This window comes from Alosa pseudoharengus, unplaced genomic scaffold (assembly GCF_046254945.1).
Source record: "Alosa pseudoharengus isolate Yale_2024_CS ecotype anadromous, Long Island Sound unplaced genomic scaffold, YU_APseudo_1.1 YU_APseudo_1.1_scf_19, whole genome shotgun sequence".
Taxonomy (NCBI): Eukaryota; Metazoa; Chordata; class Actinopteri; order Clupeiformes; family Clupeidae; genus Alosa; species Alosa pseudoharengus.
The window spans coordinates 33,051,099-33,172,873 of record NW_027468657.1 but is presented as its reverse complement, the minus strand read 5'-3'; the positions used below and the strand labels follow the sequence as shown (position 1 = coordinate 33,172,873).

At 41.3% G+C, this 121,775-nt stretch overlaps 6 protein-coding genes, 1 long non-coding RNA gene and 3 other non-coding genes across 21 annotated transcripts in view; 6 read left to right on the top strand and 4 right to left on the bottom strand.

Moving 5' to 3' along the window:
• Positions 1 to 19,554: 19,554 nt before the first annotated feature.
• Positions 19,555 to 25,723, top strand: rbmx (RNA binding motif protein X-linked). Of its 3 annotated transcripts, none has more exons than XM_076292492.1 (10): positions 19,573 to 19,640; positions 20,965 to 21,087; positions 21,403 to 21,509; positions 21,593 to 21,758; positions 21,941 to 22,057; positions 22,141 to 22,258; positions 22,901 to 23,047; positions 23,125 to 23,216; positions 25,392 to 25,491; positions 25,593 to 25,723. In XM_076292492.1, the coding sequence occupies exons 2-9, from the start codon at positions 20,979 to 20,981 to the stop codon at positions 25,394 to 25,396; spliced, it is 861 nt and encodes a 286-aa protein (XP_076148607.1). In that variant the 5' UTR covers positions 19,573 to 19,640; positions 20,965 to 20,978; the 3' UTR covers positions 25,397 to 25,491; positions 25,593 to 25,723. The 3 variants fall into 3 exon arrangements, with proteins under 3 accessions (XP_076148606.1, XP_076148607.1, XP_076148605.1); XM_076292490.1 differs by having other exon boundaries at positions 23,733 to 25,491; XM_076292491.1 differs by lacking the exon at positions 20,965 to 21,087 and having other exon boundaries at positions 19,555 to 19,640; positions 23,733 to 25,491.
• On the top strand, positions 21,256 to 21,327 carry LOC143133346 (small nucleolar RNA SNORD61). The gene has a single exon (XR_012988508.1). It is a non-coding gene; the product is annotated as a small nucleolar RNA SNORD61 (small nucleolar RNA).
• LOC143133348 (small nucleolar RNA SNORD61) lies at positions 21,812 to 21,880 on the top strand. Its single transcript, XR_012988510.1, has one exon. It is a non-coding gene; the product is annotated as a small nucleolar RNA SNORD61 (small nucleolar RNA).
• LOC143133347 (small nucleolar RNA SNORD61) lies at positions 22,540 to 22,610 on the top strand. The gene has a single exon (XR_012988509.1). It is a non-coding gene; the product is annotated as a small nucleolar RNA SNORD61 (small nucleolar RNA).
• A 378-nt stretch (positions 25,724 to 26,101) lies between the features above and the next one.
• On the top strand, positions 26,102 to 53,504 carry arhgef6 (Rac/Cdc42 guanine nucleotide exchange factor (GEF) 6). 2 transcript variants are annotated; one of them, XM_076292488.1, is made up of 22 exons: positions 26,103 to 26,367; positions 27,573 to 27,656; positions 29,973 to 30,057; positions 33,206 to 33,327; positions 33,555 to 33,786; positions 34,221 to 34,291; positions 34,525 to 34,619; positions 34,710 to 34,805; positions 38,340 to 38,462; positions 41,120 to 41,258; positions 41,389 to 41,448; positions 43,069 to 43,215; positions 44,182 to 44,268; positions 45,428 to 45,509; positions 45,809 to 45,924; positions 46,181 to 46,366; positions 47,496 to 47,516; positions 49,365 to 49,455; positions 52,329 to 52,415; positions 52,802 to 52,901; positions 53,098 to 53,152; positions 53,255 to 53,504. In XM_076292488.1, the coding sequence occupies exons 1-22, from the start codon at positions 26,203 to 26,205 to the stop codon at positions 53,375 to 53,377; spliced, it is 2,367 nt and encodes a 788-aa protein (XP_076148603.1). In that variant the 5' UTR covers positions 26,103 to 26,202; the 3' UTR covers positions 53,378 to 53,504. The 2 variants fall into 2 exon arrangements, with proteins under 2 accessions (XP_076148604.1, XP_076148603.1); XM_076292489.1 differs by lacking the exon at positions 47,496 to 47,516 and having other exon boundaries at positions 26,102 to 26,367.
• A 4,758-nt stretch (positions 53,505 to 58,262) lies between these two features.
• Positions 58,263 to 61,075, bottom strand: cd40lg (CD40 ligand). Its single transcript, XM_076293024.1, has 5 exons — positions 60,786 to 61,075; positions 59,827 to 59,961; positions 59,713 to 59,734; positions 59,543 to 59,608; positions 58,263 to 59,365 (listed from the first exon to the last, which is right to left on the bottom strand). The coding sequence occupies exons 1-5, from the start codon at positions 60,972 to 60,974 to the stop codon at positions 58,965 to 58,967; spliced, it is 813 nt and encodes a 270-aa protein (XP_076149139.1). The 5' UTR covers positions 60,975 to 61,075; the 3' UTR covers positions 58,263 to 58,964.
• Positions 61,076 to 67,909: 6,834 nt separating this feature from the next.
• tmtops3a (teleost multiple tissue opsin 3a) lies at positions 67,910 to 81,015 on the bottom strand. The gene is made up of 6 exons (XM_076292795.1): positions 81,008 to 81,015; positions 80,537 to 80,563; positions 77,061 to 77,329; positions 74,163 to 74,491; positions 71,323 to 71,556; positions 67,910 to 68,107 (listed from the first exon to the last, which is right to left on the bottom strand). The coding sequence occupies exons 1-6, from the start codon at positions 81,013 to 81,015 to the stop codon at positions 67,910 to 67,912; spliced, it is 1,065 nt and encodes a 354-aa protein (XP_076148910.1).
• A 4,352-nt stretch (positions 81,016 to 85,367) lies between these two features.
• LOC143133246 (uncharacterized) lies at positions 85,368 to 87,954 on the bottom strand. The gene is made up of 3 exons (XR_012988491.1): positions 87,795 to 87,954; positions 87,321 to 87,500; positions 85,368 to 87,001 (listed from the first exon to the last, which is right to left on the bottom strand). It is a non-coding gene; the product is annotated as an uncharacterized LOC143133246 (long non-coding RNA).
• Positions 87,955 to 88,831: 877 nt separating this feature from the next.
• Positions 88,832 to 113,130, bottom strand: adgrg4a (adhesion G protein-coupled receptor G4a). The gene is made up of 23 exons (XM_076292794.1): positions 112,533 to 113,130; positions 110,698 to 110,786; positions 110,535 to 110,593; positions 110,315 to 110,357; positions 109,976 to 110,013; positions 109,712 to 109,860; positions 109,445 to 109,519; positions 108,139 to 108,220; positions 107,444 to 107,586; positions 106,825 to 106,954; positions 94,406 to 94,515; positions 93,797 to 94,001; positions 93,432 to 93,597; positions 92,601 to 92,753; positions 92,354 to 92,473; positions 92,103 to 92,148; positions 91,846 to 91,946; positions 91,557 to 91,678; positions 91,178 to 91,446; positions 90,856 to 90,961; positions 90,455 to 90,738; positions 90,177 to 90,278; positions 88,832 to 90,038 (listed from the first exon to the last, which is right to left on the bottom strand). The coding sequence occupies exons 1-23, from the start codon at positions 113,128 to 113,130 to the stop codon at positions 89,905 to 89,907; spliced, it is 3,324 nt and encodes a 1,107-aa protein (XP_076148909.1). The 3' UTR covers positions 88,832 to 89,904.
• Positions 113,131 to 116,928: 3,798 nt separating this feature from the next.
• The window catches only part of map7d3 (MAP7 domain containing 3), a 32,076-nt gene continuing 27,229 nt past the window's right edge, over positions 116,929 to 121,775 (top strand). For all 9 annotated transcript variants that reach the window (XM_076292487.1, XM_076292483.1, XM_076292482.1 and 6 more), the window contains exon 1: positions 116,929 to 116,994. In XM_076292487.1, coding sequence (XP_076148602.1) covers positions 116,949 to 116,994 — 46 coding nt within the window. In that variant the 5' untranslated portion in view covers positions 116,929 to 116,948. The remainder of the gene's footprint in view (positions 116,995 to 121,775) is intronic.

Below are 121,775 nucleotides of genomic sequence, written 5' to 3'. Positions count from 1 at the left end.
TGCAGGGGACAAGCCGAAATGAGCTATGAGACACACTTTGAGACACACTTTAGGTCAATATCACACCAGAATTCTCCTTTCAGTTTAGAACCATATAAGCTCAAAAAATAGAAAACATCTCAGCAGAAGATTTTTAAGACTTTGCCATTTTGGTGGTAGCTTGTTCTGACCCAAACCAAGCATCACCTTTTGAATGAAATTCAATGTATTTTTCATTGACTTGGGGTAATCAAGGTGTAAGGCATATGATAACCCAAACAAGATGCAGAGTGCCTCAGGCAAACTTTTGAGACCATCCATTACCAGCCTCCCCTCAATGATGATGGCTGTAGACACTGGCTCCAGGTGGATAAGAGTTGGATCAACCAGTGTGTCATCATCAATGACCGTCAACAGCCCAAAGGAGACTTGTGCCCACACATCCTCACCATCAGTAACCTGTAAAACAAATAGAAACACAAAGACAACAGTTAAATATATGACTAATTAGTTATTAGCGTCCAAACTGTACCTTGTTGAAATATAAAATAAATTAACGGTAATGCTGCTGCAAGTAATCCAAGCTTTGTGTTGATCTCTTGAGGATGTCATCAGCATGAAATGATACAAAAGATTTAGAAACATACAAGCAATTTTCAGCATTGTATTACATCCATGGAAACTTACCACTTACCGTAAATGGTGTAAACCAGTGATTTATTTGCATGGCTAGGCCGATGCCCGAGGCACCCCCATCGGAAACCTGTTGGTAGCATCGGCTAATAGCGCCAGATTTCGGAGTGCAGGGGACAAGCCGAGATGAGCTATGAGACAAAAGTTCAAGGTATCATGTTTCAACACACTTTAGATCAATATCATACCGAACTTCTCCTTTAAATGTTGAATACACACTAGTATGAAAATCACAGCCTTCATATGGGCATGGAATGTTAATTTCAAATGACTACGCACATGTATGAAAAAATCTGCTTCAGTGCAGGGCTCCCCATATGACTGAAAAGTGCATAAACAATCCATATGAAGACAAGGTATTGGTTGTTGCCGAATACCCGCCATGTCTTAGACGATAATGCTTAAATAACTGACCTCTTTTGTCTGCCGAAAAAATGCAATGCTTACATTTCCACTGCATGCTTACACTACCATCTTCTAACCTGCTAACCTTAACTTTGATTCTGTATTCACTACCTCCTGCTTTAAAATTCTAAATTAGCTGCCAACTTTGAATTGGACAGTAATTTACTAGTAGTTAAAGTTACACATTCATTTATCCAACTGTTAATGCAAAACATCTGTGGTGTGGTGGGGGGAAGGGGGTTATCGATCTAATGTTAGCTCCTTCGAACCAAAAACATGCCTGGGCAAAATAAAAACAGTTCACCAACATGTATATCCTTACAGCTTACCACAAAGTCTTCCGAAAGGAAAAGGTCTGATGTTTATTTTTTATCTTCTGAATGCTTTCAACAACGACTCTTCGGAAGAGCAAACTGAGAGGGCGAAAATTCAAATCACTCCAGCACAGTAACGTTAACGTCTTCCTTGCATGCTCCCACTTCTTCTTCTTCTTCTTCTTCCCTGCAGAAATACGCGCAAGTTCGCCTCCTAATGGTAGAAATTTGTCACTGTTGAGGTTACTTGTCTCAGACAAGTTGACCTCAGTCTTATTATGAAGTAACATGCTTTTTTCAACATGGAAGTAACTGTTACTTTACTCAAATCATTAAGATGCACACATTTGTTGCTGAAAGTAAAGGAAACAAGGTTAATGCAAGTTTACACAAGTGTTAGATTTTACAGTGTGTGAAAACTGTTTTAGATAATTAGTTCACTTTGCAATCAGCCTAAGCACTATAAATAAGCCACAGGTAATGTACAATGGGTACAATGGAGTGAGCAGGAAGAGTGAGAAGAGAAAGAAATAGCCCTTTTACAGACAAAAAAACAGTCTACATGTGGGGATATTGTCATGTCAGGCCTGGATACGTCATTCCAGAATATATTTTTCCCGGTGCTTTGGACTAGGACATTGCATGTGATGTAGACAGAATTTTGAGAGAGACAACCCGATGTAGACTGATTTGTGTTGTCTCAGTGAAATGCTATTTTGTGTTTTGACTTGGAAAAACACACTTGTGTTTGTTTTAATGTGTGTAAATAAACACTAATACTTGAAGTTTGGATCCCTGTATGTTTGAACTATGACAAAAGTATGACCTCAAACTGACATAGTCTACCTTGTGCACAGAGAAAGCAAAAGCCAGATGTGTTTTTTATTCATACCATCAGTGTGTTGTTGGCACATTGTGTGCTTACTATTGTGATGGCTTGTGTTTACTGTTAGATACGAAGACACCATTTTTACGAAGGTGTGAAGAGTTAAGCAAGGTGTGTTGGCTTTTGCAAGACAACTGCAATGTTTTGCTGATTGGGTGAGAGGTTTTGCCATTTGTGTGTAGAGTTTTGCAAAAAAAGCCATAGTTACAAAAAATGTGCTTAAGCAATCAGAAAAAACTGTAAAAATCACAAACAAGTCGTTAGTTAGGTCAGTCAATTAGGTTATTCCAAACTTTTGACGGACATAGGCATGGCATGGATGGATTATGAACCCCTGGACACAGATAACGGCATCGTGGCAAAGGCAGCTAGTACAATCTTCGTGGAAACTATAGAATTTTCGTGCCGGAAAATCCCTTTCAATGCAGTAAATCGCTTAACGTTTCTCCTTAACTAAGGAAACATTTTAAGGTATTCTGTGCAACACCCTTAAGTAAATCCCTTACCTAAGGAGAAATTAAGCCTTAAGGGTCATACTTAAGGGAAAAAACTTAAGGTGCTTTGTGCAACCGACCACAGACCCTTTGTTATGACACTTGCTCTGGTGCGTCCTACTTCTATCAATGGTCCTTGTGATGCTTCTAAAACTTGATTGGAGTCCACCTGTGCCTAATGAATTCACTGGACATTATTAGGAGAGGCACACATCTCTTTATATAAGGTCTCACAGTTGATGGTGTATGTCAGAGTGAAAACCAAGCCACAAGGTCGAGAGAATTGTCCGTAGGCCTGCGAGACAGGGTTGTGTGAAGACACAGATCTGGGGAAGGATGCAAGAACACTTCTGCAGCATTGAAAGTGCAAGAGCACAGTAGCCTCCATCATTCTCAAATGGAGAAGTTTGGAACAACCAACTGTCTTCCTAGATCTGGCAGCTCAGCCAAACTGAGTAATCCGGGACGAAGGGCCTTAGTCAGACAGGTAACCAAGGACCCAATGGTCACTATGAATGAGATCCAGAGTTCACTTGAGAAGATGAGAGAAGTGTAAAGAACGACAACCATCAGTGCAGCACTCCACCAATCAGGCCTTTATGGTAGAGTGGCCAAATGGAAGCCATTTTTTGCCGGGAGTTTGCCAAAAAGCACCTGAACAACTTTCAGAACATGATAAGTAAAATCATCTGGTCTGATGAAACAAAGACTGAACTATTTGGCCACAATTCCCAACGGCGTATGTGGAAGAAACCAGGCACTGAGTAGCCTAGCCCTCACGCTAGCTCCGGCTCTGCATCCGGTTATGGCTCAATTTCTCTGGGATGGGGTGCACAGTGCCGGCATGTCCCATTGTCCTAGTCTGAGCAGTTGTTCCCTTGAATAAACAAGGTTTTTACTATACTGCTGTGATCCAGTTTAATCGTAGCTGTATCCATAGGATAGAATATATATATGCAAGGCGTAAAAAAGCTAAAAAAGAAAGAAGTAAAAAAAAAACAGACATGTAACAGACAAGCTACAGAAAAGGCTGCCAATATCGAGGGTGCCGTAAGCGAAAGGGGCACCGGAAGCGAATGACCGCAGCCTCCTCAGGAAATAAAAGCTGACTCTGCCCTTTCGGATACAGCACTCGTGCAGTAGGTATATGATGTCATCCTCCACGGCCCACCTTCTCCTGGTATGCAAACTGGATCCGGTTGAGTGAGTGGCTGACCTGTGGTATGAGGATGTGAAGTAGCAGTCGCTCCATCGTCTTCATCATGTTAGAGCGACTGGCCTGAAGTCATTTAGCTCACTGGGATGTGGCTTCTTAGGAACTAGGATGAGACATGATGTCTTCCACAATGCTATACCTTTCCCAGTCGGTGGTTCAGGTTGAAGACATGCTGCAGAGGCTCCCCCCGTTCCACAGCACAGGCTTTGAGCAGTCTAGGATGGGGGTGCCGGGCCGTGGGCTGGACCTATCCGGTCCGCGAAAAAAAAAACGTACTTTACGAAGCAACCGCATAGGCTTTCTCTGTCTATGACATATGGTCTATGATCTTCAAACTATCAGCCTTCTTGACAAGTACTGTAGATTACTGGTCCACTGAGCCACGAATTTAGGCTAGATTATGCCGGTGCTTATTTCTGTTAATTTGCAGCACAACTGAATGGTGTTATGGAACACGCGGACTGAAAGAAAAAGAAACTAAGTGTTTCCCTGATCAATAAATAGTTCTTAATTCATAAAATATAGAGGCATAATATTAGGTGGTAGTGGTAGGCTATGGGTGCTCATTCAATGTGTATGCGCGTCTGCGCAAGTGAAACTGACTAACTGAACCACTCGTGGGTTGGCTAGAAGCAACGATATTTAAAACAATGAATGAAGTGGACTCCTGTAATGTTCATGAAAACAGCATAGTGATTGGATAGCCCTAATTCACTGCACTAAAATATGGAAATCGCGACTTGTAGGCCTAACAGTAGCATATCATAGCAAATAGCCTATGGCAATGACAGATTTAAAATACATTTATTTCACTCCTCTCACTGAAGTGAGTGCATAATGTGGGCTGTTGCATTGAAATGAATTAGGGAGATGATCTACGTCTCCATTTACCAAACGCAATTGCTAACATTTCCACTGTTAACGGGAAATATGTCTGCATGCTGGGTAGTGTCAAGCAGCAGTGAAGTGATAACCTTATGCAGGTAGCCAATGTTCACGTCACCTGAGTCAGAAGACGGGCCCTGCTTGCTCTATTAGGGTATTTCTGCCCCTTCCAAACTACATTACAGTAAAAGGGTGTATTTAACAGCCAGAATTTTAAAATGTTCCCGGTAATATGATCAGCACCACCTCTCACAAAATAGAGAAATATCTCTATCTCTCACAAGAAATATGTCAACTGTTGTCCGTGTAATGAAAAAGGTTGGGAACCCCTGGTCAAGGACACACTCGGTCTGGGCCGGCTGCTATCCTGGCGCGAAGTCTCCTCAGCTCTCCTCTGACCTGATACGCCGTGATGATGGGAGAGATTCCCTTTTTGAATATTGGGGGGGCACAAAGCACTTTTCAAACATAACCTTGTCATTGTAACCAAAATATTTCTGAGTTTATTTGCAAAGCTTATGTCAGTGAACTAGCATGTTGCTACGGCTGCTTGAAACAACGACTATAAACACACAGGACGAGTTGACCAATCACAATCCTTGTGGTCTGCGTCGCCTTGAGGTTACACATTTTTGGAGGTGAGCTCACCGGGGGGGTTTTGCGGTGACGCAGAGGGGTCTGTGGGGGTACGCCGTCGATTTGATGCAGTCTGCAGGGTTACAGGGTTTCCCACAGCACTTTGCAGTCAAGGCGGCCGCCTTGGCAAAACATGCCTGCCGCTTTAACTACATCGTCAAAAAAAAAAAAAAGTAGTCCACCATGTTACTCTGTCCTATTTTCTCCCTTTCATTCCAAACCGGGACCAACGCCAGTCTCCCTTCTCCGCAGAACGCATTAAGAAAATAATAAGAAACCTGCCATAAATCGAAAAATAATCAGTTTTTATAATCTTTACATAAGTGATATGCCTCCGAATCAGAGCTAGTGAGCGGAGCTGAGCCGCGCAAATATCCCGCTCCTCGCTCTCAAGAATCAGTTAAATCGCGAACAGCCACAGCTCCGTTTAATTGTCAGGTGTGATGAAATGCGTTCATATTCCACTTTTTATGTCATAAACGTTGCAGGCCTATAGAAAGGTTTTGTGGTAGGATTTTCCAATGGTCAAGTTGTTGCTTCAATTTGTGTTTTAATTTATGTGACGCACCGATGCTGGGTTCATCAGTTTTGCGCACGTTTAAAATATTTAGCCGAACAGTGTTTATTAAATTAATAAATAATTGTGAAATATTCAGGGTCTGTAGTGTATCGCACAAACAAGACGCCAGCACCCACAACCCCCCCCCCCCTTCAGCCTTTACACGTAGGTCTGAAAGCAGATTGTGGTAGCAGCATGGGGGAGGGGTGAGTGTTGGGTTTGGGCAGGCCAATGCAGCAGGAGCAGGGCAATCAAACCTGTTGTAGAAGTGGTTGAGCTGGTTTTCCCACATCTCCCTCCACTATGCTACTGCTCCTCTTGCAGCCTGTGATGGTTTCCTGCCCTCCCAGACTAGACCTGCATCATGCTGTTCTCCTGCAGCTGCTCTCCCTTCCTTCTGTATTCCTCCTTTGCCTCTTTCAGCTTGACCTTGAGTTCCCCCTTTACGCGCCATTGTTGCAAGGCTGTTTTTTCTGCTCACAGACGCTAGGGTGAAGGGAGATGGCCACTATTTGCCCCAGAAAAACTCATATTCCAATGACTCCGAAGCTGTGAAGTAAATTAAGCTAAACAAACTGCATAGTTCCCCTTTAAAGAGTATAAAGAGCTACAATCTAAGTGTGTGGTTCATCAGCTAAATCTGGATGAAGATGATAGAAAGCAGAGAATGTAAGTTCATGTTTCATCTTATTTGATAGTCTATGATAATGTTTTAACCACTGTTTACGGAACTGAACATTTCATAGCATTAACGTTACAGCCTGGTAAACAAATTAATTTAAGTCACTGTTACCTGTTATTGTTTGCCTAACAGGGCTTATGTGCATATATATGTTGTTAGATATAGCCCACCTAAGATGTTCAGTATAGTGGAACTTTATTCTGAATAAATGTTTTCTAAGCTAAGCAGAGGGCTGTACTAGGAAGCAAATGTTATCTTGTAACGCTAACAAAAAAAGCAGACTGGCGCTCACGTATTGAATATCCCACTTTATATCTAACGTGTTTGTTTAGAATGCCTATCCTGAAAAAGTCTTAAGAGCTATTGATATTATAAACAATCAACCTTCAACAAAACAATATAACAAATCAATAGATTTTAGACAACATTAATTAATTGTAGGTTTTCTCTTTCATCAGGGCACTGATCTCAATTGTGTTGCTCTCCAAACAACGAATCATCCTCAAGACGGAAACAAATCATGCTCAACATGAATGAGCACTTTTGTTTGTCATTTGAGGGTCTCAAAACACCAGTTTCAGTATCTCTTGACAAAGTTGCAGGAAAACGGCCTATACACAGTGAGCACACTCAAGGAAGGACTCCTGTGCCTGATACCAAGAAGTGGCTAATGTTCCTTTGGTATATGGCTAATCAAAACAGCTTCAGGGAGATGTTTGATTTGTCACAGTCAGCAGCGCACAGAATCATTCGGCAAGTGCTGACCATCATGTCAGGCATTGGGAGCACTTTTATCTCCTGGCCAAATGCTTGTGAGAAAGCTGCTTCTGCTGCTGCCTTTCACTCCTTTCACCGCTCCTGTGGCCTTGATGGAGTTTTTGGGGCGATTGATGGCTGCCACATCAGGGTTCAGAGGCCACTCATAAGAAGAGGGGATTACATGAACCACAAGGCATTTTACACTCCTTCAGGGGATTGTGGATGGGAGGGGCAGCTTCACCAACACCTTTGCTGGACCACCAGGCAGGGTGCATGATGCCAGGATGCTGAGGGCCTCCACCTTCTACACACAAGGAGAAGATGGGGGAGCACTGTCTGCTTGGAGACAGTACCTATTGGCCAGGCCTTCCCATTCATCAGAACTCTGAAACGCGATAATGGGGCTCTCATGGTGGCAGACCATCAGCAGAATTTGAAGATCAGCCGGGGGAGGGTCATTGTAGAGCAGGCCTTTGGAAGAATGAAGTGCAAATGGAGGCGTCAAAGTGATCTATAGAACAGCCACATTGATTGCATTGACACATGCACGCATGCATGAAGACACACACAAATAAAGACAAACACACACAGTAAACATGCAGGCATACGCACAGACACACATAAACACAAACATGTACACGCAGGGGTTAAATTGGTTCCCCCCTCAGTTCCCCCACCTCAGATAAATTAATTAATAAATATATTGTTTCATACCAACGATAGCGCGATGATATTGTTAAAATAAATGGTGAGTTAATTTTTCATGTGTAGGCTACCGTCAAATTGCAGCCTGCCTCTTCTTCAGGAACACGGTGGTCAACAAATCCAAATATAATATCACCCCCTGGCCACGCCTTCACTACCACCCCAACATCCCCCCTGTTGTCCCCTCCCAATGTAGGTTTTCATGGGTCTCCTGTCTGATTTGAGTGCACATGTGTCGGTCCACGCATGCAGATGAAGTCGCTGTGTTTACAGTTGCTTTTCTAGCCATAGCACGTAGATGTTGGAAGGAAGTTAAAGTCGAATGTGAAGTAATGTTAAAATTCCTCAATTTAAACATGTCAAATGAATGAATTTCTTTTCAAAGTGCACCAGATTGATGCATTTAAATATATGTTAAAATCTGGGGGGGGGGGGGGTTGTGTCCCAGTGCAGTTAAAGCCTGTGGTGCAGGTTTTTTTTTTTGTCTTTTCTGGCAATTTTCTAGTTGGTAATAAACATTTAAACAATTATAAATTGTATTTGATGTTGTAAAGTATCACAAAAAAGAAATATAATAAGGAAAAGTAGGTGATATTTAGCAGTTAGCAACAGGTTTGCGAAGATTCTTATTTCTCCCACAATGCATTCCATGACGTCACATGAGGTACTCGTTTTGGGACATAGGAAAGGCCGCCTTGATACCATTGAGAGAGACGACGATTAGTTAGAGTAGCAGCTAGTGAGAGAGTAACAGTGTCAGATATATAAGTAAATATAAAGATAGAGATAGCCTAGATAGATAGATATATAGAGATAGATAGATAGTGAGAGAGAGATAGCATAGATAGATAGTAGTGAGAGATAGCATAGCATAACATAACATAGATAGCTGATGGAGAGAGTAGATATATAAATAAATAGATAAAATGGTTTACTACTGTGTTTGTGCCGGGTGCAAGAACTCCAGCAAAACTGGACTTAGGGTCCATTGCTTCCCCAAGGACAAAGGGATCTTCCGAAGCTAGGTGCAATTTGTCAAGGTTAGGTGGGCAGATTTTTCAGCTAGCTCCGTCACCGCCTTCTCGAGAATATGCAGCGCGCATTTCAAGGAGGAGGATTACCACTCAGGGGATGCCAAGATGGTCTCACTTGGTTTAAAGAGTGAGAAGATGGCGAAGTTAATTCCTACCGCTTTGCCGTCTGTGCATGCAAACCTCTCTGCCTGCCCTGTCCCGAGGTCCAGAGACACCGTCTGCCGCAAGCGAGATATTGCCACGGTAAGCATCATGCTAATGTTTACAAGCTGCACGTTAGCTAGCTCTGTGTGTATTTTGCATACCGTGTTCCCTTTGACACAGCCTCCACTACAATCATGATCAGTCTGACATTAGAGGATATTTCGTGATTCACGAATATGAGCCAAAACAAAATTGCTCTGAAGTAAATGTCCATATCGTCATGAAAGCATCATGGCTAGCGTTGGGATCAGTGGTGGTGATCATCAAGCAGCCTTCACAACTAAACAGTGTGTTTGCGTTTTGTGTTAGACTGCTACGGTTCTCTTTCACATATATTTGGCCATGACCGTGTCACCAGGGCTGTAGTGGAGGCTAACGCAAGTAAACACAGTTTACCCACCTCTGACATTTCAGAAACAGAGTTTATCCACTTCTCACTTCAGAGTTTAGCTACCTCCCAATACAGTAAATGCACTACCTCATAGAGTTTATGCACCACATGCACTCTAGACATTTATTACCACTAGTATTGATGTAAACATTTAACAGTAACCTTCAACATCATCAAATATGTTCTGAATGTCTTTCATGTATTTTTTAATACATCGAGTAGCGCATATCAGGGTCCACTGTACTGTAATCTTTTTTCTCTTGTGTACCCTCTTCGCTGACCTTTTTTATATTTGTTTTCACAAGATGTTGACGCCTCACAGCAGGAGACCATGGACAGTGTGATACTGGGGATCAGCCCTTGCCCACCTCCACTTCTGATGCTGGGACACAGGTGTACCAGGCTGGCTTTAGTCTGTTGGTTTGTGATGTCATCATATTTGAGTGTTATACTGTATTGGTTATGTAAGTGGTAATAATTGTCGCTGTACCCCATTCAATGGGTGCTGCATGTCTGCTCCTCTGTCTGTGTGCTTGGATTTTCTTTTTTGTTGTTATTTGCATGACATCTCTTGTATGTAATTCAAAATAATTTACCAATCATTTTACCTGTGCCTTGTCAACCTCTGTGTGCGGTGTTGTCTGGGCTCAGTGTGTGTCTGCTTGATGTGCTTTTGCATGTGTCACTGCATGTATGCATGCATGAAATATCATGGGTTTGTGTGTGAGAAAGAGAACCATCAGCTGACCCTCAGGTAAGACCACACTATTGCAGGCCAAAGAAACAAGGTGCAAACGTTTCGCGTCTAGCCCTTCATCAGTGTTCCTTGTATGTGTACCCCCCCACCCCACCCCCATCCCCAATACACACACACAAAACACACACACTTACATCATCACTGTCATCACCTCACATACATACAGCACACTGCTTGCTACAGTAAGCCTCCTCTACATACTTGCTGCACACTGCCCCCCCCCCCCCCCCCCTACATACACAGCACATTGTCTTCAGGATCTTCTCCAACACACATCCTCTACATACTTACAGCACACTGCCCCCACCTACCCACACACACACTACACACACACACAGTCACTGCTCCACTCCCCTCCCGCCCACACACACATCTTCACTGTCATCACTCACATACATCATACATACAGTACTCTGCTTGCAATAGTAAGTCCCTTCACCATACTTGCAGTACACTGCTCCCCCCTCTCCCCTACATACACAGCACATTATTTCATCAGGAAGCTTCTCCAACACACATCCCCAACATACTTACAGCACACTGCCCCCACCCCCCCCATACACAGCACATTGTCTCATGAGGAAGCTTCTCCAACACACATATTGCACACTGCCCTCTCCCCACATACACAGTACACTATCCCATCTCCCCTGTCATCCCCCCAACACACACACCAAGACCCCTGGCAGTTGGGTTAGCCCTTTGAGCCGTGGATCGATCTGCCCAAGGTTTCTTTGTTGGTAAGGGAGTTTTCCCTTGCCCCTGTTGCTTATGGGTGCTCCTTGGTGCCCCCCCCCCCCCCCCCCCAATTCCAATCCTCCCCCACCTTTCTTATGCAGCCCTTGCCACTTAATCTACTAAACCCCTCTTCTACTGCACTTTTTTACCCCCCCCCCATTAATGCACAGATAGGCTGACACCAGACATAATTTCACTGCATTTCTTACTTCCAGTAACTATATGCATGTGACAATAAACTTCCTTGTATCCTTGTATGTTTTGTGCCTAACCATTTTTTTTTATAGATTTGTTTACTTCCAACCTGTCTTTGTCCTTGTTCAGTAAATGTTTAAATGTTCAGTAACCATTACAACTAATGCCAATAAACTGTTTGTTTTTAATCAAAATTCATGTGTTCTGTGTACTTTATAACATTTTAAGGGCAATGGAGCGATCACAACAGAATAAGCATAACAATTCTTTTTATTAATTTTCATCTAAACGAGGCCATTGAAAGCCCTGATAGGTCTGGTCACCACTTTGGAATTGTTGTCTGATGGTGAAACCACACAAGAGGGTAGAGGCTTCCTTTATACTCCTGCCTAAAACCCCATAAGCCCAGCGTATAGCCTGCCTGTACACAGTGTACCGGTTGCATAGGGATAAGTTGGAAAGATTGTTCAGTTTAAAACTCTGTAAGTAGGTTGGAGACGTCATTTTAAGCCTGTGTCTTATGCATGTTTATTGTGTATGCAACACATCTCCTCTCTCCTATAACTGTTGGTTCAAAGAACTCAGTGTAAAAAGATTGGTAAAGTAAACATAAACCATGAACATACTCGTGCGTGCTGGCTTGAAGGGGACCATGATCTTGCCTGGAGTGTGAGTGCTATGTGTAGCACAAACGGATTCAGGCAGCATGCCTCAAATCCAGGACGCTGTGTTAGGCACGTTATTTGCTGGCCGCGGGGTGAGCTCCTCAGCGACCAAAACGCGCTCACCTCCCTACAACACAAGCTCTCCACCACAGTTTCCATGGGACGACACCGCCCACACAGACACAATTTGCCAAACACAGCGACACAGACACGCTTATTACTCTCTCCCGGTAAGCGGTACCCTGACGGTGTCAATGACAATGTCAATCACGGGGAAAACTAGCACTATAATCACACTGAAGACACGACCAGCCTACTCGGCGTCGGCTACGTTTGCAAACAACATTTTCACCGGAGAAAGAGGTAGCCTGAAAGCTTAGAAATAAACATAGGGGTTCACAGGTGGGTCAAGCTACATAGCTAGCATAATATGCCTTCTATTTCTAGATCTTCTGACTAAGTTTAGGGTACTTATCTGAGCCAACGACATAATCACTGTCACTAGATATAAAGAAAACGTTGACTTTCACTCGACAGTAAAAAAAGTTGTTATTGTAGGCTACCCACTGCTATTCATAGACTAGCTCCAGCGCTCGTTGCTGCGCTAGCAACTCACCAGGACACTTCACCAACTCTCCAGTGATTCTCCTCTGACCATGCATTTATTTCTCTTTGATGGCCATCAGCTCTCGGTATTTCCCCATTCGCCCTCTCACGTCTAACCGGTTCAAAATTATATGGCTGTGGGCCATCATAAATGTTAACTGTGGGTCTTGCCACCTCTTCCTCATCCCAGTTAGACGCCAGTGCTAGTTCTAGTAGCTGCTATAAGGCTGAGGCTACTTCCACCAAAGATCTTTTTATATTTATAGTATAGTATATTTTTTGGGCTTTTTGCCTTTATTTGTATAGGACAGTGAATAGTGAGACAGTAAGTAAGTGGGAGAGAGAGATGGGGTGGGACAGGGATATGACCGCAGGTCGGATTCCTTCTTATCTCTGCTTCCACCCATAGACTGTAAAAGATAGCTTCCACCATGTCTACCTCATATGACGTCATCGCCGAATTGCGTAAAAAAATAACCGTTACTAACAAAAAATTACAAAAACTGGACTTTAACACCATTTTGGAGACATATCTAACTTTATATACATATCTTGAGTGCTTAATGTACCCATTAATTGAAAGTGTTGTTTAACCTGCACCACAGGCTTTAAGGAAACTAGCAATTCTTGTCATTGAGTCAAGAGTCCAATAGTGAGTCATTTTTCCCCATTGCACCGACACTGGATTTCAGGGTTCACCCGCCTACCAAATCCCACTATAACCACTGTGTATACGCACACCTGCACAAACACACGTAAACACACCAACAAACACACACACACACACACACACCATTACCCCTACACACCCACTCACAAACGAACACACACGCACAGACACATAAAACACACACACACACACACACACATGCAGGCAAGCGGACACACACCATCCCCACACACACACAAGTGAAAACACACACAGAGAGAGGCACACATATACATAAAAGCAAGCGCTCACACACATGTTTTTACATACAAGATAGATGCAAGTGTGATATATTTTTTTGGAGGGAATGTGCAGGATTGAGGGGAGGTCATATTTTGTACCACATTGCAATACATCTAGTTTAATATGTAATCAGCTTGATTTTTATACCAGGATAGACCTAGTAGTTTCACGTTTATGGTGTCTTTCTTTACAATAAACTAGCCTGACTTAACCATTTTAATGGGCATATCCCATCATTTTATTGTTCAAAACATTAGAGTAGGCATAGGCTAAACTGTTTCAACCATTGTTTCAAAATCAAAACAATAATGGCCTATTATAATAAACCAGACAACTGACTTGCAATGCATGCTGGGAACTAGGCAAACTAGATGTACCTTGATGACATGATGACAGACCTACTCCTCAGACTCAACTGATGATCCTATATGATGCAACAATGGGACCTTCAGGGAACGTTCCCTAAAGGTGATTTCATGGTTTGACACAGTGTTTCTCAAAGTGTGGTCCGGGGACCACTGGTGGTCTGCAATCTGCAAGCTGACCCAAGTGGTCCGCGAGCAGACGTGGTAAAATATAATATAGATGAGTTTTTTGCAATATTGAACCAAATTGTATGTAAATCCAGACAGTTCTGCAACACTGCTTATGTAAGCTAGGCCAGTTTAAATGAATCTTCTAACACAATAAGCAAGGTGCAAATACAATAAGCAAGGTTGTTCAGTGAGTAGGTCTACTGTGTAATATACTGTTGAAGTAGGTCTACTGTTTTTTTTTTTTTTTTTTTAGCAAGGTGGTCCGTGAGGTTTTTTTTTTTTTTAAGTGGTCCTTGGTCTAAAAAAGTTTGAGAAACACTGGTTTGACAAACGAATAAGCAAGACCCTTAAGGGAATGTTCCGGGGATGTTCGTTAAAGGATTAAAAAAATGTATCCTTAATATTATATCTCATAATGGAGACATTGATAATGGGCTAAGCCCGAAACGTTTGTTTCCTAGTTTTTTGTCCTTAGACTCAATGTAAAAACCTCGGCTCTCAATACAAATTGTATTAGGATCAAGCCCTTGAGTGCGCCTCTGTTTTTTTCTACTGTAATCTTTAATATAACCGCCAGGCAACGTTCCCTGAAGGTTCGCTGATGGTTGCACAAAACAGTGACATTCTGGAAACGTTCGCTGAAGGCTACACAAAACAATACCTTTTGAGAACGTCCTCAGAATGTCTACTAAAGGTTTATTATGTGTGACCTTCGGCGAACCTTTAGGGAATGTTCCCCGAATGTCGTGTGTTTGCTGGGTATCTTCTGTCTATTCCTTATGGGATATTTCATTTAAATCAAAAACCTTTTCAGACTATCTTGTCAATCTCTATTTTCATATCAGCAAACAAAAAAGGGTGTCATAGCACACTCAATAATTCTGATACACAATTTTACTATCCTCAACATTACGCCTCCATCATTCATTTACACCTTAACTAGGAAGATTGACTGAGCAAGCTCTTTTAAAGCACTGCCCACATCACAGCACATCACCACATAACCAGGTGGTTTTCAAAGTGGGGGCCGTGAGGAAGTGCCAGGGGGGCCACAGCAAGTTGGAAGGAAAAAGAAAAGAAAAAAACTTCAAAGTATACCTATCGTCGTTATAAAATATGAAATATAAATATAAAATAGGCTATAAAAATGTTGTCCCATATCTGAACATTATATTTTCCATTATATTTTTTTCTGATTGGCTGGTATTCAACCTCTTGGAATTTGTTCCATTTGTTGGGTATGAAATGAAATGCTAATTTACCAAACTCTGAGGACTTTCAAAAGATATAAATCCCTGTGAGCGTGTATTGTGACAAATTAATTTAATTTTTAGAAGAAAAGTAGGCCTAGCTAAAGGTAACCATTTGTAAACAAAAAGGATACAGTGTAGACCATACATTCTGGTAAAGTTTAAAATGATGAATTTCCAAAACCATTCTCTAGCAATAAAATGTAGAGAACTGTGGTAAACTGAATTGAGTTATTTATACAGTCATTTTAAGCCAAAAAATAGGGGTCAAGGTTGAACAAATTGCAACACAAGCAAACTTAACTGATTTCAATATGTCCTGAGTAAGGGAAAAAAAGCCCCGAAGAATCCCGATAGGGGAAAGTTTAGAAAAAGACCCAAATATACCCTATTCATGCGCCTATACAGTATTTTTCTCACGTGAATAGGGGGAAAAAATTAACCTTCACATATCACCATGAAAATTACTGAGTTGATTACTTACATCAAGACAAACAAAAAATGTATTATAAGTTTTTTGAAATTGTTTGTTAACATGGGCAAACAGGGCATAATGTAATTACGTATAGTTAATTTGTATAAATACCACAACGGAGCTAATAGTCCAGGCAAAGGTCTGACCCAAAACTAATTGCAACAGAATTTATTTTCACATTACAGTTTTTTCTGAATGCTTAAACACATTTTTTGTAACTATGGCTTTTTTTGCAAAACTCTACACACAAATGGCAAAACCACTCACTGAGTTCGCAAAACTAAAAGCACAAACACTGCTTTGCACTCAGTTTGCAATTTTGTAACACACACTTTGCACAACTGTAGGCACAATGGCTATTATTTACACTATTTTGCCAACTCTCTGGCACACTTTCTCATGTGAAAACTGTTTTAGATAATTAGTTCACTTTGCAATCAGCCTAAGCACTATAAATAAGCCACAGGTAATGTACAATGGGTACAATGGAGTGAACAGGAAGAGTGAGAAGAGAAAGAAATAGCCCTTTTACAGACAAAAAAACAGTCTACATGTGGGGATATTGTCATGTCAGGTCTGGATACGTCATTCCAGAATATATTTTTCCCGGTGCCTTGGACTAGAACATTGCATGTGATGTAGACAGAATTTTGAGAGAGACGACCCGATGTAGACTGATTTGTTTTGTCTCAGTGAAATGCTATTTTGTGTTTTGACTTGTAAAAACATACTTGTGTTTGTTTTGATGTGTGTAAATAAACACTAATACTTGAAGTTTGGATCCCTGTATGTTTACAGAACTATGACAAAAGTATGACCTCAAACTGACATAGTCTACCTTGTGCACAGAGAAAGCAAAAGCCAGATGTGTTTTTTATTCATACCATCAGTGTGTTGTTGGCACATTGTGTGCTTACTATTGTGATGGCTTGTATTTACTGTTAGATACGAAAACACCATTTTTACGAAGGTGTGAAGAGTTAAGCAAGGTGTGTTAGCTTTTGCAAGAGAACTACAATGTTTTGACGATTGGGTGAGAGGTTTTGCCATTTGTGTGTAGAGTTTTGCAAAAAAAGCCATAGTTACAAAAAATGTGCTTAAGCAATCAGAAAAAACTGTATTATATTTCTATTGCTGATCTTTACACCATAGTAAAAGACCATGAAAATCCAGTTGGTGGAAATATGTTAAAATGAGGGTTGTTTTATGCATTATTCTTCAGCAAATACTGACAAAACTGTAATTAGAATGTTGTAGAATACACATTCTAAAGAATATCTGACCCCATCTAACTTAACATGGAATTTTAGAATCTTGCATTGTTGAGGAACATTCTTTTATTTTCAAAAAGTGAATTCCTTTGGCTTATTTCAGACTGGTTTGTTGCAAAATTGGTGTCTATTTTTACATTGTGGCCCTTTGAATCAATGGAAATGGTTGTTGAATCTTTAAATAGAGCCAAGTGGGTTTTTGCATGTAAGTGTTCCACAATGTGTAATCTGCACAAACACATAGTTAGGCATTATTCAGCCTAGGAAAGTGGTTTTGGTGTTTACGTAATCTGATTTAGAGGTCACTGAAACATACAGTATATCACACTAAAGTATCAGTCCATCATTTTGCAAGTCTTATAGTAATTGACCTCTAGCCCAGGGGTTGACTGATATACTGTCTGTCCAATCAGAGGGGCCTGCATGATGCCCCTTTACTTTGCACAAGTTTTGTGTAAAACAATAATCGGACAGCACAGTATGTGTGAATGCAGGAAAATTGTGAAGGCAAAGTTGAAGATGGACATGATCATGTCCTAATTCGACAGAAGGGTGCAGATGGGATAACTGCAGTTAGCCTCCAAAAAGGTGACTCTATTGTTGTGACATCTGGCAAAAATGCTACTAATAAATATAGTTTAAGATTAATAATTAACAATGCATGCCTATGCATGGGTCATGGTTTTACCAAAGTCATAGACCAGTCAAAACTATACATATTCTTAAAGTATATGCACTGTACATGAAATATAGCATCAATCAAATTATGTCCCATCTTCCTCCATACCATGCATAACACATACTCCTCTATTCTGTATAGGCGAATCAAGTGAACAGCTGATACATTTTGGCCTGCACTATTAAGGGAAACAAATTAAACACCCTAAACTATACATTTTCTGAAAGCATATACCCTCCGGAGGAGATAACACCATTTACTGTAAGATATTTCCCATCTTCCTCTATGCCATGCACAATACATTGCCCTCTATTCTGTAAAGGCGAATCTAGTGTAAAGTGGATACATTTTGGCCTATACTGTTCAGGGAAAACAAATGAAACACCATAAACCATATATTTTCTATAAGCATATACCCTCTAGAGGAGATATAACACCATTTAAGACATTTCCCATATTCCTCTATGCCATGCACAATACATTGCCCTCTATTCTGTAAAGGCTAATCTAGTGTAAAGTGGATACATTTTGGCCTATACTGTTCAGGGAAAACAAATGAAACACCATAAACCATATATTTTCTATAAGCATATACCCTCTAGAGGAGATATAACACCATTTAAGACATTTCCCATCTTCCTCTATGCCATGCACAATACATTGCCCTCTATTCTGTAAAGGCGAATCTAGTGTAAAGTGGATACATTTTGGCCTATACTGTCCAGGGAAAACACATTAAACACCATAAACTAGATATTTTCTATAAGCATATACCCTCTAGAGGAGATATAACACCATTTAAGACATTTCCCATCTTCCTCTATGCCAAGCACAATACATTGCCCTCTATTCTGTAAAGGTGAATCTAGTGTAAAGTGGATACATTTTGGCCTATACTGTCCAGGGAAAACAAATTAAACACCATAAACGATATATTTTCTATAAGCAAATACCCTCTAGATGAGATATAATACCAGTTAAGACATGTATTATCTTCCTCCATGCCTTGGACAATTTGTTTGTCAAATGTTGCAATTAGTTTTGGGTCACTATACATTAGCTATACATAATTACATTATGCCCGGTTTGCCCATGTTAACAAACAATTTCAAAAAACTTATAATAAATTTTTTGTTTGTCTTGATGTAAGTAATCAACTCAGTAATTTTCATGGTGATATGTGAAGGTTAATTTTTTCCCCCTATTTGCATGAGAAAAATACTGTATAGGCGCATGAATAGGGTATATTTAGGTCTTTTTTTCAACTTACCCCTATTGGGATTCTTCGGGGCTTTTTTTCCCTTACTCAGGACATATTGAGGATACAAAATTAGTTAAGTTTGCTTGTGTTGCAATTTGTTCAACCCTTTCTCCTAAAATGACTGGACTATTAAGTGTGGAAGGGACTGCAGTGTAGGATTGACATTACAGTTAACAATGGTCAGATTAAAAAAGAACCAAGACAAGGAAAGCTTTTATTTCTCTGGCGATATACAGTATTGTCAGTAGATGGCGAAGAGTCTATCAACAGCATACCACACCACACCACACCACAGAAGAAAAGTTGATTGCAACTTCCTGGGGGCGTGTTCATTTCACACGTGATCGATATAATCCATTGTATACGGTTGCGTATTTGTCTTGAGGTCTTGTCCTGTTGAATGCGTGTCTGAGGTATGGGTAAAATGAGGCTTTTAATGACTTCTAGACCATGCAATGTTGCTGTAGTTGTTTACTGTTGCTTTTGAATTCTTGTTATATGACCTTGTTTGAGGGGCTGGTGAAGTATTGAAGTGAGGTTTTGGATAGCATTACATTCAAACGGGTGAAAATGATTTGATGGCTAACGTTATCTGAGTATCGCCATCCTAGCTAAGTTAGAATGGTAACCGCTAACGGTAACGTTAACTATCACACACACTGCTAGTGAAATTAGACCAAAGCGAACGTTAACTGACGGGCTGAACACCAAATTGTTTTGCTAAACTTTTTAGTTAGGCGTAACTTGTTGATTCGACCAGTGTCCACTATTGATTAGCTCTCATTGTGAAGTTAAATGTTAAAACAATAGATTGTGTAATGTTAAAGTTAGCAGACGAGCGTAACGTTAACGTACACGTTTGCTAACAGCAGGTGTAACGTTAACGTTAATAAAGGGCAAACGATAGCATACAAGATCGCTTTGTTGTCTGACGCTAACATATGTTCTTTGTTATGGGCTAATTAAACTAACTTTAGCTCCCTATGGCTATAACATGAATTGTTAGTTTTAGTGATGAGGTCTTGCAGCGAGTGTTGAATATTAGCTAAGGTCAGCTAACTTAATGTTAGCCAATATCCTCTACCACCTGTGTGTCAAACAAGTTAATGTTGGACAAAGACGCCATTTTGAACTCACAATTTCCCCCCAATATGTACAGGTTAACCACATTTCACATTAACGTTTGGTCTGTTGTGGAACCACTGTATTTCATCGAAAATGAATGTTTAGCTTAGGCCTGTCTCGTAAATGCAACCTAGCTAGGCACTACCATGCACGCGCTAGCTAGCTATCCTGTTAGCTTCAAACACAGAACCGATTCTGCAGCATCCATCCGCCATTTTGTGAAGCATGCTCAGAAGTATTGTTTTCTTGTAATGTGTCGTTGTTGTGGCTAATCATGGCATGCAAAGTGTTTGTTGACGTGGCATTTTATCTTTAAACAAGTTATTTAAATGCTAAGTTTCGACTTGGTCAGCTTGGCCTAAAATTTGCTTTTCAGCAGGAGCGCTAATGCTAGCAAATGTTAGCCGCTTAAAATTGTCTTGTAGTAAGTTTTAGGACATTGTGATGCCAGCTATCCTTGGCTCCTTTACACAAAACAAGGGGCAACACGGTGCGCAATAGCTTTAACATAGGCTGTAGGTAGGAGAGCACGGTTTGCATGATTCAAAGGAAAGGGATTTTTGACGCATTTGTCCATCTTCATTAAGAAAAGGACTCTTTCCCTCCTTTTAGATTAAACGCACAATATGGCGGAGGCAGACCGACCAGGGAAACTCTTTATTGGTGGGCTAAATACTGAGACCACCGAGAAGGCTCTTGAACAGTACTTCAGCAAATATGGCAGGATAATGGAAGGTAATCGGATGCCACGTTACCTACATGTAATTTAAAAATTAACTGTAGGTCGCTTGCCTAAATCGAACTTAGAAGTCGTTGGGTTGTTACACCTCAACTTGGTGAATTCTGACTTCATCTTTGGGCACTGCCACACTCCCTGTGCAGTGGTTCGATGTTGAACTGTAAGCAATGATGAAAATGATGGTTTGAATACAGAAATGAGAATACCTGTAACTACCTCTAAGAAGTCCTGAGCTTACAAGAATGGATTTATTTTCTGAGATGGTATTGGAATTGCAGTAACCCTAACCCTGCCTTATTTGTCTTTTATAGTTCTCTTAATGAAAGATCGTGAAACAAACAAGTCCAGAGGTTTTGCATTTGTGACTTACGAAAATCCAGGAGATGCCAAGGATGCTGCCCGGGAAATGAATGGAAAGGTATGGTACACTTGGCTTTCAAAGCTTAGACATTAATGTCTTGAGTTGGAGGCATTGTATTAACAACCGTTTCCGTCATTCAGACCCTGGATGGTAAGTCCATCAAAGTAGAACAAGCAACAAAGCCACAGTTTGAATCTGCTGGACGCCGTGGTCCACCATCTTTGCATCCACGAAGCCGTGGTCTACCAAGAGGCCCTCGCGGTTCTAGAGGAGCACCAAGCGGAATGAGGGGTCCACCCAGCAGAGGTAGCACATTTTACATTTTGCTTCTGTAGATATATTAAAAAAAAAAAACCGATGCTGTGATGACATCCATTATGAATTGATCTTTAAAGAATTGATTATGTTCTCTAAGAAGTCCTGAGCTCATGTAGATCTGATGGTTTGTGAACCATGTGAACGATTGCCATGATAACGTAGGAATGTAGAACCCTTTTTCAAAGGTGCGTCATCCAGAGGCCCACCTCCGTTGAAAAGAGGACCTCCAATGCGCAGCGAAGGGCCACCACCTAAGAGACAGGCCCCGTCTGGACCCATCGGCAGGCGTAAGTTGATTGCTATAGTTGGTTCTCGTTCTTCTTTTTCCTTAGTACTACAAATGCTAATTTCAGTTGCTTTTGCTTTGTAGCTCCCATGTCCCGTGACAGAGACCCTTATGGACCACCCCCACCCCGTCGGGATTCTATGATGTCACGGCGGGACGACTACCCCTCGCCACGGGATGACCATTATTCTTCAAAAGACAGGTTTGTGTTGAGCTACACATCCATAGCCTAGTAGTTTGGTTAAGAATATCTATCACCGAAATGATTTGTGTAGATGTTGCACTGAATGTATTAGTCATCATACTGACTGGCAGGATAATGGCTACTCTGATGCCACATACCTACATTCATTTTTTGAATAAATTGTAGGTTGCTTTGCCTAAATAGAACATAGAAGTTGTTACACCTCAACTTGGTGAATTCTGACTTAATCCTTGGGTACGGTCATACTCCCTATCCAGTGGTTCGATGTTGAACTGTAAGCAATGATGACACTGATGGTTTGAATGCAGAAATGAGAATACCTGTACTACCTCTAAGAAGTCCTGAGCTTACATAGCAAATGTATTTTTTTTGAGTGACTAACCCTGCCCAATTTGTCTTAATATAGTTTTGTTAATGAAGGATTAAACAGTCCAGAGGTTTTGCATTTTTGACTAACTGAAATCCAGGAAACGCTAAGAATGTGATCTATCAGACACATTATAACCCACAAACTATATACTAAAAGTGCTGGACAGATACTTGCATTTCAAACCATGCACTTGATTAACTTGAATCGTTTGGTGAGGTGGCTTGATGTACAAGATATGGTTGAACCATGGCCTTACTTTGTTTTTCTAGTTACTCCAGTCGGGACTACATGAGCTCAAGGGACAGCAGAGACTATGCTCCCCCTCCCCGTGACTATGCTCCACCACCTCGTGATTATCGCGACTATCCCCATTCCAGCTCCAGAGATGAATATGGGTCCATGTCTAGAGGCTACAGGTACATGATGCAACATTTATTGTAGAAGTGACTGGTTTCTGTAAGACTACTATCTAACCTCAGTTCTTGCTCACCAGCGACCGTGATGGTTATGGCGGCGGACGAGAGCCCAGGAGTTATGTTGATCGACCAAGTACAGGTTCCTACAGAGACCCCTATGATGGTTACGGTAAGATCTCTTTTGTTTAAATGAAACCGATGCTATAGTGCTCCACCCAAGCTGCTCAAGTGTGCTCCTTGGACCGAGTGATCACACTCAGAAAAATTCAGCGACACCGTCAAAACGCTTTCAGTCAACTGGACCAATGTCTGTCAAACACCTCCGACAAATGTCTCCCTCCCCCCCACCCTCAGTCCATTCAGAATTCACAACCAAGACCTCTCAAACTTGAAGTGGCCATTCTCTATCAACTGGAGTTCTATTCTAAAGGGAATTGCAAGGAACAGGGGCATGCTATTTGCAGTTAACATCCTCCAGTCAAACTGAGCTTAGAAATTAATTCTCGTCAAAGATTCTGAGCAAGCACATTTTTGTCTGCAGTTGGAGATGCTAATATGATAAATCAACACATTTAGAAAACTATCTGGCCTCATTCTAGGGAAATGGGCACATGTCAATAGATTAACAGGGGAAAAAAGTTTAACGAGTGAAACTTGACAATTACCTGACCCATTAACCCTGCAGGTAACTCACGCAGCGCCCCACCCTCAAGGGGCCCCCCACCATCCTACGGTGGGAGTGGCGGAAGCAGTCGCTATGACGACTATGGCAGCAGCTCCCGGGAAGGATATGGCAGTCGCGACAGTTATCCCAGCAGTCGGAGCGACCCATACTCCGCTAGCCGCAGTGAGCGAATGGGCAGGCAGGAGCGGGGGCCAGCTCCCCCCCTCGAGAGAGGCTATCCTCCTCGGGAGTACAGCAGTTCCAGCCGCGGGGCACCTCGAGGTGGTGGCCGCGGAGGCAGCCGGTCCGATAGAGGGATTGCTCGAAGCCGATACTGAGAAGGGACTACTTGGAAATGACAAAGTGAAAGGGCTCAAGCCCTCAAGCTCAAAATTACTCAAAACGTGTAAAGGACGTGTACCATTCAAGAGGATTTTTTTTTTCTTTTTCCCTTTTTAAAGACTGCATTCTATGGACACCCAAGCTTCAGGTCTGCGCAATCCTCAAAATGTCAGTTTATTTTGACTATGTGTTTAAGTGATACATCTTTATCGTTCTTCTTGCCCATTTCCCATTTAATGGTACTGTTGCCAATTTAATTGACTTGCGTGTTAGTTTTTGTATTATAGTGCTGTTAACCTTGTAATGCCCTGGAATGTGGCTTTCAACTATCAATAAAGTTTTTAAACTAAGATCCTGAGCAACACTGATATTCCAAAGCAATCAGAAAACGAATAACACATGTACAGCTGTTCTCAGTCTTCCATTGGTGACCCCAAAGGCACAGATCCTAAATGAAGTGGAAAAATGTCCTACAGTGAATTGTTCACATTGCTTTTTGAGAAGGCAAATGTTTTTTCCCCAAAAAAAATCAGTGTAGTTTTCCTCAGTGTTTAAGGATCCTCCACCAAAAAGTCAAAACTTTGATGGCTTGCAACGACTTACCCAAAGACAACAGCCAAAATGCAAGAACCTTTCCGCACCACAGATAAAGTCTCAACGGGATGGTAAGCAAAGCAAACCTTCTTGTTTCTCGTTAATGGAATTAGCTGAGGAAAGTAAACATGAGGTACAACCCAAAGGTTGGTATGAGTGGCGTCAATTGTTACCCCCTTTTTGCTCCGCAGGGGCAGTCTGGCGTGCCTTCCATTCTGAAATTATACTGTTAAGAGATCAACCTCAGGAAATTGATAGTTTCAGCAAAAACTCCTTCCTTGCAACAAGTTGACAATCACTAAGGAGAACTGGAATTCTTCTGGCTCTGCGCGATCCGTTCAGTAAATGTTCCCCACGCATTTGCACTGCCGCTTGAGAATGTAAGAAAACAGTCATGGATCCATAATCTGTTGTAGCATAAGAACATTTTCAGAAATTTTGAAAAGGTACATTTTGAAGATCTGGCCCACATTTTGAATGGACCTATTGCATAATAGTACTCAAATACTCAGTAATGCCCATATCCCGAAGGATCTAATCATTTGACACGATAAGACTACATTTATTCCAACCATCCCACAGCAAGCATGCCCTGACACTTGGAAGTTCTGTGGAAAGAAGCCACCAACCAGGAAAACGGGAAAAATAACGGAGCCAAGTTCAAACAAATTCGACCTTCATTTCTTGGGCTACATATTGATGAATGTATGTATGGACATTGATTGTTATGTAAATCTCTTGCAGGATGACTGAGCAATGATCTCTGAATCATTGGCTCATCTCAGTGTCCTGTTGGCAAATGTTTGTTGCTCAGGAGATCTTGATGCACAGGAGATGTTCACAGGTAGGCTGAAGTTGTGCAACTTGCCTGCCATATTTGTTTGCCAATACAACTAATACATTACACGTAACTAATATGTGCATACAATGTCTTTATTTCCTCAGATCCCAGGGCCGGGCTTGGAAGAGTAGTATGCGTTTTTTTGCCTTGGGTGTTGCAGTGTGGCAAGGATGGCGATCATCTTCATGGACACATTGATGTGTTCATATTAAAATAAAGATTTCAAATCAACTAATGTTTTGACTGCTGTCTCGTCATTATAAATTAAGCAAACTCACATTGTTGCCATTAACAAGTTTTCTTGTGGTGTTAAATTTCTGAGTTCCATTTGAGTGATTATTTAGACTGCTGTCATTAATGCACAGTCTTGTAAATTAGGCAGCAAACTATTTTCTTATCTTTACCCAGGCCTAATCGTTTTGAGGTACATTTCGGCTATGGAGATGATGCAGGTGTGAGGGATGCGAGAGAAGTAGGCCATTAGTGAGGTCTGTGTGTCTGAAACACTTGTTGCATCATTGGACCACAGGAGGAGGCTGGGATGCTCGCGTGAATGTGGGTGGCCTGTCAAGCGGGCGTGAGCCCTCAACCCCTTCGAGAAGGAAAAAAAAAAAAAGCAGAAGTGTCACGGATGTGCTTTGCCTCCTAACTGCGCGCAAAACTCGTTGCTGCTTGGGCAGCTGTATCTTATGAACAGACGGGCCTACAGAAGCGATGAATCCCGAGGAGCAAACCGTAACGTGGCTAATATCATTAGGAGTACTGAATTCCCCTAAAAAGAACATTGCCGATCCAGAAGAATTTCTGAAATCGTGTCTCAGAGATGGGGTCGTCTTGTGTAAGCTCACAGAACGGCTTCTACCCGGAACGAACCCAAAGGTAAGCAGTTATTAGTGACCTAGATTTCTTTAAATAAAATGTATACGTTGGCATGTCTGGGATGACCTATACATTAACTTCATCAACCTATGTAATAACTGGCACGTGATGTAGCTTGCATGTTTACATACCTAGCGAACAAAGTTAGGATCGACAACTCGGGTATAGTTTGGTACGTTTTTTGTTAATTGGGATTCCATTAACTGTATAGCAGCTAATGGTAAAACAAATACAGAGGAGTAGCCTATGCATTCCGCTCCGGAATGTTTAACTTCTATGTCTCTAACGCTTCCTGTCCCAAGGACAAAAATATGTTCCGCAATCTGCAGAGGAAGCAAATTCACTTGGGCTACTTGTCAAAGTTCATGCATAAAAATGTACGTGTCTGATGCATCAGTTTGTACCCTTTGCTCGTGGAGCTGTTTGCGGGTTGCACTTCATAGAAGATTGTGTGTAAACATTACAAACAAAAAGGTGGTGCGTGTGCTGTTAAGCACAGAAGAATCATTTTCGGTCTTATCCGCACGTGGGTGTAGTCAAAGCCCCGTTGTTTTTTCTGTATGTCTACACTAGGCTACTTCTGAGAGAGATCAAAACATGCCGACCCTGAATGCTAAACCAAGGGTCCTTTTGGTGGAGCCTTAATCATTATTTCATTCAATAATAGTGGTGAATTCTGTGCACTTAAAGAGGCCTAACACGGATGTGCATATCACTATAAGTGCTCTAGAAGATTGACACAGCAGTTTTATAATCCAACCAATGATACCTAATTAGAACACATGACAATGTCCTTAATTATGAATAGGTATTTGTCTTGATCTAATTTCTTGATGAAAAAGTTTTGTGTTTGGCTAAAATACTGAATAAGTTAGACGTTTCAGTTTGCGTGCTGGTGGTGAAGTTATCGTCACTTCCTCTCTTGAACCTTTTCTTCCTGGTGCGACAGTTCATCGATACGAGTGGTGGAGATGCGGGAGAGAGTAGCCAAACAACCGTATGGTCGGGACATGTAGTGGGGCAATCCAAAATAATTTTGATTTGTTTGCGCATAGCGTATTATTTCTAAAAGATGTCGGGTGGATGCATCTCACAATTGTATATCGTTCGCTCTGTCCTAGTGGTGACTTTGACTCCTAAATTCTTGTTTATGTGAGCTGCTGTGTTTTTATTATTATTATTTATTTATATAACGCTATTTTCAGTACTGCCCAGATCCCAGAAACGAGTCAGACTGTATTGCCAACATTCGGGAGTTTTTAAAAGGATGTTCTACTTTGAAAATTGAGGTAAGTGATGCTCTTCTGCTGTACAACTCCAACTCCAGCAGTTAGCTGGCTGTGGTTAAGACCTTGAGTATATTTTCCCTCGTTTACATGTAGTGTCAAAGGTTTGCTTGTGTTTAAATCTGTAGAGGTTTGCTGATAGGCCTATAATATATCAGTGTTATTTACTTTCTTACATTGCTCCTGACGTGATCAATACTTTACGGTTCATTCCAATAATCTTCATATAAACTTGCCCTCACATTTATAAAGGCAATACTGCATTTTCTGTTAACTTTTCTTTTTAGCACATTGTTCAGCATGAAAAATAACCCTCTATGGTGCACTGCTTTCTGCTTATAGTACTTCAGTTCTGTTTGTTCATACTATTAGTATTTCATAGATCACTCACCTCAGCTACAAATATAGACTTTTTGCATAGACATGCCTATTGCAATATATAAACATCTGTTGTTTTCTGTAAGCTTTAGTTGTTATGTTGGCAGAGTTGTATCAGATGAAGTCGTTTATTTCACGCAGTCCTATAATGAGTTATTTCCAGCATCTCTCAAGCACAGTACTGTTTCCTGATAAGTCTCTGGAGTGGACCATGTGCTGCCACACCCTCCTCACATAGAACACTAATAAACTCTCCATCTTCTTGGATCAAATATGCATGAACATGTCTTCAGTGTGTCCACTCTGCACTGTAAACTAGTAATATTGTGAACTTGCTGTTCCCTGCCTGAATCCATGGGCTAGGCTTTAGACGTGGACAGATACATAGACCAGAAAGGCCTTGCTCACTTCTTGTGGCACAGAGGAAATGCAAGTATTATAAAAAGCTATTGAATCATGATCCCATCTTGCTGCAAGGGAAACTGGGCACATGTGGTGGTGATGGTTGGTTAGGAGAGAGGCAGGGCTCTCGCTCCTGTTTTCAGATCTCCCCCATAATTTGTGGTTGCGCTGTAATCTGTAGCAGTTAGGAGTCCAAAGGCATCTTTTAAAACAGTAAGTGACCGTAGGCATGGTTCTTCTGATGTTTTATAAGAGAAGTGGTCAATGGCAGAAGACACACCAGGGCTGGAAAATCTGCCTCTCAGACAGCTGTGCTCAGCTAGGCACTGCTTGGTGAGACCCTTTGAAAGAAGGGCTGAAGAGATGGCAGTTCCACACTGAAGCATTTTCCAGTAGTGAATTTAAAAGTAGAATCACATTCTCTGTGAAATCAAGTGAAGTGTAGAGTACTCCTAGATTGGACCCTTGGAAACCTTTCTAAACTGTTACTAGGAACATCTGACAGGACATGTTGACAAGGAGGCATGTGGTTGTTTTTCTGTTGCCAGATTGAGGCAGCATTCCTGAGGGGGCTTCTCAGTTATCACAGAGGCTAACTGGCAATGGTGAATTTGGCTGAGAACTTCAAGATGAGGCCATTCAGATTAGGCTAACTGAAGCATGTTTTGCATAAGGTTTAATCTTCCCAGTTGTGGCAAACACATGGTGAAGACGAGTCATGTGCCTAGACAAAGAGACTCAGTCACACAACTTTCACTTCTGCTGTATTTCAGCAGAAACAGGAAGCAGCCTAGCAATGGCTACAAGCTTCTAGTCAAGTATTTACTCTATACATAGCTCTAACAAGCAACAACAATGTCTCATTTCAGCCATTTTAGCAATATCACATTTTGATTGTTACGAAAACTGGTATTTTGTAGATGGCTTTCCTTAACTGTCAGATGCCACATTGCTCCATTTAAGTGGAGTTAATGAAGTTATCAGCATGGACACTAAGCTTCAAAGACCAGTTTGACTTGAGAGATGATGCATTGACAGTTATGTCATTGTGGTGTTGTACTGTTCTCAGTCCAAATTCAAATCCACAGCTGTGGCTTTCACACAGTGCCGGGGCAGGGCTGTCTGTGGCCAGCTCGCATAACTCTGTATTTAAGATGTTTTATTCAAAATGTTAAACCGTATTCCCCAGAGGAAAGAGAATAGCTGTCTGTGCCAATTGTCCAGAAGGGGTCTGTTCATCCAATCATACTCATTACTTGGATAAAACAAATTGTGAAACTAGGGTCATTTGAAGGCAGCCATCTTTGTTTTGGTTTGTTTTGGCTTTCGTCAGTATTTCTGAGTATTTCTCAGTATTACTTCAGTGGTTCCTATTTCATTAGTTCCCTCTCATCTGGACCAATTTGATTGTTTGGACTTAACACCACAAGAGCTTCTGATTTTTGTTCTGCTTCATTATCCTCACTTGTGTAGTCATAACAGCAGTCATCTTTTTTCCAGGCGCAGCTCAAATATTGACTAATCTTATTTCATCCCTAGGGCTTTGATCCAGAGGACCTGTATACAGGGGAGAATTTTGGCAAAGTCCTGAACACACTTTTGGCAGTGAATATCGCCACTCAGGGTAGGTCTTCAACTGTCGTCCAGAACTGCTATCAAATCACAGCATAATGAGCCCCGGTGTGTTTGTTTGAATGATTCTTGTGCGTTAGGCTGGTGTCCATTGGCACTTTTGTGTGATGATGGATGGACCGTGGCTGTCAGGAAGGTTGCAGGGAGCAGCTAAACTCCCAATAGGACCCTACAGGCTGCTCCCTATTGGCCATTGACTGCAGTTTGTGATCTGTGCAGCTACTTGTCAAGACATGCTGGGCTAAAAAATGCAGTTACTGTCAGGGGGAGAATGTACTGCTCATATCATATGCATGTGACCTAATTCATTTGGTGAAATGTTTAATTTTGTTCAGGGCCTTATATCACCTAACGTCTCTCATTGTTATTTATTAGTCAACAAATGAGATTTCTACAGTCCATGGCCTGTTTTTGGTGCCTCTTAGTAATACGAAAATGAAATATCTATGTTACAGAAAGTTTCTTACTGCTGTGATGAATCCCAGACTGTTTTTGTCTATTGTACGCAGTCCTGTACATTGTATATTACCCAGCCAACATAAGAAGAGTGCTTTGTGTCTAGAAATGAGATGTGAAAAGTGTGTTAAATGGCTATATCTTTAACTACCTGTTGATACTAGAGGTAATTCAAGTATCAACAGGTAGTTAAAGATATAGGTGACAGTATATGATGTTGTGACTATGTGACTATATTTTGCTTTCAAATGGCAATGTGAATCATTGTACTCATTGCTCATTACTAGTTTTTGCGCATTTGGTCCTTATCAGGATCCTAATCATTCTCCCATAGCCTCCGGGAAGCATTCACAGGCGAGAGTCACATGCCGTGGCCTCTTGCAAGTTTTCACTTGAAACTATTCCCTGGAGGAATAGCCAAGCAGCTACACAAACTAATCAAGTTGTACAAACTCCCTTCTGAACCCTGTGATGTCGGTCACATGTCCCTACTGACTGCGAAGCAGCCACCTCAGCCTGTTGTGTTGTTATTTTTATTTGTGTCGAGAGCGACGCAGCGTAACACTGTGTGCTGCACTGGATGCTCTAATTCAGCAGCTGTGAGCTCTGCCACAGGCTCCACGAAGCTCCGTTCCATTAGGGCCTGTCCAGGCAGCCAGCTGCTGCTCGCAGGAGGGAAAAAATACCATGCCCCGTAGCCACCACTCGTCATTGGCTGAGGTGAGATCTGTGAGTGCTGCCTCCCCACAACCACACCCCAAGCCTCTTTCCCAAAAGCATTTCCATCCAGTGCCTGAATGAGGAGACTTGAGGAAGAATCGAATTAGGCTGTTTTGCTGAAGTGGCCCATTCAGCTCAGCCACACAAAATGGGCGCATTGTGCACGAGCTCGAGCTCGCTGTCAGTTGAGTCCTGGCTGTTTGAGATTAGGTGACTCACGACTCGGCTCCCCCATCCATAACCATGAAGTTTCTGAACCGCCCCGAGCACCCCTGGACAACAGCTGCCTTTGAAACGGTGACTGTGTCCTGTTCTCTAATTGGACATCATGCTAATCCTCCTTTCCATGTGGTGGCGATTAAAACATATGTATAAATAGCTTGACTGCCCGCCCACCTAATTGAAATGAGATTAAGCGGAGATGTCAGAGTGGAGTGCCTTCCTGTCAGTGAGAGCAGATTAAATGCCCCTGGTGCAGATTTAATTTGGAGTATTAGGTTGGGTTTTTAAACATTTTTTGATATACATTTTCCTCCTAGTCCGTGTTTTCCTTTGTAGTCGGAGCCTGAGTCACTGGAAGAGGATGAAACCGCTGTCGCTGGCAGCCTCTAATTGCATAGTGGGATGTCGTTGGCCGTTTATCTGGCCCTTTGTGGAGCTGGGTGAGCGCTGTGCTGTCAGAGCCCTCCAGCTTGTCGGGGTGGCTGTGGTGGTGTGGAGAGGATGAGCGAGGGCCCGGTGTGGGGCAGGAGAGGACGGGCGGGAGCGGGCAGCGCTGATGCTGCGTGATGGAGCAGTGAGGCAGCACGAGGCTCACTCTGACTCGCCCAAGAAAACGGGGCCAGAAGGAGGCACGGACTGCCCCCACCGAGCGGAGTTCTGTCAGGGCACTGAGCAGACTGTAGACACGCACACATAACATGCACACACATGCACACACATAGAGAGAGATGGAAAAACAGGTCTCAAAATCCAAACAGGCAGTTGTTTCACATACCATTCTTAGTGACCACATATTATTACCCATGTTAAATTATAGGTTCATGGGCAGCCAAGATAGAATGGTTCACTTAAAGATCAGTATGTAAGTTTTAAATGCAAAATGGAGCACCATGAGTGCTTACCGTGATCAGTTTTTATGTATCTGTTTCGCAGTAGATTTGAAAGAAATCCATAAACCAGGCTCAGTAAACTCTCCTTTTGATCTCTGTCTGTTTCACTCATGACATTGCATTCAATTCAATTCAAATTAAAAAAAACTTTATTTATCCCCGAGGATAAAAAAATTGAAGTGTGAAACTGAATTCTGGAGATATTAGACATATAAAGTTGAGTGAATAATGAATGTTAAAAAGAATAGGAATACTTAAATAACCTGATGCCGGTTGGGTGGATTGACTTTTGTGTTTGTGTTTCTCATTTTAAGAAAAACATTTTATATAGTATTTGAAGAACAGTCCCACTAAATCATGTCTTGATCATGGCTCAGTTTACGCTCACCAAGGCAAGGTGTGGATGTGTCCTTCACTTAGTGCTCTAAGGAGAGGAATGTTCTCAGATTCCCAGCAATCAACCCTTAGCACTGTGGTCACTTCAACTTGAGTGATGTAGGCCAGAGAACAGGTGCTCCCAGAAGCAGAGGTTGCGTGAGCACTGCAGTTGACTTCTGGGGGGGGGGGGGGTGTTGGTAGGGGGTTTTGGAGGAACTGAGGTGAAAACCGAAGCACTGTCGACATCTGGGCTGCCTTTCCCTAGGAGGACATCTGGCAAATAACAGCCCGTGGAGTAATGTTGAAAACCCCAGTGAACTGGAAAGCTGCACCCATAGTCAGCAGCACTGCACTCCGCCTCCTCACCCTGACAGTGGGCAGCACAGGGGGAGGGGATAGACATGTCATCATGTCTGTCTGCTGGATTCATGTATTGTTTTTGTTGTTTATTTTTTATTTGTTATTTTTTTACAGATCGAGGCACGGAGCGGTCATGTTCCCAGTCTAGCGGATCAGCAGGCAGCCAGTTCCCGTCCACACACACACAGTCGGCCTCCAGGTCCAGGTCCCTGCGCAGACAATCGAAGCCAGCAGTGGTGAGCGAATGACTCTTCGGAGGAGCCTTTGGGCATCTTGTTTCAGTCACATCTCCTTATACATGCAATTAGCTGAACACAACTTGCTGAATAAGGCGTTGTGAAGCTCTGGTAAAGCATGTTTTTTTTTCCTTCCTTCCGCTTGGGCTGGATGAAGAAAAACTGTGTCCAAAAGAAGCCAAACGGCTGTGTTTGACCTGAGGGCTGTCCTCTCTATGATTGGGTAGGAAATGGCTGAGAATGGGGGCAGTGGAGGAGGCGGCGGAGGTGGAGGAAATGGTCAGCTGATGGTGAAGGCCCGCTTCAACTTCAAGCAGAACAACGAGGACGAGCTGTCGTTCAACAAGGGCGAGCTCATCCACGTGACGCGGCAGGAGGAGGGCGGCTGGTGGGAGGGCACCCTCAACGGCAGGACCGGCTGGTTCCCCAGCAACTACGTGCGCGAGATCAAGCCCTGTGGTGAGTTGGCACAGACGGAGGGATGTCTAGACCAGACCTAATGTTTATGACTCTAAATTTGGGCAGTAGACATTGTGTCATTTCCTTTTTTCCCTTACCCTTTTACTTACTTGGCTTTGTCTTTGTGGCCTTGTTTTGAGTGGGCAGTGTGCGCAGTAGTTGATGTAGCCAGTAGGCCCTAAAAACTTCCAGTGCACTGAGGATAAGGGCATCTGCTTAATGAATGGTGAATGTCTTTGGAGTTGTTGAAGTGAACCTGTGTAAAAGCTTTGAATGCTCTTGACAACAGAGTGTAGCTGGATTGGATGGCCCAGGCCACCCTCTGTGTGGGCAGTGCATTAAGCTGATGGACTGGGCTCGGAGGCAGACAATAGTTTCTTTGAGTGCCACTGCCACTACTGCTCATTTACTCCTCTGCACTTGGCTCTCTCCAGACAAACCAGTCTCCCCCAAGGCTGTAAAGGGGTTTGACGTGCCTCAGCTAACCAAGAACTACTACAGCGTGGTGAGTGTCTCTCTCTCTCTCTCTCTCTCTCTCTCTCTCTCTCTCTCTCTCTCTCTCTCTCTCTCTCTCTCTCTCCCCCCCCCCCTCCCTCCCTGTCCCCAGGGCTGTGAAACACAAGAATCAATGTGATCTGAGTGATATGACTGAGTGGCGGTCCACGCCCTTATGTGAGTTGATGAATGTCCTCCTTCTCCTCCTCTTTCTCCTGCTCCTCTCCTACTCCGCTGCGGCAGGTGGTGCAGGACATCCTAGAGCACGAGCGGGAGTTTGTGAAGGAGCTGCAGACGGTGCTCAGCTGCTACCTGAGGCCCCTACAGGCCAGCGACAAGTGAGGCAGCCCTGTCAGATTTAGCTGAGTTACTCGGACACAGTGATAAATGGTGACGCTCAGGCTGAATGTGTGTTTGTCCTCTTCCAGGCTGTCCAGTGCAGACAGTGCCACCCTTATCGGGAACCTGGAGGATATCCTCAGCTTTCAACAAGGACTCTGCGTGGCCCTGGAAGAGTGCACCAAGTATGCGTTATTCTCACATTTTACTCTCTGGGTGCACGTTTCGCGGCGAAGCGGTATCGCTAACGGGAATGTAGCCTTCGTCAAGCCTTCGACGGGGACTCTAAAATGTGCAAGACCTCTCTGTTGAAGTGAATTTAAAGAAAACCAATCACATGCAACCAGCCTTAAATTCTGATCTGTCTATTGGCCAATAACATGCAAACATCCCTTTATTGTAGGAATGGGACATTCCGCTGTCCTATGTGAAAAACAAAGCAGGACAGTAGGCTATAGCCAAAATACCGAGGCCATATTGGCTCCAAATAGCCAATATCATTTACACATCATGGCAGGGTGTCCAAAACAGTATAAATATGTCATTGTGTCCTTAAAGTAATGTGTTGAATTGATATTTGGAGTTTAGAGAGGTTTCACGTCATTATTCAAACTAATCTCTAATCTCAACTTAATGTTGTTAATTAAATAGACCTATCTAACCAAACTGACAGTTCAATAATAGAAGGTCTTGTAGGCTACTGCTTGCTGGTGCTCCCTCTTTGTTAGTAGCCTTTATTCCCACCCTCCTATATATATATATATATTAGGGCTGTCAATCGATGTATGTAAAAAATGTAATCTAATTAATTTCATACTCTGTGATTAATAAATCTAAATTAATCGCATATATCATTTTTGCTGTGAAAGTATTTTAAATATTTAAATTCAAATGAATAATTGAATAATCAACATTAGTGACATTAAAGTTCAAAAACTCTTTTATTATTATTTTCACTGTTCAAATAATGGCCATAATAATTAACTATGATATGACCTAATATGCTGAGGAAATAAATTCAAAAGTGCTTCAGGAAGAAGTTTTTTCACATACAAGGCATTTCAGGCCACAGATATAACCTAGGGGACACAATGAAAATAAATTAACACTCCCCTCAATGTCAGCACTATCTCTTTGCATTGATGTGCGACTTTAGAGTTGGCAAACTCCGGTGCAATGCAAATTCCTTGGACTTTATTTTATTCAACACTATCAGGCCATTTTTTTTTTAAAGTAAATGTTCCAATCAATGATCTAGGCAGCACATTTTCTTCTCTCTCCTTCATTTTACAGTCTAATGGTTACTGACTACGGCTCGGGGTCAAAGGTCATACGGAATCGATTAATCTGCGCTATTTTTTTAATCAGTTATTTTTTTCTCAAATTATTTAATCGAAATTAATCAGTTATTTTGACAGCCCTATATATATACACAGTATGTCAGTATGTTTCCAATATAAGATACACCATTTTGCTGGTATGTCTATTAGGCTAATGTGCAGCAATTGCCCTTTTTGCAAATTCCAAATACTGTATATGGATGGAGTATCGCATGATGGAAAACGGAACGACCTCAAAGTCTGGCTCACACGCCCCCCCCTTCTTTCCCCCTCCTTTAATTCCTGTAAACCACACTCTCTCTTTGGTTGCTAAAGCCACATTCATAGTCATATTCACTACAGTCATATTCACTAACTTGTGTGCGTTACATTACGTCACTAAGACACTTAAATGTACGTCTGTTTTTGCATTGCACAAGTACACCTACTTGACATGGTATATGGGGGGCTTCTATTCTATCAGTCTAGTGGGGCTACATGCAGACACAGTTTCATGTGCCCCGGTTAGGGATGTAACGGTATGAAATTTTAACCTCACGGTTATAGTGACCAAAATTATCACGGTTTTCGGTATTATCGAGGTATTTTTAAAAGTGTCAAAAGTTAACTGGGGACGCTGGAACTCATTTTCACCTGGGGGTGCTCATAGTTGTTACTGAGTAGATGTGATCTCTTAATTCTGGTGCATTTTAAGGTGGCCTATTGCTACTGGAGAAGGACATATTTTCATTCACATTCATAGGCCTACATCATCCTGACTGCCGAAACGAACTTTGGCTACATGATACAGTGCACTTTTTGTGGTGAAAATGTTCCGCCTTTTAAAAGCAGGTGTAGCCTAATCCGAATCTCAGCTATATCCATCAATTAGACATGGTAGGGTACCAGTTTTGTTTCATTGTACCAGGCCTACTGTATGTCAAAAGCAGGCTCAAATGAAGCTGGGAAGGATTAAACACACAGTTTCCATACCATGGTAATCAACCGTGATAATTATGATATTTGAAATGAAAACGATAATAGTTATCGTCAACATTTTTATAGCGGTTAACCATTATACCGGTAATCATTACATCCCTAGCCCCGGTGTTTCAGTGTCTTGGGAATTGTTGCCCAAAAATCAGAAGGGGGGAAAAACGTTAAAGCATAGGATATGGTCATGTAAAAGAGAAATAGCATGCATTGTTGTAGCTACAATAGGTGATTCAGCTCCAAAACCCTAACAAACGGTAAGAGCATTTACAAACAGCGTTTACAGTTTGACATCACAGCCAGCTGGTTTACATGAGGTCCAGATGAGGAACTGCTTGTTAGTGTTTGCACATTGTTGGAGGAATTAGGGAAATGAAGATAACCAATGCATAAACTTTCAAAACCACATACAAAAGCACAAAGGTGTTTTTACAAAGGTGTAATAACATATGTTACCAGTTGGCCAGGTATCTGTCCTCTTGCTGTGTCCTACATCATTATCAATAGTTTTTCAAAAGAAGACATTTCCCTCTTTGCTTGGACATTCTAAGCCAGTGCGCTTGTTTCCTAGGTACTGTTTGGTATTGTGTCAAACCCATCCATCCTTTTATGAAATTAAAATAACTGGTGTGCAGTGCCCATTCAAACATGCCATTCCTGTAGAAAACCCGTAGCCCAATTACATGCCCGCAGGTATGTCTGCTTTAAAAATAGGATGACAAGGAATAACATAATTCCAGCTAAGCATTCAATAACGAATACTGCATATTATATTATAATATATTAGCCTATAATTAATGTGCAGTAAACAGAATTTAGGCATGGCTGCATGTGAGATTTTTAAAGATCAAAATTACATAAGCCTAACAGCTGTTTGAGTTAAGGCTATATGTTTATTGTTAAGCTTACTGAATAACTTCCTGATAGAGACGACAAACCATTTTGTGGAATGATGCCTCATCGTATGAAATTTGCAATGATGTAACTCAAAAACAGTCTTTGGTAGCATAAGTGACATGTCGCTCTGTCTGCCTGTCGAATAACAAACACACAGACAAACAGACAGACGTTCCTGTCATTTATAGATTTATAGCCAGGGAAATGCATCCCAGCACTCAAATGGAAACGGCACCTCTAAAAATGATATATGTACATCTTGCATTATAGATACATTCTGTTATACTGGTACTGGTTATACTGGTGTTCTGGCTCATTATGTGATGATATTTGTTATGTGGTTCTGTGATGCTTAAATGTAGTGTTTCATACATAACCATGATTCACAGCGATGCCAAAATGCAAAGCAGCATTGTCATTGATAAGATGATTTTTGGCTGTTGGATGGCAGTTTGACATAAAAACTAACCTTTGACCTCCTCCGCACCCCACCCTCTCCCCTCCCTTTAGGGTTCCAGAGGGCCAGCAACGACTGGGCGCCTGCTATCTCAACCTCATGTGCCAGATCCGCACGTTCTACCTGTCCTACTGCTCCAGCCACCCCTCCGCTGTCTGTGTGCTCACTGATCACAGGTCAGTGCTCACACAGGCCAACACTCACTCAACCTCAAGTCTGTCACATAAGCACAGGGACGACTCGTACTGATCATCCTAACTTCTTGCAATGTCTGCAGACAGCTATCTGTCTATATGGAATGGGGAGAGATATATGACTCCATAGAATGTTTAGACAGATGTTAAAACTACATAGCTTTAATCACCATTTAAAACTAATATAAACAACAATGTTTTGGTCTTTTTAAAGAGATTAGTGAAACATTATCGCTGTGCAGCAATTGCTATAATAGCAACATAGTGTTGAGGGGAGGCAAAACGGCATTTATTCCTTTACTGATTATCTCTTTATAATGCACACCAGGACTTTGTCACAGATCTGCCATCTATGGCTGTACAGACTCTCCAGACCCCCGTGATTTGTCTTCTCTTTATTGTGTCTCTGGCCATGACCAGCTTATGGCTTCACAGTGGCGTGAAGAGCTTTGCTGTACAGCCAGTTAAACTGCTGTTCAGTTTTTATTTGAGATGGACTGAGATTGTAAGATTTCACTTGCGATATTACACCCTAGTGCCTCACACTTTTACTCAAGGGCTCTGCTCACACTGTAACTCTGTGGTCTTGATTTTAGATGTGTCTATTGTGGTGTGGTGAAAGAATGAATATAGAGTCTCCACCTTCATCTCTTTACTGGGACAGCCATTCACCAGGAACACTAAATGTAAAAGACGGATGAACTGTATTAAAAAAAGTTTTTAAAAAAATTTCCACTTGGGGATCAATAAAGTATCTAATCTATCTAAAAAGAATGAAATCTGCTAGATGTCCACTAGGTGTCAGGATTTCCCCATAGTATAACCTGTGTGAGTACACACCTCTTTCCTCCGAAGATGTTTGTTAGTCACATCAACAGCATCCTGTTCTAGACTACACGAGGGCAGCTCTTGCCCAACACCTCTACCAGTCTGTAGAGTCCCAAAGCTGCAGCGGAAACCCTGAGCTCTGAGAAGCCCGCAGTCGGCCACAGTTCACTTCTAATCTGAGTGGTCAGTGGTCACCAGTGTGAAGCCCACACCGCCCTCAGTGCCTTTCCAAAGAAGTGCTGAAGTGGAATCGTTCTTCTTTCCCTCTAAAGCACGCTGGCGCTCGCCACCAGCATGCCATCCCCCGGGCAGCGGTTGCCATGCTCGCCGGGGCCGCGTGTCATCTATGGGGCCTTTGTTCTGTCATAATGAAGCTGCTCTCTCCCTTCCTTCTCCCCATTACCCAGGCCGTCTGCGTGTAGCAATGCAACAGAAAGGGAGAGGAGTGGAGAAACTAGAAGATTAGTGCACACACACACACACACAGACAGAAGCACACACAGAAGCACACACAAGCATACTCACGCAAGCACATACATATATACATGCGTGCACACAAACACACAAGCATGTAAACACAAGCATACACACATTCACACAGAAACACACACACACACAAGCATGCAAACACAAGCATACACACATTCACACAGAAACACACACACACACACACACACACACACACACACACAGGAAGCTGCTGCTCAGTGAGCAGGATATCTATAGTTGTGGTTTAGGCTGAACAAGGCAAGGAAGATGCACTTGTGATTTCTATGCATGCTCATTTTGCACCTCCCACTCGCAACCTTTTCTGCAGCCTCTCGTTCCCCCTCACTCTCTGCAGAGGTCTCACACGATAAATGACCCGGTATCAGCACCCGTTTCATGAGTTCACTTTATTACATGACGTTGCAGTGTGTGTGCCAAAGCAGTTGTGGGCTAATGCCTTCACATGACTTTCATTTTTACTTTTTCACATCTGTGGAAATGTGGTGATTGATTTAACCAGTAGGGTTCATAACTGCATTTTCTTTGGTTTGTGAAGCAATTCTCCTTTTCCCTTTAGTTTTGCCTGTTTTTCTGTTAATACTCATAGTAGATTGCTCTGCTCAAGTGTGGATGAAGTGCCTGTAGATTTAAAGAACAATGTACTTGTCGGGCAACAGTAGCAACCTCAGCCCTTATAGTGAGGACCTTAGATGTGCATGTTTTAATACAAGGAAGTCATTAAGTACTTGCAGCCACACCATATAATTCTTAATGTAAAGTTGAGCTGTAGCACCTCATTTGAAATTGTTATCTTAATTTGCATGTTTTAACACCTTATATTTCAGTAGCTTCCTTTGTAGTTAGAGAGGAGCTGTCTTCATTATTGCTGCTGTTCTGTAATTAGCATACGTTGTGGTGGGTCAGTGGGCCATGAAAGTGTGTCATGTGGTGGTTTAAGTACATGTCAGCGCATTTCTTCATACATCTTAAGAACCAGTTCCAAGAAGTGGTCGTGATTTTTTTTTAATCTGTTAAATGCATGCTTACAGTACATGCAACATTTGGGATAAAAATAACTAAATAAAGTGAGGGGCATGGTGCCATGGTGATCCCAGTGCCATGGGTCATTTGTCACGCTGAGTAAGGGGACAAGCTCATGGTTTTTCAGTATGCAGTTCATTGTCTTTTAGTAAGACTGACACAGTTGCATGATTTCAATCTATGCCTCCATGCAGTCCCCTATAAAAAATCAGATCAGTAGCTTTTGTCTGTGTTGCTTGTCGTATGGGTTTGACCTTATGGGCTACTCCCCATGTTGGCAGTGAGGAGCTGGACAAGTTCATGGAGAGCCAGGGGGCCAGCAGCCCAGGTATTCTGACCCTGACCACCAGCCTCAGCAAGCCCTTCATGAGGCTGGACAAGTACCCCACCCTGCTGCAGGAGTTGGAGAGACACGTGGAGGTAAGACCTGCCAACCGCACCCCCTGCTCATGGAACTTTTTTTAAGAGAGTTGTTATCAGTCAATCAAGTTGTATATAGGGACATCCTGTTGTGATTTTATCGAATGGCTGATGCTCTTCTGTTCTTCAGGAAGCCCATCCTGACTACAGTGACATCCTGAAAGCAAACGCTGCCTTCAAGAACCTCGTGGTGCGTATAGTTTCAGTATTCAGACACCTTTGCTAATCTGCTAATCTCCTGCAGCTCTGTGTTAAGTGACCTGTCTCCAGACAGCAGTGCCTAATTATCCTCTGGATATGTGGGCTGTCCACCTGAGTTGACCTGAAGTCCACCTGATTGACTGGAGAGTATTCACTTTAATGCACTAGACAGTCATCTTCACATCCTATAAAACCTACATGGGTTATGTCTGACCTGTAGGTGTATACTAAGGTCTACAGATTTAACACAAACAGTATAGTATGACCGTGTACTTCTTTAGTAGAGTTCAAATGATACAGTAGGCCAAGAGGTTGAATTGTCAGTAAGCCTTTTGAGACATTGAAAAATGATGCGCTGAAAAAATGAGACACTGAAAAATGATGCACTGAAGAAATGAGCCACCGTGACGTACAGTAATTGTGTCCAAAACGTTCATCTGATTCCCTCATTGACTGTTCCATACAAGATGGAACGGAGTGGAGGTGTGGACTGCACATTTTCTTCATCAGCTGGAAGAAGGGTATGTGAGACAGGGTAGCGTGAATCACCTTACTCTGGGCTGTTTGGAAGTTTTGTACGTGTCTGGAAGGATTTTCTTTAAATTCGCCTTTGCTTACCTAAGTTTCTTTTCTCTGTCTTTTAACTGTAATGCGGTTGCATTGTTGCAGCATTTTCCTGTCAAGGAGGGGGAACCCCGCCCTCCCTCTGAACACTCATGGGACATCTCAAACTAGGATTTAAACATGGTCAGCGAAGGTCTATGAAATGACTGAATAAAAAAACATTCCATTCCACCAAATGGAAAATTGATCTGGCATTCAGCAGTTGAGTGATATGAAACATTTGACCATCACTTTGTTTGTATTGCATTGTAAAACCCTTTAAGGTTGATTGAGAGCACTTTGTGTAGCTTTCAAATCCAGTAGTTCATCAGGTAAACAGTTGGTTAGTCAGGTTCCAGTCAGGTAAATAGTTGATAATTCGGTTAAGTCTGATGCCACGGGCCCAACAGTTTATTTTTTTTGTCCAAAAAGGTTTACTAGCACAGCCAGCCGGTTTTCACAGCCTGTAAACCTTTTCACCATCACCTTCATTTTAGTGAGAGTAAAACAAAAGTGCCACATAAACCTAATATAGTAATACTGTAATACAGTCATTAGTGTAGCCGTGCAGCTGGATGATCTAGTCACAGGTAACGTCCAAAATATATATTTTTTACAATTCAGAGCGAGATTTTTAGCGTCTACGGGAAAAAACAAGCAACTCTGGGACCAGTTGGATCCGGAGAAAGAATTATCGCCATCACGATTTAACAACCAGATAGGCAACTAATTTGGCACATTTGAAAATTGAAATCAAATCAAGTTAACTTTATTTATATAGCACATTTCATGTGACAAACAAGACATCACCAAACAATTTAATTGGTTTTGCAGTATTGCAGTTTTGCTGCAAATTCTCCCTGAAATGTATATGCTTGTTCTGAATTCTGTTTGATCATTTTCCTTACTCCCTTGTCTTTGTTTGCACTTGATGTGGTGATGGGTGTAAGAGGATTAATCGCTCATGTGAAACACCTGCCGCTCATGCCCTTGCTTTGGCCCACAGATGCAGTGTCAGGACCTGCGTAAGCGCAAGAACCTGGAGCTGCAGATCCTGTCGGAGCCGGTGCGGGGCTGGGACGGCGACAGCATGAAGTCCCTTGGCCAGGTGTCCTACATGTCCCAGGTGCAGGTGCAGAGTGGCACCAGCGAGGTGAGAGCTGATCGTGCAAACACCCCCACCTACACACACACCCACTCCCCAGAATCTCAGGGAGAGGGGAACATGGTGTGACCCGACCACAGAGGCTGTTTCGCAGACACGTGGTTGCCACCAGTGTGTGCTTGTTAACTTTCACAGTCAGCAGTTGTGCTCTGTGCCCTATTATGGCACTGAAAGTGCTACTGAGGCTCATGTGAATGGAACATGCCAAGGAAACTAACAGTTATTTTTTATAGAAGTTTTCTTGGCAAGATTTGAAAAAGTTCGCTTAATTTATTTGGACAAGACAAGAAGTCTCCGAAATTTGAAGCAAGAGTGTCCTAGTATATGCCATATGTTGTCATACTGAAACAATGAAGATGATTAAGTCCCCCTGACAGAAAATGGAAAAAGTGACTGTCAGGCTCATCGTTTACCAGGCTGAAGCCTACTGCCAGTCAAATATAGAACAGAAACCTCACCACCTATAGCTGTGGTCCTGAGTAGGGGTACTACAAATCGTGTCTGACTGGAATTGGAGCTCACGAGAGAAGGAAGAATGCTTACAGTTCATGCCAATAGCTGTGTACTGACACAAATTTCGAATTTTGTGTTCCTGACAACTCTATTCAAATTTGTTCCCTCTCTTTTTGTTTCTCTTTGCCCAACCCAATAGTTCTCACTTGGTTGCATTAAAAAAAAAAAAAAAAACTCACTCGAAAGCAAAGGTAGGATATTTCATCAAGCAAAGTGGCCCTGACTTTTCACAGACGTCATTTGAAAGTGCATTGACCTTTGTTTGATGTGAGTGTGTGCGTGGAATGTGTGTGTGTGTGTGTGTGTGGGTTTCGGTGATTCTACCTGTGTTCCCACATGCGTCTTGAAGCTCCTTGTGGTCATGTGGTGCTCTTTTGTGATGAGGCTTGACGCACCTGCTTTTCTCCAGTCTGAAGGCTCTTGCTGTCTTGTGTCCTGCAGGACAAGGAGGAGCGCTACTTCATGCTCTTCCCAAACGTGTTGGTCATGCTCTCCGCCAGCCCCCGCATGAGTGGCTTCATCTACCAGGTGGGTGTCCACACACCCAGTCTCCGTCTGTCATGCACCCTGTAGTCCATGACCATGAGAAGTGCCATCCTACATGAGCAGCATCTACCAAATGGTTATGGTTATGGATACACTTTTGTCCAAATATGACTACGACCACTCCAATCATTCAAAGCACCTCAGCTACACACAATTACATGCAATTTCTGGATGGTTATTCTATATTTATACCAAAATCCACTTGTGTATACTACTTTATACTTTATATTGTACCTGGCCATTTTGTAGGAATGTTACAAAATACGTGCTAAAAATGAGCATTTGGCTCACAATAAGACCTGAAAATATGTCAGTTATATAATATCATAAGGTAAATAAGTCAATCAGACAATGATTTAGAAGCATAATGAGCTTGAACAGTTGTCGCATCGGTAGCAAAGTCCTACTGCTTAGTTCAAACTGAGGTTTCAAGAAGGAAGACTCAAAGACAAAGGGCCTAATGGCTGCCTTGAGAGGTCTGCCGGCTGATTGGCTGGGCTCCAGCACCAGCCTGGTGTGAGATGTGAGAGCCGGGACGAGAGGGCAGACGTGCTGGGAGCTCCGGTCTGGCCCCAACGAGCTGCTGTCCACTGTTCTCACCGCTTCCTTCCACATGTCCCAGCCTCCTGTTAATAGAGGCCAGACACTACTGCTGGTGCATGGTATGGTGTGGTGGTGAAAATGAATTTTACAGCAGGACAGATTTTATGAAATTGCTTTTACACCTATCGAGATTTGTCACAGGAGGAGTTGTCACCAAAACATGTAATTTCCGAACGTTATGCTGACGATTAACACATTTTGTGCTAAATTTTCACTTGGGTAATTTTAGCCATCTTCGTCAGAGCCATAGTCCACTCCAGTCATCTACAAAGTGCCATTGTATTGCAGTGTTCAAATAGAAAGTATGCATGACAAACTTTTTAAGACTTTTGAAGGTGTTGACTTTGGGGAAGATACTGAAACGTTAGTCGCTTGCACCACCATTAAAGTCTGAAAACGTTATTTGTGTGCTCCGGTCCTTCCCTGGGTTCAGCCATCTGAAGTGGCCCAGGACCTGCTGCTCAAACTGTTCAAGACTTTTGAATCCATGACAGATTTCCTTAGACCAGTTTGTCATGTACCATCCTGTCCTCCACAGGGAAGAATGGCATTATCCAACACAACAGTATCCAAACAGCTCGAGGATGCAGAAAATGGCGTCTTCGCATTTGAGATCGCAGGTCTGTAATATCCAAAAATGAAACCCTCACTGGGTTGATTTAATCTCACCAGACACTACCAACCACACATTCTACATCCTCTGTGATTGCATGCCAGCTCAAATGTGGCCTTGCTAGGACCACTTAACCTGTACGTTTGCATAACAGCTTTGATTTAGTATTTAGCAAGTGAGTGGAGAAACGCTTAGCGAAGGCCCTGAAGCGGGAGCTGGACGAACAGACAGTGCATGCGAATGAGGCTGGTGTCGCTTAGGTGGCTGATGCCTAGACGTTGACCGTTGGTGTTGGTTGTCCTGCAGGGGGCGGTGTGGAGCGCACCACAGTGTTCTGCAGCAGCCCGCAGGAGCTCCAGGAATGGTTGGAACACCTGCACACCTTCACCAAAGGCGGAAGCCCGGTGGGCACTATTACGAAGGTGAGAGATCCTGGCGATAAGCAGGCGGTAAACAAGTTCACGCAGCAGGGGAAACTGACTCACCAGGGCAGCGCCACATCAGAGCGACTGAGGGGCATGGCATGGAAATCGGGTCATCTGTCATTGTCATACCGCTAGTTACACAGAAAGCGCTGTGGAGTTTTAGTTTTCAGATTAGTAGGAATTGACTTTTGAGTAATCCTCCAACTGAACTCTGCCTCTGAACTCTGGCTTTGCTTTGTTAATTGTTTTGTAGGCTGGGGAAGGTAAGCCCATGAGTATGGTAGGGACCCCAACGCACCAAAGCCACATGCAGACCTTCAGCACTCCCGTGGCCAATCGAGGGCCCCTTGAGCCCCCCAAAGTCCCCAAGCCCTGGTCCCTCAGCTGCCTCAGGCCTGCACCCCCCCTCAAGCCTTCGGCTGCCCTCGGCTACAAAGAGGTACGACATTCTCTATTTACACACACACACACACACATATACACACTTGTAAGTTGGGGAAATGCCGTGGTCAGCAAGCTGTTGAGAGTGTGGGGGTGTGTTGTGACAGCTCTGACTAAAAGCTGGCGGTCCCAGAGAGCGAAAGAGAGAAAAAAAACATGTGAGAAAGAGAGAGGCGCTGAGGTCAAGCTACAAACTTCTTCTCTAATTGCTGTCTGGGGTCTATGACGGAAATGTGCATTTACTGGTAGAGTGCACCGAGTATGTATGTTTCTTGTTGACACTGTACAAACCTTTGTTGTGTTCTGGTTGAACTGCTGGTCTTGCGATGAACATAACGGGTGTCAGTTGTAAGCCCTTTGTGGTGGGTGGGTGTTAATCAGCATAAGATCAGACCTCAGTCCTTTCTGTGCTCATCAGCTGTTTGTGAGCAGGCGGTTTGTGCTAAATATGTGTTCTTGTTGCAATGAGGCAATATTGCAATGTCGATGTTGCAAGATAAAACAATTCAATACTTTGATGAATGTTCCCAGTTTCGCTGTGGAAAGGTGTTTGAGGTTTCAGTCTGATTTACAAACCCCCACTAGTATGCAAGAACAGCTTTTATAGCTGAATGGTGCCAAATATACCAGGAGTGTATCAGTTATCAAGCTAGCTCATTTTCATCAGTCCCAGCTAGGCCCAGATACCTTCATAGGAGCATAACATTACAGTCCTTTCAACTAAGCATTCATCCAGGAGTTTCCCATTGGGATAGTGGCAACGTGGTATCTGTGGATACCTTTTTCTTCACACGGCATCAGGTTTTAAGCAATATAAAATGTACATCTGGATAGTGAGTTGTAGGTCACCTGGAAGGAGTTGCATGGGTCTCTCTTCTTTTCTGTCTTTATCTGTCTCTCCCTCTCTCCCTTGTTCTGTCTCTCTTTCTCTTTTTCTCTCTCTCACTCACTCTCTATCTCTTAATTTCTTTATGTCTTAGCAGTCACACCAGAAATCATCCATGTGAGGGTTTTAGGTTTGCCTGGGAATGCACTGTTCACTCCACCATGTCTTTTCTCATTCCATTTTTTTCATGCATCTCTCTTTCTCTCTCCCTCCCTCTCTTTCTCCACTCCGGCCTCTGTAGAGGATGTCTTATATCCTGAAGGTAAGGGTAGATCTGTGAGTGTATTGTTGTCTTATGTGGGAGTCATCGTGTGTGTGTGTGGTTTTGTGCTCACTGTGCTCGTTGCATGCTTGCTTTCCCCCGTCCCTTCCCCCCAGCCCTCCTCAGGTTTGCTCAGGTCGCTTGCTTCCTGTTTGCTGCTCCTTCGCTCTTTCCCACCCCTTGCTCATCACAGCCCAAAACAGAACACCACAGATGTCAATCTCCGCCGACTCCCCCAGTTCCACAGAAGCCCCACCCATCCCCTCCTGCCCTCTATTTAGTGCTACTGGAGACTGTCATGTTTGGGTTGCCACCCTTTCTGAAGGGAGCCATTCTGGTTTGGTGTGGTTCGCGTCTGTGTGTGTTTGTGTGGTGATTCTCACAACCAAAGTGAACTTGAGGGTTTCTCCTTTTGTCTATAAAAGGAAAGGACAAACCTTAAGAGCAAGGTTCTAGTGAGACTGTTGGTGCTATTTTATTTCGTTTGTGGTGTGTGTGTGTGTGTGTGTGCGCGTGTGTGTGTGTCACTTATTTACCAGCTTGTTTAGCTCAACTACAACATGGCCAATAAGGTGACAGTCAGTGAGTCAACAAGCCAATTTTGACAGTGCATCACCAGTCAGTTTCACAGTGACTGTGTATGTGGGTGTCCATGCCGTGGGTGTATGTGAAAGATAAAGCTCCTGTGTGTGTCTGTGCCTATATGTGGCTTCTGCAGGGCCCAGTGCTGTGGCTAAACTAACTGTCTCTTTCCCTCCATGGGATAGTGGATCTTGACATTTGTCCAGTTGATGCACTATAACATTGAACAGCTTTTGGGTCATGTTCAGCATTATGGTCATGACCAAAGTAATGTGGGAACAGCTTGTCATTCATCACTGTCAAAGCTGGCAAAAACGCAATCCAATTCCAATTCCATTACTACAAAACTATTCGTATGTAAGCCAGAATAGGCTTAGCATTATTACATAAAGATTTACAGGATAGCCTCTACAGTTTAATTCCGGTAAAAACCTTTACTGTTGAGGATTGAGATAACTAATCATGAAATATAATTGATTAATGTTTTTTATTTGATTGATTATCATTTTCACACTTGTCTCAATATCACATCCATTTTCTCACATACACTATATCAGTAAACAATGTGAGCAAAACTGTGTACTTTACATTGTTTTGATACAAATAATTAATTCAGTCACCACCCCCTCAAAATTTCGTTAATTCCTCTCCTAGTCAGTAAATAACCCCCAGCAAAAGTAGAACAAGTACTGTTATTAGAGAGAGCATATGCTATGGTTATGGTTATGGCTATGGTTATGAGTCACATTTGGGTGAAGTGGGAAGTGGTTGTGCATTTTGCCCAAAAGATTGAAGAATTTGTAAAAGTGTACATGGACTTGTGATAAGTGTGAAAAAACTTCCATCATCACTATAAGACACAATTTTTTAAAAAAACAAGAGTATGATAGTTTCAAGGAAATAGTAATTTTGACATTTAAGTCTGGTTGTTTATAACTATACACATAATGTGTTGAAATGAAACTCTTGAAATATTAACAAATGGTTAGATGGCAAACTTATACATTCGACTTTTCTTCCTGTACTATAATACAGCATTATTTAGCTATCATTTATGTGCATTATGCAGCTCTCTCAAATAATTGTATGATTACATGAATCAAAGTGAGTTTGACTGACTGGCTGTAGGGTTCTTTTCCACACTGGCTGTCCTGGAAGGGTTGACATGCTGTTCCAGTGTTGTGGGAAAAGCAGCGCTGGCTTGTCTGAGCTCTGGTGTGGTTGTGATGCTGCTTCTCAGTGTGACCCTGATGCCCTCCTCCACAGGACTCCAGTAAGAGCCCGCGGCCTATGAAGAAATTCCTCCCCAAGAGGAAGGAGAGAAAGCAGTCCGATGATGAATTCTCGCTCCGGAAAAGTAAGCGCAGCTCTCCTGAAACCCTTGTTTGCTGAAAGGCCACCTGTGTCACGGAGTGTCTAGAGTCAGAGCGATGAGTCAGGCACAGGAGCCTTTGCTGTGGCTGCTGCTCAGGCAGGTGTTGCATCTGCACAGGTTATGAGTCCCTCTGATTGTTTTGTTTTTGCTTGCGTGCGTTCGTGTGTGTGTGTGTGTGTGCAGACATGGGCAGTATTTTAATTATATGTATTTTAAGTACGTATTTAATTACTTTATTTGTATTTTGCAGGATTGGAACAAATCGAATGTAGTTTGTAACAAAATACTTTGAGGGATTGTATTTAGAGTATTTCAAATACTTAAGAACTCATTTTTTCTCTAATAAGCCAACATTTCATCACTCAGTTAAATATACTAACCATTACAATAAGCTGGGAGCCAAAGGCCAGAATTATGGTGAACCTGGCCTAGGGGTTACTCCATAAGAATAGGTTGGGTGCCCAATGATATCCCTTGGGCAATTCCCTATATTCAGCTCTAAAGTTGACCTAAGTAGCGATTTGTCCATACAAATACTAATTTCATTACCCTTTTGGAAGGACAGCGTAAAATGTAAACCCATTTTTCCTTTTTCTTGCAGTATATCCACAATGTGACCAAAGTAATGGTGCTTTCGGGTTGTCTCGTAAATCCGCCGTTGGAAAGTGTAAATTACCCAGCTCTCTTGCAGCATTTTGGGCAGGCACGCCCACTTTACCTCCGAGTACTTCGGTACCCCGAGGTGGACGTACGACCTTACAACGAACATGGCTGCGCCCATAGTCGAGATGAAATTACATGTATTTTTTTGGCATATGTACTGTGTTGGTCATGTTAATGTTGATGTAATGCTCTTACACATTAGATTACATTGCTGCTTCAATCCGGTCACCAATTCATGCATTGCATGGTCTTGCTGTGCCGTTTAGCTAGAGGCTACATGTAGCACAAAACAATAACAATGACTAGCCTCCTGCTAAAGCCACTCATTCCTACATGTTGTACGGGTGGGTGTACGATGATTTACGAGACAACCCGAAAGCACCATAAGTGTTAGATCCAACTTTTCTCTTTTACGATCCCCTCTGAACATGTCTGAAAAAAAATGAATAGAAAAGTCAACTGAGGGAGCCAAAATGGTCAACATGGGCTGTAAAACCAATTTTTTTTGCGCCGCCAATTTAATGTCACCCTATAGACAAGTAAAAAGCATTATATCTGTCTTTTCTGTTTCATCATCCCCTTACATTGAAAGTTAAAAAAAAAAAAAAAAAAGTAACTTCAGGAGCTTGAATTGTCAGGTGTGTCAAGTCAAGACTAAAATGTGAAAACGATACAGGTAAGACACTGAGGGAGAACATTAGGACATGGGCCCCATATGATGGACCTTTGACCCCATGACCTTGAGTACCTAATAGCTGATGTTCATTCTCACTACAGGACAGTATTAAAACCACTTAATGGATTTGACATGAGGATTTATGCCAGGGATAACATCCGCCAAGGTATGCAGAAATAATAGAGGAGATGGAGGCAAAGACCTCCCCGATGCAGAAAGAGTTTTCTCTGTATATCAGGACACCTTACAGGATGTTATTCTGTTTGTCCCCCATTTTGCCAGTCGTTTATGTAGGCAATAGGCATGCGTTTATAGCACAAAAAGGGAAATGCAGTTCAGTTTAAAAAGAGGCCGACCTGTTAAATTTGTTGTTCTACATTCATTGGTTATGGAAATGATGGTAGTATGCCATGTCAGTGGTTCTCAACTGCTCTGGGACCAATAATTTCCCATGTTCATAAAGTCGCGACCCATATATATTTTTTTTAGTGTTCAAGCCAATGGATATGGTGAGCTACATGGTAAGACAAGCGAAGTGCCTGTAGGCTTACTTGTTTGGAACATGCAGATGTTTGGCATTAGCCTACATTTGAGAAGTCTTCAACTCTTGATGTCACCTTTCAAAGTACTCAACAGATATGACTTTGACAGGGATGCCTTGTTTCTATGTGGCATTTTAGTTTTGATGGTTTCATGCTCTCATGTCTACTGCACACCACACAATGGGGTTTTTGTCCTATTTTGTCCTCAGTTTAATCCATATCCGAGCCTACTGTAGGCTACTTCAAATATTCAGAATAGTAACCAACTTGCGTTTACCACTAAAATAATGTCTAACATGACCTGTCACATAAACATTGTCTATGTCCATTGCAATGATTGATATGTAGGCTACGAATAAAGTTTATCAAAATAAAGGTCCAATATTAGATCTGATAAGGTAGCATTTTAAATTGACGATTTTTAAATTTATTTTTAACCACAAGCTCTGCGACCCACCCAGAATGGTTCCGCGACCCACTTTTGGGTCCCGACCCACCAGTTAAGAAACACTGTGCTATGTTACAGTTGATTCCACTGTTGCGAAGTTTGCTTCTTGTCAGTTCAATCATCGATATAGGATGCTGTTTACATTTTTTTTTACCAAATCTCCTTCATAGGAGCCCCAATGTACAGAATTAATAGCCCTCTGCCAGCCAATCAGAAAATAGTATTTCTTGTCTCTTGGGGATACGTTTTCAATAATTTGCCTTGTAGTTTCTTTTAAAAAAGTTGGTATACAATGATTATTGTGTGGATATTTTTGTATTTTCAAATTACTAATTACTTGTATTTTAGTTAAATGCATTTTTCACATCAGTATTTTGTATTTTATTTTGTTACATTTTATGGGCCAGTATTTGTAGTTTGTGACAAAATATTTGTTATTGTTTTTGATGTATTTGTGCCCACCTGTGTGTGCATGTGCGTGCGCGTGTGCGCGTGCGTGTGTATGTTTGTTTGTGTGTGTGTGCAGGCACAGTAGCTCTAGAGGAGGACGCTCAGATCTTGAAGGTGATAGAAGCGTACTGCACCGGGGCCAGCCTTCAGCAGACCACCGCAGGTACACACACACTGCGCATGTGCTCCCAGTGTACCAGACCCCTTACTATTAGCCACCTGGTTTTCGGCCAGGTACAGTATTCGCCCACCCTTTTTTAGAGCTAGGAGATGAGTAGAAAGCACAGAGATAACATTTGCTTATACTTTGATCTATGGTTTTGATTGAGAGGCAGTTTTGTTGGTAACAAAGTGTGTGTGTGTGTGTGTGTGTGTGTGTGTGTGTGTGTGTGTGTGTGTGTGTGTGTGTGTGTGTGTGTGTGTGTGTGTGTGTGTGTGTGTGTGTGTGTGTGTGTGTGTGTGTGTGTGTGTGTGTGTGTGTGTGTGTGTGTGTGTGTGTGTGTGTGTGTGTGTGTGTGTGTGTGTGTGTGTGTGTGTGTGTGTGTGTAGCTGTTCGGAAAGGGAGTATCCCACAGGTTCTACTGCCAGATGAAGAGAAGATCATAGTGGAGGAGATGAAGAGCAATGGACAGACGGTGACAGAGGAGAAGTGAGGATCGCATGGCTCCCATCTCTCACATGCAAACGGCCTTGACCTGTATTATTCTCATTTGGAATGAGTTTAGACCATTTTTTAAAGGGCCCTGACTTTATGAATTAGATATTTAAGAGGGCTTGTGTAGATATTTAAGAGGGCTTGTGTAGATGTTCTTCTTTTTGGAACTAAACTGTCCCGTCTTCCACAGAAGCCTTGTTGATGCTGTGTATGCACTGAAGGACGAGGTCCATGAACTGAAAAAGGTAAAGACCTCATCTTACTTTTCATTTAGGACACTAGTGTTGAACTGACCTCAGTGGGTTTAGGTCCAATGATGTGGCATTCCTCTGCTGGTTCTGCTGCAGGAGAGTAAGTTGATGAAGCAGCATCTGGAGGAGGAGCAGAAGTTGCGCAGGGACTTGGAGCGGATGGTGCGCAAACTGGCCAAGCAGAAGAACGATTTCGTCTGGGACGACTCTGGCCACTAAGGAATGTTACGTGTGTCATCAGCATTTCAGCAGATTCTGTGTGTGTGTGTGTGTGTGTGTGTGTGTGTGTGTGTGTGTGTGTGTGTGTGTGTGTGTGTGTGTGTGTGTGTGTGTGTGTGTGTGTGTGTGTGTGTGTGTGTGTGTGTGTGTGTGTGTGTGTGTGTGTGTGTGTGTGTGTGTGTGTGTGTGTGTGTGTGTGTGTGACAATTTTGTCTATGTGTGTCTGAACATTTCATATATTACTTTCTTCAGTCCAGTACCATGCTGCCAGATGAGAAGAATGCTTTGGCTTTGAGGACACATATTTGGAACAGGCCAATGGTTACGCATGTATAGCAATTGCTATTTACGCCTGAGAATCTTTCCTAACTCTGTATTTTGTCTGGCAATCAAGTCCTGTTGAGAACAGTAGGTAAGACATTGATTGAAAACGGTGCAAGTGCTAGAGGAAATGCGAAAGGGTCCAAGATGGAGAACACAGTGGAGGCCTAAGAGAAAGCCAGCCGTACTGGAATGGAGCAGTTCTTACAGGGCTGCTCCAGTAGGACCCCAGTTTGGACACCTCAGAGGATTCTTTGTTTTCTTGTGCTGGACTATCTGATTTTTTTTCCCCATGCCCCTTGCTGGAACAATCCCAATGTGCTACTTGCTGGACATGGCATCGTTGAGATAAGAGTTGGCCAAACAGCAAACCGGCTAACTCAACAGTTCCATGCAAGTTGTGTGCACTGTGATCATCCTGGTGAGTGGAGGGCTCCGTAAAGCACTTCTACTGCAGGAAGAGAAAAAGCCATCCTAGATCTAACATGGGGTCTTCATGCATGCTCACTTCCTAGCCAGGAGATGGACAAAATGCTTTAGCCATATAGTGTTCTTGCTGTCCACTTTTGTCTATTACCTTTTGCTTTGTACAAAAGGAATGTGTGTGTGCGCGCGTGTCTTTGTGTGGGTGTGGTTGGTTTGGTTTTCTCTTTTGAAAGGACACATCAACACTCGGATGAGTAAGATGAACTATTATGTATACAGACTTTTTTGTTATTGCACATTGTTGACATAAGATGACTGGCCATCTTGAAATTGAGAGAGAATCAAAGTGTTGGAGTGAATGTGAATAGGTGAACCCCATAACTATCGACAGAAACAAAACATCTAGCTCCATGTGAAATGAGTTTCCCCAGAGTTATAAGCAGAGGGTTCTAAATGGGCTATTTGAGGGCAAACATGGATGTACAGTATTTCTATGGTATGCATTAGCTAATAGGTCAATCTCACATGAGTGATCATGTAGTCCAAAACCATCAGGGATAATAATAATATTAAGTTCATAAGAAATGGTGATATAGGAAATCTAATACTATTCTGGCTTATAGATCTAAAATATATATAAATATATACGTATATCATATATACATGGAAATTATAGATATTATGGCAGTAGCTATATACTTTCTTACTGAAAATGACTATACATACAAGCATTTCTAGCCGCTAGTACGATTTTTAAAAGGCATATTTATTTTTCATGAATCTCTGTTTGTTGAAAATGGTGTGTATGGTACTGGAAAACCACACCAGCTTCCCCCTAAACAAGCTTGTGTTTCTTTGTTCCCGCTTTCCCTTCTGTTGAGATTCCTGTTGTGGTTGCACTGCTTCCACCGATATCGCTGTGAAAGAGAAGCGTCTGTGTTGTGAGGAATTGATGAGTTTTACCTGAAATAAGGAAATGGTTTGTGTACACTACTGTTCAACTCTTGGGAACACCTGAATCATTGTTTTTTAAAGATACTATAGGGTACTAAGGTATGCTAGCGTGAATACTATAATTAAGATGCCAAAAACTTCCGAAATTGTCTTAATGTTGTATTACAAGTATCTCGGGGGGGGCAAAGGAAATGAGAAAGTCAAACAGTATGTTAAGATTTAGTCAGACAACCATTTGAAGACGCCATCTCTTTGCTCATAGCTTACGTGACTGTGGTGTTCCAACATCTCGTGGCCTTTCAGACAGTAGCTGGCTCAGCTTTTATTCTGAACACCTGGCTGCATATTACAACATGCTGTTTAAACTTGTACATGTAGCAGTTACAAAATTACTCAAGTTCTTCATTGTCTGCATGCAAAGTGTGTGATTCCTTTGAACAGTAGTGTACTCACATTCAGCTGTGCTCGATGCCCATGGAAGGATCTCTATGTGGTGTCATTGCCACTGTGCAGCAATGAAAAACCAACCTACATATACAGACTTTATTTAAAGTCAGTGGCAGGTACCAGTCGACTGTTGAATATCAGTGCAATTAAATAGCTGATTGCTGTGGTGGAATGTGTACGACCTTGCGTGAGCAGGAAAAGCACTTAGCGTGGAGGCTCCTACAATCCACACACTGGCTTTCTCACTCCAATGTGTGCCAGAGTGGGATAGTGTGAGTTCAGTCTTATCAAAAAGCAATAGAAGACTATTGGTATTGCTAAGCATGTGGTGGCTTTGGCATACATACATACATACATGCGTACTGCAGCAATAAAGCTGTGTTAAATGACATGTCCAAATACTCATGACGAGCTCAACTAAGTCAGTTTTGGCTCCTGTACTCATTTCTGCATGCTGTCGTTTTTTGCTTCAGATAGCCTTGAATATCATTTCAAAGTATGTAGATTTTTATGATGTAGATTCACATCTTGTTTTTGAAGTGCCCATGTCTGCAGACCTAAGTGAGTGTATTATTTGCTATAATTTGTTCTATGCAATTATCATTGTTATATGTATTGTGACCTTGTTTTTGCTTTACTTCAATGAGGTTTTTGTTTTAATAAAAGTTCAACTGAAAAAAAAACAAGTTTTCCATTGTCATATGAAAATAATGTCATATCATAATCGGTTGATCATACATCAAAAAGCCTTAAGAACTATCTAGCAATGTGAAATGCAACATTGACAAGGACAGAAGTAAGTACAGTGTCCATGTATCTAAAATCCCATCCTATTTTTGTCTTGTAAACCCTTTCCTCCCTCCTAGGAAACTTGATGACGACCCTTCTCCAGCACATCTGAATGAGATGTGTTCACGGAGGTAAAGATGGAAGATCAAGCCCTGCCCACGGGGCCTGGCGGAAAGTTGTGCGAGCGCTGCACTGCTGCATCTCTCAGTGCTCCAGGCAAGCACCCCACTCTGACTCACCCAACCTTTGCTCTCTGAGGAGCAACTGTGGAATGTGTGAGTGGTGAGCACTTCCTGTTAGCTAACAAACGTGCCTCACAGTCGCAGAGAGGCAGCACAGCACACAAACACTGTCACTTTTTCCACCTTTTGGGCTGGAGGCTGGTGGAAATCCACGCCTGGATTAGTGTGGGCTCGCAGTAGAGCGGCATATTGGCTACCGGTGAAGTCATAGTGGTGTGACGTTGCCTTCTGATATTACTTCGACACTTATTGAAATGGGTTACAGCATGTGAGAAGACACATTTTGTGACGTTTTTGTTCTCAGCCGTAAGCACTTTCAAGGGAGTTTATAGTAATTTCTCTTGAACATTGAAGGCCTGTTTAAGTTCTGTAATTATACCAAAATGGCCTCTTTAGTGAAGCTTTTAAATATTTATTAATGATAAATTTCTCTGATATTGATCAGTGTGAAACACACACACCTTAATGATTTATTATTTAGGCCTACATAATTGCTTTCTAACCTTAACATCATTATACATGTTTACAGGCCTGGGTGCCTGGACTATGGTTATAGGCCAAGATGGACGAAAATTTTGCATATCTGCAAATTACAATCACTAACCCCCTCTTGCAGCTGAATCACTAACCCCCTCTTACAGCGTTGTAACCCAAATTCTGTTTTAATGTGGTTCCAGCACGGCCTACTTTTGGGGGTCCTGGTGTTATGGGTAAACCCACTTACCACATCACTGCAAAACTGCACAGAGAGATAGGTCTAGCAGAAACCTCTGGTCCCTTCGGATTTTGCAGAGCGAGTTGGAGACCGGTAGTCAGACCGAGCTGACTATGCAATGCGGTCAGAACAGTGCAGTTTGTCATGACATAGAGGTGGAGATGTGGGACTTTTTCATAACAAGAAGTGAGATCCAGACAAAACCATTAAGATGGCAGGTGATGGGCACCAACAAAGTATATCGTATATATACTCTTTTGATCCCGTGAAGGAAATTTGGTCTCTGCATTTATCCCAATCCATGAATTAGTGAAACACACTCAGCACACAGTGAACACACAGTGAGGTGAAGCACACACTAATCCCGGCGCAGTGAGCTGCCTGCAACAACAGCAGCGCTCGGGGAGCAGTGAGGGGTTAGGTGCCTTGCTCAAGGGCACTTCAGCCGTGCCTACTGGTCGGGGTTCAAACCAACCGGCAACAATCCGAAGAGCTAACCATGTAGGCCACGGCTGCCCCTAAGGTTCTGCAGAAACGCTGCATTTTATGTCAGAAGTGGTGAATGTGTATAACAAATATAACAAATAAAAAGGGTGCTTTGTTGTGCATAGTTAACCAACAATATGCACAAGCCTATAAAAATGTCAATGACAACTGCTATTGTCTGCTCTCTAATAAGCATGCATAAGCCCTCCAAAAATACATGATAGATTCCTCTGTTCATCTTTTTATCATCTGTTTATCAGGTTCAGTGGAAAGTGTGTTGGTGGTAAGTGTGGTGGATTGGTGGGCCTGTTGGGGAATAGAGATGCTTTCCCTCCCACTGTCTCTTACCCATCACACTAATCAGCTCTCAAAGTCGTATTACTCAAAAATGAAAATGACCTTATTCCCTGTGTAGAAACACAGAGCAACCCAGTACACTGCTTACTGTCTGTGCTCTCTTAAGGGTATAAAATTGATATTTAAGCAAAATATGTTCCAAAATATATTTAAATCATGACAAAATATACATTTAATATAAACCTCAATATTTACAATATAGCAAAGCACAGGAGTCCTAAGTATTCACCCCAGTCCCCAAATAAATACAATCTTTTTCAAACTCTCCGAAAAGAGAAATAAGTTACTTAAAACATTGGCACTGCAAACACAAGGTCAGTTATCTAAATACCGTATATTCTGTTAGGAGACCGATGCAGGGTCACCATATGAAAATTAGCTACAATATTATTCTAGCAGATTACTATTACATATATGTCAGCTTGGTTACACTTTCATGAACCAATCAATGTCAAGTCAATCAATGTCATTTGGAAACATGGTTTCATGTGAACTCATCAAAGAGCCGAAAATATGTCCTTCATAACCTTCATTACCAATCCCAGCAAGTTGTTTTATCAAATGATGCTACCATAAATACCATTTACTGACATAATACTCTGGAGACAGAAGAGTGTCTATTCAAATCTTCCAAAGATTAAATACATTCTCAGTTTTTTCTTCTCAAAGGACTTTTACTCAAATTGTAGTGCAGTTTTTCATTGTTCTGTTGCCATTCATTTTAGGAAGTATTCCAGTAGAAGAAGGCAAATGGTGCAGGTGAATAGTGAAGTCCCGTATCCTTAAACTTCTTGGCCTTTTTTGATTTTCCTCCTTGTCTCCTTGGGTCCAGCACAGGAAGCTCCAGTTCTTAAAGTTTGTATAATCCAAAGAAGGTGGCACTCCAGTCATAGTTCACCCAGCTCAGGTTCGTCACCTGCACATACAACCGGTCATCTTCGTCCAGCTTGAACACCCCTCCTTGGGAGGCAGTGCACAGCGGTAACTTTGTGGGTGGACAGTACGACTTGAGTAAGACCTTGTCTATCTCCTGGGGTTTGCTCCACGTATTGTCCGGCTTCTTCAACTTGACATGTCGGATGGTGTTTTCCAACGGCGCTGTGCCGTTCTTGATGGAGAAGGTGACCTGTGAGTAGATGTAGTAGTAGCCGGCGCGACTGATGCGGAGTCTGCTATCACCCTCTGTGTCCACATTCACTTGACTAGAATGGTCAGAGTTCCACTCCAGGGCACGGACCGCATTGCCTTTTCCTGTTGGGAATGAGACATAGCTTTGTGACACCTCCAAAACATCCAGCTTTCTTAACTGTCAAATATTCAAGCTAATTATTTGACATCAGGTGACCATTTCTATGTAAATGATAGTCTTTTGGTTCAAGTGTGCCACATGTGGAAGATATACCACTTGAGGGAAAGCAGTTGTCCTACCTGTGCTTGGAGTTCTCCTGACTGACATGTGTGCTAGAGCTCCATGGTCCCCAGTCAACATGGCAACTTCAATAAAGAACAACAAACAAAAGCATAGCTGTCAGCTCTTTGATGACCAACAAACATGCCCAAAATAAGCAATAACGAATAACTATAATGAAGGTACTTACTTCTACCTTCTGTTTGTGAGGCCTGGAAAGAACAAATAAAAAAGATTAATTTACCTCCTCAAGTACAAGGGAGTTTAAAGTGGTTAACATATCCATGGTTGAACATTGACTTGCCTTTGCCACAATGTTGTTGAATTTGCCTAGAACCTGTTTGCAGTCGAGCAATGACTGGCCATCCAAGTTTGTATCTTCACATTGCTGAAGTCTCTTTAGGATGTGGAAGTCATCATTGTTTTCATTCAATTCTTGCTGTAATGGAATGTAAGTTACAAAGTTATCCAGTCTTATGCATATAATCTTATGCATATAATTAATGATGTAAGTATGTACCAGTAAGTCACTTTTAGAAACTGACAGAGTGGCCTACTAAGTTTCATAAAATACCATTTGCTGTGAACCAACTTCTGTGTACTCAACTACTGTGTAACTTTCACACAGATTTGGATGTAACTCTTTAATGGTTATGGTTGTATGATTTTGTCAAAATTTTGTCAGATTAATATTTCAGACTTTTCCTTATATTATAGAACAAGAAAGAAGCCACTTGGGAATTCAGTTCAAATTGGGAACCTAAAGCATTTCTTTTTCTGTACTGAAACACATTGCTTTAGTGGTTAAACGACTGCAGTGCTACAGTACAAGCTTTTTCTTTGAATGTAATAGTAATTCTTCAAAGCTTCTACTTTCACAATATATTTCCGCTCTTGTCTGAATGATTTCTAGAGCCACGCAGGACAAAAAGCTCCATCTTTACTGGCTCAGAGTAGCATGCTTGTTCAGGTTGGAATGTCAAATCAAGTTATATTTTTTGTCTTGCATTATTTCAAATCAGTGGGATAGATATTCACTTTCCTGACCAGGAAAACATCCTCTATAATTACAATTAATATAATGAACAAGCCTATTTCCATATACCAACAATGCTATATTTCACTTCTAAGAAAACCTTTCCAGATTTAAAATATTAACATGCTATTTGAAATGATGTATGCAGACAGTAATTCATTCAAAATCTATGAATATGTTTCCAAGCTGTACATGAGTAGCTGACTGAAGGAACAGAGACAGCTTACCTGGTTGCCCTTGTGAAAAAGGTAGATGAATCCCCCAAACGTGAGAAACATGTGCATCACCAGCACCACAGCCAAGAACCAGATCAGGCTTGAGTTGTGCCGCGGCTCAGGCCTGCTGTGGAAGCGAGGAGGGACTGGTGGAGGTGGCAGCGGTGGCATGGGCAGGCTGGTGTGGTAGGTGTTTATCATGGTGCCAGTGAGAGAGCAGGTGTAGAGAGATGGAGACGTGCTAACTAGGCTCCCCCATGCAGTAATGAAGAACTGACAGTTCAGCTCGCCTCAGCAGTGTGAGTGACAGTCTGACAGCACTTCCTTTTTATCATGCATATCTATAAAAAGTGCACACCTCTGTACTTCAAGAGCTGGAGGTGTGTCTATTTTTTTTTTTCTTAATCTGGGTGTCCTTCATGATGTATATTCTTTATTAAGACTATGATTTCATTCTCTCACAGGAGAACAGAAGGGTCAAAGCCCCCGTTTTCTCACATTTTGACAGAGTGGCCTACTTACCTAAGTTTCATAAAATACCATTTGCTGTGAACCAACTTCTGTGCACTCTGTAACTTTCACACAGATTTGGATGTAATTCTTTAATGGTTATGGTTGTATGATTTTGTCTAGATTTTGTCAGATTAATATTTCAGACTTGTCCTTACTATAGAAATTGGGAGCCTGCACTAAAGCATGTCTTTTTCTGTACTGAAACACGTTGTGTGATGATATCATTATATCACTATCAACACCAAAATGTGAAAAATAAAAACTGGGCCTCTAACACTTCTGTTGCAGCAACATTTCAGGCCAGTTATTAAAGGTATAGAAGCACTAACCACAGTGACCCTTTTCTGCTGTGGTCAGATGTGAGAACCATTGCAGCTACTCTTATTTGTCCCATCAGTTTCGGTTGTTGTCATGTCAATTCAAATCAGTTTACAGCTGCAAGAGTTCATTTTCTAACTACCAATTTAATTAATTGAATGGTGATAAGGTTTTTTTGATTGAGACAGATGACTAACTCCTAGTCATTGGTGATCCCAGACACATCTTTCTTTTTATTTGGTTTTGTTCCATTGTCACAACAGTGTTCTGCATCATCTTGCATGGAAAACACAAGCTCTCTCAGCCATCACCGACAACAGCATCGCGACATAGTCAAATTCACTTTCAAAGACATTCCAAGGGGGGGAAAAAATGAATGTGTGACAAAAAAGAACTTCCGTGATAACTCATCTCTTTTCAGAATGCTATATGTGTTCCAAGAAAATGCTTAATACGCAATAACGGTGCAATCTGGGAGTGGTTTAACTTTGGCTTGTGTACTACTGGAACCGGTCTGGTTCACCCTTTTCAGGAGGGCTGGAGGAAATGCTAAAACACTAACAGGGTGCTATAATCCTGCAACTGTTATGGTGAAAACTTTCATAATGCGTGTTGTGTGGTCGTGGTAAGATATTACCGTGAAAGTGTGAGAGTGTTTCTGTTCTTCTGCCCCCCCCCCCCCCCCACCCCACATAACATACAGTAGACACACTTTCAGAATCACTGCACAATAGTTCTTCATATGAAATATCATGAAGCAGTTATACCCTTATGGACATATGCACTCAGGGTACCATAGCAGCAAGCTGGGGCTGTCTGAATGAACACTGTGAAATGCGCTAATAGGTAAATAATCATCTACATGCTTGGGGCCCACTTCCTGTTGATTGTGTTACATCCTGTTGCAAAATTTTTGCAATTGAAAACACAAAGTGTTCAGATAAGAACTCCATTTTTCATTTTGTGTGGGAGACTGGGAGAAATATACTGTGTGTGTGTGTGAGAGAGAGAGAGAGAGAGTTAGGAATACTTCCCTCTTAGAATAGTAGCTATACTAATTCAATGTATGTTGTTATTACAGTGCATGAAAATGCACTGTACTGTTCTTCCTAGGCAACTTCTTCTTATTATTACAGTGCATGAAAATGCACTGTACTGTTCTTCCTAGGCAACAACTTTTTCTTATTATTATTATTCCGCTTACCACTTTTTCCGTACGCAATTTCTCTTGAACAGTTTAACTTAGAAACTTCATTCAAACTTTGTAACGTAGGTCTTCAAACAGATCGGGTTGGTATGACTTATAAACTTTTATACTTTTTAAACTATTAAAGAAAAACTTTTTTTAAATCCCCATAGACTTAACATTGCCGATTATGACATCATAATACGGCCATTAAGCAATTAGAATCCTATGGCAGGTGTTCAGGCCACCTGCAGCCTCAGGCTTTAAGCATACAATCTGGGTCAATTAAGACTACACATCCTATTCAACTGTTTCCTCTGCCCAAAACTGATTCAAAATAAAAGTCCTCACTACAATAATCCACTGTTAAACAATGTAACCCATTAAACTACTGAACTTTTTGCATTCAACTTTTAAACGGTCTACTTTTAAACTATCATTAAACTATCTATCTATTAACCCTTTAGCCGCCAGGGTTTAAAAAGAATGAATTGGATTTGTACATCAAAATTTCAAAAGGCCATGGCTTGCAAGTGGTCAGAGATAAAGTCCTACTGTAAATGTGAAAATCATTTAGTATGAACAGAAGTTTATGAAGGGGGTAAATTTACTCATCTAATTGTCATATTATGACGTCATTGGATGGTAACCACCGTGAATTATGCACATTTCAGTAAATACTAGATGTTGAACATATTTGAGCAGTCTTACTTTCTTTTTTTGTCATTTCACCGACATAACAAATGAACAGGAATACAGTCACATGTAAACCAACAATAGTAAACTATTACTATAATCACAAACACTATGCTACTATACAATAAAGTAGCCTGGTCAAATCAGTTCCATATCGCGGGTGACTTTGTAGTTCTTCAGAGCCCTATTTTTACAACCCCTGCTGTCTATACCACGTCCATTACGGACACTATCATCACTATTGCCACTGGCACCTCCAGCTATGTTGGGATGAGGGTCGAAATAAGCATGGTATGCTTAGTGGACACTGTCGCAAAGACGTACCTCCATTCACAGACGCACCGTGACTATCAGTCAATAGACGATCGATCATATTCTCCAAAAGGCAGATATTCTCCTTCAGAATCAGAATAGGTGAATAACAGATCCAAGACTTCATCACACGTGAATTTTTTTTTCAACATTTGGTCTATTTCTGCTTCAATTTGTGCAAAACTATGGCCCGCATCGCTTCCGCGTTATGGAGGAAATGCACGTCTTCTTCGTGTGTTTCTCGCGTGTTTTTCGAATGCTTCCTGAAAACTTTGAAAAAAAAGGTTGAGCTTGAATCGAAGCTCTGGGTGTCTGCCAACTAGTGGTCAAGAGTACAAATGAGATTTTACACTGTACTCGCGTCTATCGTCTGTTTTATTCAGTAATGACGCTTGTCGCAATATTGCGACATGGGCGGTTAGAGGGTTAAACTAGCTGTCTATCAACAACTTTTAAACTATCTACATTCAACTTTTAAACTTTCAAACTATATAGATTCAACTTTTAAACAGTCTACTTTTAAACTATTATTAAACTATCTATTAAACTAGCTGTCTATCAACAACTTTTAACTTGTCATCAATTATGTCAACACTTGTCATCAACTATGACTCCTACCCACTGTAGCTAGTTACCATGGTTAGCATGGTTAGCATGTTAGCATCACTAACATTGTTAACATTTTTAGCAAAACTGCTAAAAATTATTAGCTAGGTTAGCTAAGTCACATGGTTAGCATAGTTAGCATGTTAGCATGCTAGTTAGCATAACAACTAAAAATGATTAGCTAGGTTAGCTAAGTCACATGGTTAACATAGTTAGCATGTTAACATGCTAGTTAGCATAGTTAGCATAACTACTAAAAATGATTAGCTAGGTTAGCTAACTCACATGGTTAGTATAGTTAGCATGTTAGCATTGTTAACATGCTAGTTAGCATAGTTAGCATAACTACTAAAAAGGATTAGTTAGGTTAGCTAAGTCACATGGTTAACATAGTTAGCATGTTAGCATGCTAGTTAGCATAGTTAGCATAACTACTAAAAATGATAAGCTAGGTTAGCTAAGTCATATGGTTAACATAGTTAGCATGTTAGCATTGCTAACATAGTTAGCATGTTTAGCAAAACTTCTAGAAAATGTTAGTTAAGTTAGCTAAGTAGCATGGTTAACATAGTTAACATTGCTAACATAGTTAGCATGTTTATGAAAACTGCTAGAAAACATTAGCTAAGTTAGCTAAGTAGCATGGTTAGCATGTTAGCATTGTTAGCACTGCTATAAAACATTAGCTAAGTAGCATTGTTAGCATAGTTAAAAAACTTAGCATAACTGCTAGCAAACATTAGAGCCATTCCAACTTTCAGTTATCGTCAAATATCTACCTATACACAGCCATTAAACTATTTGAATATCAACATTCATTAAACTGCTAGAAAACGTTAGCTAAGTTACATGGTTAGCATGTTAACATTGCTAGCACTGCTATATAACATTAGCTAAGTAACATGGTTAGCATAGTTAAAAATCTTAGCATAACTGCTAGCAAATATTAGAGCCATTCCAACTTTCAGTTATCGTCAAATATCTACCTATACACAGCCATTAAACTATTTGAATATCAACATTCATTAAACTTCCAGTCTGTCAACAACTTTTAAACTATTTACCTTCAACTTTTAAACGGTCTACTTTTAAACTATCATTAAACTATCTATTAAACTAGCTGTCTATCAATAAACTATCAACTTTTATTAAGCTATGCAACCACCATGTCTATCCTAGCATCACCGTAGTAACCATCTCTGTATTGTCTGTTTTTACTATACATGATATTTTACATCACAACTTTAGCATTTTCATGCACTGGTAATTCCTTGGAATTGCATTTCTAGTGGCTGTTTGCTGTTTTATATCTTTCTAAAATGACACTGTTGGAAGTTTGTGTAAATTTAGCAAATATAATTTAAGTGCCCGGGTTCCTTGGAATACAATATAAAACACATTTCTGAATGCCATTACCGATTCTTTTTTCCCTTTTGTAAAATGATGTATGGAAATTCTGATTATAGTACTGATACATTGCACATCATAATAAAACTACTACTTAAACTGTAGTAACATTACATATTTACATTCAGTTTGCTTAGTACATTCAACAGCAGATAGTGTATTATAATCACAGCCCCACAGAGCAAGACATTCTAGGAAACACGTATACAGATAGAATCACAGATCCTGGAAAGAAAATGGAAAGATTCTGTGCATTCATGTGGTAACAGATTAAGTCTCTCGAGGTGAAGTTACACTAAACAGAATAGTGAGGAACTGAACATCAACATGTGCACCCTGACATGATGCAACAGCCTGTCCTGATCCCCCTGCTGGGCACATACAGTAGTGCGGGACGTCTATTGCTGCAGACAGGGTCAACTGAACTGATATACAGCACATTTAAAAAAAAAAGAAAAACATAACTCAGTATTGCACACAACTCTTAGATTACATGTTAGTTTATGCTGCACCTAAAATCAAGATGATGGATTATAAAATAGAAATAGTTAAGAATTAAAAAGTCAAGAATCCCTATCAGACCACAGTCCATAAAGGACATATTTTTTATATTTTTTTTTCATTTATGAGAACCTAAGCCTGTGGAGCTCTCGCTCACTCACAGTACTTTGCCACACTGGTTAAGAGCTTACACATGCTCTCCCACCTGCTCATCCACTGTCAGACTTGCTGCATTTTCATGATAAATATGCCACTCAAGTTCAGTTCAGTGTGGAAACAATCCATCATTTCATAAGGATGTTTTGTCACCAAATTACATGACAATGTAGGCGGTAGGCATTTGGCAGCACATTCCCATGATTAAAATCCAGTTGGATGCAGTCTTTTTGTTGAGGAACGTGGGACTAATTAAAATTTCCACTGCAATACCAAGATACACAATCAGATTCATCAATGAACTTCTTATATGCATTATAAATTATTTACCGCACAATATACCCTGGAAATCCAGAGTTCTCGCGAGAGCACAATGGAATTGTCTCTGCGAGACACTCTGGCAAAGAGCAATTATGCACGTTACTTTTTCCCCAATATTCCGGGGAACCAGCTAAACTGATGAAGACAGCGCTGAAACGTTGGAGGACAGTACACATTGGTCGTAGTGTTATCCGATTGCGCCGAAGTCCCAAATTATTCAGAGTAAACATGAAGAGTTCAGACGCAAAACCCTCTAAATCCGTCTGACCACTTTTCTTTTAAATGAGCATTTAAATTCAGGCTCCTATGGGTTTTTGCCTATAAATCGATATTTCAGACCAGGAAGAGAGTGGTATTTAGTGGGTTTAGAAGTTAAATTATTTGATTAACGTATACTATGTGTGGAGAGCCTCCCCTCACCATCTTTATCTCATTTTTGACATAGGTGGCATTTAGAGGCTTTTGCATCTGAACCCTTCACATGGTCTAGTGTTATCCAATTGCGTGCAATGTGATTTTTAAATGCATGCTTGTTGCCGCCCCTCGAATTGGACCATTACATTGCTCTTTGCCAGACCCTTAATCTTTCTAGATTATCAGGGTCTGGATTTTCCAGGCTACGCACAATATGCTTTTAAAAAAGAATCTCAGTTTGCTGTCATGTCCACAGTGGTATGGATGTCTGGTGGAGATACATGGCATGGCATTCTCTCTGGAAGTGTTATGCAAGGCTAGTCCCTGAAGACCTTTCCGCACGGCAAACCCCCTAAGGGTGGTGACTACAGGCTGGGCAAGTCCAGTTCAGTCCAGCACTCTGTTATACACTGACCCTCCTTTCATCTCGCTCCTTCTAATCACTCTAGTGGGAAACCTTGCAAATTTGAAATACTTTATGCTCACATATCAGTCTGTTTTAAAGTGCAAACATTACAAAATACACAATCAATAAACCAAAGGAATATCACCGCACGTTTGTTATGTTTAGGAATGGTAGCTAACACTGGAGCGCAAAAGTATCAACATATAAGCACATACATTTTTTTACTTTCAGCTTCCTCCTTTCAGTCTTTTTAGTCCGGCAATGAAGCACCAAGTCATTCCAACTGTCCGTTCCCACTGGTCAGGGGGTGTAGTGGACCACCAGCGACAGCGTGCGCCTCTCCATGCTCAGCGGGGTCCTGCTGGGGTGGCGCAGGCTGAGGGACCTGCTGTGAGTGGGGGAGGAGCCCACAGCCACGGCCTCCTCCCTGCTGCTCTGCGGGGGGACGGACTGCGGGTCAGCACTGCACCTCACAAAGGCCACGAAGCACCTGTAGAACTGAGACAAGCACGGGGCACCTGTAGAACTGAGACAAGCACGGGGCACCTGTAGAACTGAGACAAGCACCTGTAGAACTGAGACAAGCACGGGGCACCTGTAGAACTGAGACAAGCACGGGGCACCTGTAGAACTGAGACAAGCACCTGTAGAACTGAGACAAGCACGGGGCACCTGTAGAACTGAGACAAGCACCTGTAGAACTGAGATAAGCACCTGTAGAACTGAGACAAGCACCTGTAGAACTGAGACAAGCACGGGGTAGAACTGAGACAAGCCCCTGTAGAACTGAGACAAGCACGGGGGGAGTGCACACAGTATGCTCTCTGGACAAACACTAAACACACATATCATCTGGAGGTGCATTCTATGATCACCATGTTTTTCATGAATCCTTACTAATTCTGCCAACAGTATTCTGATCCATGTTTTGGTTATGTGTGTGGGTGGGTGGGGTGGGGGGGGGGGGGTAATATGTTTTTACCATTGACTGTATATATAAGGTTTTAACATTATAAAAAATCCTTTTTAGCTCTAAAGGACCTCGTTTGGGAGTTGTTGAATTTTCTCTAAGCATTTTAAAGATGCACACATTTGCATTTGTCAAAGAGATTCTTCTAAACTCCCTGTGGGCAGCACGGTGACTGTTCTTCTGTAGGCTACTGTATGCACTCTAAGCCAGAGGTCAACCTCTTAACTTGTGTCTTAAATCCAATGGGAAAATAAAACAAATATTTGGCCCTCAAACCAAACATGTTATGTAGATCAGGCAACAGAAGTTTGAATTTTCACAACAAATGTATTAAACTGGCCTCAAATGAACCCACACAGACTACAGTTAGTTAGACTACAATTTCCAATATCAGCACCATCGACAATAAATTTTGAACTCGATCAGCCAGTTTTCACTATATGCATTAAGCCTAGTCCTAAACTAAAAGCTTTTTTTCCTTTTGACTTTTTAGTTTGCTTTTAATATAGGACCAGGCTAAATCCATGTATGGGTGACTGGGCCTAGTCTGCAGATCATCCTTGCTACCGCCAGCGATGCCTCATTGGGACGTGCAGGCTCTGCTGCCGTGTCACTGGACAATGCCAATCAATGGCAGGGCCATCAGGCAGGACACCAGGCAGCATCGGCCTCATTCACACGGCCGCGAGCCACCCCCCTGCCCGCTGTGCTGGCCAGCCACGAGGGTGTGAGCGGGGGCGGTGCTGCTGAGTTTAGCAGCGGCTAATTTAGGAGCGTGTCCATGGCGATAGAGATGTACAGGAGGGCTGACATGTAGCAGTGGACAAAGACACAAGGCCACTGTCTACCTACCTAATGTCTCCTCCTCACCAGAAGAGAGGGAGATGGCAATGGTAAAGGCTGCAGTCACCTTTAGACCTCCTCACAGCTTTTCTACAAGTCATCTTTCAGACACTTATTCCTGACTAAATTCATTTCAGGGTTGTTTATGGTTTATCAACAGGTATTGTTCTTCAATGCAGGCTAATATATTCTTAGTTGAGGCTAAAAGAACTTGTTTGGATTAATTAATATGCTTCCTTACACCACTGGCAAGTGACGCTGAGGCTTCACACATATGCTTTGTGAACATGACAGTGCTTTAAAAATACAACTATGAAAGAACTTCATTGTAAATACATGTCTATTATAGTATTGTTATACTTTTAAAGTATTGTTATTCTATATTATTCTTTATACATTATATTGAATTCATTTTCATGAGAGCATTGAGGTTACTTGGTGTTTTAAGCCCCCAACGTCATCTTCCAGGCAGCGCTGCATGGAAGGCACTAGGGTTAGGCTTAAAGTTAGGGTTAGGTGCCTTAAAGTCAACAGTCACAGCGCTGCCTTGAAGTCTTAAAACACCATCAAGCAATATATAGATCATAATTCATGTCTTATATATAGACATTTCTTATTCATGTTTCTTGTTTATTATGTGTTCTTATGTTTACAGAAAGAATTATGGAAGATGTCAGCTGTTCTGTGTTCTTCCACATATTACATGACTGTTGTTTTTTTCATTCTGTTCCTGTCCACTTCCCTAGTGTATCTTTGTGTGACTATGCCTTTAGAGATGAGGGGGAGTATTATGTTTTTGCCATGTGTCTCAGTTCTGCATGAATGCGTCCACTGCGTCAGTAGTTATCTGCCCTGGGTTGCCAGGTTGGCACTGAGCTGGGATGGCCAACACCATTTCCCGTCAACTTGGAAAGATTATTAAACCCTGACTATTTGCTTGTTTAGCTAGAGCAGCTGGTGGATCTTTATGTGAAGGCATGTTGTCTCTCCTGATGTCCTATATCGTAAATAGATGGTGGTATCAAAATTACCATAAATTCATTATTCATATAATATATTCTAGGGCTGTCAATCGATTAAAAAAATGAATCTAATTAATTACATACTCTGTGATTAATTAATCTAAATTAATCGCATATATAATTTTTGCTGTGAAAGTATTTTAAATATTTAAATTCAAATGAATCATTGAATAATCAGCATTAGTGACATTAAAGTTCAAAGACTCTTTTATTATTATTTTCACTGTTCAAATAATTGCCATAATAATCTATGATATGACCTAATATGCTGAGGAAATAAATTCAAAAGTGCTTCGGGAAGAAGTTTTTTTTTTCACATACAAGGCATTTCAGGCCACAGATATAACCTAGGGGACACAATGAAAATAAATTAACACTCCCCTCAATGTCAACACTTATTTCTTTGCATTGATGTGCGACTATAGAGTTGATGAACTCAGGTGATATGCAAATTCCTTGCTGCAGACATTGCAGAGGACTTTATTTTCAACACTTTATTTTTTATCAACACCATCAGGCCGTTTTTTAAAAGTAAATGTTCCAATCAATGATCCAGGCAGCACGTTTTCTTCTCTCCTTCATTTTACAGTCTAATTTTTACTGACTAGAACGGCTCGGGGTCAAAGGTCATACGGAATCGATTAATCTGCACTAATTTTTTTAATCAGTTATTTTTTATCAAATTAATTAATCGAAATTAATCAGTTATTTTGACAGCCCTAATATATTCATATATTCATAAAATCATATATTAGTCATTGTTATTACTATTATGCTATACTATTATATAGCACTAATGAGAAAGATGCATGTCCAAAGCCAGCACTGCTAATGACTAGTGATAGCTCATCTTAGTGGCTGTGGAAAGGCAGGCCAACCTGGTTGTTGAAGAGCACGTAGATGACAGGGTTTAAGACGGTGCTGCTCTTAGCCAGGACAGCGGGCACCACGCTGACCACCGGCGTGACCAGGCCGCTCTCCCCAAAGGTGGCCACCAGGGCCATGAGGCCATAGGGCATCCAGCAGAGCAGGTAGCAGGACACCATGGTGAACACCATCAGCAGGATGTGGTTCTGCCGCCTCTGCGCCGACAGCAGGTTCATCCTATTCACCTGAGAAATGAGCAAAGCAACGGCACATGTGTGGGATCCTCAGCTCATTCCTCTCAAAGCATCAAGGATAATAACACACTGATGATTCCAGCTTGTCGTCAGTCTGAGGGCTACAATTAGGCAGAGTCCTTGTAAGTTGCCTATCCCTTTCACAGAAGACCATACATCTACGATTGATTAACAACATGTTGAGTCCATTATGTTGAGCAGCATTATAAATGCACTGAAAGATACACACTCAAGTTTTGAAATAAACAAAAAAAGTTTTATCTCAGCCTTGTAGGTACTCAGCCAATCAAATGACATGTCTGGCCAAACAACTGAGTAGCTTAGTCAGGGCTTGCATTTCCAAAGCAGAGGCCGTCTTATCCATAACCTAATAGGAATCTTCATTGATTTTTCAGAGTCTCAGACAAAAGGACAAACAGTCTGAGACATTTTTAAGTATTGCTTTGTATCAAGCTTCAAAGGGAGTGCTTCATGTTGGCATATGTCTGGCTACTGGCTTAAGAGTCTTCAAGCATCATCTAGCCTGGAGGTGGTCAGTTATATGGGTCATCTCAAGAAGATACGGCACCCAGCGAATAAGAACCCCAGAGCCTGGCGAGTCTTTTCAGTCCCTGCAGACAGACAGCATCCTCTAGATAGCGGATCATGCCTAAGAAGCAGATAGGCTGACTTAACGGCCTGCGCCTCTTTAGATTAGCCGGGCAGAGAGGCCCTCTATATCGTCAGAGGCGTGTGTCCAATCTCAGAGTACTGGTTTTCACGCTCCCCTGGGCTTGTAATAGACCACACCGCAAGCACGCCCTGCAGACGTCCATTTTAAGGATGAGCGTTTACACCTGAGAGCACGAACACCAGCAGTGGTTCGTAATGACCGGAGTGGTGGTCATGTCCACGGGCAGCTCTGTCATCACTCCCTCCTTTTACACGCTCCATTAGCCCTGCAGGCTGGGAGCCGTCCCGCTCTGTCCAATGCTCACAGCATTGACCAACACTCTCTCACCCGTGTAATGACAACCCGTCAGCATGGACAGCCCTAGCAGGTCACCAATAACTAGATCTTCAGATTAGTTTTGAATTCACAGAGGAAGGAACTCTTAACTATGACTTTTTTCCATTTATGTTGCAGGAAAATGCCTTCTATTATTGGAGAGTTTAAATGTATATAACATCAGCCAAGTGATGGTTCAATGCTCAATGTAGATGGCAATATATCTCTTACCAAATGGAATTTATTTCATGGCTTCAGGAGCCAGAGAAGGCTATCACTGTGTGACTCAATATCACATTCACAGTCATCAATGGCAACCCTGTCTTGCTGAGAATAAGCCATTTTCTTTCTATATTCACTATTCTACTCACATCCAAGATTGCGTTGGGGGTTCAAATTCTGATAAGTCAAAGTGCCTTTTGGAAGATCACTGAAGTGGCTCTCGGTGGCGCTCTCTCCATTCATCTGCTAAGCAACGGAGTCGAAGCAAATCCTGGAGAAAATGAGCTGGTTACATAATGGTGTGGTCACCAATAGTAACGGGGGGCTGGCTCCCGACGCTAAAAATACCCCTGTGGGCTGATTCATATGTGGAATGGTGCTAGTGATGCACTCTCTCCGCCAGCCCGCGGATACCCTAATTACATATTCCTGCACTGGGCTCAGTTGTTTATGTAATGCCCTGCGAGCCTGAATGACTCACACAGGCAGGTTTGGTGACCCCCTGAACCGCGTCTGTCTTAACTGCCCAACCCCCCAGAGAGATGTCTTCCCTTTTTTCTCAGGGGAACAAATCAATAGTGGTGGACTAAAAATAGATTACTGGGTAGAGACATACCAAAGCCACCCAGCTTCTGGTATGAGACGAGACGCTAACTGAAGCCTGTCTATCACAGTGAGAGGTGATGGGATCAGACTCATTTCCTGACTGGCACAAGAAAGGGGGGCAGCAGAGATCACAGTGATGTCTACAGGCATACAGTACATAGAACCTACACATTACTACTGAGGCACAACAAATTGCATAAGCTCTCACAGAAGCGTGTCTCGGGATTAATGATTCCGTCTCTGTAATCAATACTTACCCCATTTTCATTTTCTGCCCTCACTACAACTGAGGATCAATATCAAAGTGAATGGCTCAGTAATGTGTTTGCAATGCGAGGAGCGAGCCAATTGTTCTGGTCAGGGTTAAAGCTAATTAGCTGTAGCCTGAAGGCTTTTAACGAAGGACTTTTTAAGGTTTACTTATGTGGTCGAGCGTAGTGCTTTTCTTAGAAGTCAGAGTGAATAGTTTTTGTGGAAAAGGTCAACTCTGACCCTGTTCCTTCTCTTAGACATAACATAAACATCCTGGCTGTCTATCAGCAGTCGAGTAAAATTAAATTACATTGAACAGTAGCCAGCATATTCACATATCAGCCATTCAGGCTGAAAGTTTTAAAAATGCATACTGGTACTATGTTATGTGCTATGATATGTGATGATGGGCATCAAAGCTCAAGTAGGAATGTGCAGCAAGTGAAGAGACTCTCTAGGGAGAGGTGTGTGGTCAGATTGGTCCTGATGGACCGGACGCTACCACAGCGGTGCGCACTCCCTCACTCACCCCTCTGATGACCAGAAGGATCTTGCTGTAGCAGAAGAGCATGAGCAGCAGCGGCAGCAGCAGGCAGAAGACGAAGAGGCACACCACGTACGAGATGCCACCGGTCGAGCGCCGCTGCCACTCCACCGAGCACGAGGTGCCCGGCCCCTCCGGTCCGTAGCGGCTCCAGCCCAGGAACGGCGGCAGCGTCCACAGCAGCGAGTACAGCCAGGTGCCCGCCACGCACAGCCAGGCCTTGCGGAAGTCCGACACGTCGGCCTTGGTGGCACACAGCACGGCCGAGTAGCGCTCGTAAGACAGGATGGACAGGGACACCAAGGACACAATGCCTGGGCATAGAGAGCAGAGGGGTGAGGAGCCACTGGGAGATGTTCAGAGAAGTTAAAACACATTTGCACAGGCCTAAGGAGATGTGAAATGAGCAATCACACTTGGCACTTTAATTAAGAGCAACTTAATTCAACATCAGCACTTACAGTATTACATAATTAAAGATTATCTGTGGGTGTTCCTTTGTAACCTTTTGAATTCCATTTAGCTCATAATAAGGTGAATCCATTTAGCTCATCAAAAGGTGACTCCATTATTTTAAGAGGTGAATTTTCCTCCATTAATACAACAGGGTTCCCATCCATTTTCACAAACAACATTTCAAATCTTTTTCAGGACTTTATTTTGAAAATAAATCGGGTCACTGAAAGTGCTTGAATATATTTTCTTAGTAATGCAATGAGCTTCAGCAAAACCTGTGAGTTCTCATTACAAAATGTCTGAGTTGTAAGAGCAATTAACTTTGCTGCGCATCTCAAAAGTCCTTGAATTTGAGGGAATTGGGACTGGAAAGTCCTTGAAAAGTCTTTGAATTTGATGTTTAACAAAGTGTGGGAGCCCTGAGATTTTAATGACCTGTCCTCCTTGTGTTTTTCACTCAAGTGATGTCCTGCTGGTGCCAGCATCGTGGGTTAAAGTCTTTGAGTACAGTGGAATGTACAGTGACCCTGACTACATTTGTCTTTTCATCATGACCGCATCACCCACTAGTCTGCAAAATGAATAAGAACACAAAATAAATGTACTGTCTATAGTACAAATGAATTGAACTTACCTGATGAAACATTTAATAAGTTAACACACAATTAAAACAGGCTGGAGGAATTAATACACAATTTTATGATGATGATTTTCTGTTATTTTGCATAAGATTGATTTTTAATGGTCTGAAATCTTTCAGGAATTCCTTGGGTTCACTGTTGTTATCTATGCACAATTTATAACAAGTTAAGTCCCTGCATATCTCAGCATCCCATGTGGGTTCCTAATAGAATGCAACAATGTCTCTGAAGTGTTGGTGCCGTGGCCATGGAAACCTTGTACTCGTATATTGAGATTTCCTTTGTGCTCCAGATAGGAGATGAAAAACAAATCTGCCACAAGGAAAGAGTGCTCACCAATCCGATGCATCAACAGCTTATATGATGACCACCATCTAATTAAAATGGCTTGAAACGAAACGGGCAAGCATCCACCACACAATCAATTTTGCCCTGATTCACCTTGGCTGCAGACAAAGAATGCTGTACTTTTACTGCAATCACAGCCCAAGTTCCACATACTTGACAGGCAGGAAAATGGACTGGTGGCATAATGCTGATGTGCAGAGACTGCCAACTCCCCCCTGGCTTCCCCCCGGGATGTTGCCCACCCAGACTGCCCTGTGTAAGCAGCCACGGCCCCAGCTCCGGCAGCTCCTTTCAAAGGGACCTGGAGAGCCACGCTACTCCCCATAGTGCAATTACTGCCCAGAAATGAGACCTACACCCAAATGTCAGAACAATGGGGGGGGGGGGGGGGATGTGGGGTTGTGTTGGAGTCATTTACTACATTTAATTAAGCATGTAAATATCCTTCCTTCTTCCCTATTTTCAAACGCCTGAGATGTGAAATAATCTGGTTTAAATTATTCAAAATCATAGAATTTTATTTTTGTGGTAAGGGACCACAAAGAGCGAGAGCAATTACTGTCATGCCACTTTCAGATGATTGTTGACAAGTTGCTGTCCTGTGGTTACCTCAAAGCATACATTGTTCGTCCAAACACACAAAGTCACAGTTTAATTTAATAGCGAGCGCCGTGCCTGACAATAGGCTTCCACTTAATTATAAACATGACTATTGCATTGTCTCTCTCTCGCTCACAAACACACACACACACGTTCACCCATGTTTGTGTTCACAGCAGTTGTAGTCAGACACCTAATTACAACCATCAATAATGAATGTTGTATAACTCTGACATGTGCTTGGAGTAAAGCTTGCTCTAATCTGAAGAATCGATCTAAACAAATGAAGAGAAAGGATAATCTCTAATTCGTCTCTAATCCAGAACACCTTCACCTGCCTTGAAAGTGTTAGCAAAAAACATATTGAGTTAACATCCAAGGAACACATCACACCATTATCATACGTCAACACTGTTATTCTGAAATATTTTGTTTATAATAGGCAGCTACTGTTAATTCTGCTGAGAGTGAACAGCCTATAATAAGAGTCACTGGAGGCAGGCAAAAAATGCTTATTATTCTCCGAAAGCATCCTCCAGTGATGTTTAAAATGCATTCAAGTAAACTTTGGTTGTTCGCTTTAAATATTTTGGTTGAAATAAATAACAGTAAATAGCTGCGTAAAGTCTGAGCTAAAAATAGAAACTGCCCATGTAGAAGCTTTTCTGGAAGAGTTTTGTTTTTTCTTAGGTTTGACTAATTCACCGTAATCAAAGTTAGGCTAGGACACGCACACTAGTGGTGGGAGTTGGGCGATTGAGAGTGAGAGAGGCGTGCATCTACACACCGTCTTGTCTGAGGCAGATTTTCCCACCCTGAAATTGGGAAGTAAACTCACCGAAAAGCGAATTTGCGAAACCATACCACTGGCAACCATAGTCCCCGATAAGCCACCTTCCGTACACATTCGCTGCAAAGCTGAATGGCGTGCCAAAAATGCACACAAGTATGTCACTGACGCTGATGTTCAACAGGATGAGGTTGATGGGTGTCCAGAGAGAGCGAAACTTTGCAAAGACAAGCAGAACAAGAAGATTGTTGAAGAATCCAAAAAAAAGAATAATTCCGAGGAAAACTGCTACAACGGTGTGTCCGGTCCTACTGAGACCAGTTGGGACCTGTGGGAAAAGTGGATCCTCAGTGCTTTCATTAAAGCTTTGGTTTAAATTGAAACTCTCTGAATTGCTCAAATTCAAACTCCATCTGTGGACAAGCATGGCTGCATCAGCGTGTTTAGCGGGAGAAGTGTTTGCACAGTGACGACTGGGAGAGGGATTTGTTGTGTCTCACTCAACCAACACGATGTCTATCAAGGATTACACTCACTGACACCCCTTCATATTCGGCGCTCTGTGTCCAATGATGTGACCTCAGAATGGCCAGTGGCGGTGGAGCTACTGTCTTGTAGATGAGTCACCATTCAATGTCCTTGAAGGACTCATCATCCAAAAGATCATTCTCATTAGAATTAATTATTTACTAATTGGAAATGAAAATATTAAGTGTAATTCATTAATTAATTCAATTGCATGCACTGAATGTCTCCCAATTTTATTGAAGAGGGGTTGATGATCTATTAGTTGGTGTTCTATATGGTAGCCTAATATTCACACACCTAATTAGTGGCTATATTTACCCAACAGTTTAGTGTATAATGAATAAACCACATGATCTAAAATTACACCAATGCATGTGTACAACTCCATGTGCTGCATTCTCTATCTCTCTTCATCTTCTTTCCTTCCTTCCTTCCTTTATTTCTTCCTTCCTTTCTTTCTTTTTCTTTCTGCTATCTGAAGAATAACTTGCTACAATTTGACTGAAACCACATCATTGCCAGTGTGTCCATATCTGAGGACATCATGAGGTCCCTTAACTCACCATAATCACCCAAATGCAGCTTTACTTTCGAATACATCTTCATTTGTTCCACACTCAGCTTTGCATGTAAAACACATATTCCATCCCCTCTGAAACCTGTGGCTGGAAACTAGAGCCTGGAAACCAGTTCATGCAAATATCTGTGTCAGTCCCCGGTCCTCCCCCTACATTCACCCCAACCAATATTCTGCAACTGAACTCATCTGGCATCTGAATGGATTTGTGCACTCTTTTTAAAATCAGACATAAAAAATGCTCCTGTGTCTTGGCCTGATTGCTCTATTCACTTATACCAATGATTAGGACTCCCTCCCGGAGCTGACGCCTCTCATGGAACACTGTGGAGGCTCACATGCACATCATGGGAAGGAAGGGGAGAGAATGACATGATGGCACAGTTGATGACAGTGTTGGTCACAGCCGTCATAATGTCACTCGGGGCAGCTCCTTACATAAACACACAGTCTGGATCGTCACCATGTCATGCATTAAGTATTTATGGCTTTGGGTTTAGACCCAGACCTAAACAGAGGCACACTGTAGCGTAGACTACATATCTCACCCATCCATTCCAAAAGGGTTCCAAAAGGCAAGATTAGAGGTTTTTACTTGCAATTGATTATCCCATATGATAATGCTCATTTTAAATTACGTTCTTGCTTTCAATGACATACCTATAGAATCATCTGAAATCTGTAAGCCTACATGGTGATTCCAAATAACATCTGTTACTGGGGGGAATAATATCTGGTATTCTGCACAGTATAGTTAACTGACAAGCAATTTGTACAGATTTTGTGAGTAATTTGCTTTTTAGAAATAAGCTCAAAATAAGTTAGAAGGTACAAACATCATGTACAAATTAATTACAGGAATACATGTACAATGAATGTAAAAAAAAAACTGATTGGCACAATCCCATTTTGATCTAAACAAAGTTCTGCAATGTCATCAAAGTGTTCATATGATGGACTGTGGTGTTCATGTGAATGCATGTGCACTTGCAGCTGTATGAAATATATGTATGTTGTGTGTGTGCTTCTTACAGCCTGCTAGGCCCTCTTGCTAACTAGTCTTTATCTGCATCTGTGCCAGGCTGAGCTCAACCTAACCACTGATGAGCTGCTCCAGTACATCTGTGTCCCATTAGATCAAGTGCCCAGGTCCTCTCCTGTTTGTGGTCCATTTCATGTAGACACATAATACACACACTTAATTTGGCCCAATCTCGCACTCTCTTTTGTTTGTAATTTAGTTCAATAAAATAGGGTTGTAGCCGTTTTTATTTATTTATTTATTTCATTAAGAAACATCTGAAGTGCAAGATTTTTCTTTTAAATCTGAAAAGAGCCATTCATCCTTTTGTCAACTTTTTGTCTTTTGTCTGTTTTTCTTTGCTATTATGCTTTTTAAGATGTAAAGATCCTATAACTAGTCCTAGTGCTCTGGAATCTTAACCTCATGCACTACTGTTTGTTTGTTGAAAACTTTGCTTGCAAGTCACCTATACACTGAAATAAATAAATCTCTGGATTTACTTGATTTTATGTGCTATAAAAACCACCGATACTTGCATGCTCAATATCTAACACATAGTGCACAAAGCATGGTTCATCTTAAATCATAACATAAGATACAACTCCGCTCCAAATTATACTGGTCTCCAATTCCTCTTTAAGAAAACTCATGTGAAAACTTTTGCCAACACTGTTAGCTGCGTGATTATCTCATGGGAACACAATGTGTTTATTTGCCTTACTGGTTCAGTACGTACTATGTAGATGCTTCACATTAATCTCACATGATTCTGTTTGATAAATTCATTGCTGTGGCAATATTTGATAGTTCAACGTAATAACACTGTGTTTGAAAGAAAAACATGAGTTTGTTTAATTTGGTTATTAGTAACTGTGACAAACCCTCTTTTCCTTTTTCCCCCAGTATAAAGTACGCATACCTAACATGATTCAATTAGAAAAATGGATTACTCAATTGGAACTATTTGAACACAATAAGGTTGTGTTTCATTCAAAACTAGACTGTTTTAAGTAATTGTAATGTAATATGGTTGGATAAATAGGACTGACTTCCTTTTTGATAGTGTAGTGTGTCCTTAAATGCCATCTTTAATCCAGTCACTTTCGGCAAGCTCTCACAACCCCATCACTCAAACAGCAACTAAAACAAAGAGTTGCTGGGTCAGTGACCCATTAATATTGATCAGGTTTTTCAGCGATGACCCAAAGTCATGAGCCGGCCTAATGGCACAACAGTGGACTTGCTGTCACGACATGAGAGCTGGAGGCTCTGGGTGGATGCTGTGCGCTCACAAGTGTAGTGCTGAAGTTCACCCTTATACAACCCCACACAACTTAATGTTCTCACTTAGCCCTCTCCACAGCAAACGTCAACCACTGTATATCACTGCAGTGAGTCTCCATTGCAGCGTCTGACCAAAGTCTTTTGAGGACATCTCACAATGGGAAGATGGGAGGTATCATAGGGGCTATCACCCAGAATTCTTTGCTAATGTCAGGAACAAACGTGTAGTGCTGTTCTGGTCCAGCACTGATAAAGGTGAGAATTTGCAGCTTTGTGTGGGAGCCCCTTACGGTTTGTTTTATTCAGATAGGGGGTGACAGATGTGAAAATGAACACAATGGTTGACTGAATGAAAGCATAGAAACAATAGTCTGCCAAGGTAAAACTGTCACACTCTAAATGCCAAGGACACGTGGTAGGCTTCCATTCAATAATTTTCCACCTCTCTGATTGGACGTGGCACTACAATCTCATTTAGCCTAAGTAGAAATTAATTTGCCTGTCATGATCTTGTAACTTTTCAGGAAAAGAAAAAATATGGTTTCTGCTTAATGAGCTTCTTCATTTGGATCCACATGATACCCGGCCATTGTACAACATTATGCCTTAGACCAGAGGCGCACCTTGTCAACAGGCAAGGCAAGCAACTGCTTGGAGCCCCGAGCTGCTGGGGGGGCCCGAGACCTGGTCTCAGCGCGTTTTCCGGTGCGACAAGCGAGAACAGTACATCTGTACATGTATGCTATGGCATATAAACAGCGGATCTGTGTTCAAAAGAGTTCAAATAATCCACACATGTTTAGGCTACTGTGGTAAACGTCAATCGAGGGTAAAGTGATGACGGATCAACATCGGAGTTTGGCATTGATTTAATGAAGTTATAGTAGGCTAATGCTAATTGGCAGAAAGATTGAACATGGTTTGCTACATCTAAATGACAATATAGCCTACTTGAGCTCAGCTAGCTAGTGATAGTTACAACTAGTTAAGCAAGGAGATGGTTAACATTATGTTTGCATTTGTATTAATCCCAATGCGATAAGGACCAAGCATGCATTCATTTTTAAAATCGCATTAATCGTGTGCCGCCAAAGATTTTTAATTTTACATCGTCACTTGTTCTGTTATCAACGATTCTCTTTGGCTGCTAATATTTGACCCTTTGATGCACCGTTTCTTGTCCTTAAACTACAACGGAGTATTAGGGCCACACATGAAGGAAAAAAAAATTGCCATGACGAGATTAAAGTCGACATGTCGATTTTAAAGTCGCCATGTCGACATTAAACTCGACTTTTCGAGAAAAAAAATTGAAATGTAAGATCGACTTTAATCTCGACGTATCGACTTTATGTCGCCATGTCGACATTAAACTCAACATTTCGAGAATAAAGTTGAAATATCATGTCGACTTTAATCTCGATGTGTCGACATTAAACTCAACATTTTGAGAATAAAGTTAGTTTGGAGAGAGAACGACCGCTCGAGACGATTGAAAGAGAGGACGAATGAAACAACTAGTGCAACAATGATTCAGAGTGTTCGAGTGCAACAATGATTAGACATAGGACTATATCATGTGGACAAAACATAGAACATATTAACCTACATTGCTCAGCCAAATAGGCTACTTTGCTGTTATGTCCTATCACGGAGTTACAGGCGATAAATGCGATGGTCAAAAGTAGCCTAAACGTCATTAGCGGTTTATTTATTTATTGTAGGCCCATTATTAAGTGTTATTAGTATTAAGTGTTGTTTTTCATCTAAAGGTTCAACTGCATACTAGGCGCTCTCCCCAATCCTAGACTTTCACGTTGCTTGTTTGTAATGGATGCAAAACAGCCTATTGCTGAATGTCTATGGAGGGACGAATGAAGCTGTCCTCCCGACCACCCCATGTAGGCTAGTAGCCTATATGCACACATAGCCTAGTGCATAAAGTGCATGCACACATATTCTCTCCCGGGATCAAAATAGTATATATGCTTAGGCTATACCTGTGTTTCTAGCCTCCTATAGGCTACGTATTGCAGGTGAGACATGGAAAAGCAGTTTTAGAAAAATGAGTTTTGCCATGCGTTATCCTATGGAGAGTGACGGCCTGTGGGTCATGAAGGGCAGTTTTTTGGATGTGCAGTGGCCTTACCCACGTAAAACAGAGTGAAATAACATTTTGTATAGAAACATTATATCATTGGATACATATATTTTTCTAGCTATTTAGCCTAAACGGCATAGTGCATGGTATTTCCCATAACCGCGAGACAGCACTTCACGATGACGGCAATGAGTAGCCTAGTTAACAGACAATACGCAATCTATCTGAATATCTGCAATTTAGCAATCTATCTGAAATAACACCTATTTGAAGCCCATTTTTCATGTAACATATTGTGTATTAGTGTAGGCTACATAGCTTAAACTGTGTAGGCTAGGCTGTTTAAACAGTAGGGCCTATTGCGAGTTTAATGTCAGCATGACACGTCGAGATTAAAGTAGATATGATATTTCAACTTTATTCTCGAAATGTCGAGTTTAATGTCGACATGGCGACTTTAAAGTCGACACGTCGAGATTAAAGTCGACATTACATTTCAACTTTATTCTCGAAATGTCACTTAATGACACTTTAAAGTCAACATGTCGAGTTTAATCTCGCCATGGCAAAAAAAAAAAATTCTTCATGTGTGGCCCTAATACTCCGTCGTATTAAACTGACACAGACACTTGCTAGAAGATAATAAACATTAACGCATGAACTCCCTCCCTCGGCCAGCGCTTCAATGTTGCGCTTTTGTGCCTCTGCTTGGAACATGATAGACCACCTTGAAGGTGCCGCTGCGTTTCGTAGTGCGGTATGATAGGCTATTCTTTTCAAACAGCGACAGCGTTGTTGCCTATCAGATACACAGGCTTTGCATGTGTGAATCCAGGTAGGGTGAACGCAACATTTTCTTTCCATTCCTCTTTATATGCCCAGCTATTTTTCTCCCAGCTCCAACTCCTGTAGTTCGCTTTTCACTCTGCATGCTAATATTTCTTGTAGGCAAACAATAAACATTGTAACATTGTCAGGGGATGGGTCAACCAAGTAGCCTATTTAAGAATAATAGTAATATAGACTTTATCCAAAGAAATAATTAGAATGTCAGGCTCCGTGCTAAACTGTCCATCAATGCCAAACTTATATAGCCTAGTGCCCACATTTACTATTCACAATATTGAAAGGGGAGATAAAATAGAGTTCATTAAGAGAAATGAATTACTAATTTTGGGTATAGGACCCCAATAAAACTATTTCATTTCTATAGGCCTACTTTATATTTTGTACAAAGTTTATATTGGAGTTTTAAAGTATTTTTTTAGTTATTTATTAACTTTTCTATTCTTTACATTTATATTGTCAAAAAAACAAGGTTTTCATGTTTGGAACATTTTAATAAAAAAAAGGATTTATTTCATACATTTTCGTTGGTGTCAGATTATTTATAGCCTAACATAATGATGATGAACACTGGTTGGTAGGGCCCCCTAGGAATTTTTGCTTAGGGCCCCCACAGACCCTAGAATCGCCTCTGCCTTAGACAAAGATGCTAGTGTCTGTGTGTGTGTGAATCTGAGATATGATATCACAGTTATATATATATATATATATAGAGAGAGAGAGAGAGAGAGACAGAGAGAGAGAGATGGAGAGAGTTGAATGGGATGAATGATCTGATCCCACAGTTTTCCCCCTCATAAACCTATGGACCCAGAAAGTAACAGATGGGAAGAGACTAAAATTAGTACAAATACATCAATAATCCACATGCCTGTGTGGTGGGAGGAATGCTCTCCATCTGGGGGTCTGAATTACATGGCTGGTGGGGAAGTGGACTTTGGCTAGACACAATAGGATGGGGCCTTTTTCCTCATTAACAAGAGCACTCATCATCTCACTTTTCACGTCTCATCCGAGGAGCTGTGACAACATGGCGTAATATGTTTTGCTTTGCCTTGCCTGCTGTCAGATGTCTCTTTCAAGCTGGATGTGTCAGTTTCCATCGCAGGCGGTTGGCATAACCTCCTGGAGCATATTAATAATGTTCCGGATCTGGTGCCAAGTGCCAGTTGGGGCAGGTGTCTGTGGTGGTGATCTGCCAGTAGGATCAAGCCAAAAGCCTCTGGCAGAATCAGATGGACATGCTGATCGGGGGGAAATTGTAAGTGTTGTTTGGATAGAATCATTCAACCTCATGTATTGGAGTCAGAGGCGCTATCAGTTTGCCCTCCCTCATTGTCTCAAATGCTGGTAAAATATGCTGGATCAAATGTGGAATGTGATGAACATCGAGCACTAGAATTATTGTACTTTACCTTTGCTGTGGACCAAAATAGTACCCTACCACAATACTACCTTATTTAGTCTAGACTCTAGACTCTAAGGTAAACTGAGTTGGAGATTTTAGGGAAAATTTGGGGAATTCATCATTCCTGTCAAAACCTTTCATGCAGTTCTTATTTCTGCATCTATATGGTCTGACTATGAGTAAAGTGAAAATAAAAGATCAGAATAAAGTGCTAAATTATGGATTGTATTTCTATTTTGAAATTTATTCCAATTCTACAATGAAATGACTACCAACTTACCAATTACCACCAATTACCCATGAGCACTGAAAACAATTTTAACCTTACTTATTTCTTTGTCCTCTAACCTCATTGGTCCCTAAGTAATTTGTTATTTGTTTTTAAAGCCTTCAGTGGATTAGCTCCAGAATGCATTGGTAATCTGCTAATTCGGTATTTTGCCACAAGGTCATTTAGGTCATCTTCACAACTCCTGGCAGTCCCCGACTCCAGCCTCAAAACCAAAAGTGATCAGGCTTTTTCTCTGGAGTATAGTCTCCTTTCTCACCGTAAATCAATTTCTACCAGAAAGACTCAGTAGACAGAATAGAATCAGTTGACAATTTAATTAGTAAAGGAACGGCTTGAATACAAGCATGATAGAGTCCTGAATAGGTAACAGTCTTTGGCGTAGGCCCCGTCTCGGATCCGTCCAGCGATGAGCGCCCACTGAAGAGCCCACTGAATTCCTATAGGCTAGCGCTGATTGAATGAGTGAATGATCAGATTGCAAGGCTTTCCCAAAAAGTAGGCAAAGCTAAGATTGGCTCCATGTAATCATTGGAGGAGTAAAGCTACACTACGAGTCTTCCTATAGTAGAACTTTCGCTGAAGCTATCATTTCCACTGTGACAAATGGGAATCAAATTTAAAGACCACCTTTTCTCTAGTTTTTATTTCAGTTTTCAGATTACCCCATGTTTTTGTCAAGTCCACTTTTAATTAATTTTTCATGTTCTACTACTGTGTTTTAATCTTGTTGGTGGTTTTATTCAGTGACTTGACTAATGTTACTAAAATACCTTGTATGTGCATCTGTCAGTATCATTTTCCGTCACTAGATGGCAGTGCTGTTTAAACATTATTCAAATTCACTGGCATGATGTTCTGCATGTGTGTGTTGTTGTTCTATGTATGTTTTCGTGTGTTCTTTGTGATTTCTGAGGTTTGACTCGACAACAGATTTAAATGATCTTTCATCATGACAATAAGAATGCCTAATATATTTCACATGATAAAACAAAACCAAATTTCAGTCTTATTTTGTGGGATCAGACACAAAGCTTGGTGATTTTATTACAGTTATTTGTGTCCATCTACTAAATTATGATTACACAGCTCTCAGTTTCATCTGCAGTGCTCAGGATTGCAGACCATCAGGTTGCATTAATCAAAAGAGAAAAGCCCATGTCATATAGCACGTTGCCATGTTGTAGGCATAGTAAGATGTAGTTTTAATAAAAACACTTAATTCACCTAATCATCACAAGCGCATGTGGAAGGTAATGCCCATGTTATGAAACCCTGACACCAACACAAAATAAATTAGTCAACATCCCTCTATGCATAACTGCTAAATCAAATGACCCTCATCATCCTCTTCCAGAAAAAGGTGATGTTGGATAATGGCCTTTAGCTGCACTACACATCTCACTCAATATGCTAGACAGATACACGTCAGGTTTTCTAAACAAAGCTTTTGACAAGTCACATTCTGGCTCAGCATTGCATAGCACCATATGACATTAATTAAGTACTGTAGTTAGTCAGTAGGAAGGTATAATCTACCAGAGTTATGTCTTTCATCAGGGTTAGGCTGCTGTGTGCGCAAATGGTTGTGGGCCCAGCTGTGGATGACCCCAGCCTTGGGTCCAGCCACCACTACTGTCCCCAGTTCCGGGCGGTCACCGTGCAGCACTCTGAGCAGAGAGCTCCCATAATTCCTCTCCATCAGGTCCAGGTCCTCAGCAGGCTCCGGCAGCGAGTACAACAGAGAGGGCAGTTCAACACCTACCATCTGCCCGGGCCCTCCAGTCAGCAGGTCCAGGGTTTCACCGGTCAGACCATAGGACAGAGGCAGGGTTGTAAGAGGCTCCACAGCTGTCGGAAGTGCGCCATGTGAGGTCTTATGAGGACCTGCAGGACCCAAGGATGATGAACATTCCAATTGCCGGTCCTCCACTTTAAAAAAAAAAAGGATTTTATTTAGTTGTCAATGTGTGCCAGTTTCAAGGTAAATACCATGTGTGCCTGTGTGTATGTGTGTGTGTGTGTGTGTGTGTGCGTGATACATATCAGCATATAAAGCTTGGCAAATAGCAAATGGAGACGAAAATGTGACAGCTGTACAAGAATGCAAACAAGTGAGGTTTAGTACATAGTGTGAAGCATATGAAGTATATTAGTTCAAATATGTTTTTAATGAGTAGATCTCTTAAAATGCAAGAAACAAATTCTACTTGTTTTGTTTCTTTGACTTTGTGTTCTCAGGAGTGCTTACCTGGGCCTTTTCTGTAGTTGGAACTTGGTTTACCTTTGTTTAAGGCACGGATAAAATGAGCATCCACCATGCTATTGATGTCACATTCAAAGTAGTTGTATATGACGGTGTTTGACCCATCCTCTTTCTTCCAAACGTCTGGATTACCTGCTAAATCTTCCATCAAAGTCCAGTGAGATTCTAAGGTGCAATGAAGTAATGAATCAATCAGCCAATCAACACCCTAAAAATGAGTCTCTCTTGCCACAAACAATAATGCACTCACATTTACATGTTTGCACTGGTTTATTCTGAATGAACTAGAAGAACAAACATAAATTACCATCCCCTTCTCTGTCTTAGTTCTGTCTTTTCACTTAGCAAGAAAAACAGAGGGACAAGATAATAATCCATGTTCACAGTCATGCTAATAAAGCAACTTTAAACGTTGAATTTAACAGAAACTGGGAGAGAGAAGGACAGTATTTAACTTACCTGCCTGTGCAAAATGAGCACGGAAATGATACTCAGTCAGTTCCACATGTATTTAGGTGCTCTAAATATCTCAATCCTACATGGCAGATGAATAAAGTCTGCAATAAGAGGTTTCACGCTAGCTTTTGCTTTTTTCAAATGTGGGTTAGGACGATCAGGAAATCCCTGTTAGCATGTCTGGAGAATGTGGCTGAGCCAGTTGATCAGGGGCCTTGATGTACAAAACCATGACATAACATAATGTTACATAGTTGCCCAGTTTCACATATGTGAGCTAGTATCTAAACAACAACACTAATACAACATCCTCCTCAAAGAACCACCCATAAGAAGGCTTAGCAGGGGCTGTTAAATGGGTGCCTTCTGTCATTTGTGTTTCATTGAATTATTTGAGACACAGAGGATAGCAGGACAGTAATGTTGGGAGGTCAGTAAACTAACCACTGACTGACCAGCCCTTTGAGCTGCTCTCAAAAAACCCAAATCCATAAGAAGCAATGTAGATCTATCTACAAAACATGTGCAATGCCAACTTTTCATCTTCAGCTGCTTCCTACGCCCCTTATGATATTATGTGTGCTATATAACCTATACATAATGAGGATAATAAAGCTTTATGGCACAAAGGTCTGTGATGAGCCACTATGACTTAACTTGTTCAGCCTGTTCCAAATCCAGACGATAACAGATGTTCTCTTGCTGAACAGCCTTTCCTGAATATTTATAATGGCTCACAATTAAATATAATTGCAGTGATCAAGATTAGATTTGAGGTTCCGTAAACCATTATCAGTCTACAGCTTTTTAATCAACTTTATTTGCTGTATCACTTTGCCCTCTGTCTACAGTTGGAGATTATATTGTGATGATATTAATTTCTGCTGCCCATGGGTGCTAGGTGCAACAGGCTGTGCCACTAAAAGATTACATGGAATATGATTAGAATTACATCACCACGTTCACATTTTGTAGGTTTTGTAAAAATGCTGTGTATACCTTGAATATATACTCACTCTTTCTGAAAGTATGCAATCCACAGACTTCCTGTCAAAATCTGAAACTCATGTCATATAGAATCCACTTCACCAGCAGTCTATTGATTCTCTCTTGCATTTATTTATAAATACATGATGGAACTCTTCTATCTCCACAAGCATTATTGTGTGAAAAATGGATGACTGAAATTGAATCTAAGTCATGTGGAGATTGTTCTCAGTCTTGGCCATGAAATCTAAATAAATAAATCAGATGATTTTTATACATTACCAGAGGAGAACAGAAGAGAGAGAGAATAATAATCAGAATAATAACATTTACATTAAGGACACTTAATACATGTTGATACAGTTCATTGCTGTAATGCAAAACCTTTTTCATACAGATTGAATGACACATACAGTAATGACATATACATGTATGGACATATATTGACAGCAACAATATTGCACCTCAGTACATGTAATGTGTACCAGTATAAAGCTGGAGTAGGTTGGACTAAAATGAGTACCAGTCTGGGTTGCTGGTCCATCTTCTGAAACTGTGTGCCCACCACACATCTGCTGAGGCATGACCTGATGGGACATGACATGCTGCGATGGGACATGAGGGAGCCTGACATGCCCCTGAGCTGGGGGGGAGAAGGTCATTCTCAGACTGGGGAACCCAAAAGGGCATCTGTGGACCTGATCACTAACTTCCTCATTAAGCACTGCTTTGATCCACAGGCACCATTATACTCTGCACAGCGGTTTTATTTACAGTTCTAATATAAACAGATAGGCATATATGGCTATACTCTGACATACACTCATACTTGAATTTCCCTTGGGGATCAATAAAGTATCTATCTATCTATCTATCTATCTATCTATCTATCTATCTATCTATCTATCTATCTACACTGATAGGCATTGGTGCTATAGTAGCTAATGAGAAACTGCTCAACACAATGCTCAAAGTTAAGTTTACAGACATCAACAGTGACATTACTTTACTTGAAGATGCTCTTTGATTCAGACATTTTCACATCAACTAGACAAGTCACTTAAAACTTAACACCATTTCAAGTACATCTACCAAAACACATGGCTGGGAGGAGGGGTTTGTCAGGTCAGGCAATCATTTGATTGACACTTGAAATGGAGGTGTCCGAGATCTTCCTCATGGAGCTGGTGTCCTCTGATTTGACTGATGGAGAACGCACCTGCCTCCCACGGCCCCCACCTGTCACGGAGCGGCTCCAGTCTGAAAGGAAGAAGATCATTTTATTGGAGATATTATCAAAATAGCTGACCAGATTTGTTTTGCAATTGTGTGTAAGCGTCTCAGTTATCATACTGTGCCAACACCCTCCTGCTCCAGATTCAGACAACGCTCCCTTACCAGAGTAGTCTTCTGGTCTGAGGGGCCCACAGCATAAGTGGATCCTCCACTGTTTCTGAACATTCTCCTTCATCAGACAGTGGAAGATGAATATGAAGAAACCTGTTGAAAAGTCACATCTAGTCAACGCATTATTAACCTCATTAGAACAGTCCTGGGATCAGTTTGATCGGGGTAAAGGCTTTATTTTTCCTGCACTTTCACACACTTCCTATCTACAAACAGTGTCTCCGAGTACACATGAAAATTCTCTCCCCAAAAAAGTCAGGATGTCCTACCCTGGAGGGTGTTAAGGATGGCGAATAGGTATGTGAAGACAATGGCGGCCATCCCCCAGCTGAAGAAGGGCAGGATCCAGGTGAGGCCCAGGAGGAAGGTGAGGCTAGCGACGACGCGCAGGTCATGCGCCAGCCCGCTGGTGCTGCTGCTGCTGATCTTGTTGGCCTGCATCCTACGGATCTGGATCAGAACCACTCCGAACACGGACATGTTGCACAGCAGGACCAGGATGATGAAGCCCATGACAGAGACATAGAACGCGTTGTCATTCTGCACCCAGCAGCTGGTGGAAGCAAAAACAAGACATTATGTCATGTCACATATCCTGACTGATTCATGAAGGTCTTCTCTAAGTACTACTGAAAGGAATGATCTGTCCTATCCTAATTGTCTTACTTACAATGGCGACGTGTCTTGGAGGGGGTTTTGGGAATCTTCATCCAATTCACTGCCATAGATATCCTTGTCTATAGCCAGAATCAGAATAATAATCGTAGCAGGTAATCCTGCACACATAAAGCCAACAAAAGAAATTCTGTAGTTCATTGTATTTCAAATTCAAACCTTCTCAAAATAGATATCAAAATATCTATTAAAAAATTCACAACAGTCGGCCCACACTATGTTTCACAATTGCAGAACTACTCTAAATACTACTTTAAATGAGTTACAATCCCAGGTGTTAAAATTCATCAATACAGTATTAATCTTTTCATTCTTACCCCATCCAAAAGCACAGAGCTTGAGGATGTATGAGGGCACATAGACGTTGAAGACTTTCACCAGGGCAAAGTACATGTGGAGGGCTTCTAACCCCATCCACGTGAAGGACGCCAAGACAAAGAAGTGCTGGATGGCCGCCACTCCCACACAGAGACCTCTGCTGTCAAACGAGGCCAGCCAGGAGTTCACCAGGAAGACCAGGTTCAGGCCCAGCAGAGCTACGCACAGGTTGATCAGGATCTTGGATGGGTAATCCTGACGCAGTTTCCTACGGCAGCAGATTGGGATTAGAGATCAGGTTTTTCAGAACGCAACGTTTTTTGACAGACTGGTCTGATCAGGACTGGACGGGTCAGTCCATGTGGAGGAGTCACTCACTCAAAGGCCAAGTAGGTCAGCAGGGTCACACCCAGGAAGACGGAGGACAGGCCACAGCCTACAAATGAGAGGATGACCAGGATCTGCTCATCTAACTCACTGATCGGGGCCTTGGACACATCCTGTGAGAAAGACATGAATGTGTATGGAGCAGTATGTACTGTACACATGGTGGTACTCTCCAGGAAATCAGTCTTTGTGAGGCCCAGTGTGTGTGCTCATGGTGGGCAGTAGGGGGATGTGGGAGATGAACATGTGCGAGAGGAGGCAGAGTGCCAGTGGAGCTCACCAGCAACACTCCAAAGTGGGTGAGATGGTTACATTGACAGGTGGTCTGGAAGTCATCGGTGTTCCACATCACACACCCCTGGCTCTCCCAGCCTCCACCACCTATGTAAACACCACACCAGAGATTAGCAAGCATCGCCAACATGCATATGCAAAGTGTATGGCACGGTATGTATTTTCCAGACAGTCATAAATCCAAATATGGTTCTGTGGGTAAATATTAGTTCTAAAAAGGAACAATCTAGAGAGAACATATACCACTCTTGCTGAAGTCCCAGTAAACACACATCCGCTGGTCTTGAGCCTGTTACAGAAGTGGAGAGGGTGATAGGGTTCCTCATTCCTCACAGAAACATATGCACAATCCTGCTCGCTTTTTTATTATGTGGAAGTTCATAAAAATATGTAAAGTTTATGTGTGTGTGAGACACTTGACTGATCATTACAACAAGCAGTTATGATAACTAAAATTGTTCAGATGTCCCTAGTTTTGATACTGACTCACATACCTGTACCCTGTTAAGATGGCGAAGAGTGATGATGATAGGTCGGTGTAGGTTGCTGACATTAATGTTGGTGACACTGGCTGACACCACATATGTGTTTAGTGTCATATTATCATGAGGATTCTGCCAATGAAAAAAATCTACATTTTTATTCAAATAAACTAAATGGGACTTTTCACTGCATAACTCATTCACAAAGACATTCAAAACACTACTAATTGAAAACTGTGAGTAAGAACAAATTCCACACCTTGAATAGGCCACAAGAGTCAAAGAACTGAAACTGGATGCGGGTTCTGACGGTGTTGTTCTGAGGGAAGAAGTTTTCCAGGACAGAGGGCAAGGAGATGGACGCCACGGCCCCTGTGAGAGGCTTCTCCACAAACGTCTCATTCACAAAAATCTACAACAGACAAGAGAGGCCAATCATCATCTGTGCAAACTTCCTTATGCAGAAGACCACAAAGGTGGCTTGTTTAGAAACATTTGAAAGGATATAGTATATTTATTTGTCCACTAACAGTCCATTTTCATGGGATGTTCCGATCCAAACATCAATAGTGCATAGCCAGGATGGTTTGTGGGTATGACAAGTGTTTGAAGTTTATCCATACCTTACATACGTAAACATGTCCTATCAAAATTAATTTGAATATGATAGCAAAAGTAGCTTATAAAGGCACACAAAAAGTGTCATAGTGTTGTGGTGAGTGGTAGGCTGAGGTTTTAAATATTCCTATTAGCTTGTAATCCTGTAACTAGTGTATGAACATCTATGGGCAGTTATGAGTTCATGCACCTTGAGAGTTCACACTGAGGTCAAACTGAATAGCCATATAGAGTCAGTGGGCCAGTGTACTGTGGGTTAGCTTTATTGATGTGCCCCCAGCAGGTTAACTCTTTATGAAGGCAAGGGTCATTCAGAGGGGTGTTTACATAGCACCACATTGCCTTTGAGGATGCCCTCCAACTTCAAACTGTAGCTCATTAATATGGAGGTGAATCGTGTGGCTTTGTGGTCATTCTGCAGGTGTGAAGTAAACCACACCTTCAGCCAACACTACGGATTGATTCCTCTCACCTGTGGGGAATTGTCACTCGTGAACGAAGATACGCCAAATGTCAGGCCCCGGAACTGGCTAGAGTTAACGTTGACAAGCTGCAAGGCCATCGATGGGACGATCAGGTTGTGAGTCTCCCCGTTAAAGTCCATCTTATCTCCAACACTTTCTGTGACTCCAAGGATTCTGCCAGAAGCCAACAGAGATTTCCAGTTAAAGTAAGTAACTACCAGAATATAGACAGCAATGGCAGAACAATCTGCAGAAACCTATATTGAAAGCATAACTAGCTTTCACTGAACTTTTACTGAATTCTCAATTTGACATTTAATCATCTGGATCAATAACTGTGGGTTAGTACAGTCACACAGTCATGCAGCCTCACTTGTTGGTAAAAGAAACCAGATCGGCTTTGGAATGAAGTATGTCTGAGAGGATTTTCATGATATTCTCTCCCATATCTGGTGAGACTGGGCTGATGGCCACCACATCCTTCAGTTTGTTCAGCACAGTGTCCAGCTCAGAATGACTGAGGTTTGTTTGGTTACTGACCAGACTACCGATCAAGTCCACTACCTCACCGGAATTATCTAAGGAAAACAGGACCAAACGATTAAAATGAAAATGAATACACATAAAAGCCTGATAATGATATGCTTTTTGGTGCACTGAAAGAATTTTTGTTAAAAAATGCTTCTGACCCTATAACTGAAGAAGAATAATATGTAGTGTTCATAATATTACTGTGCACTTTTTAGCGATTTGTTTACATGTTTAGACCTTCTAAATTGGTAACAACTGCATATCCACTACAAAGTATCAAAATACACAGAAGACACAGAAGCAATTTCCATTATCCCTCAGGCATCTGCAGTATTGGTCTTAAAACATTTAACATTTTACAATGAAAAACACTAATTGAATCTGAACTTTTTTTCAAATCCAAGAACTTGTACTAGCCAGAAGCAAGTATGAACACATGCACTATTCTTACTTGCTGTGACATTGACCTTATCCAAGTCAGCGATGTCGTCCACAATCCTTTCGCATGAGCTCAGATCTGGAGGTTCCCACATGGCTATATCAGTCATGCCATCCAGTTTACTGAGGGAATATCAAGTATTGAATTCTTAGTATTTACTCATTATTTTATCTCAGACCAAATATTTATTCAGACTCATAAAGGATACAATTCCATAAGGTTTGGTTTTTAAGATTTTTTTTAGCTTACATCATGCTTTTGAGTTGAACTAGACAAGACATGGGCTGTGAATGATGTGCACCTTTGTCTGTGGATCATTATTCGAGGGAACAAGCTGTTCTGCAGGTAAATGCCGTGTGTTACCCAAGTACACTCACATTTGCCTGGCTGAATTTACAGCCTCTGGGCCCAATGTTCCAGAGTGGAGTTTGAACAACGCCATTATTACTTGGGCAGTCATTGTCAGCACACAGACCAATAAACTATGTGGCCCCGCTCATTTAATTAGTACATAATTGCATGGTTATCATTAAAGGTGCAGTCAGAGATTGTATGTGATTTTTAAGCCCCTAATATATTTTTTTTACATTCAGCAAACATCTCCTCACCACCCGCTAGGGGTGTAACGGTACACAGAAGTCACGGTTCGGTTCATACCTCGGTTCGGACATCACGGTTCGGTACGAGTTCGGTACAATGGAGGGAAAAGCAAAACAAAAATGCAGAAAGCATTTTTTTTTGTACATGTCTCAGGCTGTACCACCTAGTGTCATACAGTCTCTTCCCTGAGCTATCTGCAACAGCCTGAAGTGTGTAAGATGTAGGCTAAACAGTACAATAAGTGCCCAGACTCAATCTGTAACTTGTAAACAAAATAAGACAATCAGCTATAAAACTGAAAATAGGCCTACAGCATCTCTTATTTCTGAAAGTGCAAATTACATAGAAAATGATTTTTAAAAATCCACTTAAGCAAGACCTTCAACATCTGTGTTTAGTTGTATATGGAAGGGTCTACAATTTGCCTCAATATTTTTCATTGTGTGTAAAGTAATAATCTAGCCTACTAACTGTGAAAATATCACATTATTTTGCCTTTTTTTAAAAAACGAAATTGCTCCTTTCATTTCATAAACAGACTACAACTAGAAGTCACGTGACTTTGCCCTTTGACGTTAACTCACCGTAGCATGGTTTGTTTATTAGCCTGGTTAGCGTTGTCACTTTATTTTACTGTCTGCACTTACACTACCAGCTCCTCATGTGAGAAGTTACAAGTTACCCCAACATAAAGGTAATTACCACCCGATTTACATAGCTTTCTGTCATTACGAAATCATTTAATTTAAGCCATAGGTTTTGGCCCTATTTGTATGTGTATACAAAGGCTGCTGAAGCGCACAGGAAGTTTCTTTCCCCTCGTTTCAGTGATTGGTAGCCTACATCATCTGGGTGATGGCTTCGAATATGTGTAGCATTTTTTCCACTCACATACCCAATGCTGAACAACGCCGACACACAATTTCATCTTATCCACCACTCTTTCGCCTGTACTAACGTTACTGTAACTGAAGTTCTCAAACTTGCGATCTTAAAGAGACCAGCGGATCCTCTAACTCTTGTAGGTCTAACCTTAGTGCTGCTAATGACTGACGGACTCGACCGACGACCTGACAAAAAAAAACATAGGCGCCAATCAGAGCTTCAGAGCTAAGGCGAGGCTACAGATTAGCGTTAGGTGTCGCTAAAGAACTCCCGTAACTCTCGCTACTTAACAGTAATTGCGCATGACATTAATTAATCCGCACACGAGTTTTATGTATTTTTATACCGTGTATTCTCCATGTAAATTCATGCACCGAACCGTGACGCCCGTACCGTTTCGGTTCAATACGAATACATGAACCGTTACACCCCTACCACCCGCTAGCTGCCCATCTCATGGGCACACTGTAAAAAAAAATGGTCTCTGTAGAAAGCCTGGTCTCCGGAAACTGGAAACAAACAAAGTGGGGGCAGCCTGTCCCCCAAACTAAACTAAAACCCTGTGTGGAGTTTCTCTGGGAATACTGAAGGGAGGGGTGAGATACCTCTCTGGTGTGTTTTGTTTGGTCCTTGGTTAAAATATAATGTACATTGCTTTGGACAAAAGAATCTGAAATTTTAATATACAGTAAACATAAACAAATGTGACTTCCTGCACAATCGCTGATCCCTCTATTGTATGAATTATCACCATGTGTAAAATAAATGTTTTAATGTCTTTTTCTTACTTAAAATGATCTAAATAAAATAAAAAAATATAAAAATATAGAGGGTAGTAGTATATTTTGCCTCATAGTAACAATGTTTAATCGTGGAGAGTGCTGTAAAATCCATATTTTCTTCTTATTTATTTCATTATAAATCTTTTTGAAGCCTATCTTAGTTATGCTCTGATACATCTAGATACAGTCCTAATGCTATAAAGTGATATAATATCTCATTTGGGTGGTGGTAGGGTAGTGGTTAAGGAACTGGGCTAGCATGTAGTAGCTAGAAAAGTTGTGGGTTAAATTCCAGGCTTCCACCGTTGTCCCCTTGAGCAAAGCACTTAACCCTGAGTTGCTATATAATACATAAGTCCCTCTGGATAAAAACATCTGCTAAATGAATAAATGTTGTGTATAGTCTTAGTTTAGTCCACCTTGACTTGAAAAAGAAATAGCCTACCTGTACATAAATTGTCTTTATCAAAACCAAAGTTTATATTGAACATTTTTCATTCAGATGACTTCCAATATTTCCCAATATATTTTCCAATATTCATAGGGTTATATAGCAGTCAAAGTGCCTATTATTAAACTGTAGTGATGACACACACTCAAAGAACCCTAAAGTGTGCAAATCCATTCCGCACACACACACGAGACAGATATGCTTCACACATCTGCCATAGCATACTTCTCCTGCCTCATCCATATAGGGTCCCACACACAGGGTCAACCTGACTTAGGGGTCCCTTGTAGGTTTCATACTATAGGCACACACTGGGCATGGCTTGGATGCCCCATCCTACTTCTTACACTATTTACAGTGACAGGAGTACGGTGGCGCATTGCATTCACAAAATCAGGTTATCTCATAATTACGAGAAAGTATCTCATAATTATGAGATAATTATCTCATGATTACAAGATAGTATCTCATAATTATGACATATTATCTCAGAATTACGAGATAATTATCTCATAATTACGAGATAATTATCTCATAATTACAAGATAATCATGATTTATGACACATTTCCAATTCTGCCCCCACTTGTGTGAGGCAATGACATGGTCTAGATAGATAGACCTAATAGCTTCCCAAGAGAAAGTCTGAAGCTGAAGTTCCTTTCAAACCTTTACTTAGGATTCACTGTAAAACTATGCAGACCAACAGAGTACATCTCAGTTATTTCCTTCGATGTTTTGTTTAAGAGCAATCATGTAGACTAGCATTTCAAGTTACAGAATAGAAACTAATGTGTTAGCTTATGGCTAATGTATATGAGAAATCCCATAGAGATGCTAACGGTTAGCATAATCAATAAAAGTAGATATGTAGAGCCAACTTCAGTCCATTTACGAAAGGGTTACATAAGAAGAGTTCTTTGTTTACAACTGACTATTTTCTCTCAATATAATACGTGTATGAAAAATTTAATTGTTTAACTCATCAATGCCACTTGAACAAGTAGGCCTAGTCTAGCTGCACAAAATAAACAATAGGTGTGCGTGTGACAACGTGGATGGAGGTAGCCCTATGCGTAGTAGTACCTCCACCTACTGGTTAGGACTGTAACGTGCAACATTGTATTGCCTTTGGACAAAGAGTAGCCTATAGGCTAGTGACAATGGCCCCATATTTTTGAGATACCCCTACCGGAGGTAGAACTAAACCCAACAATGTTTTTCCTCATCTCTAAGGTCTCCCATATATGGAATGGATTCTTGGCTAAAAATATTTTACTGCTAAGATTGTTAAATTAACAGATATTGTTATACACCCCAAAACCAAAAAAGGACTATAATATAGCCTGTCCGTATGGGAGTTATGGCATATAAACTAGTGCAGATCAATCACACAAGCTCTGAGAACTTTGAAACTTGGCATGTGTATAGTCAGGAAGTTGCTTTATCTACTGGAAAAGACTGGATGTGAATATCTTGATGTATGGAATGAATAGAGACATGTAAACATACACCTAAAATAAGTGGACATGCAAAAAATGAATATCTATGCAGAATGTTTTCATTTACTTTAGCTGCTTTACCAGGGATTATCATAGAAACACATATGATGGTTTGTTGGAAAGGTGGGGTTGTTCTGAATCCAACAATACCAAATATGTAATAGTATGACGAATCGGGGTGTTCTGTCACTCAATGTATGAGGTGTCCAAAATGAAAGAAAACGGAACACTGGCAAAATACAGTCTCAAGTCCAAATCACATTATCAGTGGTGAGAAGAATGTTGACAAATTCATTGTTACTGCAAGGTAAGTGCTGCTCTATATTTAAATGTAATAATGATACATTTCATATGAAACACAGATCCAATTGAATCAGGTTAAAATTGGAATGGGACACCTTTATTAAAATATTTACATTCACTTGCATTTTGTTTTGGTCAAGTCATTACTGAATAATGGAAAATAATATTGTTAGCTTTTGTCTGTCCAGACCAGCAGTGGACATTAGAGCCTACACTGCTTACTTCACCCCTAAGTAGCTAAACAGTTAGTTGTAGAAACTACTTTCCCTAGCTAAGAAAGTACTTAGCCCTCTGACCAATGTTGCATGTGTAATTCAACTTAATTTGCATTTCAATGAAAATTCTGAAATTTTTCCTTTTCACTAGTCTCTTGAATTGTAGAGAATGTCTTACAGACATTGGATCCAAAGCTTGTGGGAAACATTTTGAAAAGGGCAAGAAAAAAGATCCCTATGTATGTCCAAAACCCCACAGTAGAAGGCCTCCAACGCATACTGTACTTACCCTTGCTCAGCAGAGAGAGAGATGGAGATGTCCATAAAACTCTGGCTATATATACAGATGATATTTCCTCCAAAATCAAAGTTTCATATCATGTATCATATATAGCGAACTACTGCAGTAAGACAAAAATCAGTAAGCAGCAGCAAGTTGCAAATGTTGAGAGTGAGAGCACATCTGCACCAAGAAGGCTGAGTAGGGCTGATACAACATCATTTCCAATACAGTTTATGTCAACTCTCAACTCTTTGACTGATAGCTATGAGAACATACTAAAGACCATTGCTGAGCATGAAGGTGTGTCAACACAAGAAATATAGATCAAGGACAGTGGTGTCTACATCCCAACTGTTATCACTTGAGTTGCTGAACATGGAATTGTTGATGCAGCCATCGACAACTTTTACCAAAATGAAGACACCCTGGATGGGAAGGGTACAACTCATGCTATGATGTCTGTTGTGTTCCGAAGAGGCCAAGTCTCCACAGCAGATAAATGCCTAGCACAGGTTCCCTCAGGTTCAGAGGTCCCTCACCACCTTAAACATGATTGATATGAATGGATGGAGATAAACTTTACAGGTACATTTTGTCCATTCTTTTACGCTTCACATCCAGGGTGTCTTCATTTTGGTCAAAGTTGCTGATGGCTGCATCACAAATTCCATGTTCAGCAACTCCAGTGGGGCCAGTTGGGATGTAGACACCACCCTCTTTCCTTGATATCTGGTCTGCTGCAAAAGATGTGAGAAGTGCCTAACATCTGTATAGGAAACACAGTGTCCCATTGCACTGAGCTCATTGATGACTGTCTTACTACCAAACTTATGATGTATCAAAATGGGAAGTCCCAGTGTGATTGGCGTATGGATGTGACAGCTCTGTTCAATGAGATCATGACAAATTGCGATAACACACAGATTCTCCTTTGAAGCTGGGTCATCATCACATGTTAGGTAATTTCTGTGGGCATGTTAATCAACACAACAGTTCACAAAGTCATACAGGATGTTGGGTACATACCGGTACTTGCTGCATTGGAAACATAATAGACAGTCACTGCTGACATGTTACTCACTGTCATGCTCTACCTGATCCATGCTTTTCCTCAATATGTCTGCAGCCCTGTGTAATATTTGGATTTCAGAAAGACTCTGACTTGTCTGTGGAAGTGTAGTCTCAGTCTACTGTTATTTCTGTGAGTTTAGCAGCTTTCCTCAGTGCACAATATGGTCATACTATCTGAGCAGATCAGATCTGACTGGACGTGGAACAAATGCAAGCCTGTCTTTTTAATGCTGTATCAGCTTTTCCTTTAGTTTCCAGGATCTATATTTCTTGTGTTGAACTATAGACACACCTTCTTGCTCAGCAATGGTCTTTAGTATGTTGTCATAGCTATCAGTCAAATAATTGAGTCCTCACTTTTATATCTTTGGACAATACTGTTTTATCAATGTCTTCAGTGAGCTTAATAAAGGCTTTGTTATAGACATTGGTCTGCTTTTTTGATTATTTTCTATGGCTGCTGTTACATTTTGTTTAGAGATGTAGTGTGCAAGGCACATTTTATGGTTTTGCCATCATATGCAAAGAGATCATGGACATGAAAGAATTTGAATGTACATTCAGAAGCTGCCCGAAGGACCTTGTCTCTGGTACTGGAGAAAGCCGTGGCCTACTGGTTAGGGGTTCGGGCTAACCGAAGAGTTACTGGTTCGATCCCCGACCCAGAAGGGAAAAAAGGCGGGGGAAGTGGTTGAGCACTGCTCTCCCATGCCCACATCCACGGTGCCCTTGACCAAGGCACCTAACCCCTCACTGCTCCCCGAGCAACGCTGTAATAAGGCAGCTCACTGCTCCAGGTTAGTGTGTGCTTCACCTCATTCTGTTCACTGTGTGCTGTGTGTTCACTAATTCACGGATGGGATAAATGCAGAGACCAAATTCCTTGTATACGCAAGTATACTTGGCCTATAATTTACATTGCCCCTGTACCAGTCGAATTGGCTGTCAGAGGTTCTGATCTAGAGCTGGCCTTCCCACAAATGAAACAATCTCTCAGTATTTGAAATGATGTTGTATCAGCCCTACTCAGCCTTCTTGGTGCATATGTGCTCTCACTCAACATTTCCAACTTGCTGCTGCTCATTGATTTATGCCCCACTGCAGTAGTTCACTCTACATGATATATGATATGAAACTTTGATTTTGGAGGAAATATCATCTGTATATAGAGCCAGAGTTTTATGGACATCTCCATCTCTCTCTCTGCTGAGCAAGGGTAAGTATGCGTTGGAGGCCTTCTACTGTGGGGTTTTGGACATACATAGGGATCTTTTTTCTTGCCCTTTTCAAAATGTTTCCCACAAATGATACAAATCTTTGGATCCAATGCCTGTAAGACATTCTCCATAATTCAAAAGACTAGTGAAAAGGAAAAATGATATACATTTCAGAATTTTCATTGAAATGCAAATCAAGTTGAATTACACGTGCAACATTGGTCAGAGGGCTAAGTACTTTCTTAGCTAGGGAAAGTAGTTTCTACAACTAACTGTTTAGCCATTTAGGGGTGAAGTAAGCAGTGTCCACTGCTGGTCTGGACAGACAAAAGCTAACAATATTATTATATTGTTATATTGTATATATTATTATAGGTTTAGTCAGATTTTTTTTTTTTCTTTTTTTTTTTCTTTTTCGCATGTCCAAATTTCCGTCAATGATTCCCGGGACACTGAAAGACCGGGACGAAACTTGGTGGGCATGTAACCCCATATGGATAGCATGGAACCTTTGTTTTTCGTTTTGATCTGTAGCCCCCCCGCTGGACTGCACCCCCCGAAAGGAGGGTAGGGCAGACACAGTTTTCTGTGAATATCTCGAGAACCGTAAGGTTTAGGAGGACCATTTTTTTTGTATGTTGATCTCAAGGGGCCATGTCAACCCATTCCATAACCACTCATTTCATGTATAGCGCCACCTAGTTAAACACAAAAAAGTAAAAATGAGGTGTTGTAATCGCAGGTAACTGTGACCTAACATAGTCAAAACTGCACGAAATTGGAAGTGTAGGATCATTATGACACCCTCTGAATGCACGCCAAGTTTCGTGGAATTCCGTTCAAGGGGTGCCACACAATAAATTAATTTATGTTACTATACACCAACTGGCCTGTAGGTGGCCGGAGACAGTTTTCTGTGAATATCTCGAGAACCGTAGGGCCTAGGAGGTCCACCTTTTTTTTGTATGTTGATCTCAAGGGGGCATGCCAACCCATCCCATTACCACTTATTTCATGTATAGCGCCACCTAGTTAAAAATTAAAAAGCAAAAAATGTGGTGTTTTCATCACAATATCTCTGGTTGACATGGTCAAAACTGCACGAAATTGAAAGTGTAGGATCATCATGACACCCTCCGAATGCATGCCAAGTTTTGTGAACTTTCGTTCATGGGGGGTCTTACAATAAAATAATTTATGTGTACATTTAGTGACCGTACACCAACAAGGATTCCCGGGACACTGAAAGACCGGGGTACACGAAACTTGGTGGGCATGTAACTCCACATGGATAGCATGGAACCATCATTTTTCGTTTTGATCTGTAGCCCCCCCCGCTGTACTGGACCCCCCGAAAGGAGGGTAGGGCAGACACAGTTTTCTGTGAATATCTTGAGAACCGTAGGGCCTAGGATGACCAATTTTTTCTGTATGTTTGCCTCAAGGGGTCATGTTAACCCATTTCATGTGCACACATGTGCATAAACAGATACACACGCACACACATACATTCACAGTAATCATACGTATGACACATACTCACACAGTAGACATATGTATGCATGCATGCACATGCACAAACACACATACGCAGGCAAACACACAAGCACGCACACACACACACACACACACACACCCACACACATAAACATAAACGTGTACACGCACACATACACACAATTCAAGAATTTCTCAGAATTATGAACAGGCAAGATGGGGGTGGGGTTGTATAAAATTAATTTTACATGTGGAATCTATGAACTAATTATGTTTTGGTACTTGTTGTCTAGCAGATACCAGTGAGAATTGAGTGTGGCTAATGCAATTTAGTGAGACAGAATCATATAGGCCTTTCAGCGTGATTTATTTTTGTGGAAAAAATGTGCTGGACTGGGCGGCGGTCATATTTTGTACCGCTCTGCGGTACATCTAGTTTTCCATTATTCAGTAATGACTTGACCAAAACAAAATTCAAGTGAATATAAATATTTTAATAAAGGTGTTCCATTCCAATGTTAACCTGATTCAGTTGGATCTGTGTTTCATATGAATTGTTTAATACTGGGACATATGAAATGTATCATTATTAAATGTAAATATAGAGCAGCACTTACCTTGCAGTAACAATGAATTTGTCAACATTCTTCTCACCACTGATAATGTGATTTGGACTAAAGACTGTATTTTGCCAGTGTTCCGTTTTCTTTCATTTTGGACACCTCATACATTGAGTGACAGAACACCCTGATTCGTCATACTATATTTACATATTTGGTATTGTTGGATTCAGAACAACCCCACCTTTCCAACAAGCCATCATATGCACTAATTTATATGCCTTAACTCCAATACGGACAGGCTATATTTTAGTCCTTTTTTGGTTTTGGGGTGTATAACAATATCTGTTAATTTAACAATCTTAACAGTAAATATTTTTAGCCAAGAATCCATTTCATATATGGGAGACCTTAGAGATGAGGAAAAACATTGTTGGGTTTAGTTCTACCTCCGGTAGGGGTATCTCAAAAACTAAAGCCCTTTCTGACCATTTGTCACTAGCCTACTATAGAAGCTTACTCTTTGCTTTGGGGTTGTTGGCGATTTGACAGGCTTAATTTTCATGCCACTTAAAGACATGTTAAGTACGAAAGTCATTCAAAGCAGGAAATCAGTAGGAAATATGTGCTTGCTTTTATTGAAAGGCTGTTTAGATCCTCAGCACGGATCCTATCCTTATCTCATAATTACGAGATGATTATCTCGTAATTATGAGATAATTATCTCGTAATTATGTCATAATTATGAGATACTATCTCGTAATTATGAGATAATTATCTCATAATTATGAGATAACCTGATTATTATTTTTTTTGGTGATGTGAATGCAATGCGCCACCGTACAGGAGAGAACTGTCACCCCATTTACCCTTGAACTTAGGCCTCTAATGTAATAAACCTAAACCTTTATTTTTCACAAATAAATAGTACAGGTTATAGGTTATAGGTTTTGTGTTAAGTTAGAAAAAAATAAAATTTATTAATGGTTACCATATGGCAACACCATGCAACAGATAATTAATATGTTCCATGAATGTTTTCCATTCAGCTAAGCTAGTGTAAATTCATAAAGCTATAGGTTGGTATATTAACAGAGAGATACTGTGTGCCGTGTCCTGTAATAAAAGGTGTGCACAGTGACTCAGAAGAGGCTTGCTTACGAAGGAGAATGTTGATACAGCACTCACAGTGGAAACAGGTGTCATGGTGATTCTTTGTAAATAGAACACTTCATATATGCCATGAGCACACAGGTTTCATCCGGAGAACCTTGTATATATGGAAATAAAATGTAAACTTTGTGGATAAGGTTAATGATGCATAGTGCATTGTTTAACTCAAACAGTTTTCAACACTTAATTAGATCGTATCTTCTCAACAGCCATCAAGAAGTGGATTATAGCAGAATTATAGAAGAACTGCTATCACCCTTATATTACTATGTTTACATTTTTCTCTTATATTGTCCATATTTAATGCTGGTCTCTAGACTTTAACCCTGCACTGTTGCACTGTTGGACTCATTTGCACTACCACCATGACACACACTTCATAGAGCACCTACCACTGCATACTGAATCATAGGGTCAGTCCCTGCCCTGTCACTGCAAGTGACTCATGTTTATACATCCCTTAGTACATTCATGTGGATATTTGATTTAATATCTTTATACTGTCCATATGAGTCATGTGGATTTGTTATTTTATCATTCTGTGCATGTGTATTTTGTGTGTGATGTCTTAAGCTACTTCAATTTCCCCTTGGGGATCAATAAAGTATCTATATCTATCTATCTGTCTGTCTCTATCTATCTATCTATCTATCTATCTATCTATCTATCTATTTATCTATCTACTGAAATACACAGGCTCAGTGAGGATACACACAGTATATATTATCATTAAAGCTGCAGTTGACAAGATTTTTTTGATCATATTCACTGAAACCGACACTCTGACAGAACAACATAAATCAGCCGGTTTTAGAAAAAAAAAAACCTTCTACCTCCACCTAGAGCCTGTTATTTGTTTTGCAAAAATCCACAGCTCCCGGTTCTTCTGGGAACCGAGGGCTGTGTGAGATCTGACTGTCAATCACAGTCTAGTGCAGTCTGGTGCGCACTGACGAGCACAAACTCAATGAGAGGGTGCTCGGTGGTAGTGGGGGAGGGTCATGCATGAGAGTTGTAAACCTTCAAAGTCCCCTCAATCTGTCAGACTTGCCAACTGCAGCTTTAAAAAGAATGTGTGAAAATATAGCCTTCAAATACAGAGTGATTAGTAATAATGCCATGCAAATCCAGATATCTACTAGCTTGGGTTTTCCCATGCTGCCTTACGCGCGCAATTTTATTCACGCTGCTAGGCAGTCTGGATTCCATTGACTTTGTTTTCACCTCAACGAAGGAACCAATCACAGAACAGAGGGGGGACAGCAAGACGATGACGACACACCGAAGCGGTTATGAGTTACGTACAGACACATTTGATAGACATTCGTAGCGCCCAATAAACGGCTCTGGGCATTCATAAACCACGTTTCAAATACAAGAAAATGAATGTGTAGTTCCCAGACCCCATCTCAATGAGATGAGGTTTGGCGTTAGCCAGGCTAGATATATACAGTTTGGTTAGAGATTTCATAATGAATTTATCAATTTCCTGACTGTGAGAAGCCAAACAAGGGCAAGTGAGTCACCAACACTATCTTATCTGTGTGTCATAGGCAGCTATCTGACAACTTCCCTTATGAAGTGAGGGGCAAGGTGCAAATAAACAAATTCATACTAAAACAGACTCCAGTCCAGATGCAAACTATTCCTGCCCTTTCTGAGACCTAGGCCACAATCTTCAATTTGCTCTGCTTTCAAAATAGTTTGCAAGGAGGGAGAATCTTTACCCTTTCCACATTCAATCCAGTTCAATTGTCATCATTCTACCTGATTTGGTAATATCTATACTATATTATAACTATATTGTAGTCACTGCCTGCTACAAACACTATGAAGATTTCATTCATTTGCACATATCACAAACCCCTTTCCCCACCCCTGTGTGTCCCTTACCAGAACCTGGTAGCTTTTTCTAGTTGGTTCTTCTCACAGAGGACGATGGCCGTGTCCTGAGGTTCTGTCTTGGGCCAGGGAAACAGGCCCTGCAGGGTGTGCTGGTCATGGTCAGGGCAGGAGCCTGGGGCTGCAGGGGCAAGCACAGCAGGAAGGTCACATAATGAGAGCCGTGTCAGGGCAGGGAAGGGATTGGGCGGAGACAGTATGGTGAAGTGTCTGTTCTGCCTCTGTTTGGCTAGTGCTTGGCCTGTGTTAGTCAATGTTGAGGTGTGTGGATGTGAGGTGTGGAGGGAGCACCAAAGGAGCCTGAACAGATGAACCATCCAGTAGGTTCTAATTTTGCCCTTGGAGTTTAACTTCAAAGACATGTGTGGTCTTGATATTTGATGCTAAAATTGCTTTTGGGGGTCTTTAGAGATTACACTACAAATTCCGTACAGAGGTCCAGATGTTCTATCTAGACACATATTCTAGTCTAAATCTGTCTATTCAGCCATCTGGTCCACAACAAATTTGCCGGTTAGCTGGCCAGTGTAACAACTTTGGGCTACATCAGAGCAAACAACTGTGGGAGAGTATGATGCAGTTTTGACTTTCCTTCACATCTCTAACATACCTATGTGTGAGACGTTGATGTGGCCAGGTAGGACTTCAATAAACTCGGACCCAGTGTATGGTTTTGTGAGAAGGCTAACGATGAGCTTCTTAGTCTCTGTCACATTAAGAGATTGTGCCTGCACATGGAATGTGCAGGTGTATCTGTGGAGGATTAAGAATTTCTTTGAAATCTCAGATCTGTTACAAAAAAATATGGTGATCATAGATCATAGTCAGCTTTATTCACTGAGGTGTGTAAACTTTGGTCAGTATGGTAAATGATCACTTACATAGGCAACTCTGGCATCATCACAAAGTTTAATACCGTCATGTGATTTGGATTCAATGTAACATTTAGCTGAAACCCACAAATAACCAATCAGTGAACATGTTTGATCAGTATATTATTACATATTCTATTTATGGTAAGTTTGCAGTTGGTTCCCTCACCCAGTTTTGAATGGAGTTCTCTGGGTTGGTGGCTGTGATTTTGATGCTTGCGTTCAATATCACTCTGTAAAATGTGTCCTGGAAAACTTGAGAAATATATCATATCAAATTATTATTCCCATGAACTTTTTTTAAATGTTTTCATATTTCACACTTTTTTCAAATAAATATGATATTCAGTTGATCAGTTGAATATTTCACCCATTATTTTGATGAGGTAGCCTAATTAAAACACCATGTTGGGTGCTGAAGGATCACTTACACCCATCTGTGTAGTCAGGGTTACATAGATCAGGAATTTCCTTTGCAACTGAGGAGGGCACAGAGGTGCATGATGGCAGCTGAACTGGTAAAGAAAAGCCAGAGGCTTTAAGAGCACTCACCCACTCAACCACATTACATATTCAGAATAGATTGCATCTTAAAAACCTTACATAACTTTTATACATGTAAATATGTCTGTGGCCTTTATAACATGCAGTTTTTCAACATGATTCAGTTTATTGTTTGTCGATCACAATGACATAGGTGCTCTCAAGCATTGAAAGCATTTTAAATTCAATGATATCTCCACAATGTTAGGTGGTGGTCATGGTTTCAGAGTGCATTGTGCTAACATTATGTCTCCTGATGGATTTTAAATGTTTGTCCTCATCATTAGCTGATTATCACTCATGGGAGTCTGAAGTTCCATAAGCCTCTCTTGCTATTTCTGACCATTTTTAAAAAAAAAAAACAGTGATTAATTCAGGCCTTTTTTCTTTGATTTACAGGTCTGAACCTTACCCCCCAAACTGACAGTGGAATCTGCCTTTCTTTATGGTGGAAAAGTATATAACATTACTTTAGTAAAAAAAAAGTAAACTGTCAATTAATCATTTTGTTGAACTGATTTATTTCACTGCATGCCATTTTCAAGATTATCTTTATTAGGCCGTAAATTAAAAGCTGTTATCAGAAGGTGTGACTTTCCAGTAAGTAGGCTAAATAAATAACTTTAGTTTGTACAAGCAGAGCCTTTTTTAAAAGTGAACCAGTGGATTTGTTGAGTGAAATAATCCAGTTGTCTCTTCAGTCAACCCAGCCGCTGGTTAAACATGTAACCCAACAGGCTGGGTTAAAAATATAAACCAAACATTATCAGAGAATGAGCATTATGTAAATGTAATTAAACAATGTTTCAATTTCAACCCATATGCTGGGTTAAATAAACAACCCATTATTCTGGGTTGAGATAACCCATCGTTGTGTTGATCCCGTTACTTAGCATAGTGGATATAAAAGATGCGAAGAAAAATTCCCACCTCGGAACACGGTTACAAAAACTATTAGTTACAGTCTCCTAAACTGCCGGCGTCGTGTACACGCAAGTCGTAACTGATAACAAAAATTTACCGGTTTAAAAAAAAACAGCATCGTGTAGATGGCCCCTTAATGCAAATGTACAAGAGACATTGTTTTTTTTATTCATGGACCCAGAGCTCCTACTCAACTGAGGTAGGATTTCCATTTGTCATTTCCATGTTCTCTGAATATGTAGCATCTTATTTGAATGGGGCTGGACACTTACCTGTGGTAGAGGCAGTAGACAGAGCTGGGGGACCAGTGGTGTGTAGAGGACTCTCAGTATTATTGGAAAATTCCTCTGGTCATAGATAGACAAGTAAAGAAAACGAACACTCAGCTATAAAACTACCAGCCAACTATTCAAGGTCTATGGTCACGCTGGAAACTATCATTGAAGGCCAGGGCTAATGTGTGAGCACTCCAATCTAAAGGTTGCTTTCAGTCTACATTAGAAACTGATGTCAGCCTTAAATATAAGCTTTAAGCTTACCAACAGAAATAACAGTTAAGGACCCAGGACTGGCCTTCACAACCCCATCGGCATGGTAATATGAAGGTGAGAGACGCCTCTGGATCTCCTCTTGGACTGCCCACACATCTTTCTTAGGTGTGACCTCCACATGGACCAAGCAGTCATACCTACACATGAACAAAGCTGGAATATAGCTTCCATAATGTACACACCATTTCATCACAACAGTACACATTGGGTTTGTGTTTGAAAACAGCTTTTTTTTGTCTTTTGAAATTGAACCTTTGTGCAGTGGTTCCATTGGATGATACTCTGCTTCCCTGCAGCAAAAATAAATAAATACATGTTTCAGAGGTAATAATAGTCACAAGTCATTTGCAAAGGCTTTGCTTTCCCATCTAAACAAATGAAAGCAGAACAATTTGCATGCCCCATATTCTCTGATATTATGATATACATAAATGATATACATAAAGCTTTTCTTTTTTCTGTTCACATTTGCTGTTGACTGCTGGTCATCTTTGATCATTTCCCTTATCATGCTGTGTGAGTGACTTAATGCTGTCAAGGTAACATTGTTTTTATTCGTTGTGGAATATGAAATAGAAGCTCAATAATAACCTGCACCTCCAGTTGTTCTCCAAGTTCCAAGTCCAGTTGTTGCCTATTTGAAACACAAATAAGGTCAAAAGATATAACTTGTGATCTACAAAAGATATAATTACTGGTTTGCCATTACATGGGATGTGTGTAATAAATATACATGTGTGCCTCTATATTTCATTATAAATTGGTATGAACAGCAATATGACCATGAATGAAAATTGTATACTTTCAGTACCATGAAGATGAGATGAATATGCCATGAACTGAGATGTTAGAGTGGAATGTATCCTTAAACTGCATCAAGGAGTCAATACATACACAACCATGAATTAATGACAACTGTAAATAATAATCATGACCGATCAAATATTAGATGATGACTTTGTCATCTCACTTACCCAATTCTGCAAAATGATCTTCAGCTTTTCTTTTTCTTGCAGCTTTGATTCGATGGAAACAATCATTGCAATCTCATACTTCTGCCATTCTGAGAGTTTTCATATGTTTCATAATATTAGTTCATTCATAACAATATGTTGGTGTGTTTATTGTTCTCAGGTCATGTATCACACTGGAGAATATGATATAAACAAACACTGAAATAATCACTGAGATTCAAGGCATACTGAGGCATACTGTGAAGCATATTGTGCAGACAACTGTGAAGTTGTTTTGAAACATTGAACATGCTAAAGTGCAGGGACTAATTTAGTGTCCATGTAATTTTCTATAAAAGCCTCTTTTTCTTCTCTTCCTGGATTTTAATGAGGCCAGTCAGTTAACTATAACTACAGTTAGATTTGTTTCATTCTTTCTGCATGATTCACCAGACTATTAGTTCTGTACTGGTAGCTCTGTGGTATGTTCATAGCTGTCAACCCTCCCGTTTTTTCCGGGTTTCTCACGTATTTTAACTTTTTTCCCGCTGTCTTCCCGTTTTAATATTTTCCCGTAAATATCCCGTATTTTAACAATCTCATAACATTAGCTCTACCATCGGACTTGTCAGTCTCTGTACTGTTGTCCTGTAGCTACACCCTTGCCCTTCCAACGAAACAGATGTTTTCAAAGCATCGTTTTGCTTGCTTGAAGGCGACAGTGAGACTATTTAAGATGCACGAGAGCACGATTCAGTGGCACCTGCATAGTGTAGTAGGCTACGGCCGAACGCCGTGTGTATCGGCCTACCACTCAGCTACTAGTAGAGAAAGAATTCCCCTGTTTGTATATTCACTCCAAGTTGGCCTACCATAACTTCCCAACTCTGCACTAAAGCCCATAAACTGCATGACAGGCTATTTATATTTTCTCTCTAAAATCTCTAAAATAACCAAATGCATTTGTTCAACTTTATGAAGAAGAATTACGCACTAGGCTACTTGGAACGCACACATTTTGTTTGCGCAGGAGAGAGAATGACAGCGCACAGGGCCATCGATTAGGCTACAGAACTAGGGCTGTATAAAGTTGACCAAATTAATATAGGCTGTTGTTAGGCGTAAATAAAGTAGGCTACTTTGTTGTATTGTTTAGCTGACCAATGCACGAGCTTGCAATTATGAAACGGACTAATACTGCAACCCTTCCAATGTTGGGAGACGAATGTTGACATTTTCCCGTATTCTGCATGAGAAACCCGGGAAATCTCCCTTATTTTCAAAGCTCAATGTTGACAGCTATGGGTATGTTTAGTATAGGCTACACATCCATTTCTCTAATGTCTGCAGTAAAATAAATCATATCCAGAGCTGGACAGTAACGGAGTACATTTACTTGAGTACAGTACTTGAGTACAATTTTGAGGGATCTGTACTTTACTCGAGTATCATTTTTGGGGAGTACTCATGAATTTACTCAAGTACATTTGAGAGGCAAATATTGTACTCTTTACTCCACTACATTTCTATCCATAACCTTGAGTACCCGTTGCTACTTCTAAAAAAAGGAAAAAAGAAAAATGTAAGCACTGTGGCAGTATTAATATTTAGAAAATGTAGGCTACTCTTGTACTCTTGATACTCAAGTACTTTTAAAAACAAGTAGGCTACTTTTACTTAAGTAGACATCTGACTGTTGTACTTTTACTTGTACTTGAGTAAAATTTAGCAAAGGGTATCTGTACTTTTACTCAAGTAATGAAGCTGTGTACTCTGTCCGCCTCTGATCATATCATATTTGAATGTTATAGGGCTGGTTGACATGGCAACATTTAGTGAAAAAGTTTTTTCTTTACCGCATATGAGGTTGGAGTCCGGCTCAGCCTGGCAGTAGCTGGCAGACTGAGGTCCATTGCCCCAGTCCCGCTGGCTCCATCTCACCACGTCGCCCTCCACACACCGCAGGGCAGCCAGCTCCGCGCCGGCCAGCACTCGGCTCCACATACGGAAGAGCGTGGCGCTCCCCATCAGCTCCTTCCCTGTCTCGTAGTTCATGACGCCCCCCAGCACGTTGTGCGACACCCCCAGAGTCAGCATGCCGCAGCCGGCCAGTTGAGATCCGTTGATGTGGATTTCTTTCAGGCTGCTGTCATTGAGATACACCTTCAGCTTCTTGGCTGTGGCTGACCAGGTCAGGCAGATGGTGTGCCACTGGTGAAGTGCAAGGTCCTCCACCAGGTCCACCGTGTTCTCCTTTCCAAAGAGCCAGACCTTTAGCTGCTTTCTGCTGCCCGTTAGGCCCAGCTCCACACTTAGCTTGCCACGCTGCTTGTAGTCAAATGCAGTCCAGTCGGACGTGCCGAGGTCCCGCTGGAAGGTTATGCAAACGCTCAGTTCCTTGAGTTCGGGCACCACACAACGGTCACTCAGCTGCCAGTAGCACGGCTGTCCCATTAAACTCACCTTCCTCCCCCAGTAACTCAGGTTTGGTGAACCTGACAAAAGAATCAGGGGCCTCATTACAGAAAAATATCCTGTCCTTAACTTAGATTGTGAAACATCCTATCTTCCTATTACTGAAGCAATTCCTAAACTCATGGCTGTGTCCTATCTTATCTCAGACCACCTATCTTATCTTAACTTAAGAAATCCTAACTATAACGGTCAATTTGGATTTTTTTTCAATTGGCAGTCATCTTGTCATGCCTGTATCTATGCTCAGAAGGTATACAAGACTGTATTCTATTATTGGAATTATTTCAAAAGCTTGAAAGTGCAATTACTTCAGGAAAAAAACTAACACACTTTTAATAGACTGATAGAGGAAGGCATAGCAATTATAAATAAAACAGATGTCAAATGCCACTGTAGACAATAGCCAGATGACAGTATTTTCAGACTTCTTATAAACCTTTCAAGTACCTGAGCACATATGAAGGCTGGTGATCCATAACCAAGTGGTTATGGACATATGAACCCGTATCGAGCCCATCTTCATTCTAGTAAAATAGTAAAACACAAATGGTCTTATGTTTCCATTTCCTGATAATCTGAATCTGAACAACATACAGTACACATTTTGAGAAACTAGTCTAGTCCAGCAAGCATACTCACTGAACTGAACGTTGTTTTTTTTTTCTTTTTTGTGTCTAAATTAAGAAAAGACTAATCAAAATCATATAAAGTCATCACTTGTAATCACTTACTGCATTAGGACATCCCTGCTCTCAAAATCCAAATCTTAACTCGTTCTGTGACTAGATAAAATGCGTTCAGTACGTTGAGAACACGTTCAGTATCTTGTGAGACCGACCATGTGTATCCTAACTGTTGCACATTTCTGACTGTGGTTTACCATTTCTTCACGTTATGCTCCACGCCCTCTCACTTTTTCTGCTTTGGGTTACTCATTAAACACCACCAAAGCAGTAAACTCAGAGGCACAGCCAAAAGATCCCCGTTCTCCTTCCAACTGAAGGTCACTGAGGGTCCTGTTTATTGTTATTTCCTTTTCTGAACCAGATTTTTTGGTATATTAGATAGATGTAATTCACATTTTCAACTGATCAATTGATACTTGAATGAATACGTTCTTTGTCCTAGAGACGAAAGCTATAGGGCCCTATCATGCACCTGGCACGAGGTGGTGCAAAGCGTGGCGCAAGGCTTATTCTTATCTTACACTCAATAAAGTGAGGAATTTTTCACCATGCGCTCCACTTTATTAAACCTTGCGCCCTGGGGTGTGGCAATTAGCGACATAAGGTGTGGTCTGGCGCATGATCCAAAAATCTCTATCTTACACTCTCTAAAAATAATTACGCCACTGTCCAAGAAAGACCTGGTCTATAGCGAAAGGCACAAGCACAGCTGAAGACGCACTGTCACGAGATGTAAGCAGCAACTCTTCTGCTGGATAAATATCCTTAGGATTTTTATTTAATCATTCAAACATTATTGGGGTAAGTTTTGCTTTTTTTTTTAGGCTATGTTTTCGATGGTAACCCCTTGTCAGTCAATAGTGAAAGTAATTAACTGTGTAGGACTGTTTTGTCATTGACTATGAGACCACAGTGAAGTTATTGTTTCAATTTGCCTGTGAGTTCAAATAATAGGCAAGTGCAGATGCATGTAGGCTATACTCTGCTGGTCACAAACAGGTTTTAGTGAAGCAAGGTTTAGTGGAATTCCTGTTCCATATGGTCTCGCGTAAGCAGATTCCTTCAAATGCACTGCTGACAAATACAGATGCACAGTTTGAAGTTGCACTGCTTGCTGTTAAAGAGAATGATGTTATTCTCATTGGTTTAAAGGATGTTACGCCCAAAACACGCATGACTGATTAAGAAACATAACAACAACCCTTTTGCGCCAGGCGTACATTGTTTGATCACAAAATCACGCCAATAAATTAGTGAATATGGACACCATATCATCTTATCACTTGTGCACATTATTAAAGTAGTTTCTCCCTATATCTTGAACAAATAGCAATGTAACTTTGTAGTTTTGAAATAGAAAATAGTGCTGCCTTGTGCATTGTTCATTAGGAAATACTTACAGAGTAAACTGTCAAATTGACAACAAGACAAAACAGTCTGACTATATTGACATAAACAATGTCATATGGTCATTTTGATTGCACTGACAATTTCATTGGTATAAATATTTTGCTTTTGAGACATAAACAAAGCATTTTAAGCAAGATGTGTGCTTTTACAGGTGATGCACTAGCACTAACTGTTTTGAGAAATGAACTAAATGCTAATGATGATTCAAGAAAGGCACCAAAGCGACTGAGAAAAACTGTAACACAACCACTTTCAATCCAGTGTTTTCACTGCCCCCCAGTGTTAATGTTGAGTTTAGCTCAATAGTAATTGGCTTCCTTGTGACTTCAGCATAGTGTAGCTATGAAGGACTTCCAACATAGACAGCATCAGCCAACAGCAGGCAAGCCATCTAATAATAATATGTTTAATTTATAATAAATGTTACTTGCCAAGTTGTAATGGAAGTACTAATCCATTTACTGATAGTCCCGTTTTATTTCTAATTTGATCTTATTTGACTAAAGGGCTGACTTGGATGAACCCATGTTTTTTTTCTAAAATATATCTCATATGAGATCTTCAACTCAATGCCTTTACAGTGCAAGATTTTTCAAAGGAAACAACCAGCTTGGTTTGCCCTTGGATGTGAAGGCAGGCACACTGGAAAAGGAAGCTCCTTCCATTTAGCGCTTTGGAGTCTCAGAGGTATTCTGTGACAAAAAATCATGACATCTCTTTAGTGACACCACCACTGGTGCCCAAGTGAGTGTTAAGTAACATGGGCTCTACTGCATAATTTAGACATGTGTAACTGAACCCAAGTATGTAGTGTGCCATGAAAAATGAATGAGAGGCCCTGATGGGCTGAGACCTGGAAGGAATGGTGGTGTTGGGTGGATAGGCCTATAGTGAAGGAATGGTGGTGTTGGGTGGATATAGTGAAGGAATGGTGGTGTTGGGTGGATATAGTGAGAGGAACCAGCACTATGTTGTTATTGTTGTTGTTGTTGCTGCTGCTGTAGTTGTTTATGAAAGGGAGGGATTCAGCACTGCTCCAGTGAAGGTCCTTAGAGCATATTTTTTTCAGTTGTCAGTGTATTTGCAGCTTTAAACAGCTTCAAATTGGTAAGCCAGTTGTAAAATGTGCTCCCCTTCTTGTGTGTGCATGTTTGTTTTTGCAAAAACGGTCAGTATTTTATACTGATTACTAAACTTAAAGTTATTTAAAGTTATGTAAATAATAGTACAATACTGTATTGAGATCAACTGTGAAAACAATGTATAGTGTAATGTATGTAGGCTACTAGGCCTATGTGTATGTAGGCTTATGTATAATTGTTTAAGGGATAGGCAACTAGTTATACCCAATTCAAGTAAAACTACTGATATGTAACTCCTCAGGCTGCTACAGGTATCGCAAATGAAATCATATCAACAGGAAATGGTCTCTCGGGCCTACTAACTAGCACATAAAAATAGCATAAGTTCGCCACAAAATGCATTTGATAGCCTACAATTATTATTTATTATGAACTACCAAAGGACAAAGTAGAACCATTGGACAAAAACATTGGTCAAATCTCCTTTTTGCGACATTTGCTGACAGTAGATGTCGCTCCTGTACACTGACTTTGCCATTGTTTAGCTGTCCACGTCCCCGTGTATTATTGCGCGCCTTGAATGTGTCAGGGGGGAAAGGAGGAAAACTTCTGTAAAAAAATGGCGGAGGGTGCAACGTCTCTGAAAGGGATGCGAGCCCAAATGGGTAAGAAATGTGTTTTTATTGCATAACTGGGATATTTCGAGATGTGTCGGTCACTATGAGTAATGTCTAAAGTTTGTTCCATTGATATTTTGTAGAGTTGCTCCTTTGTTATTTTCCGGATAACTTAGCAATCTTAGCCTTAGCTTAAATTGTGCAGTGGCTAGTTAGCTGACGTTAGTGTTTATTGACTGGCTAGTAATGCTTACCGGCTGGTACATTAAAGTTTTCTTTTGGACGTAGCGTTATGTTAGTAAGCGTAACAGAGTGGTATGTCCTCCGGATGCAGTCTTGTGAAGAGAATCTTTGCAATCTCCTCAAGTCAGTACTAGTGAGTCAAGTTAGCGAAGTTGGACATATCCGTCAAGCTGCTGGCTAACGTTCATGTTAATTGAGGCAGGAATTCTCTGTTTGAGCTTTGAGGCCGGTTGACACAGTTTTGACTTCAGTGTCTGACTGGCGCCCTAGCTCCACAGGGGATGCTTGTTATTAGTGAAATAGGAAATAGTTTGACGCTCAGGCTGAAATGTCCTGAATAGTGTCGAAATAATACTTCGAGAAAATGTAAATATATTTTCCTAAATTGGTTGACTTTAAACCGATTGATAGGACGTTATGTTAACTGTCGCCCATGCTATTTGTTGAAATAATTTTAGCTAACCTTACATTAGCCAAATGTAATTATATAACGTAATACTTGATCGCCAGTAGGTTATTATTCACGTAATTCAGTAATAAGCCGGTAAACTATAAACTGCCGCTGGAGTGAAGTTGACAGGGGAATCCTCTCTGGCGTTAGCTATAACGTTAGCTCGGGGACAGATTTATGAGCTCTCCAGTCTCCACGTAGCTTGTTGCCATTCTTTGAGGACCATCGAGCGGTCGTCACACTTTAGGTCAGTTGTCAGATTAACACGTCAGTCAGTCTTCAAGCTGACTATTGAACCGGTGTTTTTTTTTATCCTTGAATACTTTGAATACTTGAGTTATCGGCATAACCTACTAGTCTGTCATCGGATCCGTTTGACAGTAAAACGTTCTGGTATGTTTGCCTGTAATTTACTTGGTAGCTAACTTCACTCTGTTGTATCTCCTCGAGACGGATGAAATACTAAGTGTCTCGTATCACTGATGTCATGCTGTTGTGCAAGAACCACAATGTATGAAGCGGAAGTCCAGTGAAATAGTTTTACCTTCCATTAATAAACTCAACACGATCCCGGAACATTAGATGGGATGTTTAATTACGATTAGGGTCATACTATGCAGCGTTGTTAGCTCTGTTGGCTCATCCATGCCTTCGTCATACAAACTGTCATTCCTCATAGACACCTAGCAGCTAACATTATATTCTTGATAATCTCTCACGTGCAAGGCCCCTGGATGGAATCAGTATTGCATTAGCAGAGGAACTGCCATGTCATTGATCTCTCCAAGCTACAACGCATTGTCCAAGGCTGGCTTTTGTCTGATGAATCCAGTCATCATAGATACATCTCAGAATTGCTCTAATTAAACAAATTGTTCACCTGCTTATTTTATTACAATATGCCAAGAACATCATATTATATTCCACAATTTGTATTGTTCCAAACCAGTTATTGTCAGGCTTGTTTGGCAGATTCTATCACCAGCCACCTCAGTTGCAGAAGTGTAGAAATGCCTGTTAGTTCAGGTCATAGTGGTTTTAAAGGCTGCTGTGGACAGAGCATGGTCTGCATCAAATTCCCAGGCCCGAGTAGCCTGTTGGACATGAGACTGACAGCTCCCGTCTTAATGGGCGGCCAAAGCCTCCGCATTTCTGCACGTGTCCACAAAAATGTGAGAGTCCACACATACACTGTAATTTAGAGGTGCCGTCAGACGATTGGGGCCCTAGGCAAACCTCTCTCAGTGCTCTCTATTTTCAGATTATTGTCCAGTGCAGCTCCAGGCATACCAGAGAATAGTCCAGTGTGAGTCCAAAGAAGGAAATGTGTGAGGAATCTGTGAGTATTGAGTATTAGGTCTACCCCCACCCAGTGAGGGATCTTCAGAGGTCTTATGGTGTCAACAGGAAACGGCCAGGGCCACCGCGATTGATGAGGGGAAGATTAACCCTTGTGCTTGTTGTCAGATTTGTCCTGGACTGCAGTGTAGATCTAATGGCCCTATTAGGGGTGTAACGGTACACAGAAGTCACGGTTCGGTTCATACCTCGGTTCGGACATCACGGTTCGGTACGAGTTCGGTACAATGGAGGGAAAAGCAAAACAAAAATGCAGAAAGCATTTTTTTTTTGTACATGTCTCAGGCTGTACCACCTAGTCATACAGTCTCTTCCCTGAGCTATCTGCAACAGCCTGAAGTGTGTAAGATAGGCTAAACAGTACAATAAGTGCCCAGACTCAATCTGTAACTTGTAAACAAAATAAGACAATCAGCTATAAAACTGAAAATAGGCCTACAGCATCTCTTATTTCTGAAAGTGCAAATTACATAGAAAATTATTTTTAAAAATCCACTTAAGCAAGACCTTCAACATCTGTGTTTAGTTGTATATGGAAGGGTCTACAATTTGCCTCAATATTTTTCATTGTGTGTAAAGTAATAATCTAGCCTACTAACTGTGAAAATATCACACTATTTTGCCTTTTTTTAAAAAACGAAATTGCTCCTTTCATTTCATAAACAGACTACAACTAGAAGTCACGTGACTTTGCCCTTTGACATTAACTCACCGTAGCATGGTTTGTTTATTAGCCTGGTTAGCGTTGTCACTTTATTTTACTGTCTGCACTTACACTACCAGCTCCTCATGTGAGAAGTTACAAGTTACCCCAACATAAAGGTAATTACCACGCGATTTACATAGCTTTCTGTCATTACGAAATCATTTAATTTAAGCCATAGGTTTTGGCCCTATTTGTATGTGTATCCAAAGGCTGCTGAAGCGCACGGGAAGTTTCTTTCCCCTCGTTTCAGTGATTGGTAGCCTACATCATCTGGGTGATGGCTTCGAATATGTGTAGCATTTTTTCCACTCACATACCCAATGCTGAACAACGCCGACACACAATTTCATCTTATCCACCACTCTTTCGCCTGTACTAACGTTACTGTAACTGAAGTTCTCAAACTTGCGATCTTAAAGAGACCAGCGGATCCTCTAACTCTTGTAGGTCTAACCTTAGTGCTGCTAATGACTGACGGACTCGACCGACGACCTGACAAAAAAAAACATAGGCGCCAATCAGAGCTTCAGAGCTAAGGCGAGGCTACAGATTAGCGTTAGGTGTCGCTAAAGAACTCCCGTAACTCTCGCTACGTAACAGTAATTGCGCATGACATTAATTAATCCGCACACGAGTTTTATGTATTTTTATACCGTGTATTCTCCGTGTAAATTCATGCACCGAACCGTGACGCCCGTACCGTTTCGGTTCAATACGAATACATGAACCGTTACACCCCTAGGCCCTATACTGTTGGTATGTCCACTGTCATGTTAACATACACCCTCTACACCCTCTGGCAGTGGATTTGTACTACCAGATGCGTCCCATTTATCTTGTAACTTAGTTAGCAGTAACGTTAGTAGTGTTTTCCTTTTGGGAAGGCTACAAAAGTGCAAGCCCCTTGTCAGAAAAAAGCTGCCGTTGCTTTTTGACACCAGTATGCTCTGGGGTCCTTGTGTAGAGACCAGAGTGATAAATGGACCAGTGATCCCCCTGAAAGGCTAAGGACTGGGGGAAGACACTAATCAACAGTCATTAGTTCTTGTGAGAGAAGAGCATGACCTGCTGTCGCCGATGACTCGTCATCCCCAGCACTCTGGAAATAGCTTGGGCTTACACGGCCTAGGTGTCCTCGGTAATCCCACACAAGATCTGAATTGTGTGGGTGTGTATGTGTTGGGACGGCAGCTGTGTCTTCTCTGAAGGCCTGCTCTATTAGACAGTGCAGACACGTTGCTGTTCGGCCATCTGCATTACTGCACTTCCTGTGCACCCCCCCCCTCCTCCCCCCGTGACACACAGCACAGCTCCAGAAGCAGAGGAGACCAGGAGCGCAGTGGAGCAGGACCTCCGCAAATCCACTCACTGACTGGACTCTTTCGCCGCTTGGTATTTATGTGAGTGTGTAGCATAGAGTCCCCTTGTGTCACCCATAACGCTTCTTTTGTGTCTGGTCGGGCTGCTCCAGTGCAGTTTGGACAAGTGCGCCGCTTCATTCTGTCATCTGACCAGCTCAGTAGAGCAGCTGGTTTTGGAGTGAAGAACGGTGCCATTTTTAATCATGGCCATTGCTAAGGGGTTTCTAAACTGTTTTGAATGGTGTCTATATGAAAACATGCTTTGTCAAATAGTTTGATGTGTTGTTGACTTTTTACTGTTGACTAATTCCCTCCCTTATCTGAGTTGGGCAGCAAATATGCTAGATTTTGTACATTTTCTTGGATTTTAATTCTTGGTATCTTGGCTACTACCTCTTGTAGAACATATAGAAAGAATTAAAGAGTACAGCCAACTTTTCTGCCCTGTCTGGTAAACAGTGTTGTGTAAGGTTCCTGTAATGACCTAGCCTAGTCTTTGAAGGCATCCGGGGAGGGTTTTTCTCCCTCCTGAGGAAGGTACTGATCAGTTGATTTGCAGCCTCATGTTGAGGAGGTGTTCTGTGTTGTAGCAGCAGGAGCCACATGACAGGCCATACTAGTTCCAGATGTACCAACATCCTGCTGATACTCTTTTCCCAGGACAAATAGCACACGGGGTGTTGTGCCTTCAGGCCTTTCCTCCAGTGTT

Excerpts from the sequence above, each read along its gene's own strand:
- rbmx (XM_076292490.1), top strand. The coding sequence starts at position 20,979 with ATGGCGGAGGCAGACCGACCAGGGAAACTCTTTATTGGTGGGCTAAAT. Across the intron at positions 21,759-21,940 it reads GAGGGGTCCACCCAGCAGAG|AACCCTTTTTCAAAGGTGCG; the intron begins GTAGCACATTTT and ends GTAGGAATGTAG. Across the intron at positions 22,058-22,140 it reads GTCTGGACCCATCGGCAGGC|CTCCCATGTCCCGTGACAGA; the intron begins GTAAGTTGATTG and ends TTTGCTTTGTAG.
- arhgef6 (XM_076292488.1), top strand. The coding sequence starts at position 26,203 with ATGAATCCCGAGGAGCAAACCGTAACGTGGCTAATATCATTAGGAGTA. Across the intron at positions 26,368-27,572 it reads TACCCGGAACGAACCCAAAG|TACTGCCCAGATCCCAGAAA; the intron begins GTAAGCAGTTAT and ends CGCTATTTTCAG. Across the intron at positions 34,620-34,709 it reads CCCCTACAGGCCAGCGACAA|GCTGTCCAGTGCAGACAGTG; the intron begins GTGAGGCAGCCC and ends GTCCTCTTCCAG.
- tmtops3a (XM_076292795.1), bottom strand. Across the intron at positions 74,492-77,060 it reads TTTCGCAAATTCGCTTTTCG|GCATTGTGTCCTTGGTGTCC; the intron begins GTGAGTTTACTT and ends CTCTATGCCCAG. Across the intron at positions 71,557-74,162 it reads TCCTTCTGGTCATCAGAGGG|GTGAATAGGATGAACCTGCT; the intron begins GTGAGTGAGGGA and ends CTCATTTCTCAG.
- cd40lg (XM_076293024.1), bottom strand. The coding sequence starts at position 60,974 with ATGATAAACACCTACCACACCAGCCTGCCCATGCCACCGCTGCCACCT. Across the intron at positions 59,962-60,785 it reads TTTTTCACAAGGGCAACCAG|CAAGAATTGAATGAAAACAA; the intron begins GTAAGCTGTCTC and ends ATTCCATTACAG. Across the intron at positions 59,609-59,712 it reads CTCACAAACAGAAGGTAGAA|TTGCCATGTTGACTGGGGAC; the intron begins GTAAGTACCTTC and ends TCTTTATTGAAG.
- adgrg4a (XM_076292794.1), bottom strand. The coding sequence starts at position 113,130 with ATGGGACAGCCGTGCTACTGGCAGCTGAGTGACCGTTGTGTGGTGCCC. Across the intron at positions 92,754-93,431 it reads CGAGTGACAATTCCCCACAG|ATTTTTGTGAATGAGACGTT; the intron begins GTGAGAGGAATC and ends TGTCTGTTGTAG. Across the intron at positions 92,474-92,600 it reads ACTCTTGTGGCCTATTCAAG|AATCCTCATGATAATATGAC; the intron begins GTGTGGAATTTG and ends TTTCATTGGCAG.